We start from the raw sequence: 144,179 nt of genomic DNA, 5'->3' as shown, positions 1-144,179 counted from the left end.
ATAGCACGATTTGCAGTTGCAAAAACGTGGAACCAACCCAAATGCCCATCAATCAATGAGTAAAGAAACTGTGGCATATATATTTTTTTTTCTTGCTAATTTGAGTGCATATATGAATATGATAGAATAAAACTCAGCCATAAAAAGAAATGAATTAATGGCATTTGCAGCGACCCGGATGAGATTGGAGACTATTATTCTAAGTGAAGTAACTCAGGAATGGAAAACCTAACATCGTATGTTCTCACCCATATGTGGGAGCTAAGCTATGAGGATGCAAAGGCCTAAGAAAGACACAATGGACTTTGGGGATTCATGGGGAAAGGATAGGAAAGGGGTGAGGGATAAAAGACCATAAATTAAGTGCAATGTATACTGCTTGAGTAATGGGTGCACCAAAATCTCACAAATCACCACTAAAGAACTTCCTCATGTAACCAAACACCACCTGTTCCCCCAATAATGTACGGAAATAAAAAAATTTAATTAAAAAATAGAAATGTTGGGTTGGAGCCTCAACAGAGAGTCCCAAATGGGGCACTGCCTAGTGGAGCTGTGAGAAGGAGGCCACTGTCCTCCAGACACCAGAATGGTAGATCCATCGACAGCTTGCACCATGCACCTGGAAAAGCCAGACACTCAACACCAGCCCATGCAAGCAGCCAAGAGGGGGTTGTACCCTGCAAAGCCATAGGAGCAGACCTGCACAAGGTTGTGGGAGTCCACCTCCTGCATCAGCGTGACCTGAATATGAGACTTGAAGTCAAAGGAGATCATTTCAGAACTTTCGATTTGGTTTCCCCCCTGGATTTCAGACTTGTGTGGGGCCTGTAGCCCCTCAGTTTTGGCCAATTTATCCCATTTGGAATGGGTGTATTTACCCAATGCCTATATCCCCATTGTATCTAGGAAGTAACTAACTTGCTTTTGATTTTACAGGATCATAGGCTAAAGGAACTTGCCTTATCTCAGATGAGACTTTGGACTGTGGACTTTCGAGTTAACGCTGAAATGAGTTAAGACTTTGGGAGACTGTTGGGAAGGCATGATTGGTTTTGAAATGTGAGAACATGAAATTTGAGAAGGACTGCGGTGGAATCATATAGTTTGGCTTTGTGTCACCACCCAAATCTCACCTTGAATTGTAATAATCTCCACATGTCAAGGGCAGAGCAAGGTGGAGATAATTGAATCATGGGGGGTAGTTTGCCCCATACTGTTCTCATACTAGTGAATAAGTCTCACGAGATCTGATGGTTTTATAAATGGGAGTTCCCCTGCACAAGCTCTCTTCCCTGCTACCATGTAAGATGTGCCTTTGCTTCTCCTTTGCCTTCCACCATGATTGCAGATAATATATCCACATGGAGATAAAAACAGGGAAAGGTCAGAGATTGAGTGTCTGAGGCCTCCCCAGCCATACAGAACTGTGAGTCCATTAAACCTGTTTCCTTGATAAATTACTCAGTCTTGGGTATATCTTTATTAGCAGCATAAGTACAGACTAATACAGGGAGAGAGCAAAAAGTCATAGTTTTTTATAAGCTAATCCCAGAGTGATATTGCTTCACTTTTGCCATATGCTATTTGTTAAAAGAGAGTCACCAAGTCCAGCTCAGAGACAAGGGAGGGGATTACACAAGGGCATGAATTCCAGGAGGTGGAATCACCAGAGGCCACCTGCACACCACATCTGTTCTTGAACTTCATCTCCAACTCCTCTCACCTTTGTACTCCAGGTGCCAGACACCTTGGCTGCCTTCCTGTCTTTTTAATACACTAAGCTTGACTCTACCTTAGGGCCTTCTCCCTAACTATTCCTCTGCCTAAAACCCTTTCTCCCCAGCTCTTCATGTGGCTGATTCCCTTTCAGGAATTCATGCATCTGCTCAGACATCACTGCCTTCCGAACACACTAACCACAGTATGATCTTCACCCATTCCTCTCTAGTCCATACCTCAATTTTATTTTGGATTTGAAACCAAGTTACCAAAACAATCACTCTTTCTGATTCTTCCTGAAGGAACAAAAAACAAATCAAAACAAAACAAACAAGAACGCTTAAGAGCTGGCCAAGTTAATAGACAGTAGAATGAGTTCCCCAAACATGTGCTGCATTAAATAAATTAAGAGAAGCCAGTACCCTCCACTTCCACTTTTATCTGGGCATGAAACTTATCTTGACTTCTAACGCTGCCATGGGCCCTGATTGGATGCTGTGCAGCTCCACAGCAAGAAATAAGAAAGTTTCAAATACATTTCAGGATGTTTTTCTCAAGTTAAATGTTTGCATGAAATAAAGTTAATTTACATTAACCTTTAATTTTCCATTCATCCCCAAAGTACAATCAATGTTTATATATGTTTATATATAAAATAGAAAAACTGCTGATCCCTAGAATAGAGGTATTGGCCTAGAAGCTGCAAACAGGAGCAATTTCAATTAAAACTCTGATGTATAATGCATAATAATTTTAAATTACACCTCTTAGAAACAGGCACTCTTAAATCTTAAAGCAGTGAGGAATGAAGAAAGTTTGGTTAGCTGTGAGAGGAAGTACTTTATTTCATGGCAAGTCAGAGCATGCAGAGAAGTCAGAACTGTTTCATAAGATTTGCACGGTGGCTCCTCACAAACTGAAAGGGATATTTGGCCGTAATCTACGTCCTTCTCCAAACAATGATACTGTGATTATAGCACATGCCCAACATTGATAAGGATGTTTTTATTACCTAGGGAGTTGATTTCAGGAAGGTTCAGGTTTCATTTGCAGAATTTAAGACAAGATTTAAACAAGTTAATAAGTATTTATTTAGGTTGTCCTCTTTGAACGTTGGCATGAGAATGAGGCTGGTTAGGAAATGTAAACATGCTGTGTGCCTTGGTGGTGCTTGATCTGGGGACCTCACCATTGCTATTGAAGTCCTAAGCCACAATAAGGTATATTAATCCCTGGCAGACAGCTATAGGATACCCTAGAAGAACTTGCAAAACACTGAAAAAGCAGATTTGGCATTGCTGTGATTCAAGACCAACTACTCACAGAACTTTATAAAAGCAAACTTTTTTTTTCCATTATAATTTTGTCATAAAATCGGTGAATGAGTTCAGGGTGAACATTTTAGCCAAATCTAAAGACCAAAACAAACAAAAACAACAACAACAAAAAAGTATTTTTCTATTTCCTAAAGACAAATTTCCCGTGAGAAAGAGAATCAAACATTCTTTAGTTTAAAAACAAAAACTAGTAGAAAAAAGTGGAAAGTACATATACCGTTCCCTTTGATAGAAAGGCAAAATGTCAACTAGGATTTCCATGTTCGCTTATAAATTTAACTTAACTCTAATGACGATATGCATGGATTTTTTAAATTTGATAAACTGATGAAAAAGCAAATAAAAATTTAAAATTAAAACAGTAAAAATAACTATAAAATTTCTGAAATGATAATGGTGGTCAGGGGACATTAGCCTTCATAGGGATTAAATCAATTATCAAGCTAGTTATTATAAACAGTATTAAAATGCTCCACATCACTAATCAGAGAAATGCAAATCAAAACCACAATGAGATACCATCTCACACCAGTCCGAATGGCTATTAATAAATAAAAAGTCAAAAAATAACAAGTGCTGGTGAGGTTGTGGAGAAAAAGGAACACTTATACACTATTGGTGGGAGTATAAATTAGTTCAACCATTGTTGAAAGTAGTATGATGATTCCTCAAAGAGCTAAAAACAGAAAAGACTACTATTTGAGCCAGCAATCCTAGGTTGGTATACACCCAAAGCACTTGATATACACCCAAAGGAATATAAACCATTCTATTAAAAAGATACATGCACTTGTATGTTCATTGCAGCACTGTTTACAATAGCAAAGACACAGAACCAATCTAGGCGCCCATCAATGGTGGACTGCATAAAGAAAGTGTAGTACACATGCACCATGGAATACCCCATAGAATACTACACAGCCATGAAAAAGGATGAAATCATGTCCTTTGCAGTAACATGAATACAGCTGAAGGTCATTATCCTAAGTGAATTAATGCAGAAAGAGAGAACCAAATACCACGTGTCCTCACTTATAAGTGGGAGCTAAACACTGGGTAGTCATGGACATAAAGATGGCAACAATAGACACTGGGGACTACTGGAGGAGGGAGGGACAAAGGGGGAAAAGGGTTGAATAACTATTGGGTATTATGCTCAGTACCTGGGTTACAGAATCAACCATACCCCAAACCTCAGCATCATGCAATATACCCAGGTAACAAACTAGCACATATACTCCCTGAGTCTGAAATAAAAGTTGAAATTATTTTTTTTTTAATTTTAGTGCACATAGTTTTCACCCAGGTATTCCACCTCTAAAAATTTATCTTACAGAAATACTTGCAAAATTACATTTATATAAAGATATTCACTGTAGCAAAAGTTTAGAAAGTGCCATCAATAGCGCATTTTACTAAATAAGTAACAGATGATCTAAACCATGGCTGATACTGTTGTTTGTCTTCTGTTTCGCCAACAGACTAGTTTCACTAATCCTCTCCCCAGCCCCAGGAGATTCATCTTGAAGAGCCTATGCCAACAACAGTCATTCTGTTTTCCTTATTGGAATGCAATAAAATATCCCAAACCACTGCCTCTGGGTGAACTGAGTAGCTGGGGGATAGGGGAAAACAGGAGATTTACTTTTCACTAAATACCCCCTTTGAATTCTTCGAATGTTGTTACATGGGCATGTATGTGTGAAAAAATACATAAAAGTTGTAAAAAGCATTGTTGCCCATTTTTAACTAGAAAACTAGAGCATAAAAATGCAAATTTTATAGGTTTTGAAAGCAGTAGAAATAAAACCTAAGCCTACAATACATTATCTCTAGTATGAGTTCCAGCAAGTCCCGCCATCTGCAGATACATCATTTGCTGTTAATATCTCTTGCCTAGTGATTATACAGAATGGCTTACAGGCTGGTGACTATAAAATCACGCGGACAGGTGACAGAGCGAGACTCCGTCTCAAAACAAAAAAAAAATCAAGCAGACAAGTTCCAATTCATTTGTGCTGATATAACAAATACCAATTGTGCTGATATAACAGAATACCTAAGACTGGGTAATTTTTATAAAGAGCGGAATTTTTTTACTCACCGTTCTGAAGACTGGTAGTTCCAAGGTCTAGGTGCCAGCAGGTTCAATTGTTTGGTGAGGGCCAAGTCTCCACTCTCAAGATGGTATCTTGTGTGTGGTAGATGCACCTGACAGCAATAACTTAAGCATACCCTGAGAATGACCCTGTATGCTAGAGTCACCTAATAATGTGACTTACAAAATGAGGGTTACCACATGGAGGTTGCTGGGGAGGGGAGGGTGCTAAGTGAAGGTGCTGTATAAACTGCATGCTTTTTGCAAGTGGTTGTGGTTCTCCCGTCCAGACTGCCACCACTGGACCTTTCCTGTATGTAAGTCCTTCCCAGTAAGACTCTGTCTTGTTTGTTGGCTCTGGGTCTCTTCTTCAGCCTCCTGAACCTGGTGCCGTCCCTACTGAAGTTCGCAGTGGTCCCACACAACACCCTGATGCTGCATCCTCTGGAGGGGAGGAACACTTCGTGTTCACTCGCCAAAAAAAAAAAAAACAGGTGAACCCACTCCCACTCCTGCAAGCTCTTTTTATACGTTCCCTAATTTATTTATGAGGGAGGAGCTCTCAGGATCTATCACCTCCCAGAGGCCCCACCTTCCAATACCATCACCTTGGTGATCAGGTTTCAACGTGAATTTTAGAGGGGACACCACATTCAAACCATAGCAGTCTCTGCCACCCTTTACCAGTTATATGACTTTAGGCAGGAAATGTAATTATCTGAATCTCAGTTCACTTATCATGGAACAGGATGATAATTTAGATAAAGCCCTTAACGCTGTGCTGGGCTTTTATGGGCGCTCTTGTGGATACTGGCCATTGTAGTATGCTCATCTAATTAAGGCAGATTCAGATGCATTTTCAGCTCAATATTTAGAAACTTTTTCAGCACTTCTTAAGATAATCAGAAACATAGCATAAGGGGGTCATAAAACTAAGATTGGGATAACTCCTTTTGAATTAGCAAAAGAAGAGTATTCTGGGCCGTGTTTCTTACACTTTAACTTTGCCTCAAACATTAGAATCACCTGGGGAGTCTTTTAAATTACTGATGCCTGGGCTCCACCTTCGAAGATTCTGATTTAATTGGTTTGGGCTGCAGTCTGGATGGGAGAACCGTTTAAGTCCTCAGGTGATTCTAATGTGCAGCCAAGGTTGAGGACCACTGGCATAGCCTCTTCATTAAGCCATCTGTTCTCAATTAAGTCTTAGCTATTCTTATGCTGGTAGAGGTTTGGAGGGCTTATCCATTTCCCCCATAGGGGAAAAGTTTCATCAGGGCTTTATTTCTTTTTTTTTTTTTTCTTTTAGCCTGCCTAAGTGCCTTGTAGAATCTCATCGTCACTGTTGATTGACTGTTTAATGGCAAATTGTGACAGCAACTAGAAACCTCCCTCCACGAGGCTCTTCTTCCTCAGGTGGTCAGTCTGCTTAATGAGAATCCCAGTTAGGTGTGGCACACCTTTGCACTGCTATTCTGCAGGCAAATATTTCAGAAACTGGTTTGATTCCTGGCCATAGCAGTCATTTTCCCGTTGTCTATCTTTCCCTCCCATTTGTTTTTGACTTTTAATGGGTTAAATAATTTTGTACATAAAACCATGCCCAGAAGTAACAAACTTATTATTATTATTATTATTATTATTATTTTGCTTTCAGATGTTTAGGAAGGGAATGTGCTGTAGCTGAAGAGGGTGGGATTTGTGGTCAGGAAATGAGTTCAAGTCCCAATTTGCCACTTATTGCTGAGGAGTCACTTTGCATCATTGCTAGACCTCAATTTTCTAATTTATGGTAGGATAATAATAGTATAGGTTGTTAAAAGGATCATGTGTATAAAAAGCATTTTAGAAAATATAAAACATTTTTCAAATATATGATTGTGAAAGGAATAAATGAAACCTTATACAACTGATACAATTATGTATAACAATTACTTAGTATCACTCATTTAGAATAGACATAACTTTCCATTTGTCCTTTCTCATTTGCCTCATCTATCAGATCCCACATCCCTGTCTAAATTTTAACTCAGTTACCTTTATTTTCAACTCTACTGATATTTGTCATATAAACTCAAAACAGATGTGTCATTATGAACATATAGTATTCCTTTTCCCAAGGACCTCTTTACAAGGAAGCTAATAGGTACTGTTCAAACATTCATTAGGCAGATGTGTATTGAGAACCTGCCAGGTGGCAAGCACTGTGCAGGGATCTGTGGTTGAAGGAATGACCAGGACAGAACACTGGTAGAGCTTAAGTCTAGCAGAAATGTGATCAATGTTGCAACTGGAAAAGATTATTTGCAGGGACCTCACATAGTCAAGGGTTAGAAAAAATCACCTCGAGCCAAGTGAAGCTTAGCAAATTTGCCAGCCCAAACAGAGCTAGACGGGGATGGTGCCCAGGCATGGAGAACAGGAAGGTCTGAGTGACAGAGACCACAGTTCGTTAGGGTAACTGAAAGAATTTCAGTGTACCTGAAGAGTGAGAGAGGGAAAGTGTTGAGTGAAGAGGCTAGAAAGGTCAACATTAACCATAAGCCTCAGAACCCTATCAAGGGATTTGGATTTTATCCTAAGGGCATTGGGAAATCATTAAAAGATTTGAAACAGGAGAGTATGTAATCAGATTTCTAGGGGTTTTGTTTATTCTGTTTCCTTTGTCTGGTTGCAATGTGGAGTATGCATTTGGGAAAGGAATAAGGCAAGGAGACCAGATGTAATACTCCTGAGGTCAGATGGTTGTGATCAGGCTTCGTATTATGATAAACGGGGTTGGAGAGACATGGAAGGGAGCAATTTTTGTAAAACATAGATCTGATCGTGTCATTCCCAGAATCAAAACTCTTTAAGCCTTTCCCATTGTACTTAGGATAAAATTTCAGAATTCTTAACATGGCTTAAGGAGCTCTTTGTGTTCTGGCCCCATTCCTCTTGCATACTCACCCTTTCTGTTCTTTACAGGTACCAAGCTCTTGGGACAGGAGGAAGATCACTCATAACCTACCTAAAAACTCTGTATGAGATAAAATTGTTTGGTTCACTGCTTTATTCCAAAAGCAATGAGTGAATGAAGTCTGTGGTTTAAGACGTATTTACGAATTCAACAGAATTTGGAGGGGAGATGAACAAAGGTTTCTGGCTTGAACAACTGGGTGGTTTGGGGAATAGTTTAGAAAAGTGACAGAAAAGATGGCTCAATATAGCTTATGTTGAATTTGACATGCTGCAAGGTACCCAAGAGAAGATGTTAAATGGGCAATTGGATACAAGTACTTAACATGTACCATATTCTGTTGGTCCTTTCACATGTATTTTCTCACTTAATTAACTAAAGACAAATGTAGATAGAAACAATTAACTACATGACCTAATTTTTTAAAGTACTTTCTACACTATGTTAATGCAGATTATGAATATTCCCATACATATTTATCTGGGGAAATGAGCAATTTATCATGGAGGAATTTAAAAACTGTTTAAAAACTGATTTGAAACATTTCATTTCTAAAGTATCCCTATAGCACAGTTATGGGAAGACTTAAATAAACAAAAACAAGTACAAATGATTGGGTGAATATTTCATTCCCATGGAGCAATTTTAGCCTGTCCTATTCTTTTGCATGAGTAATTATGGGGCCCAGCTTATTTTAAATCAGTCCAGTTGAAGTAAAGAAGAAAATATCCTATCAGTCCTACATCCAACAAGACTCATTACTCCATATCACTTTCTAAATCAGTTTATTCAGGAGTTCCCTCTTCCTGCTTTTGGCAAAGTATTAAAAGCCAAGTATGTGGAGTATTTCTTCTTCTTAGTTTATATATTTTATACATTTTTGTTTCTAGATTCAACTTTATGCATTGAGGATGCAGTTCCACTGCATCCTTCAAACCTTCAGATTCCAAGCCCATCAGCAACAGAACTAAGCACTTGGCTCCATCATATTTTAGAACAGTGCTTCTCAAAGTGTGGTCTGTAGCCAAGCACATTGGAAGCAACAGGGCTGCTTCCTTAAAACACATACTTGGGTCCTTAACCCCAGATCCACAAAGTCATCATTTCTCAAAATGGGGAAAGCTCAAGAATCTGCATTTTTAAATAGCTGCCCAGGTGACGTTTATACACACTAAAGTTTGAAAATTGGGATAATTAAAAACCATGTAAGGCAGCTAATTCTCATTACACACCTTGCCACCAATAATGGCTATGAGCTACCTTCTCACAGAAGTAATATACCAGAACAATAAATACATTAAATGAAGGTTTGAATTCAAGTAAAAACAAGAAGCTGCTTGTACACTCTGAATCAGACTCCATGAGAGAAGTTTTAAAAAGCTTTTATTTACCAACTGGTACCACTACAGTAATTGCTGGAAAACTGAGTTACAGGTATTTTACATGGAACTACTAAATACCAGATTAGTATTCACTGATTACAAAAAAATAAGCTAATTGAACATAAACATAACCAAAGGGGAATGCTTCACATTTAAGATGTTTTATTGAGAATAGGGAAGATACACATTACAAAATGATTCCTAGGTGATGAGGTTTTAATTTTTAGATTTTGTTGTTGATTTTGCTTGTTTGCCTTTCAATGAAGTTTCCTAAAATGTATGGCAGAATTGATTGACTGAATTAAACTCAATTATTGCCCACAAACCTTTATTCAATGTCTTAATGTTACTTGTAGAAAAATTGTGTGTATAATATATATAATTTTTAATACTCAATTCCAAATAGGGATATTACAGTTTGGTTAAAACTTTTGTTTTCCAAGACAAATAAATACTGTTATTCGAAAGATGCTAGGCAAATGGAAGTATACGAGACTAGATTTCTGCTGAAGTGTCTAGTCTGTACTTTTTAAATTTGTAAAAGAGAAGGAAAAAATCATTTCTGTGAATATTTTTATTCACAAAGCTGCAGTCTTTTTTATTCAGATCCTAAAAGGTTAATTTTAAGTGCTTTTCTTTTGCAAAAGGAGTAGAAAATTCTATTATCCATCAATTAAACATAGGTAAGAAGTAACAGACAGCGAACAGAAGAGAGATACATATTATGCATGCAAGGAAAATTAAAACTCGGGATGTTGAGGGGCGGGGTGTGCTTTGATGTACAAAAGAACCATTGTTAATGTGGGACAAAACCTCCCCAGTATGGAACAGAGATAAAAAGGAGGGAGTTTCTAGCAGATCAAGGTCAACAGAGATATGTGAATAACATAAATGCTATTAATCTAGTACCAAATGAATCACAGGAGTTCAGCAGGGTCTGCTTATGTGGCAGAGTTCATGGCAGGAGTTTTTTATGTCACTTTGTATTAGATAATGAACAGATTCATCAAGATTCCTAAATACCATCCAAACTGGCATAGAAGAAGCTTTAAGGAGCTTGAGAGAACAAATCAAAGCACTAGATCTGAGGCTCGGAAAGGTAATAGGGATGTTCAAACAGTGCAGCGAGTTTAGATACTTGCAGGCATCCATACAATCTCACTCTGCAGGAAATGGCGTGAGAAAGGATTTCGTAGTTGGAAGACTAGCAGCTTATTATGTATAATGTCACCTCACTCATTATGTCCTAGTTTAATAGTTGGAAAAGATGCAGACAGTATTACCTTAAAAGAGTGTATGCTGGAAAACATGAAATTCTTTTCCTCTTATGACTCATTTAAAATACAAAATGAACTGCTTCTCCTTTCTCCAGATAAACTATAAAATTGCTAATTAAGTAGCATCCCCTTTTCTCAGATTCTGCCCAAATGTTTCAGACTCCTTTGATCTAAATCTTATTTAAGTATACAAGACTTAAGTCAGATTTCAGTCTTATTTAAGTCATTATATATATGTGTATATATATGATTAATACATATTAGTAATATGTACTAATATTTTATACATATAATTTATATATAATACTAGTATGTGTATACATACATACATACATACACACATGAACATCATTCTAGGCACATGCCTTTTAAAAGCACAATTATGAGGAATTGAAAAAAGAACTGTGAAGAAAACAGGACTAGTAGCTGGTAATCTAACAGAAAATAAAAAAGGAAGAAATCAAAGAAAGAGAAGAAGATAGAAAGTAAAAGTAAGAATTTAAGGATAAGTTTTTCAAAAATAGACTACAAAGTAATACTGTTTTCAATAGTAGGTTACATTTCCATCTATCCAATGAGGCGTAGAAGCTTATATAAATATATCGAAAACTCTAAGAACAGGCATCCCAGATTGGCCCATGAATGACATCTTAATTTGAATGTCAGCAACATGTAATGAGTTCCTCTCATTTCAACTTCAATCATTTTTTAAAATATTAAGTGCCTTGAATGTACTAGGTATTGAGGATCCTGTAGTGAATAAGGCAGACACGATTCCTGCCCTCATAAAGCTTATTGTTTTAAGACTGCTATTGGTGGTTACAGTAGGTTGAAAAGTGTAACTCGAAAGGTCATGTCCACTCAGAACCTCAGAATGTGACCTTATTTGGGAATACTGGTCTTTGTCAATATAACTAGCTAAGGATCTTGATTAAGTCACCCTGGATTTAGGACCCTAAATCCAATGACTTGTGTCCTTGAAAGAAGAGCAGACACAGAGAAACACAAAGAGAATAAGTCAACTGGAAGGTGGAGGCAGAAATTGGCGTGATGCCTCTATAATCCAAGGAAGGCCAAGGATTGCCAGCAGCTGCCACAGGCTAAGAGAAAGGCCTGGGATAGTTTTTCCTTAGAGGCCCCAGAAGGAAACAATATTTTCAACACCTTGATTTACTTTCTGGCCTCTAGAGCTGTGAGAGAATCCATTTCTGTTGTTTTAAGCCACCATGGTAATTTGTTATGGTAATGGTTCATGGTAATTTGTTATGGCAGCCCTAGGAAACTAATACAGTGGTGAACAGAGTTAATGCAAAAATGACTAATGACTACCCACACTGAAGTCTCCCTTATCACAGTGCCACTGAGCACGGGCATGGCCTGTCAAAAACAAAGATGCAGATGTGGCATGGTCTTTAACAAAATCCTCAAAAAAGAAATCAAAGAATGAGGAATGGGTTCACTAATAGTTGCAGAGGCTCTTAGTGTTGGAAGGGACTTTGAGACCAACTAGAGTCATCCTGTTCAGTTGACAGCAGAAGAAACTTAAATGAGTTGTTTCTTGGCTTCCTCTCCCCTTTGCCTCAGGAGAGATGCAGATGGTCTGTCTTATCTCCGGCAGGAAATCTCCATCTGGCTGGCACCCTAAGTGATTCAGCTGGATTCCCAGGGAGGGGGAATTTCTCATGAGTAAGATGGTAACCACAAAATTCATTTATTCCAGTTATTCTAGAGCATCTACTCTGTAAGTCACAATGGTAGATGCAAGAAATACAAACTCCTATTTGTTAGAAACACATACACAATCCCAAATATAACCCCTCTTACATTTAAATTATAAGTAAAGTCAGAACAAGTATATTTTTGGTTCCTTGGGTTAAAACTAAAGGTTGGAAACAAGGCAGACAAGAAAGGAAACTTGCCTTGGTCTTTTCTGGTTTCTATCATAGAATACCTTAGACTGGGTGGCTTACAAACAATGGAAATTCATTTCTCACAGTTCTGGATGGAGGGAAGTCTAAGAACAAGGTGGTAGCAGGTGTGGAGTCTGGAGAGGTCTCAATTCCTCACCAGACACCAAATCTGTCTGGTGATGGCAGATGGCAGTCTTCACATGTGTCTTCACATAGTGGAAAGGTAAGAGGGATCTCTCTGGATCTCTTTTATAAGGGAATTAATCCCACTAAGGGATTAGTTATGATCTCTAATTAGTTATGAGTGCTTCGATCTCATGACCTAATCACCTCCCAAAGGCCTCGCCTCCTAATGCCATCACTTTGGGAGTTAGGATTTCAACATAGGAATTTGGGCAGGGGGCAGGGGGAGGACATAATCATTCAGTCTATTGCAAAACTATAAAACATTTCCAACTGTGGTAATTAAAACAAGGGAAAGACTTTGCTTTCTGACTTATAGCAGAATAATGCTTCTACTAGTCTTAGAAAAACTGGAAAAGGACAACAAACACAAACACACAACCCTATTTAATGGCATTGAACTATAAAAGTAGTCAAACTTCAGGGGTAAAGATCCTTGATTTCCTTGTTTTTTCTTTCAGAAGAAAAAATTAAGCCTAAGCAGAGACTGAGAAGCTGAGCAAAGCTTTTAGCAACCCCATGGGGCTGGAGAAACAGAAATTGAAGTTCAAGACTATCAAGAGTCCCAGGTTGAGAGGAGGCAATATTCTAGAGAGAAAGAGAATAACTTTGATATTCAAGCTACTATTCCTCTGGAGACAGTCATCCATTTCTTTGTGGCTTAACCCAAGAGGGAGACAAGCTGATCCAAGAAGTGCTTGCTAGGTGGCTGAAAAACTGAGCAGAGCTATTGGCAATCTCAGTGTGCTAGGGGGATTTTTTTTTTTTTTTAATGGAGTCTCCCTCTGTCACCCAGGCTGTAGTGCAGTGGCACGATCTTGGCTCACTGCAACCTCCACCTCCTGGGTTCAAGGGAGTCTCCTGCCTCAGCCTCCTGAGTAGCTGGGATTACAGGCACGTACCACCATGCCTTGCTAATTTTTTTGTATTTTTAGTAGAGACAAAGTTTCACCATGTTAGCCAGTCTGGTCTTGAACTCTTGACCTCAGGTGATCCACCTGCCTTGGCCTCCCAAAGTGTTGGGATTACAGGCATGAGCCACTACGCCCAGCCAGGGGATTTTTTTAAAATGGCATTCAGGGACTTGTCAGGTGGAGGTGCTCAAGGGTATTATTAGTCCATTTACAGGCTGCTGATAAAGACATACACGAGACGGGGTAATTTATTTTAAAAAAAAGAGGTTTAATGGACTCACAGTTCCACATGGCTGGGGAGTTCTCACAATGATGGCAGAAGACGAAAGGTACATGTTATATGGTGGCAGGCAGAAATGAGAGCCAAGCAAAAGGGAAAACCCCTTAAAAGATCATCAGATCTCGTGAGACTTATTCACTACCAAGAGAACAGTATGGGGGAAACCGCTCCCACGATTCAATTATCTCCCACTGGGTACCTCTCACAACACATGGGAATTATGGGAGCTACAATTCAAGATGAGATTTGGGTGGGGACACAGCCAAACCATATTGTCAAGTAAACAAACCAAGGTTTCATTTGAGACTTTCTACACCCTAGACATAGGGTGAACCCAAGGTAGTCAGAGCCTTAAAGACAGGCACAGCCTCAAATGCCTTGCTCCCTAATTAGATGAATGTGATCTACTGATATACTAACCGTCTCCCAGAAGATAAATAACATTCTTTCGAAGAAACAGATCACCATCTAGACCCTCTACCATTTTCCACACATAATGTCCAGACTCCCATGAAAGATTATCAGACATACCCAGATAGACAATTAAGAAACAAACCAGACTCTGTAGTAAATCAGATATTGAAATAATCAGACACAAACTTTAAAACAAGGGCAAATTCCACCCCCGCCCCCAACCACAGATAGTTTATAAAGGATCATAGATGAATTTGTAACATATGAAACTGGAAGGGGACCTGGCTAGAAATCTTGGTAACTCAGGAATGAACTCCTTGTTAACTCCTCTGAAGGCTGTTGTTCTGAGTGAGTAGTCCTTGTTTAACAAGAGGGAACTTTGACTATTGCCCAGAGGTTCATTTCTTTACTACATAGTGATTGTTCATGAAGTCAGGACCTCTCAAAGTTCTCAGAGTCTGGAATTATTGAACAGTACACAGTACTTGAATTTTTTTTTTTTTTTTTTTTTTGAGATGGAGTCTTGCTCTGTCGCCCAGGCTGGAGTGCAGTGATGCAATCTTGGCTCACTACAACCTCCAGCTCCTGAGTTCAGGCAATTCTTCTGCCTCAGCCTCCCAAGTAGCTGGGACTACAGGCCCACACCACCATGCCTGGCTAATTTTTGTATTTTTAGTTTCACCATATTGTCCAGGCTGGTCTCAAACTCCTGACCTCGTGATCTGCCCACCTCGACCTCCCAAAGTGCTGGGATTACAGTTATGACCCACCGCACCCAGCCAGTACATGAATTTTTTAATGGTAAAGCTGAATTGTGTGAGAGGATGGGAAATTTAGGACAGACCTGGTAGGTGAATAATAAGGGCTCGGAATATCAACATTGTGCTTCCTATGAGTTACGGTGGGAGTCAGACACCAACACAGACTGTGGGAAGAAAGTAAATGGATTTCCCCCATAAAGATTTAATCAATAGTCCTTTATTTTTATTCATCAGAGGATAAGGGATAAAATGGGACAGGGGGCTCTGAAAATTGTAATTCCCTGTCCTATCTTCTGCCCCCACACTCATTAAGCCACAAACTGAAAATTAATAAAATTAAGACAAGCCTCCCCATTACCTGATTCAGTTTACTTTTTTTTATCTTTTCTTGCTTGCTTTTCCTTCCCTGGTTTTCGCCATAGACACTGCATCTTGTGCTCTTCCCTGAAGATGTCTGAAAAGCTATGCACACTCTTCTATCTTCCCCAAAGTCCTGGCATGGAACTCTCCCTGAGGTAAGAGTTTCTGGGATCAAGATCAGCACAGAGGAAACGGGGCAGGGTGGGGGGCACTCAGCCTCCTCCCCTGGCATCATTAAGAACTTTCAGAATAAGGGAAGAGCTCTAACCCTGACAAGTTCCTGCATGGGGAATGAACCACTCACTCTGCTGTAACAGGGCAGCTTTGCTCTGGGTACCACATTTGTGCAATGTGTGTATTTCTAGGCTGAAAACAAAAGAGTTTTTTACCTTCTCAATCCTTTCCCATAATTACCTTTAGTGGTGAAGCAGTTAATGCAGTATTCCTCCTCTTGGCTAAAAGTTTTCATTTTTTATTGGCACTATTTTACCCCTGGAGACAATAGCAGATTGTTTCTGGTGTGTGCAGAAGATCTTGTTCTGGCAGGCAGGCTTCCAGTCAACAAGCTTAACATCCTCTGCAAAGAACGTGTGAGTGTCTTGTTCAAACCTGACTTACAAGTAACTTTTATAAAGACAGTCATCCTAATCACAACCTGCCATGGTGTTAGAAGCTGGCACAAAACCGAAACCAAAAATACGCTCAAGAAAGTCTGAGGTAGAAGTAAACCCAAAAGAGTAGGAGAAGGAGGCTATTAATGAAATCCTTGGGTCAAAATGCTTCTGACCTCAGACTCTCTTCATAGCACCCAATTAGAAAAAGCCTTTCTTTTTCTCATACCTCTGACCTGGTTAACAGCCTTCAAACATGTATATTGGGTAATCTTAACCGCAGCAATCACCCCAGATTGGGAGTGTACCAGGCAGAAAGGGAAGGAATTTAAAGCAACGCAGGAATCCTTACTGTCTGGGCCTAACTGTCTGTCCCCAAGGCAGAAATCACCAGCCTCCACCCTACCCTAATTATGGAGGAGGCCATAATTCCTCTTCCACTAATAGCTGCTCAAGTACTCCTGATACCCAGTGGAAACGCATTGTTTAGGTGGCCTCCATGAAAGGATCTCTCTCTGGGGGGACAAGGAATCTGAATTAGGAGAAACAATTAGTAAGACCTTCATATAGTCATACTCTATAAAGCATAAAGCATTTTGCCTTACCATATCTCACAAAATTATGTGAAGAAGGCAGAGTTGAAAGATAGGGAAATAAACCCAAGGTAAATGGACTTGCCAGAGGTAGCATGGATGGCAAAGACAAAGCTGGTTATTAAAATCAGGTTTCCAAGGGAGAAAAGACCAATCTCCCATGAAGAAAAATACCGAATAAGTTATGGAGGTACTGTGTCCTCAAGGAAGTGGAACATAACTCTCCACTCCTTGAGTATGGGCTTTGCATAATGACTTCCTTCCAAATTACGGTTGGGAGGTGAAGTCATTTCACAGTGGAGAAACCCAACAAACACTATCTCAAACAGGCAATGAAAGTGAATATCAACAGTGATCCTTCATGTTAACAATATATACCCTTGAACTGTTGTGATAAGAATGGCGCTTGACCTCTGTGGTCTTCCTCCCAAAATCTCTTAACCTCAAAGTAATAATGAGAAAAACATCAGACAAATTTCAACTGAGGGACATACTACAAAACACCTGCCCAGTATTCATCAAAAGTGCCAAGGTCACAAGACAGGGATGCCCTCTCTCACCACTCCTATTCAACATAGTGTTGGAAGTTCTGGTCAAGGCAATCAGGCAAGAGAAAGAAATAAAGCGTATTCAATTAGGAAAAAAGGAAGTCAAATTGTCCCTGTTTAGAGATGACATGAATGTATATTTAGAAAACCCCATCGTCTCAGCCCAAAATCTCCTTAAGCTGGTAAGCAACTTCAGCAGTCTCAGGATACAAAATCAATGTGCAAAAATCACAAGCATTCTTGTACACCAATAACAGACAAACAGAGAGCCAAATCATGAGTGAACTCCCATTCAAAATTGCTACAATGAGAATAAAATACCTAGGAATTCAACTTACAAGGGATGTGAAGGACGTCTTGAAGGATAACTACAAACCACTGCCTAACGAAATAAAAGAGGACACAAACAAATGGAAGAACATTCCATGCTCATGGATGGGAAGAATCAATATCGTGAAAATGGCCATACTGCCCAAGGTAATTTATAGATTCAATGCCATCCCCATCAAGCTACCAATGACTTTCTTCACAGAACTGGAAAAAACTACTTTAAAGTTCATATGGAACCAAAAAAGAGCCCGCATCTCCAAGACAATCCTAAGTCAAAAGAACAAAGCTGGAGGAATCATGCTACCTGACTTCAAACTATACTACAAGGCTACAGTAACCAAAATAGCATTGTACTGGTACCAAAACAGAGATATAGACCAATGGAACAGAGTAGAGGCCTCAGAAATAGTACCACACATCTACAGCCATCTGATCTTTGACAAACCTGACAAAAACAAGAAATGGGGAAAGGATTGCCTATTTAGTAAACGGTGCTGGGAAAACTGGCTAGCTATATGGAGAAGCTGAAACTGGATCCTTTCCTTACACCTTATGCAAAAATTAATTCAAGATGGATTAAAGACTTAAATGTTAGAACTAAAACCATAAAAACCCTAGAAGAAAACCTAAGCAATACCATTCAGGACATAGGCACGAGCAAGGATTTCCTGACTAAAACACCAAAAGCAATGGCAACAAAAGCCAGAATAGACAAATGGGATCTAATTAAACTAAAGAGCTTCTGCACAGCAAAAGAAACTATCATCAGAGTGAACAGGCAACCTACAGAATGGGAGAAAATTTTTGCAATATACCCATCTGACAAAGGACTAATATCCAGAACCTACAAAGATCTTAAACAAATTTACAAGAAAAAATTAAACAACCCCATCAAAAAGTGAGCAAAGGATATGAACAGACAATTCTCAAAAGAAGACATTTATGCAGCCAACAGACACACGAAAAAAATGCTCATCATCACTGGCCGTCAGAGAAATGCAAATCAAAACCACAATGAGAAACCATCTCACACCAGTTAGAATGGCAATCATTAAAAAGTCAGGAAACAACAGGTACTGGAGAGAATGTGGAGAAACAGGAACTCTTTTACACTGTTGGTGGGAGTGTAAACTAGTTCAACCATTATGGAAGACAGTGTGGTGATTTCTCAAGGATTTAGAACTAGAAATACCATTTGACCCAGCGATCCCATTACTGGGTACATATCCAAAGGATTATAAATCATGCTACTATAAAGACACATGCACACGCATGTTTATTGTGGCACTATTCACATTAGCAAAGACTTGGAACTAACCCAAATGTCCATCAATGATAGACTGGATTAAGAAAATATGGCACATATACGCCATGGAATACTATGAAGCCATAAAAAAGGATGAGTTCATGTCCTTTGCAGGGACATGAATGAAGCTGGAAGCCATCATTCTGAGCAAACTGTAGCAAGGACAGAAAACCAAACACCACATGTTCTCACTCATAGGTGGAATTGAACAATGAGAACACCCGGACACAGGGCAGGGAACATCACACACCAGGGCCTGTCTTGGAGTAAGGGGAGGGGGGAGGGATAGCATTAGGAGAGATACCTAGTGTAAATGACGAGTTAATAGGTGCAGCAAACCAACATGGCACATGTATACATATGTAACAAACCTACACTTTGTGCACATGTACCCTAGAACTTAAAGTATAATAATAAAAAAAAACGTGCCAAGGTCGCCAAACCCAAGGAAAGTTTGATAAACTAACAGCCAAGAGGCGCTAAGAAGACATGATGACTGAATATAAATAATGTGGTATCTTAGATGGAATCCTGGAGCAGAAAAAGAACATTATGTGAAAAACAAAGAAAATATGAATGGAGTATGGACTTTAGTTAATTAGAATGTATCAATATAGTCACACTAATTGTAACAAATATACCAAACTAGTGAAAGATATTAATATGAGGGGAAACTGTGCTGCACTCCATATATGAGAATGCTATTACTGACTCTCAGTTTTTCTCGAAGTCTAAAACTGATGTAAAATTAAAAAGTTGTTAGACAAAAAAAATCAGGCTCTCTGTCCCAACCCTCAAATATTTCCATACGAGCAAACACACTGTTCTGCCTTGTATGAAGCAAACATTTTCCTGAGAAGACTGTAATTCAATTAGTGTCTCCCCCACCAGAATCTGTAGGCTCTGGGAAGGGAGACCATGCCAGTTTTTTCTGAGCATTAAATCTCTAGGACCTTGTACAGTGCTTATCATGTAGTAGATACTCAATAAATATGTGCTGAGTGAAGGTAATTAGGTCCAGTGTTTAGAACTGGTTTGTCTAAACTAATTAAATTAAACACATTCAATCCTAGGTCAAAAAGGATGCTAAAATATTTTAAATATCAAAATAGGAAAATAGAATTACAGAGCCTCTTTCAATAATGTTTTAATTCTAATAGTAGGGTTCAATGTGGACATTCAAGAACAAAGCAAAAACTAGAGCAAAGTTAAAAGTGCCAATTAAGGCCAGGTACAGTGGCTCACACGTATAAATCCCAACATCTGAGAGGCCAAAGCAGGAGGATTGCCTGAACCTAGGAGTTTGAGACCAGCATCTCTTCCAAATATTAAAAAAAATAGCCAGGCATGGTGACATGTATCATGTATTTGCAGCTACTCAGGAGGCTTAGGTGGGAGGACTGCTTGAGCCCAGGAGTTCAAGGCTTCTGTAAGCCATGATTGCACCATGGCACTCCATCCTGGGCAACAGAGCAAGACCCTATCTCTAGTAAATAGAAACACCAGTTGGAACCCACATAAGAAAGAGGAGGAATAGAAGAGTCAATGAGAAGTCCTGCCTTCAAATACATATAGACAATATGGTTTCACATTAAAAGCCATTGATAGCGTGCGTACCCCCAGAGAAAGGTCACAGCTGTAAGACAAAAAGTTAGGCTTTCACTTTCCTTGGCTTTTTAGATTTCCTCAAAATCGTGTGGACAGTTTGAATTTCCCTACAGAAAAATAAATATGAAATATTAAAATTAAAGAATAGATAATACGCCATGAAAAAAATCTCAAAAAGTTGAGAAAGTTTAGCTAGAAAAAGGAAAACTGAGTATGTGATTCAATAAATTCACTTAATATATAACAAGTTTTTGTAAGGAAGACACTGATCACTTCTATAGCTTCACACAAGAACAGGGAAGAGAGGGATGAGCTTAAATTGCAATAAGCCTTTAACAGTAGAAACTTCCTCTTTTATATCCTGGATAGCTTTAAAAACATAATGGTCAAACATCTGGTCTACATGACCTCCATGGAAGAAGGAAGGTGCTCATCAAAGTCCCTTTTAGCCTTGTCAATCCATGATTCTACTATTTCAACTCTGTCTTGACTCTGCAACCAAAAATGGTGTCTGTTATGCATTCTTCTGACACCAACCAGACCACAACCTTTATGTGGACAGAAACCATTTCTGTTTTGTTCACCTCTCTCCTCCACACCTAGCTTTAGTGCCTGGCAGTTGATGCCCAATAAATAGTTGTTGAACAAATGAACCATCTTGAACCATGAAAGAAGATGACCAATTACATTCCACTTTTTTAGACTCCTGAGAACATGATATAGAAGAACAGAAATAAAAGAATGTTGCTAACATCAATTTCTTCTTTTTTTTTTTTTTGAAATGGAGTCTTGCTCTGTCACCCAAGCTGGAGTGCAGTGGTACGATCGCAGCTCACTGCAGCCTCTGCCTCCCGGGTTCCGGCGATTCTCCTGCCTCAGCCTCCTGGGTAGCTGGGATTACAAGTGCATACCACCACGACTAGATAATTTTTGCATTTTTAGTACAGATGGGGTTTCACCATGTTGGACAGGCTAGTCTCGAACTCGTGACCTCAGGTGATACACCCGCCTATGCCTTCCAAAGTGCTGGGATTATAGGCGTGAGCCACTGCACCCAGCCCATTAATTTCTATTCAATCATCTAAAAAAAGTAAGTAAATATTCTAAAGAAAAGCACAGAAAAATGTATTAACAGGGCCTGACACATAATTGGCAAGTCATATTTTCTAAAGGTGGCCACACTTAATATCTATCCCATCCCATATACTCTTCTTACAAAGTGACATCAGCACACAGACCTTGTAATTGTTCCAACTGATAGTATGTTGCAAAAATGAAGCTGCATGACTTCTGAGGCTAGATTATATAAGGCAATGCCTTCTGCCTCTCTCTCTCTCTCTCTCTCACAAGCTCTCTCTTTCTCACACACACACACACGCATATAATCTTACTCACTGGATGATTAACTTGGAACCCAGCCACCATGTTGGGAAGAATCCCAAGCCACGTGGAGCTCATAATTTTTTGTTGATAGCTAGACATGATGAAGTAAATAGGTCTTTAATATGAGATTTTATGTTTGTCTGGCTAGGAGTTAGGTTGTATTAATTGTTTGCTGTAGACGTAGGTGTCAGAAGCTAAAATTTTTCCTAGTGTCCTCATTTTTTCCTCCTCTGTTGTCTTTGGGCTTCCCTAGAGACTCTTTCTTAAATAGAGTCTGAATTTTGCAGTCCGTTCAGGTGTAATTCCTTGTTATTATATATACAGGGGCCTGATTTATGTGGTGGTAATGTGTGGTAATGCATAGGAGAGGGGAAACATTCTCCCCTCATTATGTCCCTGTCTTTGTGAGCCTGTGTCCCTGGGCTGTGACCTTCACAGTGCTTGTCAATTTTTTTTCCTCTTTAGGTAAAATAGAAGGCTAGAGGGGGATGAAGTTGTATATTTCCCTTCCTCTAGGTCAGTTAGGCCCTAATGAAACCTGTGATAATTAGGCTCTGGTATAATAATTTCCCTTGAGAGAAACAGAATGTTCTGGGCATATTTCAAAATGGCCACTCCCTTTAATTCTACCAGAAACATAAGCAGATTTTTCTCCAGTATTCATGCTAAGAACCCATTGGGGCTCCTGGAAGTAAAATTCACACACACAAAAAAATGGTAAACCCTTAAAACTTGTCCCCCAGAGTGTTTAACTCTTAAGTTTATCCAGTAATTGGTCAATTATAGTTCAAATCTTCCTACCCAATACCGGCTTCTGCTCACAGTAAGCTATGATTCTCTGTATTTGCCTGTCTCTCCAATTTTGTGGGCAACATCTTGCCCCATTATCTCAATCTTCTGACAGATCTAAGAAGAACTGTTAGTTTTGTTAGCTTTCAGTTTGTTTAGCTTTGTCTTATTGTGAGGACAACCATGGTGACTTACAAGCTTTTTACATGTCAGACAAAAAACAAGCAGCTCACAGTTCATTCTGCAAACTTCTAAATTTTATAAATAAAATTTATAATTAAAATATTTAAGTCTTGTTCCCTTCTACCTAAATAGCACACTTACAGCATCCATAGAAAAGGAAAGAGAAAAAAATCAAAAGTAATAGGACTGTCTGGTATGAGGGGTTTCCTGATGGGCAAGGCATTGGCCACTGGTCTGGATGGGTCACTCCAGGGGACACAGCGGACAGAGCTGAGAACCAAAAAAAGAAAGAAAAAAAAGAAAAAAGAAAAAAAAGCAGCTGTGCAGGAGGATGTGCTGTCCCATAAGTGCTCTCAAAACCCCTTTATTATTTTTCTGTAATAGTAAAAATATATAATATACATAATTGGCAGGAATAAACCATAAAAGAGCACCTGGAATCTTAATTTCAATTTCAAGCCAACCTAATGTTTTCTAAACACATCTGCAGATACGAATGTTCTCTAAATCAGATTTGTCAAACTTTCAAGAATATTTTCAACTATAATCTGGGACAAGGACTAAGTTGTACAGGTCTGGCTCATCAACAATTGTGAGCTGATTTCAAAAAGAACACTTTGTATTATGTGTGTTCTGTATATGTTTGAAGAGGGATGGGAAAAGTCTTGTGTATTCAGGGAAATAGAGGCCACCACCCCAGTCAAAATCTGATTTCACCCAAGACATTGTAGTAGGGCCTTGTTGCCTAAGGTCAATTCTTTCTTTTCATTAAGTGAAGATATTATTGTAAGAAGAATGATTGAGGACTTTTTCAGTTTTAAGTACCAAAAACCAATGTAGCTAACTTAAGGAAAAACAATGGAAAGATTTTTAGACTGGCTCATGAAATTCAAAGATTTTTGAAAATCAAGGCTTCAAGACTCCAGTGGGAACCTCACTACATGAGTTCCTTCCTCCGCACATATGTCTCAGCTACTAAAACTCCTAGTCTGTGTATTTTACATTTTGAATTTCCAGAAGAGAAAATTATATTGACCTAGCTTGGATCAGTTGTCCACCTTTGAGTCAATTATCTATGGCCATGGGACTGTAGAAACACAACAGCTGAAATAGCATGTCCATGGTTTACGGGGAAGGCTCTTCTCATAGAAACAGAAACAGAGGCATCATTACAGGGACCCAGTATTTAGGATTTACATTTTCCCAGAAAGGGGAGGGCAAAAGCCTAGTTGTAGCCTATTGGTTCTTCTGAATCAAGGTCTTCATTTAAACTTAGTTTTATATCACAATATTATTTTCTCCACCAAGAAAACTACTGTAATAGCACTGACATTTATTTCACAAGAACACTGTTGAAATTAGAAGGGGAACCCTTTCCAAATGTATTAAATCTTGATGGAACTAAGCTATAAAGTGAAAACCTCCTCCCCAAAGGTTGATATTTAAACTTTTATATATAATTTAAGATATTTTATTTTATTTGAATGTGTAAGATTCTGATACAAATTTTTGACTAGATCTTTATACTAATAACTATGTAGAGACATTGAATCTCATAGGCTGCAATTCAGGCACGTAAAAAATATTTTTCCAGAAAGTGGAAAGATGGCTGACTAAAAGCAGTGGCAATCAGAAGCTCCCATCAAAAAGAACCACAATAGCATGCAAATCCTGCACTGGCAGCCAAGGTATCCAGATTCTCTTATCAGAACCGACTACGTCAGCATGATCCACAGGGAGGAAGGAAGAGCAGCATGGTGCCCACCTGAGAGCCACACAGGGCAAGGGAGACCCCACCGCCCCAGTGGAGGGAGACGGTGAGTGAGCATGCTATCCAGCCGGGAAAACTGCTTTTTCCACGGAACTGTGCAACTCAAGGATTGGAAGATCCCACTCACAAACCAATGCCACTGGGGCCTAGGATCCCAACCCCAGAGCTGCACAGATTCTCAACAGCTACAATCTGCTTAAGCCTGCCAAGTTCCTGGTGGGAGGGGCAACCAGCACCACAGCTGTGGCTGCCTGCTGTCTAAGCCGTTTGAGCTCCTTGGGACAGGGGCAGCAGCCAGCACTGGGACTCATAACTGCCTAACTTGCTAAGCTCCCTGGGCAGGGGAAGGAAGACATCCATCTCTATAGCTCCAGGCTGTGCTTTTACACCGCTGGAGCCAGGAAGTCTGGATGGCCTGGTCACAAGAGGTGTCCCCCACAGCCCAACACACTGGCTGTGGCTGACTGCGGCCAGAATGGCTCTTTAGGCCTGACCCTGACTCATCCATCCTCACTGGGTGGGGCCTCCCTGCAGGAGCTCCAACAATTCCAGCCAGAGATTCAGGGACAGAACCCTGACCCCCCTGGGCCTGAGCCCCTAGAAGGAGGGTGGTCACAGTCTCTGCAGACAAGCAGACTTAGCCTTTCCTCCTGGTAGTTCTGAGGAATCCCAGCAGCCCAGAATAGTGGGTTTCCCCCAGCAAAGCACACCCCCTCCACCAAGGGACAAAGTGCTTCACTAAATGAATCCTCTTCCCCATGCCACACAATGGGTGAGACCCTCCAACAGGAGTTCTCAGACACCCTTTACAGAAGCAATCCTACTGTTATCCGGTTGGTGGTCCTTGAGGTCAGAGGTCCAAGAAGAAGGAGCAGGCACCCATCTTTGCTGTTCTCCAGCATCCTTGAGTGACATTTTGTACCATTCAGGACATAGGCATGGGCAAAGACTTCATGACAAAAATGCCAAAAGCAATTGCAACAAAAGCCAAAATTGACAAATGGGATCTAATTAAACTAAAGAACTTCTGCACAGCAAAATGAACTATCATCAGAGTGAACAGGCAACCTACAGAATGGGAGAGTTTTTGCATTCTACCCAACTGATAAAGGTCCAACATCCAGAATTTACAAGGAACTTAAAAAAATTTACAAGAAAAAAACAATTCCATCGAAAAGTGGGCAAAGGACATCAACAGACGCTTCTCAAAAGAAGACATTTACGCAACCAACAAACATGAAAAAAAGCTCGACATCAGTAATCATTAGAGAAATGCAAATCAAAACCACAATGAGATACTATTTCACACCAGTCAGAATGGTAATTATTAAAAAGTCAAGAAACAATAGATGCTGGCAAGGCTGTGGAGAAATAGGAATGCTTTTACACTGTTGGTAGGAATGTAAATTAGTTCAACCATTGTGGAAAGCAGTATGGTGATTCCTCAAGAATCTAGAACCAGAAATACCATCTGGCCCAGCAATCCCATTACTGGGTATATACCCAAAGGAATACAAAGGAATATAAATCATTCTGCTATAAAGACACATGCACACATATGCGTTACTATTTACGATAGCAAAGTCATGGAACCAACCCAAATGCCCATTAATGATAGACCGGATAAGAAAATATACTACATATACTGCATGGAATACTTTGCAGCCATAAAAAGGAATGAGATCATGTCTTTTGCAGGGACATGGATGAAGCTGGAAGCCATCATCCTCAGCAAACTAACACAGGAACAGAAAACCAAACACTGCATGTTCTTACTCATAAGTGGGAGTTGAACAATGAGAACACATGGACACAGGGAGGGGAACATCACACACCAGGGCCTGTTGTGGGGTGGCGGCGAGGAGAGGGAACTTAGAGGATGGGTCAGTAGGTGCAGCAAACCACCATGGCACATGTACACCTATGTAACAAACCTGCACGTTCTGCACGTGTATCCCAAAACTCAAAATAAAATATATATATATTTTTCCATAACTAAATTTCTTTTTTGAGCTGTTATCCTATGAATGACACAAAATTATTGCTAATCAAGTAGAATTTCCTCTGCCAGTTCAGAACATTTTCCCCATTCTCTTTCCATTTCTCTGAGATTGATTCCAAGATGCAAAAGGATCTCTAATATCCAGGCATGGGGGCAGGTGGGTGATCAGATGCCTTCTGACCACCCATCTGCCCCCATCTGTCCATGCTGGTATATCTTGCTGGTCCTTGCTCTCACTGGGCCCTAGTGTGGAACATCTATCTAGCTAACACCCACCAATGACCTGAGTTCCATCTGGTCTTCAGTCTAAACTCCTAAAGTATTTCTCTGTGTCACCCTTGTGCTAACCTTGGGGCTCTGCAGGCCCAACAGCCTTCTCTACCTGTTTCTGTGACCATCTTAAAAACAGGGCAATGTTTTAGATGTTATCCATGTCATGTTGCCTAGATAATATGACCCGCACCATGATGTGGAAAAACACTGGAAACCTCACCTCTCTCTCCTAGATCCACCCAGGAACAAAGCAAAGTTGCAAAGAATTCCTGTATCCTTAAGTGTGTGCATGGAGTTCTTTATTCCCTCATACCATCGTCTAACTATGGCTCTTTTTTTCTATTCTTTCCCCGATCTGCAGTAACATTATCTAGTCTAGGAAGGTGGGCTACCTGGATCTGTCCAATATTCTTCTGTGTCTCTCTTCTTTGGAATAGACTTCAGCATTCTGACTTTGACATCAATTTTCTTACAACTCAAAGCCTTTATTTCTTACACTACTATCCTTGCCATGAATGTCAAGATTGTGTTTGAGAATTTGAAACTGAACATTGACTTTTTTTGTTAGTTAAGGCCTTTACTTGCTAGTCTTCGCACTACTATAATGAACACACCTTGAAAACTGTTGGTACTACCTTCCCTGCTGTCTGACTAAGGAGCACATGGCAGGAAGTCACAAGAAAGACCAAGGAATAAAGCACAGATTAACATTTCAGGCTATCATCTCATTGCACTAAAGAAAAGTATGTAATTATTCTTGATACTTTATTTTAAAATAAGTATGCCTTTAAAATTATAAGATATTTTCCTTTAACTTACCATAAATGAGTGAAATGGAACATTTATTAATGATATATCAGTGAACAGCAAACCTATGCATGAACCGTCTGATCCATCTCTATTTGGGGGTTTTGTTTTGACATTTTAAGAGTCTTTATTAAAGTTAATGACATTAATTAAAACATTTCTTAAACATATTTCCAGTGCAATGGAATATTTGAAAAGCATCTAAGGAACAATAACCAACCGTATCCAATGAAAACCCAACACCTCGATTTGACTTAGCCAATTTGCCCAACCTATATGAACATTGTTCGGAACTCAAAGACACCCTGGCATCAGTCATAATCTTGGCTCTTTCTGTTGAAGAAACAGTTGCAGTTTGTGCTCAGCACAGGCAGCTGAAAATTCTGAACTAAACTGAACCAGCCTCACTCAGGCTGCCAGCATCCAACATTTCAAAGTAGTTTAATCCAGTCTCTCTAAATTTTTCCTTTACCTATCTCCTCTTCTGGTTTCCACAGCCAGGTGACCTAAGTCAACACAGCACATTAGTCCTTCCTTATAGAAAAACCTGATGGGAAAGAATAATGTCTACAACTTGTCCACTCATTTCTGCTTATAGTACTGCCAAATATGGGGGCTTGTTTCACTTTTGTTTTGCTCTAAATGTTCACAAATGGTTGGGCCATTCCTGGGCCTCCTCTAGTTCTATAATTCAATCTGTTAAGTGAGGTTTTTTGTAAGAGACCTAACACAGGAGGCAGCACTGAAAGATGAATCAACCTCCTGTGAAATTCAGCTTAACGATCAGAGCCCTTGAGCTGACCAAGAGCCATGATTAGAATCTTCATTCTTCCGGCTACTGTTGAAAGCACTGACATCATATTCCATCCAGTGTCATACAGGCCATGATTTATCACTGCCAGCCAAGGAATATGCTCATCCTGCTATTTTCCTGAATAAGGCTACCATGACATCTTTATATATTTTTTCTTCTGTTGAATTTTTTCCATGTGTTAAATTCCCATAAAGGAGATTACAAAAATGATTACAAATGATAATTATGACAATTGTATAAAAATAGAATTTAAGATAAAACACTTAAGAAAAATAGAATGCAAATTTACCTGAATAAATAACAATAACTGTGCGTGTGGTCAAGGGCCTGGAAGGAACATGCCAAAATGAACATTGTACCAAGATAATGGGGTTATAAATAATTTCCTTTTTCTTTAGAAAATTTATAAAATGATGTTAAATTTTGTTGGAATTTTTTAAAAGACCACTGAAGTTTTCTAATTAGAGGAGCACTTCAGTTTCTCATTGAAATGATTGTTCTGATTCTGTAAAGAGCATATGGAAAAAGAATGACTTTTCTTTAGCGCATTATAGCTTTTTAATGACAAACTGTACTTGCATTGTTTGCTGGAGGTTTCAATATTTGAAAAGTATCAAAGGAACAATAACAGTAAAAAAAGAAACAGTACCCTTTTATATTGTACTACTCTTCCCATAATTATGCACATTTGGGGAGTTATAGTATCAGCTGATCTACTAATTAAACATAGATGAATAGTAATTTTTTATAGTTTAGTTCTTGTTTATTCAGATTTTAATTTAATTTACATTTTGTATATACATTTCAGAGGAAAGACAAAATAAACAATAAGAAAGAAATAAAATGGGGATGGGGTTTAGTGGCTATTCTTTGGGTGGACAAGAGAATAAGACATTTCCTGTATTTGTAAAATTATCTTAAAAGACAGCTAAGAGCCATTAATGCATGCTAGTTGCCTACTTTAAATCAAAATAGAACAGACCCCAATTCTTTCTTTGTTTCCAAGTATCATTGTATGTCACTTTATCTCTACACTTCAACAATTAGGTAGGTTCTAGCATTTAATCGAGAGCTTTTGTTTTACATCAAAAAACTTCCACATGGGCAAAAGCAGATACTGTTAAAAAACAAAAACAAACAAACTAAACAATGTGCCTAATTCATCTCCCTTAGAAATCGCAGCACAAAAATGCTGTGGACTGCTGCTTTGAGTATTGTATTTTTTTTATTTTTTATTTTTACTTTTTAAAAGTTTTTTTGGCTGATGAGTTGTGTGTGTGTGTGTGTGTGTGTGTGTGTGTATGTGTGTGTGCATGTGTGTTCCCTCTTGTAAGATTCAATAGGGGAAGGTATAAGGAAAGGAGGTTAGAAGAAAAAAGGCATTCAAGTTCTCTAACAACTTGTAGTTGCCAGTCTGGAAGGGAGTTTTACAAATAGGTCACTCATTAAAAGTTTATAGGGTGAATTCAGGAAGGCTGATCCTGAGGAGAACAACAGTGAAGGTTTTATAGAGCATTCTGGGTGGGCATAAGCATTGAGCAGAATCCAAAGCCTACAGAAACCTTTTTTTTTTCCAGATATTCATCTAGCCACTCACTAAGCATTCAGTTAGTGCTCACCCTTAAGTAAACACATCTAATCTCTGTTTCTTCTTCTCGGGAATCAAGAGAAGAAAAACTTGGTGACACAATTGATGAAGTCATTTCTCCCTCATACCCCTTCTGCAGATGTGTGAATGCTGATGAATGCCAGACCTAGGGGACGGGAGGATGTAAAATAAGGAGTTAGTAGTGCTTTTTTTTCTTAAGAATGTCATCTTTTTCTATTTTAAAAACTGTTCAAAATTTACCCAAAACTGTGTAAAAATCAGCAACAATGTACACTAGAGATACAAATGTTTAAGATTTTTAAAACATTTTAAAATTGTACTAACATGGGCAACTAACATATCTACTTAGAAAAATACAAAAATCTTTTCCAGTAAAAGCTACAAATACTTCTCTTGTTTTGTTTTCCAGATATTTCTAGAAAAAAATCCAAGTATACAGGTCTCATTCTGTCTGGACACATTTCATCTCATCATTCAAGGTCACTACTTCATGGTTCTCTGGATGATCTTGCTCCCTTTCCTTCATTCTCCTTCCAATCTCTCATCATGAGGGCTCTTTTATGTGTTCAACAAAGCATCAAGCTCAAAGCATAATAATCACAAGGCTGTACCTGCTTCTCTCTAGTAACATTCTTCAAAGACACTGAAACAAATAAATAACAAATGACTGATCAGCTGTATTTTTTCTCCAATCTAAATCACTTGTGGTCAGGTGCAGTGGCTCACGCCTATAATTCCAACACTTTGGGAGGCCAAGGCAGAAGGATTGCTTGAAGGTGGGTGTTCAAGACCCCATCTCTACAAAAATTAATTAGCCGGGCCTGTTGGTGAACATCTATAGTCCTAGCAGCTCAGGAGGCTGAGGCAGAAGGATTCCTTGAGCCCAGGAATTGGAGGCTGTAGTGAGCTATGATTGCACCGCTGCACTCCAGACTGGGTAATAAAACAAGAACCTGGCTCCTCTCCCCCACGACCCCCCCCTCCCGAAAACTTTAACAGTCACATGAGGATTTATGGATTTTTTTTTCCTGGTTTTAGATTTTTAGTAACTGCAAAACTGAAATCCTTGTTATGATGAGTAATTTTTGTAAAATCTGATCACTTCATATTTTAAGACTCTGAATGTTACTTAAACATTGCTTTTGCTGGTTTTCTCTAGCAAAGGAAGGGAGTTATTGCTTCAGTTACTACCTAATGGAGGTAGAAGTCCCTGTTCTCAACTCAGTCTGCTTTGATGCCTGAGAAGGGGCACTCCTCATTACTGCTGGGGAGGTAAGCGTGTTTCAGCTCGCTCCGTGGTCTCCACCAACACCAAGGAGGGGTTAACTTTGTTACTGCTGGGTACTGGAGAAGATCCCGATTCCCCACTAGGCAGCCTCTAATGCCTTATTTGGTCTCCTCACTCCAGCTGGGGGTGTAGGGTGCCTGTGACAACCTGGCAAGTGTAGAAGTCTAGACTTCCCATTTCATTGGTGGAGGTACGGGTAGAACCACAATTTTTCCTGTGTGATTGGTTGCAGTAGAGTGGCTATTGTCTAGAAGTTTTCCATCTGCTAGTCTGTCCCTTTCCTGGTCCTTTGCATAGAGAGGCCAGAGTTTCGCAGGTGGCCTTCTGTGTCTGTGCCCTTTGGTATTTCTAGGCTGCTGGCTTCCTCAGTCCCATGTCTAAGATAACTCAGAAAACTCAGGGAACTTCACCTGTGTTGTTTCTCATATCATAAGGCTCCAAGCCAATGTACTGCCTTCCCTCCACCTTTTGATGTCTTCTAGTGTTCATTTTTTACATAATGTCCTGGGTCTTTAGTTGTACTTAGTGGGAAACAGGAAAAGTGTATCTACTTCATCCTCCTAGAAGCAGAAGTTCTCCGTTACTATCTTTTAACCTGTAGTATACCTAAAACAAAAGGTAAAGAAACTATCATTACTAGAGGGCCATATTTTAAAACTCCATTTAACTTCACACCCAAACGTGTTGTTTTTCAATCAGTTCTCACCAAACATATGAAAGGTCATCCTAGGCAGGATGGATCCTTCAGTTTGATCATGTTTCTGGGACCAAAAAGTGTGCTAAAGATACCAATAATTTTCTGCCCACTTCTACACAAGAGTCTGTTCCTACCAAGGCTCCAAATAAAAGCAGGTATGACCCTGCCCTTTGCCCAGTGCCAGATGGCATTATGGGTGAATACAACTGACCCACAGAGTTGGAGGGTTCCTGGGAGAGAGGTGCAGCGGATTCTATCTCCTGTGAATTTGAGGTTGGGACTTGAGAGACTTCATAAGTTTGTTTCTGTCGAGTTCATGTGGTCAGGTCAATAAAGGGCTGAGCCAGGCATTTGGAGGTGACTGTGATGAGCCAGGCACAAGTGGGATAAACTGAAGAAACCAATCTACAGAAGGAAAAAGAATAAAGCAGACACCCAGAGAGCAGAAGAAATAAGAAACCATGGAGTTCCAGAGAGCGATTGTGTGAATGTGTTTCTGACTTGGCTCCTCATCACTATTCCATTGCTAGTTCCATGTTCTTGTGTATCCAGGCTACATGCCCTGCCCTTGGGTTTCATGAGTCAGATACCCCTATATCCTTCCAACAGCTTGCTTATGTTTCCAATCTGTGCAAAGGCTGAGTGCAAAGACTTCTCAGCCTTTGCATGGAGTATCTCTACGTAAGATTTTGAGTGAGCATGGGCCTTTGATCTTGCTGCTGCACCTCTCCATATGGAGAATGTTTCTCCCAATGGCTGTAGAGAATCACTCCCTCCTAGTTTTCTTCATCTCTTCCTTTGCCCCACTTTCTCTATTGTTCTTCAACATAATTACAGAATTTTGAGAAATATTACATCGTTTATGGGAAACAAAGACCAAAGAGACATATAACTTGACAAGACTTGCTGAAACGCCGTCAGAGAAGATAACCAAAACCAGAAATAATCATAAAACATGGTAGAAAATAAAGCATTTTACAAAAGAAGATCCAATAGACAGGTATGGAAGTTCAGAGGAGAAAGACACTCACTCAGATCTCCTCCTGCTTCACTAATCTGGAAGTCATGTTACTGCCAGCATCAAGGATCCATTAGTATATGTCTGGCATAAATAATATAGACTGTAAATAGACACTGTGGAATATACTGACTATTGGGCATCCTAAATCCAAATGAGTGTGCAGACATTATAAGATCAGTAAGTTGATTGTATTGGTTCAAGTGGTAAAACTATCGGAAGGGATAGTGGGTTATTTTTGAGAGGACAACTTCTTAATTTCTTCTGAGCCTTCTACTTGCAAGTCAGGTGGTGTCTGTTTGATGATCTTGGAAAAGAAAAAAAAATCCTTATCTAAAAGACTTCAAATATAAGAGAATACAGATAGTCTTGCATTTGATTTATTTATATTGAAGGTGGCTAATGGGGCCTCTAGCCAACAGCAGATCTAATGGGATGTATATGGTGAGTCACTGAGGATTCCAATACAGCACCCTTCTTTCCTACCTGAGATATGCGTAAATAATGAAACAAAGCAGTGGCACATAGACAAACAAAATATTAACTTTACTACTGATAAAAGTAGATTGGAAAAAATAGGTTAACTAGATGAATTCCAGAATTGGGCCCCCTTGTCCCCTACCCAGGAAGCAGTGGACTATGAGCCGCTTCCCTGGGTGGGGATACAGGAGAGCCGACCCTGGAGAACACAGCATGGCAACAACTGCTGCGAACTGAGCTCCCCAAAGGAAGAAGACAAGCTGAGCAGAGCATACTCAGGTATTTACATCTCAAATTTACCCATCAAATAAACGACTCCCCTGGGGAAGAGCTAATAAAGAGGTGGAGGAAGATCAGGAGTTACAGTAATTACATTCCCTCCACATGGAAGAAACATCAAAAGTAAGAGGGGAACTTTTTCCCTTCCCACTGTCCAACAGTATACTAAATCTAAAAAAATAAAAATAAACCTCTAGTTCACAGACATGTAAGATATTAGCATTATGAAAAATGAGAAACATTTTGCTAGAATTCAAAGACCCGGAGATTTAACAATGCATATGAATGGCTAAAGTTAATGTACTTATATTGCAAGTAATTTTTTTTTCATTTCTCTTCCAGATTTTTTTTTCCAGAGACAGTGTCTCCGTCACCCAGGCTGGAGTACAGTGGCATGGTCAGAGCTCACTACAGCCTTGAACTCTTGGTCTTCTGCCAAGAGTTCAAGGTGAACTCCCTCCTTGGCCTCTCAAAGCCCTGGCATCACAGGTGTGACCACTGCACCAGGCCTCTTCTGGATGTTTTAATATTTGGGCTTTACTCCTGACTTCAGGCAATGATACAAGAAAATGGTGAGAGGGAGGAGGGGAGAAGGAAGACAGGTCAAGAAGTAAGGCAGTAGGAACAAAAGAAGAAAAGAGTTAACACCTACTGTTAGCAAATAGGTGTGAATAGTCCTATACTTTTTCTATGCATCTCAACTGCATTCTACAGAGTTGAGAGAAGGTCAAATTCAAAATCTGGAACCTGAACAGGCAAGAGGTGTGTCTCTCTGTAGGACTTCTTTACATTTTTTAAGTTCAGGGGTACGTGTGCAGGATGTGCAACTTTGTTACATAGGTAAATGTGTCATGGGGGTTTGTTGTACAGATTATTTCATCACCCATGTATTAATTCTGGTATCCACTAGTTATTTTTCCTGGTCCTCTCTCCCTCCTGCTAACCTCCACCCTCTCTTTGGCCCCTGTGTGCATTGTTCCCTCTATATGTTCATGTGTTCTCATAATCTAGCTCCCACTTATAAATGAGAACATGTAGTATGTGGTTTTCTGTTCTTGTGTTAAGTTTGCTAAGAATAATGGCCTCCAGCTCCATCTATGTCCCTGCAAAGGACATGATCCTGTTCTTTCTTATGGCTGCCTAGTATTTCATGGTGTATATATGTACCACATTTTCATTATGCAGTTTAGCATTGATGTTCGGAATTTAGGTTGATTCCATGTTTGTGCTATTGTGAATAGTGCTGCAATGAACATACATGTGTATGTGTCTTTATAATAGAACTATTTGGGGTATATACTCAGTAATGTATTGCTGAGTCAAATGGTATTTCTGTTTCTAGATGATTCTTTGAGGAATAATCGCACTGTCTTCCGCAATAGTTGAACTAATTTACACTCCCACCAACAGTGTAAAAGCATTCCTTTTTCTCCACAACCTCACCAACATCTGTGTTTTTGTGTTTTTTGTTTGTTTGTTTGTTTTTGTTTGTTTGTTTTACTTTTATAGTCAAAATAATAGCCATTCTGACTGGAGTGAGATGGTATCTCATTGTGGTTTTGATTTGCATTTCTCTAATAATCAGTAATGTTGAGTTTTTCTTCATATGATTGTTGGCCACATGTATGATTGCTGGCTGCATGAGAAGTGCCTGTTCAGTCTTTGCCCACTTTTTAACTGGGTTGCTTTTGGCTTGTAAATTTGTTTAAGTTCCTTATAGATGCTGCATAGTTTGCAAAGTTGTCTCCCATTCTGTAGGTTGTCCATTTACTCTGTTGATAGTTTATTTTGCTGTGCAGAAGCTCTTTAGTTTAATTAGATCTCATTTGTCAGTCTTTGCTTCTATTGCAATTGCTTTTGGCATCTTCATCATGAAATCTTTCCATGTGCCTATGTCCTGAATGGTATTAACTAGGTTTTCTTCCAGGGTTTTTATAGTTTTTAGTTTTACAGTTAGGTCTTTAATCCATCTTGAGTTGATTTTTTTATGTGGTGTAAGGACGTTTCAATTTTCTGCATATGGTTAGACAGTTATCCCAGCACCATTTATTAAATATAGGGACTCCTTTCCCCACTTTTCGTTTTTGTCAGGTTTCTCAAAGATCAGATAGTTGTAGGTGTTTAGTCTTGTTTCTGAGTTCTCTCTTCTGCTCCATTGGTCTATGTGTCTGTTCTTGTACCAGTGTCATGCTGTTTTGGTTACTGTAGCCCCGAAGCATAGTTTGAAGTCGGGTAGCATGATGCCTCCAGCTTTGTTCTTTTTGCTTAGGATTGCTTTGGCTATTCAGGCTCTTTTTCGGTCCCATATAAATTTTAAAAAGTTTTTTCTAGTTCTGTGAAGAATGTCAATGGTAGTTTAATGGGAATAGCATTGAATCTATAAATTGCTTTGGGCAGTATGGCCATTTTCACAATATTGATTCTTCTTATCCATGGCATGGAATGTTTTTCCATTTGTGTCATCTCTGATTTCTTTGAGCAGTGGTTTGTAGTTCACCTTGTAGAGGTCCTTCACTTCCCTTGTTAACTGTATTCCTAGGTATTTTCTTTCTGTGGCAATGATGAATGGGAGTTCACTCATGATTTGGCTCTCAGCTTAACTGTTCTTGGTGTATAGAAATGCTAGTGATTTTTGGCCAGGCATGGTGGCTCATGCCTGTAATCCCAGCACTTTTGGGAGGCTAAGGCAGGCAGATCACGAGATCAGGAGATCAAGACCATCCTGGCTAAACGGTGAAACTCCGTCTCTACTGAAAAAACAAAAAATTAGCCAGGCGTGGTGGTGGGTGCCTGTAGTCCCAGCTACTAGTGAGGCTGAGGCAGGAGAATGGCGTGAACCTGGGAGGCGGAGCTGGAAGTGAGCCGAGATCACACCAGTGCACTCCAGCCTGGACGTCTGGACAACAGAGCAAGACTCCATCGAAAGAAAGAAAGAAAGGAAGAAAGAAAGAAAGAGAGAGAGAGAGAGAGAGAGAGGGAGGGAGGGAGGGAGGCAGGCTAGTGGTTTTTGCACATTGATTTTGAATCCTGAGACTTTGCTAAAGTTGTTTGTCAGCTTAAGAAGCTTTTGGGCTGACACCATGGGGTTTCTTAGATATAGGATCATGTCATCTGCAAGCAGGGATAGTTTTATTTCCTCTCTTCCTATCTGAATACATTTTATTTTTTTCTCTTGCCTGGTTGCCTTGGTCAATACTAAGTTGAACAGGAGTGGTGAGAGAGGTCATCCTTGTCTTCAAGGATGCCAGTTTTCAAGGGGAATGTTTCCAACTTTTGCCCATTCAGTATGATATTGGTTGTAAGTTTGTCATATAATGGCTTTTATTATTTTGAGGTATGTTCCTTCAATAACTATTTTACTGAGAATTTTTAACATGAAGTGATGTTGAATTTTATCAAAAGCCTTTTCTGCATCTATTGAGATAATCATGTGGTTTTTGTCTTTAGTTCCGTTTATGTGATAAATCACATTTATTGTTTTGTGTGTGCTGAACCCATCTTCCATCCCAGAAATGAGGCCCACTTCATTGTGGTGAATAAGCTTTTTGACATGATGCTGGATTCGGTTTACCAGTATTTTGTTGAGGATTTTTGCATCAACACTCATCAAGGATATTGGCCTAAAGTTTTCTTTTTTGTTATTGTAACTCTGCGCAGTTTTGATATCAGGATAATGCTGGCCTCATAGAATGAGTTAGGGAGGAGTCCTTCCTTTTCAATTTTTTAGAATAGTTTCCGTAGGAATGGTACTGGCTCTTTTTTGGACATCTGGTAGAATTTAGTGTGAATCCATCTGGTCCTGGCCCTTTTTTGATTGGTAGGCTATATATTATTGCCTCAATTTCAGAATTCATTATTGGTTTACTTAGGGATTACATTTCTTCCTGGTTCCGTCTTGGAAAAATCGATGTGCCCAGGAATTTATCCACTTCTTCTAGATTTTTCTAGTTTATATGCATAGAGGTGTTTCTAATATCCTCTGATGGTTGTTTGTATTTCTGTGGGGCCACTAGTAATACCCCCCTTATCATTTTTGACTGTGTTTATTTGAATCTTCTCTCTTTTCTTATTAGTCTAGCTAGCAGTCTATCTATTTTATTAATTTTTTCAAAAATCCAGTTCCTGGATTCATTGATCTTTTGATTTTTTTTTTTTTTTTTTTTTTTTTTTTTATCTCTCTCACCTTCAGTTCAGCTCTGATTTTGGTTATTTCTTATATTCTACTAGCTTTGGAATTTGCTCTTGGTTCTTTAGTTCTTTCAGTTGTGATGTTTAGTTGTTAACTTGAGATCTTTCTAGCTTTTTGATGTGGGTATTTATTATGATGTGCTATAAATTTCCCTCTTAATACTGCCTTGGCTGTGTCCCAGAGATTCTGGTAGGTTGTATCTTTGTTCTCGTTAGTTTCAAAGAACTTCTTGATTTCTGCCTTATTTTCATTATTTATCCAACAGTTATTCAGGAGCAGGTGGTTCAGTTTCCATTTAGTTGTGTGTTTTTTAGTGAGTTTCTTAATCTTGAGTTCTAACTTGATTGTGCTGTGGTCTGAGACTGTGTGGTATGATTCAGTTCTTATACATTTACTGAGGAGTGATTTTACTTCTGATGTGATCAGTTTTAGAGTACATGATGTGTGGTGATGAGAAGAATGTCTATTCTGTTGTTTTGGGATGAAGAGTTTTGTACATATCTATCAGGTCCACTTGATCCAGAGCTGAGTTCAAGTCCTGAATATCTTTGTGAATTTTCTATCTCTTCTAATATTGTCAGTGGGGTGTTAAAGTTTCTCACTATTATTGTGTGGGAGTCTAAATCTTTTTGTAGGTCTCTAAGAACTTACTTTATGAGTCTGGGTGCTCCTGTACTGGGTGCATATATATTTAGGATAGTTAGTTCTTGTTGAATTGATCCCTTTACCATTATATGTAATGCCCTTCCTTGTCTTTTTTGATCTTTGTTGGTTTAAAGTCTATTTTGTCAGAAGCTAGGATTGCAACCCCTGCTTTTTTCTGTTTTCCATTTGTTGGTAAAATTTCCTCCATCCTTTTATTTTGAGTCTATGTGTGTCTTTGCCCATGAGTCTTCTGAAGACAGCATACCTTGGGTCTTCGTTCTTTATCCAGCTTGCTACTCTGTGGCTTTTATTTGGGACATTTAGCCCATTTACATTTAAGGTTAGTGTGTGGATTTCATCTTGTCAACATGAGGCTAACTGGTTATTTTGTAAACTTGTTTATGTGGTTGCTTTATAGTGTCACTGGTCTGTGTACCTCATTGTATTTTTATAGTGGCTGGTAACAGTTTTTCCTTTCCATATTTAGTGCTTCTTTCAGGAGCCCTTGTAAAGTAGGTCTGGTGGTAACAAATCCTTTCAGCATATGCTTAGCTGAAAAGGATCTTATTTCTCCTTCATTTATGAAGCTTAGTTTGACTGGATATGAAATTCTGGGTTGGAGTTTCTTTTCTTTAAGAATGCTGAATATTGGCCTCCAATCTCTTCTGGTTTGTAGAATTTCCACTGAGAGGCTGGCTGTTAGTGTGATGGCCTTCCCTTTGTAGGTAACCTGGCCTTTCTTTCTGACTGTTCTTAATGTTTTCTCTCATTTTGACCTTGGAGAATCTAAAGATTATGTGTCCTGTGGATGATCTTCTCATTGAATATCTTACCAGGGTTCTCTGCATTTTCCGAATTTGAACGCTGATCAATTTAGCTAGGTTGGGAAGGTTCTCCTGGATGATACCCTGAAATGTTTTCCAAATTGGTTCCATTCTCTTCATCTCTTTCAGGTACCCTAATCAGTTGTAGATTCAGTCTCCTTACATAGTCCCATATTTCACTGAGGTTTTGTTTATCCCTTTGCATTTTCTTTTTTCTCTAATCTTGTCTGCCTGTCTTATTTCAGAAAGACAGTCTTCCAGCTCCGAAATTCTTTCCTCCACTTGGTGTCTTCTGGTACTAATACCTGGGATTGCATTGTGCAGTTTTCATAATGTGTTTTTCAGCTCTACCGGGTTGGTTATGTTCTTCTGTATACTATTTTGGCTGTCAGTTCCTGCACTGTTTTATCATTATTTTTAGCTTCCTTGCATTGGGTTACAACGTGCTCTGTTAGCTCAGTGAAGTTTGTTTTTATCCACATTCTGAAGTCTACATCTGTCATTTCAGCCATCTCAACCTCAGCCCAGTTCTGAACCATTGCTGGAGAAGTATTGCTGTTATTTAGAGGAAAGAGGGCATTCTGGCTTTTTGAGTTTTTAGCGTTTTTGCACTGATTCTTTCTCATATTTGTGGGCTTATCTACCTTCAATCTTTGAGGTTGCTGACCTTTGAATGGGGTTTTGTTTTATTTATTTATTTATTTATTTTTAACAGTCTGGACACTTTTCCATAGGGCTGCTGTGGTTTGCTGGGGGATCCACTCCAGACCCTACTTGCCTCGGACTTTCCAGTACCTGGAGGTACTACCAGTGAAGGCTGTGATTCAGCAAAGATGGCAGCCTGCTCCTTCCTCTAGGAGTTCCATCCCAGCGGGGCACAAACCTGTTGGCAGCCTGAACACACCTGTAGGAGGTAGCCTCCTACAGTCCACCTCTGAGGACTCGGCTGAGGTCCCACTCAATGCAGAATAATAGATCAGGGTCCCACTTAAAGATGCAGTTTGGCCACATTTGGCTAGAGCAGCTGTGCTGTGCTGGGGGATCCCTTCCACACCCAGTCTGTTTGGACTCTCCAAAGTCTGCAGGCTAAAATGGCTGAGTCATCCAAATAGCAAAGATGGTGGCCTGCTCCTCCCCCAAGGGGCTCTGTCCTGTCTCAGGTTAAGTGCCAGTGGCTGGCTGGAATTCCAAGCCAGTCAGTCTTATCTTGTGAGGTGCCATGGGAGTGGGATTCACAGACCAAAAATGCCCAGCCCCCTGGATTCAGCCCCCTTCCCAGGGGTATGTACAGACCTCCTACCCTGCTTAAGTTGCAGTCACCTTTGTCAGCAATCCCAGATCCCAAATACGTAAAGTTCTCAGATCTCTGTGCACGCCTGAGTAGCTGTTTTGCTGAGACTCAATGCAGCTCTGTACGTCAGACCCAAGGCCCTGGTTAAATGGGTTCATGAGGGGATCTCCTGATCTGAGGGTTGCAAAGATCCATAGGAAAAGCATGGGTTCCTGAGGTTGCATACTCACTGTTTGCCTGGGCCAGGGATTGGGGTTCTCTTGGTTCCATGTCACTCCTGGGTGGGCCGTCACTCTGTCTTGCTTTTCTCCATTCGCCATGGGTCGAGCCGTTTCCCTGATCAATCCCAGTGTGAGTACTTGGATGTTTCAGTTAATGGTGCTGTATTTACTCACCCCTTTTGCTCCTTTCTGTGAGTCACACATTGTAGCTGCTTCTAGTCAGTCATCTTGCTTCACTCCTGCCATATTTTAACTCTTCTCTGAAAAGCCAACATTACGTATTTGGGAGCTGGACTACCATAAAAGGGAGTGTTGATTTCACCCGGCCATTCTGATTTGTTGTTTTTCCAAGCAGATATCTGAAAATGGCACCTGCTTTCCCAGCCAGGAAGGTGGCCAAAAAAAGAAAAAAAGGGAAGGGAAGGGAGAAGGAAGGGGGAAGGGGGAAGTGGAGGGGAAGGGAAGGGGAGGGAAGAAAGAAAATGGCACCTGCTTCGCTTGGCAAAGTTTTGTTGGTGGTTAATGTGGACAGCATGGAATGACCTTTGAGATAGTTGTTGAAATCATGGCTGCTGACATTTTCACTAAGCCATTCTCCAGAAGCGACTGGGAAGTAGTGGGTTCCCAACTGGAACACAGTTGAAGAATAAAGAGAATAAAAGGGCGAGAATCAAGCAGATATAAACCCATTACTTAAACTACTTACACACTGCCACAGTAGTGAGTTGACTGAAAATCAAACCATGCGTGAGGAGTCTGGTCAGTAACCCCTGTGGGAAGGTAAGACTTCCAACTTTTTTTTTTTTTTCATGTTGGTGGTTTGTGAAGGCCTAAGCAGCTCTCCTGTAAATTCTATAGAACATAGGTTACTGTAAGCACCTTTAAAAAACAAGGTGCAAGATTTTGCACATCACTGTGAGCCACTGGCTTAGCCACTGAGGATATTACTTACTTTGGTCATGTTTAAGAGCAATCCAAACTGTTTATCACTACACAGTACAGAGAACCCAAACTGTGTATCTGGGTCCCGCTTCACCTCCAGATACCATACTGGCATTCAGGCAGGAAAAACTGGGGAAGAAGAAGGGTGTGATGGTTAATTTTATGTGTCAACTTGACTGAGGTAACGGATGCCCAGATAGCTGATTAAACATTATTCCAGGTGTGTCTGTGAAGGTGTTTCTGGAAAAGATTAACATTTCAATCAGTAGACTGAGTAAAGAAGATCTGCCTTCACCTATGTGGGTGTGCATTGTCCAATCCATTGAGAGCCAAAATAGCACAAAAATATGGAAGAGGAGTGAACTATCCCTCTTTTCTTGAGCTGGGACAATTCATGTTTGCCTGCCCTTATACACTGGAGCTCCTGGTTCTTGGGCCTTTGGACTCCAGACTCACACCATTTCTTCACCCCACTCCCAACTTCCAACTGGGACTGGGAGTTACACCATAGGCTCTCCTGGTTCTTAGGCCTTCTGACTCAGTGAATTACACCTCCAGCTTTCCTAGTTCTCCAGTTTGCAGACTGTAAATAGGACTTCTCAGCCACCATAATCACATAAGCCAATTCCAATAATAAATATCTAGACAGATGGATCTATTGACCATACATATATACATACATACATAGATCCTATTGGTTCTGTTTCTCTGGAGAACACTAATACAGAGGGGTTCTAAATGGCTGTAGGTTTAGTCAGAGAACAGTGACTGCCACATCCTGGGACATGCTGGTCCCAAAACAAAGGGAATTCATTTTAAGTCCAGCATTATTTATTTCTTTACTTTATTTTTTGAGAGGGAGTCTCACTCTGTCACCCAGGTTGCAGTGCAGTGGTGTGATTTTGGCTCACTGCAACCTCTGCCTCCGGGGTTCAAGTGATTCTCCTGCCTCAGCCTCCCAAGTGGCTAAGATTACAGGTGCCCACTACCACACCCAGCTAACTTTTGTATTTTCAGTAGAGGCAGGGTTTCACCCTGTTGGCCAGGCTGGTCTCAAAACTCCTGACCTCATGTGATCCACCTGCCTTGGCCTCCCAAAGTGCTGGGATTACAGGCATGAGCTACCACGCCCAGCCTAAACTCAGCATTATTTTAGTCTTCTCTCAGCCTACCCAGGCTGGACTTTCTTGCCAACTCTGACCTTTTCCCTCCAAATGACCTCGTTTCAGAGAACTTCTCACCAAATTGAGTTGTAAGGAGTTCATAAAATAGGACATTTACATGCTGCATATATCAGATCCAGGAATAGTTCAGCTCCCAAAGGCCTCGAAACCACAAGTCATTCATCATCTAGAGACTAAAGGACCAAGAAAATAAACCTTGGTTTCGCAGTAAATAAACTATGTTTGCAATAAAGAAACACTACTCTCCCCTGAGAGCAGTCTCCTATAAATACAAAGCAAGAGGTACACTTTTTCAGACATTTATACCTGGGATCCTCTCACCTTCATAACCAGAAGTTATGCTGACATCATAGAGCACAGGATCATCCTAGTAGAAAAATCTATGTGGAAAACATCTGTAAGAGTGTGTAATAAATTGTTAACAGTGGTTACTTCTAGAGAGGGAGATAAAGTTGGGAGATATGTGAAAAAGATGTTCACAATTACTCTACATACTTCTTGTACAGTGTTTTGGAGAAAAGGAAGGCTGTACCATTGTGGACATCTGCAGTGGTATCTGCAGTGGTAAAGTGAGTGGCTCACAATGATGTGGAAAATCTTGATCTTTTAAAGGTGTTTAGTATGTGCTAGGCTCACTGGAGGCTACGATTCTATACCTCACACAGATCCTGCCCTCTAGCAGAAGTGGTGAGGCATGAATGCACACTACTGAGACACACAGTAGAAAGTGGTTTAATAAAGAGCCTCAGAAGAAGTGTTATGAGAATTGGAAAGATAATTCCTTCCTTCTGAGGACAATCAAGGAAGGCAGAGAACATCATGCAAGAGATGGAAAAATATGAGAATGTATGAAATGCTTAAACACACTGCACGCTTCTACTTATTCTTTAAGATCTAGTTCCAGTGTCACCTCTGCAGTGAAGAGTGACCATTTTCTCCTGGAGTTCAATTGCTCTGACCCATAATTTTTGTTCATCCCTCAATATTAGGCAATTTTCCTCTTTATAAATCTTCCTCTATTAGACATTGAGATAAAGGCCAGAAGACATTTTATATACACCAGTACACAGTCTCACACTGGCATCCATCCTATCCAATCATTCACTAAATGTATTGAGCTTTGTGCTTAGGTGTTGTGGGGGAGGGGGGAGGGGGGGTGGTGACATGCAAAATTGAGTAAGCTATAATTGAGGATAGTAACCTAAAAATTAATACTCCCAGCACTGTCTCGTAAGTACCTCACACACATAGGGCTATAGAAACCAAGATGATGAAAATTAAAGAGGATGAGAGGAAAAGGTTTCCTGAAAGAGATAGCAATTAAGGTTTGTTTTTGTGTGTGTGTGTGTGTTTTTTTTTTTCAAAGAAGGTGGAAAGAAGAATAGGGTAAAAGACAGATTTTATGTGGCAATAACAGCATAATCCCTTCAAGAACTATTAAGAGGCACTCAAAAATATTTCAATGATCCAAAGTATGATCAGGGTAGAGTCTGGAGAACTTGATTCCCATCTAATTATTTCCCTTTTGACATAACAGCCATTTTTGAAAATAAACCCAAGGTTGACCTATGATTGTAAGAGAAAGCCGGTGAAGTAATTTGTCCTAGAATCAGAAACAATATGCCCACCAGCTTACTTCCTGATCACTTCTAACAAGGATTTCAGTGCAGTGGCTCTTTGAGCAAAATAAATGTGTCACTAGTTATAGGATAGTATCATCTAAGTCAATTCAGAATGAAAATCTAAGGGACTGGCCTCTGGGCTCCCCACCCTTCTGCCTGGAGAGGTATGTCAAACTTCCACTTTTCCTACCAGCTAGAATGCTTTACTGCTTGGTAAACAGGCAACTGCCTTCCCCCTTTCACCTAATTGCATCCCTTAAGATCAAATGTCATCTAGGTAACTTTTGCTTTAATTCCACTTGCAGGAGACAAGACATAAGGAGCAAATATGAATTTAATTAGGGAGTAGTAAAGTGGTTCTTTGCAAGATTGAAGAGAGAGAAAACATCTAAGATTCTGTGAACTGGAAGTATTGCTTTGGTGTGCTATAACCTCTGCTGTTAAAGGAGTAATACCCCATATATTCTCTATTTAGGTGCTGAATTTTTTTTTTTTTTTTTTAAATAACAGTTTCTAATAAAACAAGGAGAATTTTTTTTAAAGCACAACTCAATCTCTCACAACAAAAATAATGAAATATAAGCTCAAAACATTAAAAAAGTAAAAGCAGCACATACTCTGAGCTTAAAGTAAACTTTAAAAACATGTTTTTAAAAGTATGAAATGAGTTTTCTATTTTTCTTATTTACTTGCTGGAAATTTTTGCATGTTAGGTATTATGTCCCCAATAAGAATTCACACCCATAAGCAGGTCCGACCTACATGACCAATGATACTTTACAAAGTAGAAATGAACAAATTATTTTCAAAAAGCTGGTATTTTGTGTTTATTAAAATTAAACCACAATTTATCTCCTGACATACAAATAACTGAGAAGTTAAAAGATGTTTAAACTCCAACCTAATTTCACAAGTGTTGTTTCCATCTCCAATCTTGAAAGGTTTGTCACATAAACAGTTTAGTGAGGCCAAAGTGGTGATAAGAAGTGAATCTTAAACTGATTTTGAAAAGGATGCATCACAGGTTCACACTTCCACATCTATACAACTTTATTAACAAGTAAAATACATGCCAGCATGTTTTATATATGGGCAAGGACATTCCTATGATAATGAATGGCACATTATCATCTAACAATTGACCTTTATCAAATATATGTTAATATTTCATATGACTATTTGAAGAATTAAACAACTAATAAATGCTAAAATAACATTTAACAGCAGTTAAAAATATAAAAGCCATTCAGTTTAATATTTACCATAAGCTGGATTCAAATACAACTATTAAAAAAAATACTATTCCTCTTCTACAGGCCAAATGGTTCATTAGAAAACACTGTGGCAATAACAACTGGCTCCTACCCTTACCCCAGTTCCATCCCTCAAAGGGCAGTGGAGCTAAGGTAGTTGCTTCTTGGTGCGGTCTACAATTATACACAGGACGATCATATAACTTATCCTCCAAATTAGAACACTTTCGAGTACGACGAGGCACTATTAAGCTAAGAAAACAGGAATAACCAGGGCAGTTTTGAGCAAACTAAGGATATGTATTACCTTAGTTAAGTACGGTGTCACATTCACTATCATTACCTTATGCACTTCTGGAAATAGTGCATACTAGATGAAAAAAATTATATTAAATGAAGGAACTCTGAATTTTTCTCCAACTGGATATCTGGAACTCCACTTTTCCTGTTAGGAGAGATTTTACTGGAAATAATATTGTTTTAGCAGGTAAAAATATGTGAACAACTTCAAAGGCATGTCTAAAATGAAATATATCTTACAGACTTAAAATAATAGGCTAAAGTTTAGTATTTTTTTCTATTAAGCAGAGATTTTCATTTTAATCAAATGTAATGGGATTTCTATTTTAATCTAAGTTCCTAAAATCTATCCTGCATACACCATATGGAAAAGTGTATTTTTGCCTTAAAATTCAGTTTATTGCATAAATACATGAAAATGGATTATCCTAGCCATGACCAGCTTATTAATTTACAATAGAAGTAATTTGAAAAATTTTTGTATTAACTTCCAATCCCCAGTTCACACTCAAAAATGTTTAGATACCCTAACAAGAGTTCTGATTTTTCAATCTTTAAGGCAGAGTGTAAAGATGATCAAGTGTCCCCAAAACACAACAGCAGCTGTTCAAGGTCACAGGAAATGAAGTATGCAGGATTTGATATATCTGAAGGGAACATTAAGTTCTTGAAAATAACATTCTGATTCCCTTGCTTATGTGATGAGATTTAAGGCTACCATTGAATTATGCCAATTATAGAGGATTAAGTCATATGTATACTTGAACCTTATAGATTTGGGGGGAAAAAGTCAAAACAAAAAGTGAAGTTTTGATGCTGGATCAAAAGTAACATATCCATATTCAGAAAACAAGCACATATACCATAAAAGCTAAAATGAAATTCTAGTAAGTCGATGTTTGACAGCTAAGCTTCCTAGTAATTATTTAATTACCATGTAGCAAAGCTTTAATTTAATTTAAAAATTATTGAAAGAATAAAGTACAGGTCTATAAGAAATTAATACGAAAGAGATACAGCATGAGTTTGAATATGTTATTAGTACAGTTTAATTTTAATTAATTTCCAAATTAGGCAACTAAACCAAGTATTTTTTCTTTACCCCATGCTATTGTCTTACTTCAAGGGTTGTAACACAGGTACTTTAATACAACAATAAAAATTTTAATACAACAATAAAAATTCTATGCAGGAAAGTAAACTGAATGAGACAAAACAAAAAATAGGCTATATTAGCAAAACTAAACTATGTTTTATTTATCAAAGACAATGAAACAATCAGAAAATACAGAGAAATACAGAAGGGGTTATAAAGCATAATAAATTTTATTTTTTGGATATGGAAAAATGTCCCTGAATAGTTAGATGTACCTTTTAGTAGTAATGTCTAATAATAAATAAGAAATCAATTTTATACGTTCCATATAGCTGTATTAAATAATTTTTAAGTTTAAAAGATAAAATACCATCATTTTAAATGTTGGTATTCAAAACCAAAGATATAACCGAAAGGAAAAACAGATGAGACATAAAATGATTTGCAAGATGGGAAATATAGTAGTTTATGAATGTAAATTAACTTCCAGTTGTAATAACGGTTACATACTCTCACTACACACACAGACCCCACAGTCCTATATGCCACAAACACATTTCCATAACTTGAAAATGAGTGTTTTGCATATCTCAGTTCAGGATATGTTTTTTACAAGTTAATCCTAAAGTCATAAAGCAAGAAGCTATTAATAGTACAAGATTTTATTTGCTAAGCTTTACAAATTAAACTCTAAAAAAATTATTACAATGATACTGACAGATATTTTATTGGCTTTTTAAAAGACAAACACAAATGAGAATTATCTTATTTAGAAAATTAACTTTCAAAATTATCTTAAATGAAATAAATATAATATCTAATACAATCTCTTCCTGCAAGAATCTCCAAGACGGGCAATCCTAAAAACCCAGCTTCTCATCTGAAAATCCCTAAAACTAGTATGTCCCTTAAAAAAATTTTTTTTTATCTTATAAAGGACATTTGGTATTCCCACATTTTCTTAAAATTTGTCCTAAAACAAATTCTATCTTTAACACTCAGGTTTCTAAATATATATATGTGTGTGTGTATGTGTGTGTGTGTGTGTGTGTATATATATGTATACATATACATATATATATTTAGTTCACTTAATTTAAAATTAATGGAAGCTATCTGGACACAATTTCTAAGAAAACATTGCAGAAAGTAAGTTATGCATGGTTATTTACAGGAAGAGTTTTCCTAAATAATAATGTAAATGTCATGTTCAAAAATCTGACAAATCCTTTCTAATAATCAGCACTGCAGGTTTCAATAAACCTTATGTAACAAAAGATGTTTCATGTGTAGAATTACCAGATGAGTCTAAGAGCCAGAAACTAAATCATTAGACATGGTTAATAATTTCATTTTTATTATACTAAATGTCAGGTCAGAAGTCAATGGCATTTACAAGCTGGAAGACTGTTTATCCTATAACTCAACTCTTTCAATTATATCAAACACTGATTAACCAAATGTGACTGGACTTAACTGCTACAACTTTACGGTTTCTATCAAGTATACGCAAATCTCTCAAATGGGCACACATGCGTATGTGCAAAACAAATGAAATACAGATACTTAAAGAATGAACAGAAATGGCTTGTAAGCATAAACCACCCTGCCATTCAATTTTGAAGCTCCGTCTTTTCTTCACTAGTCTTCTGTTATTAGTAGTCTTCTATTAAAGTTGTAGGTTTACAGATGATCCAGAAATTTCACATTGGTATAAGAAAGGAATGTCAGGTTGATGCAGTCTGGAGACAAAGAAGGAATTAGTTTTAAAATGTATTAAGTTGTCTTTATCTAAATCACAGTATAATACAACACATTTTATAGAAGAATTATATCAAGTATATAATATTCTTTTGATAAAGTCTATAAATCAGAATATATTCTAAAGTGTAAGGCTTCTATAGCAGACTTTCATCTAGAAAATATTTGCATTGTATTTTACACTCTTTGAAATGCACAGAAGATAACCACACAAATTAGTAAAATAGCAAAATTACTTTGCCTTTTAATCTTATTATTAATACTGACAAATTCTTAATGCCACTGTTTGCGAAGATATTTTGCTTGTTAAAATAAAGCGACAGCGACTTCTTTGGGAGTGGTTGGGGGAGACTTTAATAGAACACTTAAAATGATACTTAAACATGATCTAAAAATGCAAGTGTATTCACAGTACTCTAGCAGAAATAAGTAAATTATATAAGCTTATGTATAACTTACATAAATGATAAATAAAATGTAAGCAACCAAATCACAAAGCATAAAATTTATTTGAAAAAAGAATACTTAGTAAACTTGAAACACTTTGTTCCTTATAGTCCTACATTCAGAAGTTAAGCACTAGTAGACATTTTGGTTATGGAGTTCAAATGCTTGATCAATTTACATTATTTATAGGCATAAAGTATATGGTACTTGCTTTAAAAAATAGAATAGGGAGTAGGAAGTCACTTTATGTGAAGATACTCCCGCTGCACAATAAATAAATACTATTACTATATCCACGGCCTCCAGAAATTCACTGGATAACTAGTAAGACAACGTCTACTCATTTCTTCATATTCCTACTTATTCAAGTTGTAGCCTTCATAGTTGATAAAAACCAGCACACATTAAGAAAACAATAACAGAACTATTTTCTTCACATGACTTTTATTCCTTGATCCAGACTGTTAAAAGGACTGCAAGACAAATTGTTTTTCAATCACAGATTTTTTTTTCCACCAGATATCTATGCGAATTTCACATTGTTTTATACAAAAATGCCCATTCCTTCAGTCTAAGTACTATGTCATAGTTTGTTGTTTTTCAAGCTTTCAAATTTCGTGCTGGTGGTTACTTCATATACATTCTATGGTTAATCTTTAAAGAGAAGTTTTAAAAGTCTGATTTAAAATTTCAGTTTACTCGTTATGTATTTTAAAAACTAAAATTTATGAAATTCAATTTTAAAAATCTAAGAGTTATTTAAAAAGGACTATGACTTATTAAATTTAAATAAGCTAACCATTAGCAGTATTAAAAAATATTAAATATGCTAACAGTAAAAATCATGAATACTCATTAGGCATTTAACATGTATCTGGTAAATTTGAATACATAAAGGAAATAGGCAGAGTTCACAGATTAATATTTCTTACCTCTATAATAAGAAGAAATACCTTGTTCTATGAGCAGCTGCCATACTTTCAGACATGTTTCTGACTTTTAGATAATTAACAAATCCTCTGAAGAAAAGGAGCAGACCTGAGAAAATTGAAATAATATGGATATATATGTTTTTATAAAGAAAGGGGCAAGATAAATTTAAAGTAGACGATTATGAACAAGATCCTCTTGGCTTAAGGAATTTTATTTGCAGACTTCCATTCATTTCTGTAATATATTTTACACTATAAGGATAAACTCTGTCACAAGGAAATACAATTTTTCAATTTGTTAAGCCTAGATGTACCAAAATTAAAGCAAATCTAGTTATAAAAATCCAGAATTACATAAAAACATACATTTAAGTAATTTCCTTAAATAGCAAAGTTACCTGATGCACTTAAACTGATTCAACTCATAAAACTCCCATTGAGCCCATGGGTTCAATCTTTTCAATTAATGTAACTACTGAGTGAACTAAGACATAGTTATTTATATAAAGTACATAAAAAGGAAAAACATACATGTGGTTGCTAACAACTGTGGGGAAAAAAACAATAAGCCTGTAGAGCAGTATCAAGTGCCTGTCATCTGTGAAATCTGTATTTGAAGATATGTGCATTATGTACATGTTTTCAATTATGAGTTCTTATTTTGAAGTAATAATAAGAAACTAACATAATAAAAAATTAAGAAGAGTTAGAAAAGACAACTTGGAAGACAATTACTCTAATGATTTAGATTATTTGGGATTCTTCTTATATCTATCTCAGTTTTCTCCTTTGTAAAGTAGTATTTTAAAATAACCACAGATATATGTAATAATTTAAAAAGCAATACCTGTGAAATTCTCTAAAGTTTCACATAACAAATATTAGATCAATATAAAACATTACCATTATTAGTATAAGCCTTTGAAATACTTAAGCACATGATTGTTAGGGAAACATTAACCCCAGTAAATTTTTAATCAGGAAATTGGGGTGGGGGATCCAAAAACAAAAACAGAAGGTATCTACTGTATGTGTATGACTTTCCTCACCAGGAGGAAAAGGAGTTTGTGAATTTAAAATACAAAGTCTCAAACTAAATTTGTACCCCAACTGCAAGGCAATAATCAAATCACTAAAAAAAAGAAGCATGTGTGTAGTAAATTGGAGAGGAAAGACAGAAGAGAGCTACAAATGATGACTTAAAGGGTATAAATTTCAGCTAAACCCAATTGCATCTGCTTCCCATGTCCTAACTCCCTCCGTTTGGGACTCCCTCTGCATTCCACCCTCATACCCTTCCGGATGCTGTTCAAAGATAGTAATACTGTTATCCAAATGTAAAACTATTACTGAAAAATGTAAACCAACTTATTTGTGGGATCCCTTCCTTTCTCTCTAAAGCTGCTGTTTTCTAACACACATTTTACTTTTCAGGCATTTTCTAAAAGAAGTCACCCAGTTCATATCTAAAAACCAATCACTCAGTGGCTACTGTTTCTGAGCATTCTACAAAGTGCTCAACATTCTTTTCAGCATATGTGAGAGCAACATTTTTATCATTTATTACATTTTCACATTCCCCTAAATAAATAAATACTAGATTACGGCTCTGAAGTGGAACTGGCATTGTCCTCTGTATTCTACTCTGCCCCACATTAACCTCCCTAAGATTCCTCCAATCTCTAAATAATATATATACACACACAAATGTACTCATTTAATATACTTAAATACTTAACAGACTTTATAAACCTTCTCACTTTTAGGTAAAAAACTCAATAAAGAACACGGCATTCAGGCAGTTAGAACACAACAATATAAAACTGGCTTCACCTCCAGATGCATCTCAACAAGGTCATAACACTAAAATAATTTCACTATAGCTATTAAAGAATTAAGTGACCTTATTTAACAATAATCTGTTTCCCAAAAGATCCTAAAGATCTAACAGTATGACTAAATAAAAACTCAGAGAGAAGACTGCCACCTACTGAAATGCTGTTATTTTCTGGTACAATTCTGAGTGAAACATGGGCTTTTAATCCTAACAAGAAACAAAATGTATTCCTTATGTCAGCAAATACATCTGAAAAGTGGATTAAAGGTATAATGTGATTTAATGATTAACTTAATTATCTCACATCGAAGGTAAAAAACAAAAGGGAACAAAAATTGAAAATCCATAAAATTCCATCAATATTAATAAAAAGACATGTCTTATAAGACAACTCAAGAGAAGTACTGTGATCATTAGGCATAAAGCCTTTCCTTATGCCTGGTTGACTAATAATTAATTCAAGGCACAATTCAAAAGCATAAAGAATGTTTCCACGATCGAAAAATAAGAGAATAGACAGAACAACCAAACTATCCAACTCTCAAATTTCCTAAGATCATTAAAAGAAGTTATTTGTGTATATTTTCTGAGATAAATGCTAAGACAGTTTTTTATCACATTGTTATTTTAAAATTTTGTGGCATTCAATGATCATCCCACCACTGACTCTTTACACTGATAGCCTCTGGATTTTAAATCTAAGAAATCTGTAGTGCTATGTAGAATAGTTTAAAAATGTGAGATGATGTGTTTGAATATGAGAATTTTACAGAAGAAAAATAATTTCCACATAAATTGTGCCATAGTTTATTTATATTTACAGTTTTTGGAAATATCAAAGTTAAACTAAATACATTAAGAATAAACTTACCAAGTACAAGAAATATCCACCAAAGCCAATACTGTCCATTGAAATATCCAGTAAAATAATCAGAAAACTATGGAGTGAACATAAATATATTAACCAAATTCGTACACCTGAATTTGAAAATCATAGATTATCTTCAGTTTCAGAATGATTTACCTCAAATAATCTTTAACACTTAAAAATAGCACAAAGGAAAAATAAAAACACCTAATGGCATACATATATATAAATTATTTGAGAAAAAAATCATCTTATGCAATAGCAAAAAAAAAAAAAAAAAATTAAATGAAGTATTTTGGAAACAAAAACCAGTTTCAAACTCCCTGCAAGAAATACAAGTAAATGTTGTATGTCTGAATCACACATTTTCTTATTAAAAATTTCACATCAGTCCTTCTTTCATAATCTCTCAAAACCACAACTACCATCCCAAACACACTATAGCAACCCGCTGCTTCAGATATTAACACCAAAAGCCACATTAGTTTAATCTTATCAGATGGGGGTATCCTGCTGACCTCCAAAAAGAAGAGCTTTTGACCTTCTGTACACTCCCTACTGCTAATCACTGCCAAAAATACTAGGTGCATAAAGACCCCCATTAGAGTCTTTCTATTTTCAAACTAGATGCTCTAGCATTCAGTTCCCAACAGTGAGCTGAGAACAGCTAAATGAACCTTAAAGTGGCATTTCAACAGTTCCTATTAGTGGCCATGGCAGACAGTTTTATATTCTCTGTGGTGTGGGAATATGAACAGGCAGATGGAAGGCAGAGTCTGATGATATTGGACACAGTTATCTTTTCCTTGATTAGACTCTAGACATTACACTTCATTCATTTTAAAAGGCTTTTTAAAAAATCAATCTGATTTTCTTCAGTTACTTCAGATAACTTTAGCACCTAAAACAATGCCTCAAATGATTTTTTAAAAAGTGTTTAATATAACCTACTCTAAAATTATTAAAAATTAGCTTGTATTTACCCACCCTGTTTCCACTGGCCTGCAAACTGAATCTGATGTAACTAAAAATGATTTTGTTAAATGCAGACTTGCTCCCAAATCTGATATTAATTAAAAGTATTTGTAACTTTATAGGTAAAGATTTCCAATTATTTGTTGGTAATTTCCATATAAGCTTAAAAATCCTAGGCTTTGGCAATAATAAAAAATGCTTACAAATTGTAAATAATGTTATTTAGTAAGCATATCAAATAAAGATTACCTAAGTCTACTTTTTATAGCCTTTTAAGTATTTTCTCAGGAAGTATTTCTAATTAATAAATCAACCATTTATAGTAATTTCAGTATTTACAGTAATTTCATGTTTTACATTTTATAGTACTTTTTAAAAATGTATAGTAATTTGAGCGATTTAAAATTTCAAAGTACTACTAAACACAGAGATCCCACATACACCTACATCTTTAAAATATGTGTACAATGAAGGAGGGACTTGAACTGGAAAAGATGCAGCTTACACAGGACTGTACTATACTATTTTTTAGTCAAGTGATTCACAGTTAGAAATAAAACACTTTCATATAGGTCTTAAAGGCTTTTCAAGAACAAAAAAGAATAAAGAACCAAGGCAATATGTTTTTATTTTAAATTTCTGCGTGTTACCCAGTAACAGGCAACCCGAACAGCCAGAACAGAGTCTGTCTTCACCAAAATACTTTGAAAGAGAAGGATTCGCTATGTAAAAAGGATAAAGTAATGTTGGACTCATTACTGTGTTAGCAAAAATGTTTTAAAATACTAAAATCATAAGCCTAAGCCAACTGTTGTTGTTGTTTTTTAATATAAGTAAACCAATCATGTTGATTGGCCAGTCACAGGCTAGAGAAATCAAATTTTGGAAAATAAATTAATGAACATTAAGAATTCATCTGATTTTATTATATTAATACAACATCACTATTTCATTGTTTACATCCTACTTTCGAAATGTAATTTCTTAGTTTTTAATAAAACACATATGTATTTTTAACCAAATAATAAAAACCTTAGACAGAAGTAGTATTGGAAGCCTAGGCTAAAGATATTTACACAAAATCCGAGGTTCATGGCAGCTTAGACACAAAATGGACAGCAGCAGTATGATTTATAAATTACTTATTGTCTAATGAAAGGAAACACCAGGTTTTTAGGGGAAAACTTTTCTCTCAGCACTAAACTCTGAAAGGAATGTTTTACTTGGAGCATTATAGTAAAAGTCAAAATACAGTGTAACAGAGGCAGTACAGAAGTAGGAACATAGGCGATGAATTGAGACCAAGGTAGATGCCAATTCACATTGAAAACTGTGGGACTGGCTGGGCACGGTGGCTCACGCCTGTAATCCTAGCACTTTGGGAGGCCGAGGCTGGCAGACTGCCTGAGCTCAGGAGTTTGAGATCAGCCTGGGCAATGACGTGAAACTCTGTCTCTACAAAAATACAAAAAATTAGCCAGGCGTGGCGGCATGTGCCCGTAGTCCCAGCTACTTGGAGGCTGAGGCAGGAGAATCGCTTGAACTCAGGAGGCAGAGGTTGCAGGGTGCCAAGATGGCGCCACTGCACTCCAGCCTGGGTGGCAGAGTGAGAATCCGTCTCCACAAGAAAAACAACTGTGGGACCTTGAGCAAATTATTAGACTCTTTATTCTTACTTTCATCACCAATAAAATGGCTAGATCATCACCAGCATCAGAGATACAGTTAAAAGTTTGAAAACTCGTTATTTGTAACAAATTATGCCTGGCACACACTAAGGGTTAAATGAATGACAGTTATTGTTATTTTATACAAAAGATTTTTAAAAATCCTTTTCTTATAACACTTCTTAATACACACTAAAGGCATAACATTAACTCTAACTCAGTAAAAGTACTTTAAGGGAAACTAAACAGTCCTGGAGATCAAACTTGATGACAGTATATACCTTACAAAACTGTAAGAAACTCCAGTCCTTGAATATAAGTTCCCCATCTTATCACATCAACTAGAGTTGATAACTAGATAATCTAATCCCTTCTCAACCTAAGGTTCTTATGAGAAAATTAAGCTGTAATACTCTAAGGGCATAAGTTGTATAGGATGCATTAACTTCTTTCTTATACATCTAGAATGATACTAGCAATTTACTAACTGGGAGAATTGAGAAAATAGTCCTCATATCATTTTCTGTGTTCTGTGATTTAGATGAGAAATCCCATTTGATTAATAGTGCTTAAGAGTATCATAATCAACGTTGGACTTATCTAGGCCCAACTTCGAGGTATTTTAATAATAATTTCTATAAGGGAAGGGATTGTGTCTTTATCTTTGTATGTTCTGTAACACCTAATAGATTTATACTTGTGTTAGGAACCCACTGTACATCTTTTGCAGTAAAACTAAAACAAGAAATTGTCAGGGGATAGTTCTCACGATGGCTCAAATTTTAATTTTCTTAGAAGAAACCAGTCCATAGGTCCCAACCAATAATTAATTGATTAATAACCAAAACCTATGGATTACTGAAACCCTGGGAGGCTATAAGTTTTAAAATAATGAAGAAATGCATCACATCTATAAACATTAATATTTTCATAATAGGGACTTTTAAATCAACTTAGTAATATAGATATATTATCAAAGTGAACATTTAAGAGAAGCTAATATATTTGATCTATGATTCTACTAAAAATTTTAGGAGGACTTAGCTCATTCAATAAGAAATGAATGTTTAAATGCAGAATGTATATATTTTAATTTATTAATTGTATAATAGCATTTTAAATGTGTAGGTAACTTTTCAAAAGACTTATTAAAACAGTAAGTAAAGCCATTCTTGATCATTCTCCTAGATCTTATCGTAAAGAGAAAAAAAAAAAAAAACTAGGAAGAAACATTTGTAAAAAGAAGTGAAAAGAGGCCTTCAAAAGGCAAAGGTAAAGAGCTGGGGGAAGATGATGCTAACAGCACTAATGCCTAAGCAATTTTTACAGAAAACTTTTTTGGGACTAGAAAAGTTGTCAAGGTGGGGAAAAGGACTTATCACTGTCTCGCTACACACTATCTTGTAAATGATAAGAAGAAGGCAGAGGGTGACTTCAGGGAACAACAGGAAAATAAGGAAGGCTCAGAAGAAGCATGAAGGAAAAAAAGGGTTCAGATAACCACTTCATAGGCCTTTTGAGCTCTCAATGTTTTCAAAAGAAAAGAGAAAATATTTAAGTTCATGATAATGTGACTAAATGAGAAATTTTTATGTTTTAACTGATTTTAGGCATACCTGCACTATATCACAATAATAGTAGCCATGATTTACTGAGCGCATATATTTGTGCAGTAACTGGATAAGGTACTTTAATTACATTATTTCCATACCTCATAAAAATGCCACAAGGCAGCTATCATCAGCCTATTATAAAGAAACTAATGCTCAGAACAATTAAATAAAGTTAAAAGACATATAAAAAAGTTGAGACTCAAACTTAAATTTTTATGATTTCAAAGTTCTTTCCACTATATTAACAATTTCTCATATGATAAAGTGTTCATACCGCAGAGCTCACTATAATGATTAAATATAGGATTTAAGAATAAGCCTTCAAATAACTGAATTCATGAAAATAAAGTGCCCATTTATGAATCACACAGAAAATTTCATACATCTCATTTTAGAGATAAAAGAGATACAGGCTATCAAGACACTCACCCTGACAATAAGGATCCATTTGATCAAGGAAAGGCCAAATCCGCAGATAGCACCATACCTTCCAGCTATGGTATTGGTGATACAGAAGGATAAACAAAATCCAAGCCAGTTGAAAATAAATGCCACTAAAAGTAACAGAAACAGTTATTTTATAAACCACAATTTGGAAACAAATTAACATAGACATATTAATAATATTTCATTGCTCAATGGAAACAGCAGTTCCCTTTCTTTTAACTCTGCCAATTAAGCCTTCTTTATAGACTATAGCCTACTTTTTGCAAACGGCTTATTTGCTATACTGTATATCAACAAATGGGTAAGCTTGGTTTCTCGTCAGTCTGGCCAACAGGAATCCATTCCTGAAAGCTTATCATTAATAGTTGAAACCGCAGTTTTAAACTAGCTTAAAACCAGATCACAATGTAGCTCACATGTGGTTCCACGCAAGAAGTCCAGCCTAAGCAAACAGCCAACAAAATTGGCTTTGTAAAAAAGGTAAATAAAAGCAGGCCGGGCGCAGTGGCTCACGCTTGTAATCCCAGCACTTTGGGAGGCCGAAGCAGGGGGATCAGCTGAGGTCAGAAGTTCGAGATCAGCCTGGCCAGCATGATGAAACCCTGTCTCTACTAAAAATAAAAAAAATAGCTGGGCGTGGTGGCAGGGACTTGTAATCCCAGCTACTCAGGAGGCTAAGGTAGAATTGCTTGAACCTGGGAGGTAAAGGTAGCAGTGGGCCAAGATCACACCACTGCACTGGAGCGTGGGCAACAGAGCAAGACTCTGGCTCAAAAAAAAAAAAAAAAAAAAAAAAAGAAAGAAAAAGAAAAGAAAAGAAAAAAAAAGGTAAACAAAACAATAAAATTCAATACTTCACAAATACTTCATGGGTTTCTTCAGCTGTAATTACAATTCTTAGATGTTCCTTTTCTGGATTTACTTATGCTATGTAATGTCATCTAAAAGCTATATAAAAAACAGCTTTTAATGGACAGAATAAGTCATCAATTTTTGTTTTCCAAGATGTGTAGTGTCCAGATAACCCCTTTAAAAACTGTAACTTTTTGACTTGTATATGGTAGGTGCTCAAAAGAATGAATTGAATAAAGATGCTTAACATGAATTGTTAGGGAAATAAAATTAAACCACAATGGGATACCATCATCAAATTATTAGAATGTCTAAAAAAAAAAAAATCATCAACACCAAATACTGGTGAGGACACAGAGCAACAGGAACTCTCATTCATTGCTGGTGGGAATGCAAAATACTACAGCTACTTCGGAAGACAGTTTGGCAATTTCTTACAAATCAGAATTCACATTTCAAAACACTCCTCTAATTCTTTTAAGGTTACAAGTATCTTCTCTTTCTGTTTCCCGCAAGTCTAAAATGAGAATAGTGCAGGTGACTACTTATTACCATGGCATGTTGACGTGAAAATTCACACACGGTACAAATGGCTAAACCTCAGAAGAAAAGTTTTCTAAACAGGATCAAATAAGAGCCCATTACATTTTAAAGTACTAAAATTTAAGGTCATTTCCATAGACTGTCAATCATCTGTAAACTTTTCATTTCTAGTGTTTGGCAAATAACCAAATTCTGTTCCATTCTCTTAGAAAGTTTCTTAAAAATAAGATCAGAGATACGCATATTATGCATGTATCTGAGGCATTTTATGGTAACACTTTAAAAGGATTTTGAGAGCAAAAGCATTATTACAAACATTTCTTCTTTTACATTTTCTGAACAAGAATACACAATTATCTCACCAAATTTAAGTGTAAACTTTTTTTAGGGTTATATGAGGTAAAACACTAAAAATAAAGAAGGAAAGAATTAAACCACCAAAAGGTTTTAATTGAAATAGTCTTATTGATATTCACTGTAATTTTACTTGTGCAAGTTATGTAACGTGACATGCTTAAGTTATAAATAAACCACACTAAAAATAAAATCTTTTTCTGGACCGTTTTACCCAGAGTAGCTATTAGATGTTTAAGAAACTTGGAAAATATAGCAAGTTGCAATCTGAAAAACAGCCACTAGATGGTAGTGATGACAAACAAATCTATGCTTATCAAGCAAATAAACTCTAGGCCTATAGCCTACCAGAAAAAAAAAAAAAACAGGAAATAGAGGTAAAAACAAATTTACTGTCACAATATTGGCACAATATTTGTAAAACAGGAAGCGTTACATATATGAGTTGTGGAAAAAATTTAGTAAAAATTTAGTAAAATATTTATATTAAATCTTAAATATAAATATATACATTTACATTATATTAGCTAATAATACTATCACTGGCTAAGAATAAAGTCATCCAGTGTGTCTAAGTTACCACGCATTTATAACACATCAGTGAAAGGCCTTCAAATCTAAGAAATAAAAATTAAAAAGAAGATACTGGTGGTAAATGAAATAAAGAAACGGAGAAACAAGATTTCTGAGTTACATAATTAGAAGGTGTCAAATAACATGTTTTTATTCCCAAGAAACAGGTATTTATACTAAAATTAGTACAATATATTTAGATCCTTTCTTTTCTAATTAAGGTTTCTTAAAAGGTATAATAACAATGAATGCAATGAATGTTTAAGCTACTCTTTTTTGTAAACAAACTATGTGAGAAGTTTGTTATTAAAATGTTACTAATATATAGGATTACCAGTTAAACCAAAATTAAGATAAAAACCAAGGTTCACAGGACTAATATTACAAAACAGCACTCATTTGTAACCAGAGTTTATTTCCTTTTTATTATAACTAACATATCTAACTAGAAATTGTAACTAAAACCAATTTAAGATTTAAATCTTGCATATACATTTGCTGGTTGACAACCTGAATATTACAATTAGTAAATTCGAGGAGCTGCCGGCCCTCCTTCCTCATTCCTCTCCCCCTCTTTTCTTCAGCAGATGAAAATAGAAGGGAAGCAAGAAACCATTTCAAACTTGGAGGACAAGGTTTACATGAACTTTCAGACTCAAAAGTGTCAACTCATGAAGTTTGTATTTTCTACTTTTTAAAGTTGAATGTGACACTTTAAATAAGTTTATTTCTCGGTTTTACGATCATAATAAAGCTTATAACTAAACTGAATTAAATCAGCATTCTATCCAAGAATGAAAGCTTGATCATTTAACCAGGTGGTGGGCAGAAATTAACTATATCATAGATTAATAAACTTACTTAAATGAATATTAGGTTTCTACCACTGGCTTTAGTAATTTATTGGGCATCTTATTATTTAATGAGTTTACTATGTCAATCCCTGTATTAAGAATTGAAATAATGAAGACTTTGACACAGTCTTCTCTCAAGAACATTAAATTTACTTTATAAGTCAAATACTAAGAATTCTGCAAGATGTTAAAATGTTACTAAGTTTCTGATCTTCTAATTCTTACCATTCCCCCAAATAAGACTTATACTTTCATAACTGTCTGTCTCAAGTGACACTGTTCCAGTTGCCCAGAATGTCGTTTTTTCCAACCCTTCTTCTAGCTTAAGGACACTCAAATGGAAATCCTCTGCCCCCAAAGCGGAATTTATAGTTTCATTCGATATGCTCCTAGAGAGCTGAATGGGCACCAATATAGCAGTATTTCTCTTTAAAAATATGAAATAGCTTAAATACGCTTAGGTACTTTTACATGTCAGCGTCTTCATAATGGCTGCAATGCATATTTAGGCAAACAAGAGTTTAATAAATTCTAGGATTTGTATTTAAACATATGATCACAGTATTCATTAGTTCAATATCAGAAACAATTTACATTTTAAGAAAGGTAGACACATGCTAACAATATTTGCTTCTCTTCACTATGTTACTTTAATACACATAAAATCAATACATGCAAAAAAATCAAAATAGTTGGGAAAGATTGCTTACTGAAAAATGCCAGCATGAAAATGCCATCATTACCCACTCTGAGCTGGTCTGCATCACTGAAGTCATCTCTTGGTGGACACTCTTCCTCCTGAATCTGTAAATATGTAACATTGGAATAGTTCACTAAAAATTACAACTTTACCATCTTAAATGTAAGCATAAGAACTTCAACAAAATCGAATGTTCTCAATTTGTTGTACAGACAAATAAAATAATGAGTACAATGTCTGGCACAGAGTAATCAATAAGCATTAGCAAGTACTATTTTTTCACAGTCACATTTGAAAAGAGTAACTTTAAAGACAAACACAAAAAAGACAAAAGATGAGTAACATCAAACTCATAAAAATGGTATCAAGAAGACACATGTGACAGTGCTGCATTAGTAATGATTGGGAAATAAGAACTTTCATAACCAGTGGTGGAGTATAAATTGGTACAACTTCTATGGTTGGCAATTTTGCAATAATTATCAAAAATAAAAATGTGCATACCCTATGATCCAGCCATTCCAGTTCTTAAAATATACTGCACAGATATATACATACATACACATATTCCCTCTTATAAAAATGATGTATTAAAGATAATTCATTCCAGCAATGCTAATAAGAGCAAAAGATTAGATACAATCTAAATGCCCATCAACAGCAGACTATGTTAGGAGATATTCTCCACACTTCTATCATGTTTCTACATGTCTTCCAGGTAAAGGCATTGGCGGCCTTTTTTCTGGAAAAGCTGCCGGCATTCAATGCCAGCCCCGGAAAGCAGCCACAGGAGCTGTACACTGCAAAGCCTCAGGGGCAGAGCTGCTCAAGGCCTGGGAAGCCCATCCCTTGTACCAGAAAGCCCTGGATGTGAGACATGGAGTCAAAGATTATTCTGGCCAGGTGTGGTGGCTCACGCCTATAATCCCACACTTTAGAAGGCCGAGGCAGGCGATCACTTGAGGCCAGGAGTTCAAGACCAGTCTGGCCACCGTGGTGAAACCCTGGCTCTACTAAAAATACAAAAATTAGCCAGGTATGATGGCACATGCCTGTAATCCCAACTAGTCAGGAGGCTGAGGAGTGAGAATCGTTTGAACTCGGGAGGTGGCAGTTGCAGTAAGCCGAGATCACACCACTGCACTCCAGCCTAGGTGACAGAGTGAGACTGTCTCAAAAAAAATATCATTTTGGAATTTTAGGATTTAATGACTGTCATGCTTGGTTTTGGTCTTCTATGGGGCTTGTATCCCGTTCTGTTGACCAATTTCTCCCTTTTGGAACCAGAATATTTACCCAATGCCTATAGTGCCATTTTATCTTAGAAGGAAGTAACTTGTTTTTTATTTTACAGGCCCATAGGTGGAAGGGACTTGCCTTGTCTCAGATGAGACTTTGGATTGTTGATTTTTTGAGTTAATGCTGGAATAAGATTCTGGGGGACTGTTGGGAAGGAATGGTTGTTTTTTGAAATGTGAGGAGGACGTGAGATCTGGGAGGGGCCAGGGACAGAATCACATGGTTTGATTTGTGTCCCCATCCAAATCGCATGTCCAACTGTAATCCTCAACTGTTGGAGGTTGGGCCTGGTAGGAGGTGATCGGATCATGGGGATGGTTTCTAACGGTTTAACATCACTTCCCTGCTGTTCTCATGATAGTGAGTGAGTGCATTATTGTTTTTTTCTGAGATCTGGTTGTTTAAAAGTGTGTGGCATCACCCCTCCACTCTCTTTCTCCTACTCCAGGTATGTAAAACAGGCCTGCTTCCCCATCACCTTCTGCCACAATCGTAAGTTTCCTGAGGCGTCCCCAGAAGCTGCTATGCTTCCTGTACAGCCTGCAGAACTATAAGTCAATTAAACCTCTTTTCTTTATAAAGTACTCAGTCTTGGGTATTTCTTTATAGCAGTGTGAAAATGAACTAATATGCTACACATCATCTCAGTTGAGTGTGAATAACTCAATTTTGTGAGGCCAAGTCTGAGAAGCTAGGGTTCTGCTCAAGATCACATAATTAGGAGGGTCAAAGTGGAACCTGAATCCAGGGCACTGATGTTCTTTCCACACAATCATGGTAGCCTCACTAAGCATACTGCTATCCTCAAATTTAAAAACTTTCAAAATCATTTTATATTGCTTATTATTTAGGTACAAAAATCCCTTAAATTGTGCAATCATGTATCACAGGTAAACTCAATATACTAAATTTAATCACTGGCCATGACTAAGTATATATTTATAAAATTTTATATAATTTCAAATTAATTCAAGGAATAAACATTAAAGCATAGTAAGAACAAAAAACTGTCAGTGTGATGGCAAAAATATATTTCATACTGTGTATTTTAAAACATCAGTCCAGGCCAGGCACAGGGGCTCATGCCTGTAATCCCGGCACTTTGTGAGGCCGAGGTGAGGTCAAGAGCTCAAGACTAGCCTGACCAATATGGCAAAACCCCATCTCTACTAAAAACCCCATCTCTACTAAAAATACAAAAAAATTAGCCAGGCATGGTGGCAGGCTCCTGTAGTCCCAGCTACTCAAGAGGCTAAGGCAGGAGAATCATTTGAACTGGGGAGGCAGAGGTTGCACTGAACCGAGATCGCACTACTGCATTCCGGCCTGGGGGACGCAGTGGGACTCCGCCTCAAAAACAACACAAAACAAAACGACAACAAGAAAATCAACACAGAAATTTTATCAAAAGTCGTTAAAAAAAAATTTTTTTAAGGTCGATCTCACTCTGTCACCCAGGCTGGAGTGCAGTGGCACAATCATGGCTCACTGCAGTCTTCATCTGGGCTCACTATAGCCTTAATCTCCTGGGCTCAAGTGATCTTCCCACTTCAGCCTTCCAAGTAGCTGGAAGTACAGATGCATGCCACCACACCTGGCTGAACTTTTTTTTTTTAGTGGAAATAAGGTCTCGCTATGTTGCCCAGGCTGGTCTGAAACTCCTGAGCTCAAGCAATCTGCTTGCCTCAGCCTCCCAAAGTGCTGAGATTACAGGAGTGAGTCACTGCAATATGCCCAAAGATGTCTTTTATAATATTAATAGAAAAAAACCAAAACACAAACATTTGAAAATACTCTAATTGTTCACTCTAGAGGAATGGCCACTAAATTTCAATAGCATATTGATTCCAGGGAATTTAACTCAACTATTAAGTAACAGGGAAATGTTTATATAAGATGTTTAAAAAATAAAATGGTATCTAGGCAATAATTTCAACTACATTAAACATTAATTTCTGAATCCTGAAATTGGTAAAGACATCGAAATATTTTAAAATAGAGAGCTGTAATAGAACACCTGTGGTATTTTCCTCTTCCTATTTTCCCACATTGGCTAATACAGGGAAAGCATTCATTAACATAATCGACTGTCATTTACTAAACAACAAAAATGTGCCTGGTAATAACTAGGTACTGGGAATGTAAATGCAAGATCTCTGTCCTGGAATCGCTCATGATTTATCCAGTGGTAGTTCTAATGTCAAAAGACAAGTTACTGCAACAATTTAAAACAAGTTACAAAAAAAGAGCCCTACCCATTATAAGATGATGAAATGAGACTACCTGAAGAACAAGCCATGTTCTAAACATTTTATAAAATTAATGGTTTGGAATTAGCATTTTTCATAGAAATATTAAAAATGAGTTGTCATTTTCAGAAAACTACTTAACCATTTCGTGACATACATGCAATTCTACGCATCAGAAATAGGAAATAGTAAAAAACAGTAGTTTTAAAGTCTCTTGACTATCTATATTCTCCCAATGAGAGTTGATTTAGGACATCCGCTTTCACACCCAGCTGAGACTCATTTACAACTGAATGTACTCAAATGCTAATTCGATGAGACTTTTTTTTCAATTTTTCAATTTTGTTTGTAATTGACAAAAACTATATATGTATGATGTATAACATGATGTTCTAAAATGTGTATACATTGTGGAGTGGCTAAATTGAGCTAATTACCATGTACAGTACTTCAAATATTTTTTTTTTGTGGTAAGAACACTTAAAATCTACTCTCCTAGCAATTTTCAAGCACAGACCAATATTTTAATCTCAATCAGGTAATGGAGACTCATATGCAAACATTCATACTCTGCACAAAGAGGGTACTGAAGCACTGGGTTAAGGAAGCACAGGTAAATTGAAAAGATTTTTTACAAGACCTAAGTTAGTCTCTTGTACACAATTCTATTAATACTTGGCTGTCTATGAAATTTTCCACAATGCTCACAAGCTGGAGTTACAATGATATCAGAAGCAGGTGAAAACAGAGAATTTTTCTTTATGGACATGTTCCAATTCCCGCTGAGGATTACATTTACTTTCTAAAACAGGGTGCTGGAAATGATGACAATGAGGAAACGGAACAGTAACACTTCAGACTTTTCTCTCCAAAAGGGGTAAAACCAACTTTCCTCAAAGCACACTTAGCAAGACTTAATACTTCCTACGTTGTCTTTAGAATTCTATCCTATTCTATGGAAGTTAGGGCAGTAAATGATCTAAGGTCCATAATACTCTTTAAGGACCTTTGCCACTGCCAAGGTCTCTAGGGAAACACCCCTTGAGAAAAGGAGTTATTGGGACTTTCATAGCTAGAGAGGACTCAATCTACTTCACTGAGAGATGGGCATGTGCATTTACAAATATATGTGTTCTAAGTAACCTAGAACTGATTTAGACAGAAACACCCTATTTAGATCTATCCTCCTCTATGATGTTCCCCTCACAGCAACAAAAATTCTTATTGACTTAGCTATATTATGCCACTGTGTTAAGAGACTTACTTTCCTCCTCTGTGAAGGAAAAGGCATAACAAATAAATCTGGAGTTTACTGTCTTTATCTACCTCCATAACTGTGTCCAAAGCTATTTATTTATGTTGACATTTAACCCTGTGTGTGCTGGAAGAGGGTAGTGGGAGCAGGCAAAAAAAGGGTTGTTGCTGATAAAAGAAACACATCCAGGGCACATGCTCATCTCTCAAGAGGATCTGCTCGCTGGGCTCTGACCTCATAGCAGCTAGAGGAGAATGCCATACATGGAAGTACATCTCTCTCCCTTGATTCCTCACCTAATTCTACCTTTCCTGGGTGAATTGATATTTTTTCTTTTCCCGAACAAAATGGGGTGAATCCAGGGATGTGAAATGGCATCTCTCAAGTCTGAAGCAAGAAAAAAAAGGCAAAAAATTCTAGCACTCCTTGCAGCCACACTAAAATGTAAATAATTTCTGCCTCTTACCTGGCTGCAGAATAGCAGCTGTATATGCGTCACTGACTCTCCATGACTGAGACAGCCACTCCTTTTACCAGAGCAAAGAATAATATACATGTATCTCATTAACTCTATTACTAAAACAGGTAGATGAGGAAGACAGAATGCTTGATCATCATTCCAAAATTCTAGAGTAGAATATGTTATTTAAAAAAATAGCTGACAAAAATAATTTGAAGGCTTTGTAACATTTCTGTGTGTTTTTCGGCTACCTTGAGTTCTTTCACAGTCACTAAACCGGCTATGCTAATATAGAAAACATAAACAGAAAAAAAAGATGATTCACAATTAAAATGATAGGCCATAGAATTCAAACTACGTAAGCAGAGAAATAAGTACAGGGACATCAAAGGGTCCATGGACTTGAGGTCCAGGCAAAGAGAAGAACTTTCCAAGTGGTGGTAACCAGAGTGAGTGAGTTAGGATGCGAGGTGAAGGCTAACACATGAGGTGCTTGAAATCAAAATTTAGGAAATGGTAAGTGGGGAAGAGCAATAGAAAAGAGGAAGTCAAGGGATGGAGAAGGTGAATTTAACTAGGGGAATGTCAATTTCAACAAAAATGACCACACACATAAGCAAAAGTAGAACAAATACAGTAACCCTTCAACAACACAAGGATTAGGGACACCGACCCCCCTGCATGTGGTAGAAAATCTGAGTGATTTGACTTCCCCAAAACTTAACGACTCACAGCCTACTGTTAACTAGAAGCCTTACTGATAATATAAACAGTCAATAATACATAAACTAGTATCTACATACATTTTATACATTCATTACCTGCCTTAATTTTTTCAATATTTCTGGGCTACGCAATTCATCCCAAGTTTTTTCAAATTACTGCAGATCTCCAAAATGTTTTTCCAATATACTTATTTAAAACAATCTGCATACAAGTAGACCTGTGCAATTCAAACCCATGATGCTCGAAAAAAATCTACATACACACTTAAACACAAAGAACTATTTTTAGTATTACTAAATGTACATATCAATTAACAAAAATAATTTTATCAAAAGAAATGATAAAATTTTCTTACTCTTTGAGATGTTTCTGCTGCTGCAGCCGCCATTGCAGCAGCTTTAGCCTTCTCAGCTTCATCGTATGTAGGAAGAGAGGTAGCAACGCTATAGGGAGGTGGCACAGGATAAAACTCACCATAAACTTCTGTATCTGAAGAAAGAATTCAAAAAGAACAACCAATAAAATCTATTTAATTTTGTAGCCATACTTAACAATTTACAATAGGCCACTGATACAGGACTACTATTATAGTCCCATGTTATAAGCTATAAATTACTATTACAATCATATATCTTATTTTAGTCCAAATTTATTATAAAGAGAAAGAATGGATAAATACCATTTAAAGGCTAATACACTAAACAAGAACCTCTAGATTGAAATTCTGAAAAAGAGTGCCAGACAAGAGAAGTTAAGAATCTCACAATACTTATTACTCATGTGTTCACTGTAGTAGCACTTTTAATTTGCTTCAGGAACTTTTCTTTTGCATTCATAACTTGGCAGTTTGGAGCAAGAGGTCTGGCTTTTGGTGTATAGGCTTTTGGTGCACATGAGCATCCTCTATGTGCTTATTAGTATGCACAAATAACTTAAGTTTACTTGCCTACTATCTCACAGCCAAAGAAGCAAAAAGAAAAAGTCAGGAATAATAATAATAACAAAACATTTACATAGCACTAACCATTTCATATACCACTTCTATATACATTGATCTTAGCATCTCTGACGTTCAGAAAAGTTGCTTGTACAATATTAAACATTAAGTGGCAGACAAGGAAGCTCCTGACCCCAAATCCTTTGCTCCAATAACATACAAGGGGTAATTTTTTTTACATATGTTGATTTCAGCAACTGCCCTAATCTCTTAAGCAAAATCAGTATTTCCCTTTGCTAAAAGATTGAAGTTTTACTTTTTCACTCTTGTGCCTTTCTCTTCCCATTTTTCCTTTATCCATCTGTTTCTTTAGATTTTCTTTTATAAAGTATTTCTCTCTCCAATTTTTGAAATATAATATCCAGAAATACAATAGAAAGTACAGACTGCTTATTTTAAAAATAAAGCCCATCACTTATTACAACATAAGTAGTAAAGTAAAATGCTACACGTCAATCAACTCATTAGACTGATGCTAGTCACTGACACACACACAAAAAAGTAGGTTCTAAAAGTAGCATACACCACATTGTCTGACATCACTTTTGTATTTTCCTCCATTATAACTATAGTAGTTTTCTATAAGCATATCTGGTTTTATACACTTTGCTTTAGTGTATTTTGCAAATACTGTATTTCTTACAAACTGAAGGTGTGTGGCAATTCCGCATCGAATAGACAACATATCGAATTTCGATAACACCATCGAAAAATGGTGTTATCAGCACCACTTTTCCAAGAGCATGTGCTCACTTTGTGTGTCTGTCCTATTTTAGTACTTCTAGCAACATTTCAAACGTTTCCAGTGCTATTATTATATCTTTTATGGTGATCTGTGATCAGTGATCTTTGATGTCACTATTGTCATTGTTTTGGGGCACCACAAACTGTGCCCATAGAACACATGAAACCTAATTAATAAACACTGTATGTGTTTTGTCGCATGTCTCTCACTCTAATTCAAAAGCTAGAAATAATTAAGCCTAGCAAGGACGGCATGTCAAAAGCCAAGACACACTGAAAGCCAGACCTCTTGCTCCAAACAGCCAAGTTATGAATGCAAAGGAAAAGTTCCTGAAGGCAATTAAAAGTGCTACTACAGTGAACACATGAGTAATAAGGGAAACTACTTTATTGCTGATATGGAGAAAATTCTAGTTCCAGTTAGAAGATCAAACCAGTTACAACATTCCTATATGCCAAAGCCTGGTTCAGAGCAACGTGCTAACTCTCTTCAATTCTATGAAGACTGAGAGAAGTGAGGAAGGTAAAGAAGAAAAGTTGGCCGCTGGCAGAGGTTGGTTTATGAGGCTACATCAAAGAAGCCATCTTCATAAAAGTGCAACATGAAGCAGCAAGTGCTGACGTAGAAGCTGCAGCAAATTATGCAGAAGATCTAGCTAAGATCACTGATGAAGGTGGCTATGCTAAACAGATTTCCAATGTAGATGACACAGCTTTCTACTGGAAGATGTCTTCTAGGACTTTGATAGCTAGAGAGGAGTCAATTCCTAGTTTCAAAGCTTCAAAGGACAGGCTGACTCTCTTGTAAGGAGTTAATTCAGCTGGGAACTTTAAGTTGAAGCCAATGCTCATTTACCATTCTGAAGATCACAGAGCCCTTAAGAATTATGCTCAGTCTACTCTGTGCTCCATAAATGCAACAACAAAGCCTGATGACAGCACACCTGTTTACAGCATGGTTTACTGAATGTTTTAAGTCCATTGTGGAAAGTTCAGGAAAAAAAGATGTCTTTCAAAATATTACTGCTCACTGACAATGCACCTGGTCACTCAAGACCTCTGAAGGAGATGTACAAGAAGATTAATGTTGTTTTCATACCTACTAACACAACATCCATTCTGCAGCCCATGGATCAAAGGGTCATTCTTTCAAGTCTTACGATTTTACAGCTATATTTCCTAAGACAATTGCTGCCATACTGATTTCTCTGATGGATCTGGACAAAGTAAACTGAAAACCTTCTGGAAAGGATTCACTGTTCTAGATGCCATTAAAAACATTCAGGATCGTGGGGGAAGGTCAAAATATGAATATTAACAGGAGCTGGAAGAAGTTGATTCCAACCCTCACAGATGACTGAGGGGTTCAAGACTTCAGTGGAGAAAGTAACTGCAGACGTGGGAGAAACAGCAAGAGAAGTAGAATCAGAAGTGAGGCCTGAAAATGTGACTGAATTGCTGCAATCTCATGGTAAAACTTGAATGGATGAAAAGTTGCTTCTTACGGATAAGCAAAGAAAGTGATTTCTTGAGATGGGAGATACTCTTAGTGAAGATGCTGTGAACATCGTTGAAATGACAAAAAAGGACTTAGATTACATAAGTTTAACTGACAAAGCAGTGGCAGGGTTTGAGAGAACTGACTCTAGTTTTGGAAGAAGTCCTAGTGTGGGTAAAAGGCCATAAACAGCACTGCACGCTATAGATAATTCTTTCGTAAAACAAAGAGTCAATTGGTGTAGCAAACTTCATTGCTGTCTTATTTTAACAAATTGCCACAGTTGGAGCTGGGCACAGTAGCTGGCACCTGTAATCCCAGCTACTCATGAAGCTGAGGCAAAAGGATCACTTGAGGCCAGGAGTTTGAGACCTGCCTGGGCAACATGGGGAGACTCCATCTTTAAAAATATTAATTTTTTAAAAAAATGGTTGTCCCTGTAGTACTCAGGAGGCCCAGGCAGGAGTATTGCTTGAGCCCAGGAGTCCAAGACTACAGTGAGCTATGATAGCGCCACTGAATCCTGTCTCTAAAAAAAGAAAAGAAACTGCCATAGCCACCCCAACATTCAGCAACCACCACCCTGATCAGTCAGTAGCCATCAACATTGAGGCAAGATCTTCCACCAGGAAAAAGATTATGGCTCACAGAAGCTCTGATGATCATTAGCATCTTTTAGCAGTAAAGTTTTAAATTAAGATATGTACATTTTTTAAACACAACGCTACTGCACTCTTAAGAGTATAGTGTAAACGTAACTTTTGTATGCACTGGGAAACCAAAAAATTCATATGACTCTCTTTACTGAGATATTCGCTTTACTTCAGTAGTCTGAAAATGAACCAGCAATATTTCTGAAGTATGCTTTTATTTTTTTACATTTGTTTACAATTTTCTCTAACAGAATTTCTTGCATTTCCAACCTAAAAACACATTTTACTCTAGCAATACTTCTACTGTATTTTCATGCATATAGGTCTTAAAACAATTTTTAGTGCTGTCAATAAGAGCTAAGAACCTGAAGTTAGGTCATTTTTAATCTAATCACATGGAATTGGTACTAGCAGTATAATACTGAATGTTATCAAACACAAGAGACAAGAGTCAAATTCTTAGAAAAGATTTATTATCAGAATGTAAAAACATAAGTGGTCAAGTAAACAGATTTCTTTAGTTCTGAAAGAGTAGAAGCAAAACCTAAGTAAAAACAATGTTTACAAATTTTAAGGTAGTAACATTAAAACTGTAAATTTTAAAAACTGGAACAATGGCACACATTATCCGAGGAGATGTGATCTTTCATAATAACAAGGATGTAAATTTTTGAAAGGTTTTAATACTCGAGACAGGAAAAAAAATCCCTACGACTAATAGATGAAAGTTGGGTAGGAAAACTCAACTGCTACAGCTTTAATTTTCACTTTTAAATTTTACTTATTTTTCTCTACCCTTTTAAGAGAGTAGTTCTCAACAAAAGGATTTAAAGTCTGGCAAGCTCCAGCTCCAAATCCTCCTCTTAGAAGTTGTGTGACCTCAAGCTAATCACTTAAGCACTATAAAGCTCCACTTTCTCATCCATAAAACTGACACAGCAGGGCTATTACTTGCTATTACGGGATAAAATAGAAGAGTATTCAAGAGGACTCTGTAAACTGTGAAGCATTACACAAATGTCACGTATTATTATTTACGTTGCTCAGATCTATTAAAAACTAGCCAAAAAGTGACCTAATGGAGAATATAATCTCTGCAAAATCTAGCACAGTTCATGTTTAAAATACAGTCATGCATCACTTACTAACACGGATATATTCTGAGACATGTGTTAAGCAATTTAGTCTTTGTGGAACATCATAGAGTGTACTTACATAAACCTAGAGTGTAGAGCCTACTACACAACTAGGCTATATGGCATATAGCCTATTGCTCAGACTACAAACCTGTACAGCATGTTACTGTACTGAATACTCTAGGCAACTGCAACACAATGTTAAGTATCTGTGTTATATAAATACATCTAAACATAGAAAAAGTACAGTAAAAATATGTTCTAAAATATTAAAAAGTGGCCTACCTGGATAGGCCCCTACAATGAATGGAGCTTAGAAGACTGGAAGTTGCTCTGGGTGAGTCAGCGAATGAGTGACGAGTGAACGTGAAGGCCTAGGACACTACCATACACTACCATAGACTTTAGAAACACTGTACACCTAGGCTACCCTAGATTTATTTTAAAATATTTTTCTTCCTTCAATAATAAATCTCAGCTTTCTGTATTTTTACTTTATAAACTTTTAAATTTAACTTTGTGACTCTTTTATAAGAACACAGCTTAAAACACAAACACACTGTACGGTGTACAAAAATATTTTCTTCTTTATATCCTTACTCCACAATCTTTTTTCTATTTTTTAAATTTTTTAAACTTTTTAAACTTTTTTTTTTTTGAGACAAGGTCCCACTCAGTCACCCAGGCTGGAGTGCAGTGGCACACGGCTCACTTCAGCCTCAACTTCCCAGGCTCAATCAATTCCCTCACCTCAGTCTCCGAAGTAGCTGGGACTACAGGTGTGCATTGCCACACCTAAATAATTTTTGTATTTTTTGTTGAGACGGGGTTTCCCCAAGTTGCCCAGGCTGGTCTCAAACTCCTAGGCTGTGATCCTCCCACCTCAGCCTCCCAAAGCACTGGGATTATAGGCATGTGCCACCATGCATGGCTAGTTTTTTTGTTAAAAACTGCAACACAAACACACACATTAGCTTAGGCCTACACAGAGTCAGGATCATCAATATCATTGTCTTCCACCTCCACATTTGTCCCACTGGAAGGTTATCAGGGGCAATAACACACATGGAGCTGTCATCTCCTATGACAACAAACGCCTTCTGGAATACCTCCTGAAAAGATCTGCCTGAGGCTGTTTTACAGTTAATGTGTTTTTTATAAGTAGAAGGAATGCACTCTAAAATAATAATTAAGATTAATAAATATAAAAATCAGTAATATAGTCATTACCATTATCAAGTATTATATAATGTACATAATTGTATGTGTTAGACTTGTACACAACTGACAGCATAGTGGATTTGTTTACACTAACACTGCCACAAACACTGAGTAGTGCAACCTTATGACAGCTACCACGTCACTAGGTGATGGAAATTTTTCGGCACCATTGTACATGCAGTCTGTCACTGGCCAAGATGTTGTTATGCAGCATATGACCAAATCTCTTTAAAGAAAGTGAAAACAACCCAATTACTATACCATCGAGACTAAGTGATTATTTTTAACATATCTTGGAATTTCCTTTACATGGAAATGTTCATCTATTTCTTAAATAATGGGGATCACATCATATATGTCATTTTATATTCTACTTTTTAAATTTGCTGTTTCAAAGTATGTGGTATCAGTAAACGGTCTTCAAAAAACTTAATTTTAATGGTTATGCAATAAACATAATATTATTCGAAAATGTATTTAATGATTCCCCTATTTTGGGCATGTGTGATGCTTCCATTTGTTAGTTATTAAAGTCGCTTGCTGTCTTCGCTTTCTCCCTACCTGTGCGCTTTTTAACCCATTATATGCTAGGTTTCTATTTGAAACACTCCAAAGAAACCATTATGGCAAAAGTCACTAATGACCTTCAAATAGCCAAAATCATAGGACACTGCAATTATAAAACATGACTGTGGACTTTAGAATTAGATACATCTGAGTTCGAATTCTGTCTTTACCACTGAGAAGCTATGTGAACACGGGCAAGTTATTTAATTCTCCATCATTGGTTTCTCCTCTGTAAAATGAACCTCATTTTTACAGATGTGATTTACTCAGGATGGCTGGAAAATCAGATGAGCTATATACCTAAGAACTTGGAGAAAGGGCAGGTATGCAGTAAGCACACAGTAAGTGCTAGGTATAATCTTTTTAAATTCTTGAGCAGCCACTTCTTTTTAAAATTCTCTCCTCTCTTGGCTTCTAGAATATTCTTTTCAGAGTCCTCGCCTACCTGCCTAATAGTTCTTCTTTACTTGTGTTGCTAGTCTTCAAGGTTCTCCTGTTACCCTTTATCTAACTTCATTCTCCTGAAGGTCCTTAGATGACTCTATCTTGGTGTTTCTCATACCTCTCCAGCTTCTCTTTCGCTGATCTGCTAATCTTCCCCTACTCACTGTTAAATGTTGTAGTTCCTCAACATAGACAACTTCTTCCTCCTCTCTACTCTCTCCTTTGCTATTTCATTCATGGATTAAGAATTCAACTACCAACTACACACAGTTGATTTATAACATTTATTTCTAGCCCAAACCTCTCCTCTGAATTTCAGGCTTATTTGATGTGGGTCTATTTGTTATCACTTGACTGCCTATTTGCTATCTCCTCTTTAGTTCTCAAAGGCACCTAAAATTCAACATGGCCAAAAAATAACATTTTGATCTTCATCCCAAACCTGTTCCTTTTCAGTGATACTTGGGCATCATTCTTAACCCCTTCTCCCTCATCCTTATCCAATCTGTCACCAAGGCATTGATTTTTACTTCCCACATATTGCTTGAATCCACATACTCTTCACCACCAGCACTCTAGTCCAAACTACCAGCATCTCCTGTCTGAAGTTTTAGCAGCTCCACCTCTTCTCTCCATCTGCTAAGAGCATAAAATTATAGATCTCACTAATATTGCAAAAACTTTAAAATATTCACAAATCTAAATCCAGAAGAGATTAGAACATGGCATGAAAACTGTGTATTTCAGAACATGGAGCTGGACTAGCTTAAAGACATATAATAATATATTTCATTTCATCAAAAATTAAAAGAGAAAAACCATATACAATAGTTCTGCCTTAGGCATGGTTTTGCTTTCCACAGTTTCAGTGACCCCAAGGTCAACTGCAATCCAGAAATATTCAATAGAAAACTGTAGAAATAAACAACTCATAAGTTTTAAATTGTGTGTTGTTCTGAATATCACGATAAAATCTCAAACCAACTCACTGTGTCCTGGCCAGGATGTGAATCATCCCTTTGTCCAGTGTATACATGATGTCAATACTACCCACCCATCAGTCATTTAGCAACTCTATGTTATCAAATCTACGATTGAAGTATTGCAGTACTTGTGTCCATGTAACTCTATTTTACATAATAATGGCTCCAAAACACAAGAGTAGAGATGCTGGCAATTCAGATATGCCAAAGAGAGCCATAAAGTGCTACCTTTAGGTGAAAAAGTGAAAGTTCTTGCCTTAATAAAGAAAAAAAAATAGTAGGCTGAGGTTGCTAAGATCTACAGTAAAAAAGAATCTTCTATCTGTGAAATTGTGAAGGAAAAAGAAATTTGTGCTAGTTTTGCTGTCACATCCCCAACTGCAAAAGTTTTGGCCACAGTGTGTGATAAGTGCTTAGTTAAGATGGAAGAGGAATTAATTTGTATGTGAAGGACACAAGCAGAAACATGTTCCGATTGACGGCAATGTGTTGCACCAGAAGGCACTGAGCCTATACGAAGATTTCAGCAAGGAATCTCCTGAAACCAGAGACACTGAGCAATTTACTGCAAATAAGGAATGGTCACACAGATTGAGGATTAGGTTTGGACTAAAAAATAAAAAATTACTGGAGAGTCTGTGTCTACTAATGAAGAAGCTGCTGTCGCATTTCTGGCAGAGTTGAAGAAGCTGATTAAGGAGAAAGGATACCATCCAAACAAGCTTTCAATTGCGATGAAACTGGGCTCTTCTGGGAGAAGATGCCTGACAGAACTGACATTTATCAAAGTACAAAGGAGGCATTAAGGCATAAAACGTGGAAGGACAGATTAACTCAGGTACCGTGTGATGACACTGCAGGGCATATGACAGAGCCAGGCATACTGTACAAAGTGAAAAATCCATGTGCCCTCAAAGAAAAAATGAAAAATTATCTGCCCAAATTCTGGCAACATAATTAGAAAGTATGGGTGACAGCTATCTCGTTCATGGAATGGTTCCACCAATGCTTCATCCCCGAAGTGAAAAACTATTTGAAAGAAGACAAGTTGAAACTTAAAGTCCTATTAATAACAGACAATGCAGCTGACCATCCTGAACCTGTTTACTATGAAAATGAAAATGTCGAGGTTTTATTTTGACCTCCAAATATAACCTCATTGCTTCAGTCCCTTGACCAGTGCATCATCTGGTCTGTCAAGGCCACATATACTTGCCTAGTATTTAATCACATTTGATCAGCAACTGATGCAGACCCTAATATGGACATAATACAGTGCTGGAAATCACTATTGCTGATGCAGTAACATTCATCAAAGCTGCAACTGATGAATTAAAACCAGAAACTGTAGATGTCTCCTTGAAGAATGTTTGGAGCAAAGTTATGAATGATTTTAAAGGCTTCTTGGGGATCAATGGAGAAGTCAGGAAAATCACACAGCATGACAAGTTGGTAGAGAAGGATTTGCCAATATCCTTGATGAAGAAGTAGAAGGTCATAACTGAAGGCCATCAAGAAGTGTTAATAAATGAGGCCATGGAAGAGTTAGAGTCATCTACAGAGGAAGAGGAAGACGAAGAATAAAATGAAGCAGAATCAGTAATGAGGCCATTACCAAAATTTGCTGAAGTGTTTCAAATTGCACAGACATTAAATGACAAAATTATTGAATATGATCCTTAATGGGACATAGTATCAAAGTCACCCAAATAATCACTGAAGCACTACAACCTCTGCAGCAACACTTCAACGAGTTAATAAAAAAGAGACAACAACTTCCAGTTACAATGTTCTTCCAAAAGGTTTCAGCAAAATAACCTTCAATTATCAAGGATCCCCACTCATCGACATCATGATGGTTTTGCAGTCCAGGATCACCTGAAGTAGACAATCCCCCTTCTGACATATCATCAGAAGATCAATAGTAGCCTAACACTACATCACAATGCCTATGTCATTCACCTCACTTCATCTCATCATATAAGCATTTTATCATCTCGTATCATCACATGAAGAAGAATGGGTATTCCAAGAGAGAGAAAGAGGGACTACATTCATATAACTTTTATTACAGTATATTGCCATAAATATTCTAGTTTATTATTAGTTGTTGTTAATCTCTTACTGTGGCTAATTTATACATTAAACTTTATCATAAGTATGTATGTATTAAAAAAACACAGTATGGGCTGGCGCGGTGGCTCATGCCTGTAATCCCAGCACTTTGGGAGGCCGAGGCAGGCGGATCACCTGAGGTCAGGAGTTCGAGACCAGCCTGACCAGCACGGTGAAATGCCATCTCTACTAAAATTACAAAATTAGTCAGGTGTGGTGGCACATGCCTGTAATCCCAGCTACTTGGGAGGCTGAGGGAGGAGAATTGCTTGAACCCGGGAGGTGAAGGTTGCAGTGAGCCAAGATCACGCCATTGCACTCCAGTCTGGGCAACAAGAGCGAAACTCCATCTCAAAAAAAACAAAAACAAAAACAAAGAAAAAACAGTATGTATAGAAAAAACACAGTATTTATAGGGCTCAGTGCTAGCTGTAGTTCTAGGCATCCACTGGGGTTCTGAGAACACATCTCCCTTGGATAAGGGGGCTTGCTGTAATTTTAAAATCAGGTACCAAAAGAAGACTCCAAGGTTTCTGGCATACTGAAGCCATTTGTTAACATAGGAGAGACTGTAGAAGGAGAAGGTTTGGTGCTACAGAGAAGAGTAAGTATGCAGTTGTGACAGTTTTAAAAGTTAGTCTTCAAGTTCTTTAAAACTCCTCTCATCAAGAAGTAGAGATGAATTCCTCTCCTCTTGAATAAGGACTAAACTTAGTGACTCATTTCTAACAACCAAATATGGCAGAAGTAATACCATGTGACATTTGAGACAGTATCATAACAGGTGATACAGCTTCCATCTGACTTTCTCTCAGAATGCTTGTTCTTGGAACCCAGCCACCATCTACCGAGGAAGTGTAAGCCACAATAAGAAGCCACATTTAACTGTCTTGGCCAGTAGCCCCAGCTGTGGTCCTAGCTGAAGCCAGTATAAACCACCAAACATGTGAAAAAGGAAGCTTTTGAGATCATTCCAACCCAAGCCGCCATCAGACAACAGTCACATAAGACTCTAGGAGAGAATAGCATAGTTCAACCCAGTCCATGCCCAGAACAGTAAGAATTAACAGTAATAAATGATTGATATTTTACTCTATTACATTTCGGGTAGTTTGTTACACAGCAATAGCAATGGTAGTCACAACAAAGGGATCACAATTTCACTCTTAAAATTATTCACAGCATCTTTCATTACTCAGACAAACATCACTGGGAAAACAACTCATTTTCTTTCTTCAAAATTATAGTCAAATTAATTTTTTAAATCTAAGGTAGCAAAGTCTTATTATTATATTGTGAAAATTTGTAAAATATTGAAGAAGTATTTAGCATATAATAAATTTTAACAGGCATCAAACCAGCTGTTAAATCTTAAAGACAAAATTGTTATCAACATAAAAACTGTGCATAAAACTGGGCAATGAGCAAGCATATTCATCAAATAAACATTTTATACAAATAAAAGGAGTAAGCATGTATTAATTTCATTAGTGAGGACACCATGAAAAAATGATTTTCAGTAACTACAAAAAAAAAGTAAATGAATTTGGTAGAAGAAATATTGAATTTACATATTCCAAATGTAAAAATGGTAACCAGAGAAAGCTGGCATTAATTTGAGAGCAGTAGATGATGTTAACTACAGAATAAGATGAAAAGTTCCAGTGAAAAATTTTTACTGTTAAAATGTTTTTCAGTAACTGATTTTTAAAATGAAATTTTTTCATAATGAGTATACAAAATGTTTAGAGAAGTTATTTAGAATTTATTTAGAAATTATTAGACTAGAGAAGTTATAATCACATACAAAATTAAACAATCATCAGATAGTATACAAAATCACACTGGTATACAAAAGTGATCAAACTGAATAATTTATCATTGCTTAGGAAATAAAAATTGTAGTCAGAAAAACAGATTAGTTCTTTAGAGTGACCTGAATAAGATGAACAGCAGCAAACAGGAATTAATGACTTGTATTCAAGAATTATCATATGTATAGGATAATACTATATACACCCTTCACCTGTAGTCACACATACCACATTCTCACACTCATCATCGTCTTGTTTTATGGCTACATAATTATGTACACATATATACATACACACATATATATGGGTATATACATTTGTATATTTATATGTGCACATAGTATGTATACACATATATAAACATCCATGTGCATATATGTTTAAAAGTCCATTAACAGACTTGATAAGTACACAAAACCAAAATGTCAAAAAAAAAAAAAAAAGAACTAATAAAAACATTACTAGCTGTTTCATACCTGAAGTTGTAGGTACTTCCACAGTAATACTACTATATGGTGGAGGGGAAGAATCAGTTTCAAGTGCTGGTGCTGAGGAGGCAGCCTGCACAATCTGCGGTGCTGGGTTTGAAGTAGATGGCTGCTCTATGGCCGATAATTCCGAGTTATCCTCTTCATTAAGAAGCTAAGAGAACAAAAGAAAAAGAAAACATTCATGTAATGCTAATTATTTTTTAAATTTAGGCTAATTTTAGGCTAATTTTATCATTTCAGACACAGGATCACTTTTTGGCCAAACACAAAGTAAAATGGCATTTTTAGATAGTATACAAAATCACACTAGTATTTCAAAGTTTTTGAAAAACAATTTGTAAAGACTTAGTTATTAAGAAGTTCAGAATTTTCAGTTTCTTTACAATAAAGTTCAAATTAAGAATTTATAAAGAAAATATCATGATTCAAAATAGATACAAATTCATATGATCCTACAGTAGATATCAAAGGTCCACCACATTGCTTGGATAAGGGGGCCTACTGTAATTTTAAAATCAGGTACCAAAAGAAGACTCCAAGGTTTCTGGCCTATTGAAGCCATTTATTGAAATCAGAGAGACTGTAGAAGGAGAAGGTTTGGTGTTACAGGAAAGAAGAAGTATGCAATTGTGACAACAGTTATTGCATACTACAAAGAAAAGCAAAAATCCTAATAACATAGCCACAATACCATCTCTACTACCATCTCTTCCTACTTATGAGCCTCCTGAAAAAATGTGTGAATCTAGAATAATTAGAAATGAAAGCTGAATTAATGAAATGGAATAAAACAGATAAACATTCTAAAAATGTGGAGTACTCTAAGTAGGTTTTCCCAAGTACAAAAAAAATTACTAAAGCAAGGCTGGGCGCAGTGGTTCACGCCTGTAATCCCAGCACACTGGGAGGCCAAGATGGGTGGATCACTTGAGGCCAGGAATTTGAGAACAGCCTGGCCAACATGGTGAAACCTTGTCTCTACTAAAAATACAAAAATTAGCTGAGTGTGGTGGCGCACACCTGTAATTCCAGCTACTTGGGTGGTTGAGGCAGGAGAATTGCTTGAACCCGGGAGGCGGAGGTTGCAATGAGCCAAGATTGCGCCACTGCACTCCAGCCTGGGCGACAAAGCGAGACTCCATCTCAAAAAAAAAAACAAACCAACAAAAAAATTACTAAAGCAAAACGAGTTGATGTGTATATAAAACTCTAGCAAATGTTCTTCATCTCAACAAATTCACTGAGAGTTCAATAAATGTTAATAACATGTTGAGATCTTTAATCACTTAACTCAATCTTCACAACAACCTAGGAGATCCTAGGAGACAGAGACTGTTATTATCACCAACAAAAGGAAAACAATAAACAAACAGGGAGTACAGAAACTAATTTGCCAAACGTCACAACAGTAAGAATGGGTAAAGTAAGGAAGTAAAGCCAAGCAGTGTGACTGAAGACCTTTTGCTTACTTACGGTAATCTTTGAAATGGTCATTCTTCAGGAACTGGTAATAACTACATGCAGACAAACTAAGATGAGTCAAAGGCATCAATACTAACTATAAAAAGTGATTCATCAAGAAGTACTTTGATCCTTAAATATATTTGGCAAAAAGTCTTACTAAAAATTTTAAGATACTTTTAAAACTGGAATCTCGATTTCAAAAGAAACTACTAGTTTTCCATATTATTTAATTTTCATATTTTGATTTATTCCTGTTACTCTAAGAAATTCAATGTTAAAAATAATCCCCCAAATAAATTTTGTCAGAGCTAGTATACATACCAATTTGAATGTGAAGTAGCAAAATGAAAATGAATTTTGGAATTTAGAAAGAGCAGCATGTTGGACTGGGCGCAGAGGCTTGCACCTGTAATCCCAGCATTTTGGGAGACTGAGGCAGGCGGGCTGCTTGAGCTCAGGGGTTCAAGATCAGCCTGGGCAATACGGTGAAACCCAATCTCTACCAAAAAATACAAAAATTGGCCAGGCCTGGCATGTGACTGCAGTCCCAGTTACTAAAGAGGCTGAGGTGGGAGAATCACTTGAGCCTAGGAGGATGAGACTGCAGTGAGCCGTGATCATACTACTGCACTCCAGCCTGGATGACAGGGTAAGACATTGTCTTAAATAGAAAAAAGAAAAGAAAAAAAGAAAAAACTAAAAAAGAAAGATCAGCATGTAAATTTTTGCTCTACCATTTAGGACCTCTGATAAAATTTTCTCCATGCCTTAGTGTTCACTTATTAGCTCTGAATGCAGTCAAAATCCTCATAGGGTTGTAAAATAATATTTGGAAAGCATCTAATATAACAACCAACACACTGAAGGATTTAACAAATACTATTCTCCCACTTCTTCCCTTTTATTTAGTTTAGTTCATCACCTCAAGGAGAAATTATGCGGTACTCTCTAACAATCCAGTCAGTAGTCACTCATCTTTAAAATAAATAAGTAAATGCAAAGTAAAACAAGAGGTCAATTTACTACACATTGCTTTTCCATGTCTTGGTAAATGATCACACTAGCAAAACATTTTTGTGAGATAGTAAATGTAGTATAACTTAACAAAACTGTCACAATCATGTCTAAAATCATTTTTGAAATTACTAAGACCACTCTTTCCACAAACATAACATTAAGAGTTACATAATTAAATCAATTCACATAAATTGAATTCTAAAACCAAATAAACATAAGTGAATTTTATGATTATGAGCCTTATGAAATTTATATTTCTTGAAGCACTTTTCAAGTAGGCACTTAATGACCACCCTCTTGACTAGCGACATGTTACACCTGGTATTACAATCTGTCTCCCCATGTCTTCCTACTACATGGTATCCAGGAGAATTCCTCACTTAATTATCTTTAAGTGATAATATTTTAAGACCAAAAATGTTAGATGAGCAAAGAAAGTCAAATAAAAGTACAATACAGATATCTACTTGTTAATATCACCTAAACAATTAATTGTGAAGGTGTCGAAAAGGGAAAACCACTTTTCCACATCTCTTATTAAAGTTGCAAATGTAGATACAGTGAGCTTTATATGCAAAACAGCATTCTTCCAGTTTCTCACAAAAAAACACTCTTTACCACATTAAATACAAAAATGTGCTCCCCAGAATGACCAACTTACTTTCAAAAACTGTCAGAATTTACTCAAATAACTAAAATGAAAGGAATAACTACAAACACTTTTATATATAAGCTCCAAAATAAAGCTTTGGAGCCTATAAAACATGCCCTAATTTATTTCAACTGCCCTACCTAACACCTACGGTTTTGACAAAATTATAATATGTGAATATTACCATGCATCAACAGTAAAACTCACTAACTCAGTCAACGACCTCTACCTACTGTAGCATATATAACTTTCAATTTACTTTAAATAATATTATGCAATTTTGACATCTTTGTGCCAGCAATAAAATTGACTCTATGAATTAACCAACTTTGATTGCCTTTTAAACAAATTCATTACAAGGGTTAAAAGAAAATCATATTTATCAAATTAGACAATTCCACTTGAGAATAATTTCTCTTAAACATGTTCTCCAATGGTTCTATTTGACATTCATTAACAATTACCTAATAGCAAAAAGGGAGGAGGGGGAGGCAGGAGAAGAGGGGACCTACCTGTATACCGTAATGCGCTAAGCTCTGTGCCCGATTTATACATCACCTCAAAAGCTTCCAGCTTTTCCTACTTATAAGTCTCCTGAAAAAATGTGGGCAATATAGCACATGAGAACTAAACTGTCTTTAATATATCAACCAGGGTGGTGAAAAGTTGCACAGTGAATGAACCAAAATTTTTTTCTTTTTGTTTAAAGAAAAAAAAAATGACAACAGAGCTGTCTTAAAAGCATTTGTAGCTAGTCTTTACAGATGTATACTGAGTGTTTTTAATAACAAGAAAACTGTAAGCATTATGATTAACTCTAGCTGGAAGCACAGCCTTCTAGTGTATAAAGATTGTTTCTTTTACTTTTATTGGCATTTATCCTGTATAATAACCTTTCATTCTATCTTAACGTGATAAAATATTAATGTAATAACTGGATGCTTTGCTTTTGAGAAGCTAGAGACCTCACTGAATGTTCTCTAAAAGTAACAAGATAAGACTGTGCAGATGCGCTATCAAGTGTTGCTTGGCAAGCAGTGCACTACATTAGAGCCTGGTGGGTCAGCCAGCAATGTGACCTCTTCTCATTTCTTTTCTGTTTTAATTTGGATGTAGGTTAGACCTACAGGAAGAGAACTGTAATTTTTTACAAATCATTTTTAAAGTAGGAAAAAAAAGTGATCTAAACAGCCTATGAATATGTATACTATCATATTATTACTATGTTTAGTATCAGAGGGCAGATCCAGGAATAAGAGTCATTGCAATGAGATAAATTTTAGCTCAATAAAAAACTTGGCTGACTGTGGTGGCTCACACCTTGTAATCCCATTGGGAGGCCAAGATGGGAGGATCACTGGAGCCCAGGAATTCAAGACCAGCCTGGGCAACACAGGGAGACCCTGTTAAAGTAACAGCTCTCCATAAGTGGAGGTTATGTCTGTCTTGTCAAACACTCTGAAAATATTAAATAGAAGTAAGTCCCCCAAAGTACTCTGATTCAGCCTTGGTTAAAATTAAAAGAAAATATAATATAAGTCACCAGTCATAATGACATAAGATGGAAAGCTCTGAGAGAGAAAAACCTTGCTAACACAAGTATTTTGACGTCTCTAACAGTTAGTACTACTTTCCTTAATATGTTGCCATTACTTTTAATGGCAAAATCACAATTACTTTTGCACCAACCTAATAAATTAAAGAGAGAGGGCTGAAGAACATTAACTTCTCAAAGACCTCCAAGGAACAAAGAAGTCAAATGGGTGGAATAAAGATCTTATATAAATTTCTATTTAAAAAAGAATCACAACTCTGGTCAACTTCCTTTTCATGTGTTAAGACTGCAACGTAAATATACTAAATACCAAGATTCCCTCCTGGAACACAACATGCTCTCTATGGCACATTCATTTGTTGTGTTTACACTCCTTTGATTAGGAGAGATACGCTTCTTGAAATCTTACAAAATATCAAGAGAAACATACTCTCTTCAAAATTCTATTTACCTTACTCAGATCTTATCTAAGGAAACAAGTATTTACGAATCTGTCCTACAATTATGACTCTTTGTCAATAGGTCAATATGATCTGAACATATGGCTTGCTGATCTCCTAATCCTTAATGGAAAAAAAAAAAAAGAGAGAAGAGAAAAAACCAACATAAAGGAGAGAAAACATCTGAGTGTGCTGGGTTGACACCTTCTCACACTTTCTTTCCCTCTAAGGTTGTCTATCTTCAAGGACGCTGCTCCCTGCTGGACTCTACTCACTCTCTCAAAGTCTTCTGAAAATCCAACAATCTAGAGCCCATCAATTTATCATGAAAAGCCCACAATGTATGTCATTAATGTCTATATGTTTCATCATGGGATGATGTTCAGCTCAATTTTTGTAGTTTTATATCACAATATGTGTTAGATATATTTTAAGTTTACTTTTAAAAGATGGCATTTTTTGAAGTCTGGCAACGAACTTGAGTTTGTGTCTCTCCACAGTACAATATCTTGATTTCATTAAGGCCTGGAACTTTTTGAATATTTGTTGGCGACTATGCTGGGTGTTAAACAGAGTAGACATGTGATTGTCTCCCTAAAATCCTTTCCATAACTCTTTCATTGTAAGTCCACAGTAATTTCTGTGGGAATTCAACCCACCCTACTCCAAGCCTAACCCCAACTACATTAATCAGGATACTCCTTTGGCATGACAACTGGTTCCCAACCAGCATGGCTTTCCTCCTGTGTAGGATACCTGGGTCAAAGCTAGGTGATAAGGTAACCTAAAATGATCCAATTAAAGATGATGGCATATTTTAATATTCACATAAATTAATTGAGCTAATTTCCAAGACAAATATGGTTTTCATCAAATTGTTTTAATAAAATGACAACACAGAGTGATTCTAGTTTTTAAGATTTCCCTCCTTAAGTGGCTTGGAGACCATAATTTAGAAACCAAAATGGAGAAGCTACAACCACAGGACCAGCCCAAACTGAGCCTACTCTGTCAATAACAAAATGTCAAGTATCTTTTAGGTGTAATAGATTCAGAGACTGCAAGACATGTAGCCTGGGCATATGCAACAGAAAAAGCTTGACTTCTAACAATCCCCACAACCAAAGAATCCTCCCCTCAGAACCAAGAAGACTGGGATGTGACCAAAAACAGGGGTCCATTGGCCTGGAAGATCTGAGACTACAATCCACATCAATATACCTTTCCACAAATGGTCAAATTCGCAGCTCTCCAATCAGACCCTGCCAAGCCAACATTCCTAAATCCTTTTCCTGGCCCTCTGATCCCTTAAAAGTTGCCTTAGAGCCTAAACTGGGGACACGGTTTTGAATCTGTTCCTATCTTTTTGCTTACCAGTTTTGTAGTAAAGCCTTTCTTTTCTCAAAAGCCAGTTCCACATACTACTGGGTCTCTGTGTATCCATCGGGCAGCAACAGCAAGCCCATGTGCTTGATAACAAGGCTGTTTCAACGCATTTTTTAAAAGCAGAAGACATTTTAAATGATAGTGTTTGAATTTATAAAACTATTTAAATTTTCAAGTTTTCAAAATATTTCAGTGCTTTGGTTTTCACAAGCTAACATACTAGTATTCTATCCAACAAAGCCATCGACAATATAATGATAATGGTAACTAGTAATCAAAGGTTTTGTTTCCTTAATCAAATTAAGTAAGGACATTTTGACAGATTCTCCAGAAAGTTTCTGATTTGCATGTACCAAAAATTAGTCAAAAATGGGGTGGCTAATAAAGTTTGAAAGTCAAATTGTGCAAAGAATATATACATAATAATAAAAGACTGAGGTCTCACACATTAAAGCATAGAAAAATATCAAAATATTCAGCAATCAGAATCTGAACATTAAGAGGTTTTAAAAGCAAAACTATTTAGGGAGAAGAACAGAAAACAAGAACTAGTAAATTCTAATTGCAACCATTTCCTTCCAGGAAACATTCACTCACAAGTCTGTGCTGCTTTCTGAGTCCCTGGGGGCTTAGGGACACCTGGCCATCTCTAATTAGATTTGGGAATTATGTCTGCCTTCCCAATCAGATCATAAGCTTTTGATATTTAGGAAATATGCGTTGTTCATCTTGGTATCCCCTAAATCAGGTAACAGAGTTTAGGGCATAGAATTGGCTTCACATTAAATATACTGTCCTCTAAACCTCGTAGAGTTTTTCCCTCATGGAAATGGGAGCTTGTCAAATAATGGATGCAATATGCACTGAATACATCAAGATTCAGTATTACACACCTCACAGATTTCTACAATTCCCACAGCGCTTTACATATATAAACTTGAAATATTTCATATTCAACTGTTACGAAGCAGTCACCATAATTTAGTAAGTAAATATGTGCCCCTAAAAGTTTACAAAATTAAACAATGGTTTCTGAAAACTACAGGTCACTCAATATGTATCCTAAACAAGAATGTAAATTCCAACCCCACATCACCCAAGCCTTTATAATAACTACTACTTTAGTGACGGCCATGCTTACCATAGCTAGACGAGAGAGCTAAGGAAATCAAACTATTTTACCCCAAATTATACGGCTTTGACATAATTTGAGATTGCTATTCAGAGGGCCTGCAAACAGAAGTAGCCCTGAAAAGCCATCTTTTGTGAGAGATTTCCATCTACAGAGAAAATCTACGTTGACGCAGCCAGGCTTTCTCTGAGGGCCTTCCCTTGTCCAATCCAGGAAAGTTTAACTGAGACCAATTTTTTTTTTTTTTTTTTTTTTGAGACAGAGTCTTGCTCTGTTGCCCAGGCTTGAGTGAAGTGGCAAGATCTCAGCTCACTGCAACCTCTGCCTCCCAGGTTAAAGCGATTCTCCTGCCTCAGCCTCCCAAGTAGCTGGGATTACAGGTGTGTGCCACCACACCCTGGGTAATTTTTGTATTTTTAGTAGAGACAGGGTTTCACTCTGTTGGCCAGACTGGTCTCGAACTCCTGACCTCCATCACCATCTAGCCAGCACAGCTAGAATATAAAGCAGGCAGAAAAATATGAAAAGACGAGACTGGCCTACGTGCCCTGCCTACATCTCTTTCCTGTGCTGGATGTACATTTATTTGGTCTGGAAAGCTGAGTAGCCAGGAGAGCCATTCTGAGTCCCAAAACTGAAAACTGAAGCTTGCAGATGCAAGGCCTACTGTGGGACCTTGTGATTGTGTGAGTTAATAAACCTCTCTCTCTCTCTCTCTCTCCCCCTCTGTCTCTCTCTCTCTCTCTCTCTCTCTCTCTCTCTCTCTCTCTATGACTAATACAACTCCTCCCCTTGGCCAAGGGCATTCCAAAGTTAACCTGTAAAACTAATTCAGGCCATGATGAGAAGAGGGAGTGGACATGCCTCATTACCATTAAAATCAACACAGACCTTAAGGCTGATAGAACAGACTCTTTAGGTCTGATAAGAAGCATTTATAATCGATTCTCTCTGAAGCCTGTTACTTGGTGGCTTCATCTGAATGATAAAACCTTGGTCTCCACAACCTCTTATCATAACTTCTTTCTATTGATTCCAAGTCTTTAGATAATAACTCAACCAACTGCCAATCAGAAAATCTATTAATCCACTTATGACCTGAAGTCCCCACTCTCCACTGCCCCCCTACCCATTGTCCCACCTTTCCAGACCAAATAAATGTACATCTTACACATACTGATAGATATCTTATGTATCCCTAAAATATATACAACCAAGTTGTAGGCCAACCACCTTGGGCACATGTTGTCAGGACCTCCTGAGGCTGTGTCGCCAGTATATCTTTAAGCTTGGCAAAATAAATTCCTAAATTAATTGAGACCTGTTTCAGATACTTTTTGGGTGACACAGTAAAAACGCCAACTCTAGAATAATTTTATTACACAAAACACATGAAACAACAGCACACAGAAGAAATGTAAATCAATAAAAATAAAATATTTCTAGTAATGAAGGAAGTAAAACTGCACGTTGGAAAGAAGAGAGTTGGAGTTGAATTAGCTAGTAACAGTATAAATAAATTCAATCACCTTGAAGAGCAATCTGGTAATTCCTACTGTCAAGAGATGTTTGAACCAGAGCAACTCCATCTTGAACAGGAACTGGGTAAAATAAGGCTGAGACCTACTGGGCTGCATTCCCAGAAGGTTAAGGCATTCTTAGTCACAGGATGAGATAAGAGGCTGGCACAAGTTACAGGTCATAAAGACCTTGCTAATAAAACAGTCTGCAGTAAAGAAGCTGGCTAAACCCCACCAAAACCAAGATGGCCAAGAGATGACCTCTGGTTGTCCTCACTACTACACTCCCACCAGCAAGCATCCTGACAGTTTACAAATGCCATGGCAACATCAGGAAGTTACCCTATGTGGTCTAAAAAGGGGAGGCATGAATGATCCACCCATTGTTTAGCATATAATCAAGAAATAACAATAAATATGAGCAACCAGCAGCCCTCAGGGCTGCTCTGTCTATGGAGTAGTCAGTCATTCTTTTGTTTCTTTACTTCTTTAATAAACTTGCTTTCACTTTATGGATTTGCCCTGAATTCTTTTCTTGCATGAGATCTAAGAACCCTCTCTGATCCAGACCCCTTTTCAGTAACACTAGTAAAGGTAAAAGTGTGCAGGACCCAAGAGTTCTACTTCCAAACGTTAACACTAGGAAATTCTCACATGGAAATAAAGTGGTATGCACAAGAATGTTCAAGGCAGCAATATTTGTAATGGTGAGAAACTTAAAACAACTTTCTAGCCAGTAGGCAATAAATAACTATTATCCCATGATTTATAAGACTAATTAGATCTATATTAACCATCACAGATAAATCTTTAAAACATGCTGAATGAGTAAAGTTCAAAAAGTATAAAACAGAATACTATAACAAATACATTTTCACATAATCTAAAACTAAAATACATATTATAATAAAGCATACATGTAAGTATTAAAAGAAAAGCAGAAAAACATTCACAGAAATGATAAATATCAGCTTCAGGATAACGTTAAGAGGATAAACAGATGAGGAAAAGCATAGAATGTAATGCTTTATTTCATTTCTTTTAAAAAAAAAAAAGTTCAAGATCTCAAACAAATAATACAGCAAGATGTTAACACCTATTATGTCCATGGTGGATATAGAACTATCTTTTACTTTATGTTTGAAATGTTTCATAGTTTTAATGTTTAAATTTTTAAAAAAGTTCATCCTGCCAAGTTGTCTTCCACGAATAGACATTTTTAAACATGAAAGAAGACAGAATACACAGCACCCATGTGTCCTTGAAAAAGCAACTCCCCGTGATGAAAACAAGACAACTAAAAACTCAATCAGAACAAAAACCACAGAAACAGAAAATCCATGGAAAAGATACAATGGTAAGCACTAAATCCATTTAAATATAGACCTAAGGCTAAACATAGAACTAAAGACTAACTTCTGGTAAACAGAAAGCAAATATTATATGCCCTAAAAAAGCAAAAATACAACATAAAATTCAGAACTGAAGAAAGAGATGACAGAACGTATGAACAGCACTCAACTTCATCTTTCATGGCAGGGACTTCATATCTCATATCTAAACGTTAAACATGCAGTTTTTAAAAATACTCCGATTTCTTACTGTTTTTTATAAACCATTTTCCTAATTTTAGTGAACTCTTATAGAACCTAAGATTTCTGTGGCAAAGAAACCTTTACCTAGAGTTCAGCATTTACCTAGAGCTTAAGGTATTTTTCCCTTGTTATTAAATTCAAACAAAATAATAATTTAAATTTTTTGTTTTTTAAAATAGCATAATCCCATAATTATGAAATTATTCCTGTCTGTCTATACATAAGCATGAATAAGACGATGTTCACCAAATGTTAACATAGGTAAGATCTGGGTGCCTAGACTGCTTGTCTCTTTATACTTATATGTACTGCTATATTTTTAAAAAATAAAGTATATATCGCTTATTTTTCGAACACAAAACGCTCACACATGTCAGTCTAACACTTCCCGTTTTAAAACTATACCCTAGGGAACTAACCAGAAACTTAAACAAGATTTCTTTCTAATGTTGTTCATCATGATACTACAATAATAGGAAACTGAAAACAAAAACAAAAACAAAAAAAAAACTACTTGTCCAAAATAGAAGAGTTAAACAAACACGCTGTATCAAGGTAATAAAATATTATACAGCCATTTTAAATGGTGTTTTGAAAGACTCTTTAACAGTGTAAGGAAATGTTCATGAAAAGATGTTAAAGAAGTAACAGTCGTGTCTGTGTCTGTGAGAATCATATATTATTCCAATTTTAAATAAGACAAAAATGTTAACAGTTTTTAAATGACTGTTAATAGACAAAATAGGTATCATGGTTGCTTACAAGTTGCATTTTCTTTTTTATTTTTCACTTTTCTGTATTTTTTCCAAGTTCCCTAGAATAGGGATAAAGAAAGGAACATATCTTTCTGTTTTTAATGTAGGACAGAAGGTAACATGTTAAAGAGATTTCCATCTGTGCTTAAAGGAATAAGTTTCTACAAGTCAGAAAACTCATATTTGTTAAATTTCTCCATGATGATAAACAAGATCATCACAGATTCTACAACCACTCAAAAACCTCTGATAATTATTTTCATCTTCACAAGAAAGTACATAAACACAGATATGATGTTGGTTGCCATCAATAATTTAACAATAATAATACATAGAGTAAAAACCAGCATGTATCCACTTTAAGGTGATGATTTTCTAATGAAACCCAGTTTAGAAGTTACAATGATTCGTAAGGGCTTTTTTTTTTCTTTTTCTCTTTCCCACTTGTTACAAGATTTTTCCTCATAGTGCCCTTTTGCTGTAACTAGTTATTACCTACACTGTATATTCATTTATATAATCTAAAATGGCATTCTAGTTTCACAGCAATACTACCTATTCTTTGGGAGCTTTTTGGATTTTGGGGTTTTTTTTAAAGGCAAGGTCTTTCTCTGTTGCCCAGGCTGGAGTGCAGTTGCACAATCATAGCTCACTGCAGCCTCTAACTTCTGGGTTCAAGCAATCCTCCTGCCTCAGCCTCCCAAGCAGCTAGGACAAGCAGACACCATCACGTCTGGTCAATTTATTACGTTTTTTTTTTTTTTTTTTTTTTTTTGTAGAGTTGAAGTTTTGCTATGTTACCCAGGCTGGCCTTGAACTCCTGGGCTCAAGCAATACCCTTGTCTTGGCCTCCCAAGGCACTGGGATTACAGCCATGAGCTGCTGCACTGGCAACTACCTATTCTTTAGAACTCCAATAGTAAGGATGACACACCCACATTGTGAGCAACATGCCACCAAAGTTCCAACTGCTTTATTCAACAATCCAGCTAATAAAGGACTCTAGCAACCTTTCCACAAGCAACTCTGTGAGAAAATGTTCATTATCCACCTAGCACAGTAGCAGTAAGCTATTGTGGCAGTAACTATTGTGTTGGTCAGTTTTCTCCCATTGATGCCCCATGCATAAGTGTAAACAGTGCTTCTTCAACCCAAATTAAACTCCAGAAGTCAGACATATTCACATTATCTGAATGCTCTATGGTAAGAAAGTACAAAAATGCCAAGAACATGTTACAAGGATGCAAGAGCAGATGGAACAGGCTCCTGCTGGCCAAATCGGCGATAATATGAGCCTCAAAATAAATTATGACAGTATCAGATTATAACTCATAAAATAAAACATGAATCCATGAATACATACCGATATAAATTAATAGATTGGGAGCAAGAGAAAACTGTTACAGAATTCTAATTAATAAACATAGAAAAAAAGGAATTAGGAAATCACCATTTGACAACCACTAAAGTTATAACTATTTAAGGCAAGAACCACCAATGAATTTTAAAACCAGTGAGTGAAAGTATAATAAAACAGAGCTACAAAATAACTGACCTGAACCTTTCTAAAACATTAATGTAATGAAAGACAAAAAAGAAAAAATTAGAGAACTGTTGCAGGTAAAGAGACTTGATAACTGAGTGCAATGTTTAATCAGAGATCAGATCCCAATTTTTTATAAAAATGTATTTTCTTTTGCTGTGTAACATTAGTAGGAAAACCAGTGAAGTATGTTTAATACTGCACCAATGCTACAGATTTTGATAACTGCACTCTATATAAGAGAATGTCTTTGTTTTTGGGAAATACACACTGAAACATTTAGATACAAAGAAACATCATTTCTCCCATTTACTTTAAAATGTTTCAAGGAAAAAATGTACTTGTATATAAATATACATAAAGAACTCATCACAAAACAAATGTGGTAAAATATTATTTGGGGACAATGGGTAAAATATACACAGGAATTCTTTGTATTATTTTTGCTACTTTTCTGTAAGTCTAAAATTATTTTTAAATAAAGTTTAAAAAGCAAAATGCTATATAGTAAGAAAGCAGAATATATTGTATAAAAACAAATACATTAATTTAAAACACTACAATTCAGTATCTAAAAATTTTCACTCTATCTCTAGAACCCCTATATGATGATTAACTCCTCTATACCTTCAGCCATTTTATAAAATGATCTCTCCACATTTAACTGAACTCCAACTTTCCATGAATGGGACTACATCCCTCAAAGCCCTCTCAAATAAGAGTGCTAATCCTCACCTCTCTCCCTCTTATCTGGGAACAAGACAAGGAAAATTTTCTTGGATATTTTCAATTCTAGATCAAGAGGCTCTTTTGAAGTTCACACTGTCCATATAGCCTACCAGACTCTCTATCGCCCTATTCTTATCAGTGGCATTGACAGAAGTCCATTTATTCACAGGGAGTAAGATTTATAAGCCAGCTCTCCACCCACAATATCATCCCCTCAACCTTAAATCCTACTGTAATACAAGACAACTAAACCATCCTAACACCTCAGCTACAAAACAAGAAGTAATGATATCTAGAGTTGGGTGGTTCAGTACACCTCAGTTCTCTATCCTCTGACAGAATGCCTGATCTGGTTGGTCACCTAGAACTGCTTCTTCTCGAAAACATTACATTCACACAACTTGGTTCTTGATCCCAACCTCCTGGCCTCAACATTTTTCATTCCTTACTTCCATGGAGCCTATTCTCTGGGCCCTCTATTCCCCGCTACCTGGTTTTATCTTCTACCCTATGTAGTCTGGACTATAAAATGCAAAACTTGCATGACATTCAACTGCACCCTCAATTCTCTAGTCCTCTTATCCTTGGCCACATCTATCCCATTAAGACTCAATTTGGGATAAGTCTGTCTACTGCCTTCTGGTGGAGGAGGAAAACAAACCACGTGACTATGTAGATGGCTGCCACAGCAAATTTAGTTTCCAATTCCAACAAGGCCATCAGAGTTCACTGACATCGTGGCAGGTGTTCCAATTCCACCATTCTCCACTTCCAACCATGAGACTCTCAGTCAAAATCTTTGCTTCCTATTTCATGTAGGAAAATAAGCTTTCAAGCAAAAATTCCTTTAACTTCTCTCCTCTGCAGCTCTAAACTTAGCATTATGGCATCCATCCTAACTTATGTTCTTCACTCCCAAATGCCAGACAACTGTACAGAGAAGATCTTGCCTCCCAAAGGATTGTTTTTTCTTTAAATTCTCTCTCCTTCCTTTTCAACACTGACTTCTTTCTCCCTACCCACGTGTATATTCTATTCACACCATACTTTAAAGAGAGAGAGAAAAAAAAAACCTCCCCCCAGCTAAAAATAAACACTTTTTCTTCTGCTTTCTGAACTATTTCCATAGCTCCCTCTTTCCTTTAGTGACAAACATCCTGAAAAGAAATATATATACGTATGTATATACTCCCATTTTCTGCACTTTTTTTATTTCCTCACCAATTCATGACCATGTGGCTTTCACCCAAACATCTCTTGCTTAGAACAATGACCTTCTAATTATTAAATCCAAAAGCCTATTTTCAGTCCTCATACTATTTAAATATTTAATATACTCAACACACTTAACTGTACTTCTAATTAGTTTTTCTTTAACTATTCCCTTCTGATTTTCCCTCTATCTTCAACCATTCATTCTGTTTCTTTTGTAAGGGGCTTTATTCTCCTCAGCCAACTTTAAAGAGTCTTATCTAAAACTAAATCCAGAGCTACGGATACTGTCTCTGACCCAGGGACTGGACTGAAGCTGGATAGTGTGTAATTGGTTTGGTTTAAGTTTCATTTGCAAGGGCATTAAAGCAATTAACCCCACGTAATATTGTTAGAGTTACTATTAGAAAAATTATTTTGTCCTTTTTAAAAATTAGCATGATGTACTGTCTTACTTAATTTCACATCTTTTTAGAAAAAAAGTTAGTTGCTAAATGAATAAACTAAAAAAAGAACACGATTTGATGCCAGGAAATCTAAATTTAAGATATAGATCCACCACCTACCAGCTGGATAACCTTGATGTTATTAATCTCTTTGAGCCTCTTTTTCTTTCTATGATTCGTGCATTTTCATTCAGTCAATTAATCATCCATCATTCAGCTAACATTTACTAAAAGCCTAATATGTTCCAGGTACAATACTCGGTGTAGGAAACACGTGCAAATCCCATCTCATTAATCCCTACAACTTCTAGCTTCTAACAACTAGAAGCTCTGAGGCAAGGTCATAATAAGTATGACTTCAGCAAGAGGAATAAAGGAAAAGTCAACATATTCTACCATAGGCAAACCAAGGAGCTAAAACCAGTAAGGACCAGGCCTGAAACACCAACTTCCTTCACAGAAAGTTTCATTCTTCCCTCAACAAACTCAGAGAAGCTAACAACAGAATACTCAAGCAAAATTAAATACAGTAACATCAATTACTTAGACATACTGTTGTTAGTGATTCATCCAGGAAGCATAGCAAATGCCAAGACACCACTACAGATGATAGTTAAGGGGTTGATCCATCAAAGTGTTATATGCCAAAGCAAAAACTCCAAAGTTGGCCGCTAAATCTAAACACATAATTTGAATAACTTCAGAATATCGAAGACGAACACACATACACACACTATCACTCACTCTTTCTGTTTCCCTCTCTCAAAGTCAGCAATCATGTAACCCCCATAGTAATTCACCAAATCACATTTTTTAACAGACTTCATTTTTTAGAGATTTAGATCCACAGTTAAAGTCCACATAAGGTACAGAGCTTTCCCATATACCCCCTTTTCCCAACACAGGCAAAGCCTTCCCCATTAACAACATTCCTCATCAGTGAAACATTTGTTATAACTGATGAACCTACAATAACATATCATTTTTACCCAAAGTCTACAGTTTACATTAGAGTTCACTCTTGGTGCTATTTCTATGGGTTTCGACAAACATATAAGGCATCCACCATTACAGTACCATACAGAGCACTTTCACTGTCGTAAAAAATCCTCTGTGCTCCACCTATTCATCCCTCCCTCCACACTAACACCTGGCAACCACTGATTGTTTTACTGTCTCCATAGTTTTGTTTTTCCAGAATGTCATACAGTTTAAATCACATAGCATACAGCCTTTTCAGACTGGCTTCTTTCACTTAGGAATATGCATTTACATTTCCTCCCTGTCTTTTTGTATTTGGACAGCTCATTTCATTCTGGTTCTGAATAATCATCTGTTCTCTCTATGTCTCACAGTCTATCCATTCATCTATTGACAGCCATCTTAGTTGCTTCAAAGATTTGGCAAATATGAATAAAGCTGCTATAAACATACATGTGCATGTTTTTGAATGGACTGTAAGCTTGCAACTCCTTCAGGTAAATATCAAGAAGCATGACTACTGGATAGTATGGTAAGAGTATGTTTAGCTTTATAAGAAATCGTCAAACTATCTTCCCAAGTGGCTGTACCAGTTTGACTCCCATCAACAAATGAGAGTTCTTGTTTCACATTCTCACAAGAATCTGTTGTCCGCGTTCTGGATTTGGGCCATCGTTAACAGGCATGCAGTGGTACCTAGTTGTTTTAACCATCATTTCAAAATGATGCAGAGTATCTTTTCATTTGCTTACTTGTCATCTGTATATCTTCTGTGGTGAGGTGTCTCTTAAGGTTTTTGTCCTGATTAATAGGGTTGTATTTTAAGAGTTCTTTGTATATTTTGGATAGCAGTCTTTTATCAGATGTCTTTTGCAAAGATTTTCTCCCAGACTGTGACTTTTTATTTTCTTGGCAGTATCTTCGCAGAGCAGAAATTGTTAATTTTAATGAAATCTAGCTTTTTACCTTTTTTTTCTAAAAAGTCATCACCACATCCAAGGTCATCTAGCTTTTCTCTTATGTTATCTTTTAGGAGTTTCATAGTTTTGCCTTTTACATTTAGATCTGTGATCCGTTTTGAGTTTGTGTAGAGGGTGTAAAAGTCTGTACTTAAGTTCTTTGTGTTTTTTTTTTTTTTTTTTTTTGCATGTGGATGTCTAGCTGTTCAGCACCATTTGTTGAAAAGACTATCTTTGCTTCACTGTTTTGCCTTTATTCCTTTGTTAAAATGAGTTTACTCTAATTTTATGGGTCTATTTCTGGGTTCTCCACTCTCTTCCACTGATCTATTTGCCTGTTTTTTCACCAACACCACATTGTCTTGATTACCATGCATCTACAGTTAACTCTTGAAGTTGGGTAGTGTCAGTCCTCCAACTCTGTTCTTCTCCTTTAATATTGAGTTGGCTACTCTGAATCTGTTGCCTCTCCATGTAAACTATAGAATTTGTGTGTCAATATTCACAAAATAGTTTGCTTGGATTTTAATTTGGATTTCACTGAAAATACAAGTCAGGTTGTGAAGAACTGGCATCTTGACAATATTGAGTCTATCTATCTGTGAACATGGAATATATTTCCATTCATTTAGTTCTTTGATTTTTTTCAAAGTTTTGTAGTTTTCCTCATATAGATCTTGTCCATATTTTGTTAGATTTATACTTAAGTATTTCTTTTGGGGGGATGCTAACAGTATTATGTTTTTAATTTCACATTCCACTTGTTCATTGCTAGCATTCAGGAGAACAGTCTTTTGTGTATTAACTATTTATCCTGCAATCTTGCTATAATCACTTCCAGGAGGGTTCTGTTTTATTTTGGTTTGTCAATTCTTTCAGATTTTCTACACAGATAATCAACTCCTCTGTAAACAAAGATAATTCTATTTCTTCCTTCCCAATCTATAACTTTTATTTCCTTTCTTGTCATATTGCATTAGCTAGAACTTCTAGTAGGATGTTGAAAAGCAGTGAAGAGGATATCCTTGCCTTGTTCTTGTTCTAATCAGGAAAACTTTCCGTTTCTCATTACTAAGTACAAAGTATGACGTTTGATATAGGTTTTTAGTAGATGTTCCTCTCTATCACTAGATTGCTTAGAATTTTATCATGAATGGGTGTTGGAATTTAATGCTTTTTCTGAAGCTGTTATATGATCATGTGATTTTTCTTCTTTAGCCACTGATGTAATAGATTACATTAATTAATTTTTGAATGTTGAACCACCCTTGCATACTTGGAAAAGATCCCATTTGGTCATGGCACATAATTAATTTTACACATCGTTGAATTTTACTTGTTATTTTGTTGAGGACTATTACATCTGCATTTATAAGAACTATTGGTCTGTAGATTTCTTAAAATATCTTGTCTGGCTTTGATATTAGGGAAATGCTGGCCTCAGAGAATGAGTCAGCCTTCAATTTTCTAGAAAAGACTGTAGAGAACTGAAATAATTTCTTCCTTAAATTATTGTTAGACGCTATCCTTTGAGCATGTCCTCCAAAACTCCTGTGATACAAACTTAATCTCCAGTGCAACAATGTTGAGAGATGGAATCTCCAAGAGGTGATTTGGTCATGACAGCTCTGTCCTCATAAACGGATTAATGTAATCAGTGCAGGAGTAGGTTCTTGATAAAAAGATAAGTTCAGTTCCCTTCTTTTTCTCTCATACTCTCTTGCCTTTCTACTTTCTGACGTGGAATGACATAGCATGAAAGCCCTCAACGGATGGCAGCACCTTTAATAATGAACTTCCCAGCATCCAAAACTGTGGGAAATAAATTTCTTTTCTTATAAACTACACAGTCTGTGGTATTGATATGGCAGCACAAAATCAGACTAGGACAGAAGAATTCTCCAGTGAACCCATTCGGACCCGGTGCTTTCTGTTTTGAAAGGTTCATATTTCTTTATTTTTGTATTAATAATGCCCATTTTCAAGTTATACTGATCATTATAATGCCATATCTCTTAAGGCACTAGACAATTTAAAAACACTGCCATACTGAGGTTTTTAAAGAAACCAACATGACTAGCATTTTCTAGTAAAAATGTAAAAACCTGAATTTCATTACTTCATTTGTCTGCAATAGGAACTAAGATGAACAAAACAAAAAGATTCACACCCGGGTTTAACGGTCTCTAAATTCAAGCTCTTTCTATTTTAAGATGCCTCCAATAAAAATTCACAGGTAGTAATCTCCTCTCAGCACAAATTGACCTTTATGAGTATTTGTAAAGCTGATTTGAAGGTACACACTCAAACACACACATCTTTGAATCCATCCACCCACTTCTCTTTAGTGACACTACCCTAATCCAAGCCACTATTATCCTTTACCTAAACTACTGCCATAGCTTCCTAAATAAATTGCAGACACTGACATCTGGGAGGGTCCCACAGAAAAGGCTGGTTCACCAAGACATGATAAAACATCGAAACCAAGATCAACAAGTACACACACACACACACACACACACACGCACACACACACCCCACAGATATAGGATATAAATGGGCATGGAAGGAACACCTAAATTTAAAGAAAACTTCCAACATGAAAGAAAAAACAAAAATACTAGGGGGAAAGTTAATGCAGTGAGTAAGGAAAAAAAAAAAAAAAACCTCAAATATCTACAGTTGGTTCTACTTCCAGCATGGCAGTAGCCCCCTACAGTCCAGCCTTCCCAACTGAGAGCAATTATGAACTTAGGACAAAATACAAAAAGAATTTTAAAAAATTAAAAAAACACAACTACCTGGGCATTCTCAATATTAAAAAAGACAGGCAAAGACGTAGAGGGAAGTTAAACTTGAAAAAGTAACCTGTACCAGGTAAGTTTCCCTTTCTTTTTGCAGCTTTGTTCTAAGGTAAAGCCACAGTTATGGAGAGGAACAGAGACACAGGATGCTAAAATTCCACTAGAAACCCTATTCTAGCCCGAGGAAGCATGGAATGGAGCCCATGCAAACTAGAAAGTAAGGGGAAACCATTAACCCTTAAGCCATGCATATGTAGGACTGATCCAAAACTGATACTAGTAAAAGCCAAAGGATCTGAGCTAAGATTTGAATCACTGCACACAGCATAAGAGATCCAGCTTACAATCTGAATCTATGAGAGCTGATTGCCTGCTAAAACAAAACTGTCTTAATTTAATTTAATGTAACTTAATTTAATACTTAATTTAGGAGAGCTAAGTAATTAAACATGAGGCCAAAGTACATATGAAAGCGGCAGCCCTTTATTGCAAATATGCACACACTCTCCAGCGAGGTTCTCTGGTCCTCAGGTGTTGGGGGGCCAGGGAAGTCGCACTGGCGCTCTGGCTCTCCGGTGAGGTTCTCCAGTACACAAATGCGGGGGCCAAAGAAGTCAGGCCAGCTCCTGCCCGCAGCGGACTTTTATGCATTGGTACTGGAAAGGGGCGGGCAGTGGGCGGGATTAGGGCATGATAGGGGCGTCTCCATAGGCGTGGCCGGGTAAGTTTCGATCTCTTCGGATTGAGGTCCGGTGGCGCCTGCTCAGTTGATCTGCATTTTCCCAGGCGCGGTAAGTTGGTGATGAAGAACCCGGAAGCAACAGGGGCGGTGCCTTCTTGTTTACCTTCCTCCATCTTGTCCCTTCTCCCTCACCCAAACAGTAAATCAATCATATCAACAATCACATTAAATACAAACACTCCGATGAGAAGGCAGAAGCTGTTAAAAGTAGGACCTAACTATAAGGTACCAACAAAAGACACATTTAAAGGACCTAGATAGGTTGAAAGTAAACAGAAAAAGATACACCACACAAAAATATTTAGGTTGTTGCAAAAGTATTTGTGGTTTTTGCCATTTGAAAATATTTCAAAGAAATGGCAAAAACTGCAATTATTTTTGCACCAACCTAAATATAAAATAAGAAGCCTATGTTAGTATCATGTAAAATAGACTTGAAGACAAAGATCACTATCAGAGATAAAGTGGGGCATTTCATAAGAGAGCAAAACTTAAAAAACAAGAAACAGATCATTAAAGGATCATTATATCATTTCAGATTTTAATAACTCTTCTTCAGCAATTAGTAGAACATAAAAACAAAATCAGTAGAGACAAAGAAGATCAGAACAATACTATGAACCTGATCTGACATTTTTAGAACACTACATCCAACAACTGAAGAATATACATTTTCAAGTGCACACAGTATATCAAGTTGGATATATTAGCCCATAAAAATGTCTCGAGAAATTTAAAGTGAATAAAATCAAATTAGAAAATAAGATTTCTAGAAAAATATCAAATAAGTAGAAATTAGACACACACAAAAAGTAAACCATAACACAAAGAGAAAAACAGTAACTAAGGTAAAAACAGAAATCGGTAACATAGAACAACAGAAATTTAACAAAGTCAAAAGATGATTCTTTAAAAAGATCGATAAAATTGACAGAAAATCACAGCTAGACCATTTAAGGAAAAAAGAATACAGAAGATCTCCAATACCAGGAATGAAAAAGAGGTTATTATCACTACAGGTATTACAGACATTAAAATGACATTAAAATGAGCTTTACGTCAGCAAACTCAATGTCTTAAAAAATGTTTAACCTCCCAAGTATCCCTTCTTAAGAACCTATGGGAAAACATCTTCCAGCAAAATAAACGAGTAAACAAAAACAACAAAAGACTTACACTTACAGTGCAACAAACAGGAAATATAACACATCTACAGGGAAAAGTCTCAGTATGACAGCTGTGCATCAGGCCTAGAGAGCAAATAGTATAGTTGAAATAGGAGAATAGAGGGCTCTAGGAAGAATGTCTTCAAAGAAAAAAGGAACTAATCCAATGACTCTGACCATGCAAAAATTAACATGAAAAGTAAGTTTGGGAAAGTCACCAGAGGATATGCAAAAAATTAACAATATATAGATAACTAAAGAAATAAAAATTAAGTAGCCCCACGAAACATTTTTTAAATTATACAAAATATACTGCTTAACTCAGTGATGAGTTATTTTTTCAGTCATAAAATGTAAATATCAGTCACTGATTTAAGCAAAAATTAGATGGTTTTCATACATTTAATCTTCACAATAATTCTGAGATAGAATTCTGTACTGTCCGTACGTTACAGATGAGGAAACAACAACATAGAATAGTTGGCCCAAGGTCACAATGTTTTTGAGAAGTCAACACTTGAACCCAAGAGGCAGGACTACAAAGATCATGATTTGGGTAGGGAAACCAAGGACATGTAAGAAAGCAAAGTAAAATTAATAAAAATAAATTAGTGGCTGAAACTGCATATGTTAAAAATACAGAGTAAAATAAAGCAGCTGAAATAGTTCAAAGGTTTTTTGGGTTCTTCCCCTACAAGGAGAAAAATTTACAAGATAAAGGGTGAAAAGGAGATTGCTGTTTTTAATTATTTGTCTTTTGGTGCTCGGAATTTTAAAACTGTACATGTACTACTTGACTTTTTTTTAATATGACAGTTAAAGAAAACTTACCTACAAGCTAAACCCAGCCCAATGAAAGGTTACTGAGTTGTGGGTGCTACACAATCGGCTGGGTTCACTGTAGCACTTTTATGCTATACCATCCATGCTCCCTATGTCTGGCATTGTCATAAATAAAAGAAAGTTAGCTATCATAAAGGTTTTATTTCCCAGGATCCTTGATGTATTTTAACTCTGTTGCTATGTTTATGGTAATAAAATTTGTCCTCGAAGCTTTCCTGCATAACCTTGAACAGAACCTCCCTCGGATAGTCTTCTGTAAAATGAGCACATTGAAGAAAATGATCACTAAAGACTCCTCTACTTCCACAATATCTGGAAACAATTTCCTTTTCTGTTTTCCATGGGTAGACAAAATAACCTAACCATAGTTACTGTCTTGCAAATGCAAGCCAGGGGTCACAAGAGGAATTCTTCAAAAATACCAGAACTCATCTAAACTGATTAATCAGCACTATTATAAAAGCAAAGGATATATCCTAATTATGAACATCAAGAATATCAACAGTATATAGGCTGTGCAAAACATTATTACTTTTATAGCACAGAATTCTCTAAAACTACATATCGCTTTATAAACATAAGAAAATATACCAGTATTGCCATGCATACACTTGGAGTCATTCAGAAAAGACATCCATTTATTTCTTTAATAAGTATTTATTTTTCACCTATAACAGGACCAGTACAATGACAAACTATTATAAACAAGACAGATCTAAGCCCTGCTTCCCACTGAGTTTACAATCTAGTGAGGAAATACACACCATGAAATAAGGGCTATAACAAGGATAAGTGCACACTGTTAAAAGAACACACAGAACTTGAAAGTAAAGAGCAGGAAATGGAGATGGAGAGGTAAAAGGGAAGGAAAGGTTTTTCGAAGAAAATAAGATCTAAATATAGATCTGAATACAGAATTGAAATTAGTCCTGGAGGAAGGAGGGAGAAAAGAAAAAATGGGAAAGATACGTTTAAAAGCTACAAAGCAAGAGATAGCATGATTTGGGATGGTGATAGAAGAAACAAAAGCATTATAGTTTAAAACATGGCCAAAGTACGCAATGCAACAACAAAGTAGGCAGGGATGAGGTATGCGGGTGCTCCTGTTGCTCTCTAAAGGTTAAAAACAAAAACTTAAAAGGGTCTTAAGTGTGTCCAGGAACAGTGGCTCATGTATGTAATCCCAGCACTTTGGGAGGCCAAGGCAGGAAATGATTTGAGAACAGACTGGGCAACATAGTAAGATTCTATCTCTAAAAAAGAAAAAAATCAGCCAAGTGTGGTGATGCATGCCTGTAGTCTTAGCTACTTGGGAGGCTGAGGGGGAAGACTGCTTGAACCCAGAAGGTTGGGGCTGCAGTGCTGTGATCCACCAGACTGCACTCCAGCCTGGGTAACACAGCGAGACTCTGCCTCAAAAAACATAAAACTCTCAAGTGTTATTTCAAGACTCTTCCCTTTGGAGAGAAATCACACAAAAAGTCATCTGATATAGATGAAAGCTCTCCCGAGGTGAGAACAAATGTTCTATAAAAGCTGTCACTTTGAACACTTGTAAAGAAAGGGAAAAAAAAAAAGTGTCACTACTGGATTTCCTCAGTCCAATATCCAACAGGCTACATGTCCTAAGACCCCTAAAATTAGTAAAGGGGTTAATACCATCACACTGAAAGGTTCTTTTACACAATGAACTCCAGTTCACTCCCTTATTCTCAAAACCTCTGTCCAAACAGCACAATTTCTTTACATAATGTTATGAGTAATTCTGGAGAAACATCATAGACGAACTAAACCACAGCACATTACTGAACTTTTAAAATATTAAACTGTACATGTTCAAACAAATCTTAAAAGCAAGTCAAAACCCTGAAATAATCTGATAGTAAATCTTAGACTACTGCATTTCCCAACTTGCATTTAGCATGTCTTTAACAAGAATTTTACCCACACCCTAATTCCAGCTAAGTGATCAAACATCTGAAAGTTCAAAACCATAACAACAAGGCCCAAAAACAGAGACATACAATGATTTACAATTACATAGCCTTAATTACAGTGATCTTGTCAGTAAATTTACATTGACTAAACGTCAGCGGAAGATTCCATACCATTCCACAGTTAATTAAACTCAAGTTAGGCCGACATATATAGAATACATACAAAATCCTAAAATAACATACTGTGGATACACATACAATTGAGCAATGTTTTAGAATGAAAGTCAGATATTAAGAAAATAGAAGAAAATAGTTGCTGAGTAATCAATATTAAAAAGATAAGGAAAATCAAACCAGTATTCACAACTCCAGAGTTTATGAAAGTGATAAGCAGGGCCACTGCATATGGCTTCATAGGCTACTTACTGAACAACTCTAAAGGACACCATTCAGAGAGAGAGGAGAGGCGGAGGAAGATTCAGAGAGAGAGGAGAGGCGGAGGAAGACTAAGCAATATATTTTAAGCTGGAAGAAAATGCAAAAAAACAACCACCACCATCACCCCCACCTTAAAGAGCCCAGGTCTCAGTAGCAGAGACAGAACAAATATAAAAAGGAATAAAATAACATAGGCAAGGTTTTATGTCTATAAGACTGGCCTTGAACTAGCACCATTCATTCACCTTTATCAAATACTGAAAGTCTACCACATGCCAGGTATGGAAAGATATACACAGTAGTGAGCAAAACAGACAAAAATCTCTCTATCATCATGAGACTTAAATTCAGGGAGGAAGAAGGGAGGTAGGAAATAAATAAGCAAAATATTTGGAATACCAGATGGTGGTAAGTACTCTGGATAAAACACAGTGATTTAAAATAAGGTAGTCAAGAATAACCTCGGTGAGGAGATCACACTAACAGAATGAAGATTCCACCATATTTGAATAAGCTGTCTTTGCCACTCTCACAGGCAGTATTATATTCTCTTCTACTATCCACTCATATCCATCCCAATTCTAGGGACAGACTAGGTGCTTGACTGATTATCAGGTGCAAATAAGGGATGCAAAACAACCTCACCACATCGTTAGGAATTTATTTAGAGACTGGGTGAAATAAAAAATTAATTTTTCTGCGCCAGGCACAGTAGCTCACGCCTGTAATCCCAGTACTTTGGGAAGCCGAGGTGGGAGGATCACGAGGTCAGGAGATCGAGACCATCCTGGCTAACACGGTGAAACCCCATCTCTACTAAAAATACAAAAAGTGAGCCGGGTGTGGTGGCGGGCGCCTGTAGTCCCAGCTACTCAGGAGGCTGAAGCAGGAGAATGGCATGAAACCGGGAGGCGGAGCTTGCAATGAGCCGAGATCGCACCACTGCACTTCAGCCTGGGCAACAGAGTGAGACTCTGTCTCAAAAAAAAAGAAAAAAAAATTAATTTTTCTGAAGTGCCCTTCAACATGCCAAGCTTCAGGACTATATGAGGTACATTCCTATAACATCTACATTGGAGTGGGCAAACTAGAGCAAGTAGGCCAAATCCAGCGCACTGTTTTTGCAAATAGTTTTCTGGAACACAGCCCATTTGTTCATTTTCATATTTGGTATGGATACTGTTACATTACAATGGCAGATCTGAGTAGCTGTGACAGAGACCACATGGCCTGTAAAGCCGAAAATACTATCTGGCCCTTTACAGAAAGGGTTTACTAACCCCCGGTCTACATCACCACCACCACCATCCCAAGTAACACAGCCTTCAGGGCCATCTTCATGAGCATGTGATCACTGTAGTCACATGGGACCACCAGTCAGGAGGAACCCATGATTGGAGTTTAATACCCTGTGATCACTGTCTTAAAATTCTTAATAATTTGATCTCTAAATATCAGTTTTGTAAGTAAACTCTAATAGGACTCCAATGGAGCATGTGCCAGGGGCCTGACACCTCAGCTTACCAGCAGTCTGCCTCTCCAGGAAGTGTTCTCACTCAATTGAACCCTTTGGCTCAGTCTGACCTCCCAGTCCTCACGCCACAACTCGGGGAAAGGCAAGGTGACAGCCATCTCCATCCTAGGCTAGAAGCACCCTGGCACATTTCAGAGGGTGGCCTCTTGCCTATCACTGATGTAGGTAATGAGCATGTCCTGACGTGGAGACTCCATATTTGCTTAGGGGTCCATAGACCTGTACAAAGACGAGCTCTGCAGAAAGGGGAGATTGACATCCTCATCACAGGCCAGGGCCCCACATTTTCATTCAGCATTAGACTTTGCAAATCATGTAGGTGGCCCTAACTGCTTTCACGAAACAATTATAAACTAGAGTTATAAATGAGAGTTGCATTCGTCTATCGAATCCAGCATAAAATTTGTTTCTGTTTTGTCCCATTCCACTCTAGGCCATCCCCTTAACTTTGCTGCAGCCATACAGCTTTCCTCCTATATCTTCAATCAACAAACTGATTTTCACTACAGGTTACTATTACATTTACAATCCTCATCAACTAGAAATAGATCTTCACATTTCAATCAAGTCTGCCTGACTGTCACAACTTCAGAGTGGATGGAGTTCCCTGACTAAGCTGATCCCTATTTACTAAGGGGTCAAATTGACTGGTGTGGTACATCATCTCCAAAGATGGCCACTATCGCTTTCTTCCCTCCATGTATGTGCATGTTTCTCCCCCACTGACAGATGGAATTTATTCCTTCTTCCTTTGAATTTAGGGGGTCTTTCAGCTGCTCTGACCAATAGGACACTGCAAAAATGACACTACGAATTTCCAAGCCCAGGCCCTGAGAACGGCAGCTTCCTCTTCCTTGTATGCTGTGGGAAGCCAAGGTCACATCAAGAGGGCACACAGAGGAGAACTGAGATGCTTAAGTCAACAGTCCCAGCTGAGCTCCCAGAAAATAGACAACATCAACTGCAGCCAAGTGAGTGAGACATCCTGGAAATTCCAACCCAATCAAGCCCCAAAATGGCTCCAGCCCCAGCTAACCCCATGTAGACTAGACTCAACAATTCCCTGATCACACTCAACCCATGGATCTTAAAAGAAAATAAAATGCTTGTATTTAGAGATGATTGTTACACAGCAATATAAAACTAAAACACCCAAGTCTGAATACCAACTCCATCACAGCTGGGCCTTTATTTAACTTGTGTCTCATGTTTCTCATCTGCAAAATGAGGATAATGACATTATCTACTTCATAGAAGTGGAAGGATTAAGTGTGCTAATATGTATAAAGCATTTAGCAGCATTTTATTAATATAATGTAATTACTGTTCTATTATTGCTATTTCACAATTGATAGAATGTATTATTTATTCCATCAACTTGCTTTATTTTCTTCAAAGAATTCATTACTATCTGAAATTAGGCTTACTTATCTATCTGCACTCCCTCCACCAAAGCATGAGCCATGAGACAAAAACTTAACTGTCTTATTCACCAACACCTAAAACAGAAGCAGACAGAAGTACTTAATAAGCTATTATATGTCAGATGAATGAGTTATAGGATCTTTGTTTCATAATTAATAATGATATCTAAAAACTGCTACCATATCTTTAGCATAAATCTGACAAAGGGCACTCAAAAACATAAGCTATAAATTATAATATGGTATTTTCATGATACAATTCCAATGCAATTATTTGCCACTCACATATAGCCCTCCAGTACTAGATCATGTACTGCTCAAATGTGCCTAAGCAAAGGCTACCATTTGATTCAGCACTGTTCAGGTGTGTACTCATTTGTATAATTTTTTTTAATGAGCTAAACTCAAACAAATAAATAACATATTTACAGTTAATATCATGACATGCACAAAAATAGCAAGAGAAACTTTAATCTGGGGTATGTTTAAAAGCAATTTACCCTCGCAACCCAAATTAACATAAAACTGGTCTTCAAGTTAGAAGCAACAACTTGGTATACAACACATTTGAGTATTGGTGTACAACCTGGTGTACTACTTAGTATACAACATATTTGAGTGTAAATTTCCTCAATTAGTTTTTTCAACATGTAAAGATCTATTTTAAAGATGAAATAAAAATCAGACATTGACATAACCCTGATACACCTTTGAGAAAAAGCAAGAGTCTACAAGGTTAGAAAGACACACGAACACATAATTCAGTATAACAAGTTATCCTAACTTTCTTCTGCCTTGATGCTGATGAGAGAGGTAAGAAGCTCTCTTTACCTCCCTCTTTCAATTATAGATTCGAAGGAGTTTTTACATTTAAGAACAGGATTTTATGAGGCAAACAAACCAGAGATAGTACAGAACTTCAGATGAGAAATGAGTGCATAAAAATTAAGAAGACAGATTGCTGAGATATGTCACTGTGCAGGTAGGGAGGGCCCATTCAAAAAAATTTGTATGCTAAGAACAGAAATTTTAAACTTCAAAAATGTAATAAACCCACCAGAATGGTTAAAATTAAAAAGACTGACAGCAGCAGAATGTTTGCAAGTGTGTGGAGCAACCAAAACTTTCATACATTGATGGTGGAAGTATAAAATGGCATAACTACTTTGGAAAAAAGTCTGGTGGTTTCTTATAAAATTTAAACATACACCTACCCTATTACTCAGTAATTCCACCCATGGCAAATAAAAACATATGTCCACAACAAGATTTGTACAAGAATATTCATATCAGCTTTACAAAAAGATTTGTACAAGAATGTAACAGTTTTACTCATAACAGCAAAAGAAAACTAAAAACAAGCCAAATATCCATCAATAGCAACGGATAAACTGCAGTGTATTCATATGATTTATATGATGAAAAATATACAATAAAAAGGGATGAGCTACTGATACACACAAAAACATGGATCAATCTAAAAAACCTCATGCTGAATGAAAGAAGCTTTGTAGACTACATGCCGTATGATTCTAGAATAGGCAAAACTAGGTAATTTGAAGTGAAAAAATCAGAACAGTCACCTGGGGGGTAGGAATTGATCTAGTAAGAATAATAAGGAAACTTTCTAGGGTGATGGTAATGTTCTGTATCAGGTCAGTAAAATTTATCTGTAAAAGGTAGTGGTACAAACTGAATGTCTGTGTCTCTCCAAAATGTGTATGTTGAAACCCTAATCACCAGAGTGATGTTATTTGAAGTTAGAGCCTTTGGGGGGTAATTAGGTTTAGATGAGGTCATGAGGGTGGGGTCCCTATGATGGATGAGTGTCTGTGCTAACATCAGAGAGTGTACTTTTGCTAATCTAGGTTGTATATATAGCCTACTACATACTAGGCCGTATGGTCTAGCCTATTGCTCCTAGACTACAAACCTGTACAGCAAGTTATTGCATTGAATACTGTAGGCAATTGTAACACAACAGTATTTATCTAAATATATCTTACAGGACTCTAGTATATGAGGTCCCTCATTGAATGAAAAGTCATTATGCAGTACATGAATGTCCTCAACTCTACCACTGTAAATGAATGGGCACGGCTGTGTGCCAATAACATTTATTTACAAAACCAGGAGTTGGACCATAGTTTGCTGATCTCTGCTCTACATGTCAAAGGTGGTTTGGGTTACATGAGTATATAAATTTGCCAAAGTTCATCCACTAGGCCATGTAAGATTTGTGCATTTCAATATACACTGATTTTACCCCAAAGAAAAAGAACCATAAACAAATATTAAAATGTAGGCTAATGAAAAATTCGTGGCTTGCAGGCAAGTACACTGATCCCTGCAACTTACTTCAAAAGGATCAAAAAAAAAAGATGGATTGATAAATACACAACACAAATAAAATAAACTGTTAACAACTGTAGAGCCTACAATTTGTATGGAGGTTAACTGTACAATTCTTTCAACTTTTTTATAAATTTGGAAGTTTAAATATTAAATGTTATTAAATGTTGGGGGTAGGTTCAGTAAGGGGCCACTGAAGGTTTTTGAGCAAAAGAACAAAAATAAGATTGATACAGGTTGAGTATCCCTTATTTAAAACGCTTGGGACCAGAATGTTTGGGATTTCAGATTTTTTTTGGATTTTGGAATACTGCATACACATAACGAAACACCTTGGGAATGGATCCCAAAGATGAACGTGACTGTGCATGAAACTAAATTGTGTTGAATATGTACGTGTGGTATTTTCCACTTGTGATATCATGTGGTGTTCAGAAAGTTTCAGATTTGGGGGCATTTCAGATTTCAGGTTTTTGGAGTAGGAATACTCAACCTGTATTCTACAAATATGATTCACATAGTACAAACAATTCCTCAGGGATGGTCAAATGAGGAAGAAAGTTAATAGACAATATTCCATACGAGGTAATGCATCAATATTTAAGGAGAAGGAATTAAGTACAAAAAGAGTTCACTAAGACAAGAAAAGTCAGAAGAAGTCAAGAGAAGCAGGAAGTTTCTTATTATCAGGAATAAGGATGGACTTTCAAAGAATGTTCATACTGTCAATATAACAGAGAAATCAAGCAACGTGAGAACTGAAAAGTAGCTGTTAGACTATGCAGTTGGGTAACCTTGATAATGTAAAAAAGGTATAGTAAGAATATAAACCAGATAAAATACACTGATAAATTCCAAAGAAACAAACAAGAGACGATCAAAGGAATAAGGTTGGCAAGAAAAGGTGACAACTAGACAGTAAGGAAAGGTAAGAGGCTGCAACACTTCCTTCCAATGGAAAATGAAATGACTATACCGAAAACTCATTATATATTATCTCATCCAGAACATGCACTATTGGGTGAGGCAGTCAGCCATGGGCCTGAATGTCCCTGCACATTCTTGCTGAGTGTGTCAGTCTGTAAAGCTTTCCATTTCCTGATACTGAGCTGTTTCTTCTAATAAGTTACATCGGGAACAAAGATCAGGCAACCACAGTGTGTAACTACCATCCCAGGAAAAGGTAAACTAGTTTGTTTTTTGTTTGCTAAGATATTTGCTGCTTGAAGAAAAAAAAAAAAGGCTGCACCCTTGGTTTTGAGTTCCTCAGCTGTGATGCAAACCCACTGCATGCATCCATATGGACACCCAGCCCCTTTGTGGAATTTGGTAGCTAGGAAAACCTACACAAATATGCTGATGTTCGTGCTGCTTGCTATGCCATAAGTAATGATCGGTCTCTAACCTGGAGGTCACCTCTTTTTTGCCAGCAACCGTGAAACATTAGCACACTAACTTATTAGCTTGTAAAAAGGGTACTTATTTATCATGTACCAGTCTTTATATGTTTTACACACGTATTATATTATTTCTCACAATAATCCTAGTCAGGTAGGTACTAATATGAGGAAAATGAGGCTTCAAGATGTAAAGTAACTAAGCCAAGGTCTCACAAATTGCAAACAGCATCATCTAATATATAAGCCCAGATGGCTTTAAAACCTGCAGGTTTTTTACCCGTTAATAGTCAGGCCTCCTTCAAGCCTCCTTCCCAGCTGATTTATTGAGGGCAACTCTAATTCCCCAGATACAAGAGCAAAGTACTCAAATTTTGTAGAATGAATACTTCAAATTATGTTCCATAGAAAATTGATATTTTGGAAATGTTAACATAATCTTAAATTTTTAAAAACAAAGAACAAAACAAAACAAAGATTAAGAAGAGCTAGGTTAAAGAAATCCAAATCACTGTCTTTACTGCAGAATTTTTCATGGTTTTAATATGCTAATGTATTGTAAATCTTCCAGTTACACTTACTCTCATTCTGAAATACAGTTTGGGAAATTACTGCTACAATCAACACTGCCAATTTAACTTGTACACAGAATAAGAAGTCAGCTTGGTACAGGTACAATCTTAGAAGTCAGCTTGGTAGAAGTACATAATCCTTCAAAATAGAGAACTTTGGACGGGCTCTGTGGCTCACACCTGCAACCCCAGCACTTTGAGAGGCCAAGGTGGGCAGATTATTTGAGGTCAGGAGTTTGAGACAAGCCTGGCCAACATGGTGAAACCCTATCTCTACTAAAATACAAAAATTAGCCAGGCATGGTGGAGCACACTTGTAGTCCCAGCGACTCAGGAGGCTGAGGTAGGAGAATCACTTGAACCTGGGAGGCAGACGTTGCAGCAAGCCGAGATCACGCCACTGCACTCCAGCCTGAGTGACAGAGACTCCATCTCAAAAAATAAATAAATAATAAAATAAGAACATCAAAGTTAGAATGTGGTCTAGCAGCTGCAAGCCAAGTCAACTTTATCATAGTTAGCAACACTGCTCATTTACTAACGAACAAAACTGAATTTCCCAGAAAATTATGTACCATACCTGGCTTTTTCTGAAATTAGAAGGGTAACAATCAAGAATTTTTGTAGCTCTAAACTGTTAACTGCTTTACTTAATAAATTTTGGGTGCTTTTAACAATGAAAGGAAAGATCACAGAAAAAGCAGTTTCTAGATAAAGCTTGTGCACTGGCTAATGGTAGTAGGTCGTTCTGATGACCCTGAGCATCACTGCTAGCTTTCCAGTATGAAAAGTTGTATTTAAATTCTTTAAATAAGTGAAAAATTAACATTGTATACCATCTCACCCCTAAGTATACTTGCCTATCTCCTGACTTAGTCATCCCTTAACATTCGACAACTCAAGCTGTTTATTGCTCCAGTTTATTACACATTCCAGTTTTCCCAAAAACTGAGCTAAAGGCAACCACAAAATAGTTATGTTCATCATATAAGCCAGAGCTGAATACTGATCCCTAGTTTAAAAAGTCTACTGAAAATGTCAATTCAGCTTTTTCTCTGACATACACTTAGATGTTATTAATCAGGCCATTATAAACAAAACCAAGAGTTATACTGGATAGGTTAAATGACTATGTAAGTTGTGTAACCCTAACACTGTTGCCTTACAAGGAAAACAAATCGATGTCCTACCTACTTAAAGTATTATCTTTAGAGGGACTGGTAGGCATTATCTTTAGAAGAACTGATTTTTGCCCTCTGCTCTCAAGGAACATTCAAAGTCTATGTGGGACACATCATCAGTTTGAAAAAAATGAGGGGAGGGGGCAGCAATAAAATATGTCCATTTATTTTGAAAGGAGCTGTAGGGAAAACAAATATCTTAAAACTGAGAGCTACATAAATTAACAGTGTTTTAAGTAGTGACGTGTGTAGGAGAACATGGTTGATGTTTCTAATCTAACAGGAAGATTAGAAAAATGAAACAAGTTCCACTGCTGATATTATTCAATATTTGTATCATTTTATTTTTGCTAACATTTACAAACCTAGAAATGCCCTTCAAACCATCAAAAGGGTGTACACTTGAAAAATGCTTTCCATACTAGGAGAAACAGTATTTCCCAAGTTGTTGAGAAAAGCTGCTACATTTTCAAAGAATTCGGAACACGGACCTTTTGTAGGTTTTAAAGAATGCAAACCAGTTGAAAATAGAAGCCTCATGAGCTTTTATCTTAGAAAAATGCAAAATTACATACATTGGGATCTCATCTTACAGTGTCCTTCATATTGCCAAAATGTACTTATTAATAGAAAGTCTTGGCTTATAACTAAGTCTTACATGTGCAGATAGATTTGAAAGTTGAAACCTGGGGCTAACATACCTAAATTTGTAAAATTTTATAAACCATAAATTGCACCACCACTGCTATGTATTATTTATCTCGTCTCCCTCAGTAAATGGGCTGAAAGTTTGTAGAATGACATGCTACCTAGCTGCAACAGCACAACAGCACAGTCAACTATTGCTCAGTCCATTTTTAACTAAGGTTTACAACAGGAATCTTCAACGTCACCACCAGAATACACAAAGAAAAATATATTTAAAAATTGACACTGAAAATATAGAGGAACATATTTCACTTTTTTCAACATACAGTTACCAAAGTTTACACAGTTAAGCTGGAAAACCTTGTATTTAACGAAAAATAATTTTTCGAACAAGATTAGAATTTGTTCTACTAAAACTACCTCTGTTTCCCCTCTAGCCAAACAAAAAAAAAACAAAAACAAAAAACTGGGGATTACAAAAAATACAGTCATTTTTAATACTAACATAATGGAAAAGGACAAAAGTCACAAGGTTAACGAGCAGACAAGATCAGCACTATGGCTAGTCTTTCTCTTCGGTTCCACAATTCCTAACCCACATTTTTGCCAAATCCCACTCTACACAGTACTTACACCTTCACCCACCTACCCACCCACCCACCCCATTTATGACGGCGATCACCTTCCGGGCAGGTATGTGAAGTCAGCCCCACTTCCAGTAGACAATCGACTAGAATGTCTCAGAAGTGACTGAGTCAGAGAATAAGAAAATGATAAAGTGAGAAATTAAAACAGATACAAGTTGTAAGGTGTGCGGAGGGAGGTGTCTCAAAGGGGGCTAAGGGTACGGGTGAGGAGCTAGGAGGAGACTTGGGGCGACAGGGAAGGGTTTCGAAGCAGTCCTAGGCAGGAGTGCGCAGGAGAGGCGAGTGAAGCAGCTCCAGTCAGAAGATCCAAAAGAAAACAAAACAAAAGCCACAGCGTTTCCTCTGGGAATAACCTGAGGAAAGGGACTCTCGGGACGCCCCGGCGGGAGGCAGTCCCGGGAAGCACAGGAGGCCGGGAACTCACCACCTGGTAGCGCCCCGTCCCCGGCTGGTGGTGATCCATCCTGCCCGGCTCGGGATCCGGCTTCCGAGCGGGGGAGTTCTCTCCGTGCTCAGCTCCCTCGGCCACCCCCGTCGACGACGTCGTCGCCGCAGGGCCCCTTCCGCCTCCGTTCCTGCCGCCGCGGTCTCCCGGCGGAAGCTCTTCACTTCCTGTGCCTCCCGCAGCGGCCGCCGAGACCTCCGCGTTGGTCGCGGTTCCGCGGAGGAGCACCGGGGCGCCGCGCGCACTATTGAGCATGCTCGGGCCGCTCGCGCAGACTCGCTGGCTCCGCCGGCGTCCCATCCGCGCCGCCAGTGGGAGGGTGTAGCTAGGTGGGAGGAGATGGAAAAGTAAGGCAAGTCCGGGGGAGCTGTCTAGGTTGTCAACCTGTCGAGTGGGCGGTCGCAGAAGGCGCGCGGGGGGCGGGAATGACCCGTCCTTGATTGGTCTTTTCTATGTGCGCGAGTCTCGCGCAGGCACGAGCCAGTGCGCCTTCTCACCACACAGAGACAGAGGCTGACAAAGGCATGGGGCCGCGTTCCTAGAACACCTGAGGACAGGTCTCCCGGGTACCCGACACTTCCTCGTATTACTCACCCAGCGTAGGACGTGGGGAGGAGATTCATCTCTAGAACATTGCTAAAACGCTTATTCAAAAATCATTCGTAAGATAAGGGATTTTTAAAAGACTAATATAGAGTAGTTGTAGTTTACAGCAAAATTGAGAAGTTACAGAGATATCCCGTATACACTTTGCTCCTACGCATGCATAACCCCACCCCCAACCCCGCCATTATCAACATCCCCCACTAGAGTGGTACATGTGTTACAATTGATGAACCCGAATTGACACATCATCATCACTGAAAGTCTATAGTTACCTTGGGGTTCGCTCAGGTTGTTGTATACTCCTCGAGTTACGACAAATGTGTAATGGCAGGTATTCATCATTGTAGTATCCTACAGAGTTATCCACTGCCCTGAAATTCTTCTGTGGGATGATTAGAGACGGGGTCTCACTATATTGCCCAGACGAGTGCAGTGGCTGTTCTCAGGCACAATCATGGCTCACTGCAGCCTCGAACTCCTCAGCCCAAGCTATCCACCTGCCTCAGCCTCTGGAGTAGCTGAGACTACAGGCACCAGCTCTTTGGTTACTTTTTAAATTTTTTTCCACTTTTTGGTAATAAGAGATTTAAAAATCCAACAGACTCTCCAGACAGCTCTCAAAGGAAGAGGTCTCTAGAGTTCTAGGTTACTGGAAGGACGTTAGAAGAAAGTAATGAAATCAGATAGGATTATTTTGTGGTAATAATAATTCCAATGGATTTAACAGCAAGGAATCACTTGGGAGCATTGTTAATAGCATCTCAGTGTCTGGTTAACCACACATGACACGGCATAAAACATATTTCTCTAGCAAGTAGAAGAGTATGACAGAGCAGTGAAAAGTGCCTTTTAACCTGAAGACCAACGTTCTATACCCTCAAAACTATGGTGCTGCTTGATGTGGCCCAGCTATGTTTTTAAGATAACACCACATTTTCCCAAAATGATCTTACAGTGGAGCCCCCTGAAGGGAAGGAAAGGGATCTGGAGCCCCATTTACTTTATTTCCTTCATGAATGTCCAGAGGACATCCTTGAAATGAAGACTGCCACTGGGTGAGCCTAATCAACTGGTTAAAATAGCAAGATACAAAAAAACCCAAAAACTCTTTGCGAGATTGACAACTGAAAAGGTAAGCCTTCCTCGTGGTTCTTTTTAAAGCATTCATCAACTCTTCCTATTTGTGCCATTTTGACATGTCTAATAGTAGAAAGCGTTACTGTGCTAACAATAAGAGGCAATGATATCTCATACTTAAATATTGTTAAACTTGCCTTGTTTTGATCTTAATGTATTTTAGTTTCTAAGCCAATAAACATATGCCATTTTATTGGTATAACTGGTATAAACGCTCACTCTCACAATTTCACTCCAAATGGTATTGCTTCTCGATGACCAAAACAACAGCCAGTGTCAGCAGACTGAAATTAGATCCTTATATCACTTACGATCTATAAGATTTATTTAGAACTTAATTTTATATGTATATGTGTTTTCGTTAATCATTCATGTGTTCATTTGTTTCTCAAATAGACGGCCATTTCTTACACCCAACGCAGCACTGAGAACATAACCGTAAAAATCAAAGACCTGATGAAAAGCAGACGTCTTGAATCCTGATAGAGTAACAGATTCTTTCTATTTTACCCTCCTCTCAGATTCCCTGAACATTTTGCTAATCTAGTGAAGTAACAAATTCAGCAGGAAACCGTATTTTTAAAGAGGAAGAGAAACAGGAAGGAGAAGTAGAACAACAGCTTACTAGTATAGAGCCCTTTCTAAGCCAGTACTATGCATCTATTATTTTAGCCTCACCACAACGTCATGATATAGGCACAATTGCACTCCTGGGTTAACAGATGAAGAGGGAAAATAAGGCACAAAGAGTTCCATGAACTTGGCTAATGCCAAATCACTAGTAGATGATGACAGACATCAGAGCCTCCACCATATTAAGCACTACGTTAAGCTGATATTAAGTGTAATGTACCTAATAAAAAGAGTCCTTGTCTCTTTCTTCTTCCTAACCACCACTACTGTGAAACGTGCAGAAGACATAAAAAGATAGCAATGTATCACAAAGAGCCAGTCTGACTTCTTTAAATCCCACCTTCTTGATCTATGTAAAATAATGATTCTTATTCATCATCCCCAAAAGAGCCATTCTGAGCTGCTTTTGCCCACTTTACAACTAAGCCCGTGTGACCTATAATGGACCATTACAAGCAGAGGCACTGAGTTGTCCCACTAAGAGAAACTTACTTGAGATGTGATGGGAATAACAATATTCTTTACCATTTTACAGACCTTAAGCAACATCCAGTAATATTTTCAGTCTCTGGTGTTATGGTGACAACTCTAGTTATCTAAGGAATTTGCGGTGGTGCAGCACTAGAAGCTACCTCAAGTAGAATTGTAGAATTTTAGTGCACTTCACTAACACCTCTCATTCTGGCCTGATCAATTTTCATCTCCAAACACACAGCCACCCAACATTTTACTAGTGCCGCTCTGCAGTACTGGAGAAGACATGGAGATAAGCTGCCCAGATTCCCTTTCAAGAAAGCACACTCTGCCCAGCTGGAAGGAATGTGGCTGTCAGACAACTTCCAGTTGGTTGCTTTGTCAGGGTCTCCCTCAGCTTTCAACCTGAGGAGGTGCTATTTTCAGGGTGGCACCCAGCCACTAACTGAGCAAGGCAGTGGTACAAGGCTCTGGCTATTTTTGCTAGACACTGAAGCCCTTTAAGGGACAAACTTTGCTTCAGAGTTCCCTGTGAAGCTGGCAGAGACTTTTCCAGCCCTGCAGCATGTTGTGACAGCTCGCCCTGCCCAGTCCTTTTTCTTTTCACAGATGTTGCTCCCCAGTGAATCTGTTGCACTTAAAACTTTATATCAGCATCTGCATCCTGGAGAACCCAACTAAGACAAGTACCAAGATGTATAGTGATAGAGGAGCATTATCAAAATTGTGTTAGATAATTTCAACTATCATTCTACATGGTTGGTGTTTCATCTTCAGAAAAACCCTCAGGACTCTACATTGTTAGCATTTTCTCATGTGGATTTAATGTATCCGTAAGCCTTCCTACTAAGAATGACTTTGATGTTGTTCTGTAGTGTGATGCTGTATAGAGGTCATGGGGATCTCTTTGCCTGGGGCGTACTTCCCATTGGGAACCCCTCCCACCTTCCCAGAAGCAGGGTCATTCCCTCTAGAGGTAAACTAGCAACTTAACATTCATCATCCTCTTTCTTATACCGTCAGATATATTGAGCTGCACACCCAAATGCCAGGATTCTTTGTTGGGATTCCCACCAGTTAAAGAGCAATAAGACATGCCATTGCCTACAGAAAGCCATCTACACAGGCCTAAATCACGGGGAGGCGATGTTCCAAATTTTCCTTACTACTTCACTGATTTTTAGTTTCTTATCATTTCCTTTACCACATAGAACTACTCAAAGTAGCTATTGATGGTTAGTGTGATCACAGATCTTAGTAATGAATCACATTTGGAATATGTATGGTTTTTGTATAATTACCTGTAGAATGACTAGAAAGAGGTAAAATTGTATTATCTGAAAATTTCTATCTCTACCTAATGAAAATTCACTAGCAATAATTTTCTGGACATTAAATTCTAAAGTGTATTTTAGAAAATATAAGAAACTATTGCTTTTCATATATAAATGAAAATTAACACAATAATGACTCCAGTTTTATCTCTGAAACTTTTATAATGTGTGTGTGTGTATATATATATTTTAATCAGTTTGTAGGCTTGAACCTCAGTTCAGCTTCACATAGTGTTTCTTATTTAACTGGTTCTGAGATTCCTGTCATCTGTTCAGCTCTATAATTTTAGAGAGGATATCTAAGTGAGCAATTTTAAAATCAAGTATCTACTTGTTTTTCCTCTCTTTATTCTCCTCCAGTATGTTGGAAGAATCTGAAATAAAACTTTTTATCAGTCAGGATTCAACTAGAGAAACGGAGTCAGTAGAAGACATACCTTAAAAGATTTATTGCAGGGAATTGGCTTACAGTTCTGTGGGCTGGTCCAGCAAGTCCAGAATCCACAGGGCAGACCCCTGTAACTCTAGGGTTGGAGTTGAAGCTGCTGTCTACAGGCAGAATTTCTTCTTCCTCAGGGAATCCTCAGTTCTGCTCTTAAGTACATTTAACTGACTCAATCAGACCCACCCAGATTATTGAGGATAATCTTCTTTACTTAAAGTCAACTGATTCAAGACTTTAATTACATCTATTAAATCACCACAATGCCTATGTCAGTGTTTGAATAATTAGGGCTACAATCTAGCCAAGTTGATACAGAGAACTGACATTCCCTGTTTATGTAAATACAACAAACTAATATAGTATCTATATAATAAAGATAAAAGTAGAGGAAGGAACAGGAGAAAGGAAGGAAGTACCACAGAGTTAGCTTAGAAATTTAAATGAATTTCCTAAATTTAAGTTTTCCTATCAGCTTTATATAATACATATAGTTATATATGATGGCATCACCAGTAAACACTTGGAAAAGATCTGAATTCTGATAAGCTACATCTCAGTCCTAACAATATTTTTATTTAGCATTTTCATTTTTCCTTTATTTGTTAACAGGCAACAAATGTGAGCAAATCAGTAGCCATGTTGCTTTGGGCAATTCATATTTGAATTTGGAATAACTCATAAGTTGTTAAAATAATCTTTGCTTTACCTTGGGTATGGAAGGCTGTTCTTTGACCATACTAAAGCAGGACTTTCTATGATGTTATCTCCTTTTTACTCTGTAAGCCATAGAAGAGCAGCACAGTCACTGAGCATAGGGCTGTTATGACAGGTGTCCCTTAACTGGCTAATGTGATTATTGTATAAGAAGACAAATACTGTGTGTGTGTGTGTCTGTGTCTGTGGTATGTGTGTGTGTCTATATGTGTAAAATATTAGGAAAGAGAAATGTGTGCTATGCACCCAGATCTTCTTAACATGTTAATGTGCATTTGCTCTTTTTATTTCATAACAGAAACCAGGCCTCATTTGTTTAACACAGTCTAATGTCAGTACACTGCCTCACCATTAGCAACATATTATGACACAACAATAAGATCAACATATAAGAAGGTTGCCTGATTTCAGTCCTGATGATAAAGGTCACTAAATATCTGAAGAATAAAATGACAATGATAATCAGATGGAATAACTTACCAGATGCTGCCTTTCTAGAACTACGAAGAAAATTATACCCATTTTCTGGCTTTAACATTCAAATAGGGGAAAAAACTACTGGCCTGACAAAGCCAAAGTAAGCCAAGATAATGTTTGGGGAAAAAAAGGAAGTTCCTTTTGTATCTGGCAGGTATATCCTAGAAAAAATAAAATATTTATATTGCATTTCACTTCACCTATCAATTATATGTGAAATTTTCATGAAATACCTATAAATTCTGTTTATGAAGATGATTATTGAGAAATCTGTCATGATTTCCCCAGTGAAGGTGAAGACACCAAGTGCAATTCCAGATACTGACTTTAAAAAAAAAAAAAAAGCATACATTTAAGTCTTTAATTCATCTTGAGTTAATTTTTGTATACAGTATAAGGAAGGGATCCAGTTTCAGCTTTCTACGTATGGCTAGCCAGTTTTCCCAGCACCATTTATTAAACAGGCAATCCTTTCCCCTTGCTTGTTTTTGTCAGGTTTGTCAAAGATCAGATGATTGTAGATGTGTGGTGTTATTTCTGAGGCTTCTGTTCTGTTCCATTGGTCTATATATCTATGTTGGTACCAGTACCATGCTGTTTTGGTTACTGGAGCCTTGTAGAATAGTTTGAAGTCAGGTAGCGTGATGCCTCCAGCTTTGTTCTTTTTGCTTAGGATTTTCTTGGCTGTGCGGGCTGTTTTTTGGTTCATATGGAACCAAAAAAGTAGTTTTTTCCAATTCTATGAAGAAAGTCATTGGTAGCTTAATGGGGATGGCATTGAATCTGTAATTACCTTTCTTCCTATCCATGAGGATGGAATGTTATTCCATTTGTTTGTGTCCTCTTTTATTTTGTTGAGCAGTGGTTTGTAGTTCTCCTTGAAGAGGTCCTTAAATGTAAGACCTAACACCCTAAAAACCCTAGAAGAAAAGCTAGGCAATTCCATTCAGGACATAGGCATGGGCAAAGACTTCATAACTAAAACACCAAAGGCAATGACAACAAAAACCAAAATAGACAAATCAGATCTAATTAAACTAAAGAGTTTCTGCACAGCAAAAGAAACTATCATCAGAGTAAACAGGCAACCTACAGAATGGGAGAAAATTTTTGCAATCTACCCATCTGACAAAGGGCTAATATCCAGAATCTACAAAAACTTAAACAAATTTACAAGAAAAAAACAAACAATACCATCAAAAAGTGGGCAAAGGATATGAACAGACACTTCTCAAAAGATGACATTTATGCAGCCGACAGACATATGAAAAACTGCTCATCATCACTGGTCATTAGAGAAGTGCAAATCAAAACCACGATGAGATATGATCTCACACCAGTTAGAATGGTGATCATTAAAAAGTCAGGAAACAACAGATGCTGGAGAGGCTGTGGAGACATAGGAACGTTTTTACACTGTTGGTGAGAGTGTAAATTAGTTCAACCATTGTGGAAGACACAGTGGCGATTCCTCAAAGATCTAGAACTAGAAATACCATTTGACCCAGAGATCCCATTACTGGGTATATACCCAAAGGAGTATAAATCATGCTACTATAAAGACACATGCACACTTAAGTTTATTGCAGCACTATTTACAATAGCAAAGACTTGGAACCAACCCACATGTCCATCAATGATAGACTGGATTAAGAAAATGTGGCACATACACACCATGGAATACTATGCAGCCATAAAAAAGATGAGTTCATGTCCTTTGCAGAGACATGGATGAAGCTGGAAACCATCAGTCTAAGCAAACTATCACAAGGACAGAAAACCAAACACTCATGTTCTCACTCATAGGTGGGAGTTGAATAATGAGGACACATAGACACAGGGCGGGGAACATCACACACTGAGGCCTGTCAGGGGATGGGGGACAGGAGGAGGGATAGCATTAGGAGAAATACCTAATGTGGATGACAAGTTGATGGGCGCAGCAAACCACCATGGCACATGTATACCTATGTAACAAACCAGCACATTGCGCATGTGTACCCTAGAACTTAAAGTATAATTAAAAAAACATAAATGTTACAAAACCACACATACACACACACACACACACACACACACACACACAAATACAGCACATGTACTAGAAAATCAAAATTTTTTTGTCTAAATGAGACAGATGATGTGGCTCCCTGTAGTCCCTGTACATTCTTTAGAACTCAATTGTCTAGAAAAGAGAGAAAATGCATGTTTTCATAGAACAATAAAACTTTAGCCTTTATTTACCCTATAACTTTGAGATCACCCACCCCAAAGCTTAATTTTGAAGATATGGAACCTGAGCCTTAGAGAGATAAATGCAGCCTCAGAGTGATATCTAGGAAGCAACTACCACGCCATTTCCAGCTTGATTCAAATGTGGTAACTAATAGAACAAGCCAAAATAGTCCGTTGACCGTTCCTACCTCATCCAACTAGAAATAGCCCTCCAAAACAGCACTAATAAAAATCAAAATTAAAAGAACTCAAACACATTATAAACTCAACGTGTCAAAAATGCTTTTGGAAGAAACATTGCAGGCATTGTATTGTCACCAAAAAGGATAAATTCTAAGATAGTTGTGAATCCTCTCAGGGGTTGACGCTTTAAAACAAGTAAAACATCAACTTTTAAAAGTACAATAAAAAGTGTCCTCCACAAATAATCATTGAAAATACGATGAGTACCTAACATTAGTTGTATGTATTCAAGCTTAAAAACCAAAGAATCCCAACTCCACACATACATTTCCATTTATGTGAGGTTGGGATAAAAGAGAACCTAAACACGTAAAGTATGTGGGAGCCTACGTCACTTGGTCCAGCCTCCAAATTTTGACCATGGAACTTTACCATGATTCCTGAAACAATACAGCTACGCTGTCCAATATAGTAGCCACTAGCCACGTATGATCACTTAAATATAAATGTTAAAATATTAAACATTCAGTTCTTCAGTCATACTGGCCACATTTCAAGTGCTCAGTCACCACATGTGTCTAGTGGTTACCATATGGGACAGAGCAAATATAGAACATTTGCATCATCACAGAAAGTTTATTGGACATCATTGCTCAAGCAGATATTCTCTTACTATTCACCTTGCATTATTCTCCTCCCAGCTGGGCTCACACTTGTAATCCCAGCACTTTTAGGAGGCTGAGGCAAAAGGATCACTTGAGCTTAGGAGTTAGAGGTTGAGGTGAGCTATGATCACATCACTGCACTCCAGCCTGGGTAACAGAGCAAGACCCAGAGACCAGCCTCAGCAACAAAGTGAAGCCTCTGTCACTACAAAAAATAGATGAATTAAAAAATTAGGTGCAGTGGTATGTACCTGTGGTGCCATCTGCTTGGGAACTTGAGGCAGGAGGATCCCTTGAGCCCAGGAGTTAGAGGTTGCAGTGAGCTATGATCACGTCACTGCACCCCAACCAAGGTAACAGAGCAAGACCTTGTCTCAAAAACAACAAAAACAAAGCATCTCCTTCCTTCACTTCCTGAATTATCCAAATAATTTTGTAATAGCCTTGGTCCCAACTCTGCTGTATATTAGCAAGGTGACCCCAGATAAGTTACTTAACCTGTTGAGCTGGTTTGCTCATCTTTAATATCAGAATATTAATTCCATCCCTGTCTGGTTGTTGTGAGGCTCAAGTGAAAATATAACCATACAAATATAAAGGCTTATAATTCCTAGAGGTGCTTTTCTTTTCTTTCATTTTCCAGTGGCTCCCAAAGAAGAAAAAAAGAAAAATTTTAAAATATTTTGCACTTAAAATGTGGAGTAAAAATTGTAATTCAGGGAGGATAGAGGCTATCTAATAGAACAGACAAGTCGGTTACGTCTCCCAACTTAGCTCCATATTTTTTCTAGGCTATGTGTCTGAGCTTTTACCTTACATAATGACTCGTCACAAAATTCATAGATTCCAGTGTGTGCAACCATGGAAAATATGTCACTAGTTGTTTATCCAGAAGTGAAACTATTATATGTTTGTCGATCATAATAATTATGGCAATAATAGCTTACATTTATTGAATGCTGCTAGCATTTTGCTAAGTGCTTCATATGTATTAAGTCACAACTTCATTGTATCAACTCACAACAAACATACAGAATAAGTACTATTGTTATTACCATTTCACATAGCAGGAAACTGAGTCTTAGAATCTTAAGAAATTTTAACAAAGGTCACAACTAGAGAAGGAAGATTTGCTGGCTTATTATTATTATTTTTTTTACTTTAACAACGTTTTATCACAATATACATCAATACAGGAAAGTATACACCTTATGTATACTTTAATATACTTGTACACCTTGATGATTTTTCCATCAACTGAACAAACCCATGAAACCAGCACCCACATTAAGAGACAAAATATTTCCAGAACCTCAAAAGACCCCAGTACACTTCTTGCCTCTACCTTTGTGCAAAGGGTAACCATCATCCTGACTTGTAACACCATAAATTAGTTTCTACTGTTTTTTAACTTTATGTACATAGCATCATACTATATGTATCCTTTTGAGTCTGATTCATTTTCTTCATGTTTGTAAGATTTATTCATATTGTTGGGTGTAGTTATAGTTGATTCATATTTGTTGCTGTACAGTACTTCATTGTGTAAATACACTATTTATTTACCTGTTTTACTAAATAAATATGACTGGTGAGCATTTGAGTTGTTTCTGTTTGGGGTCTTGCATTAGTTTCCTAGGGCTGCTGTTACAAAGCACCACAAACCAAGTGGCTTAAGCAACAGAAATGTATTGTCTCATAGTTCTGGAGGCTAGAAGTTCAAGATCAAGGTGTCAGAAGGGTTGATTCCTTTGAAGGGATGTAAGGAAAAATATGTTCCATGCCTCTCCCATAGTTTCTGGTGGTTTGCTGGCAATCTTTGGTATTCCTTGGCTTGTAAAAGTATCACCCTGACCTCTGTCTTCATCTTGATATGGCATTTTCTCTATGTACATTTCTATATCCAAATTTTCTCAATTTATAAGGTCACCAGTATAGTGGATTAGGGACCTACACTTCTCCTGTATGGCTTCATCTTAACTAATAAAACCTGCAACAACACCATTTCCAAACAAGATCACATTCTCAGGCCAGGACTTTAACCTATGAATTTGGAGGGTGGAGGGGACACAGTTCAATCCATAAGAGAGCTATTACAAACAATACTGCTAAGAATACTCTTGTACATGTTGTGGTGAATATATGCGCAATTTCTGATGAGTATATTCCTGCAAATGAATATAGTGTGTATATATATACACACACACAGACACATGTGTGTATATTCAGCTCTAGTAGATGCTGCTAAATGGTTTTGTAAAATGGTTATTCCAGTTTTTCCTCCCATCATCAATGTGTGGGAATTCCAGGTGAGCCACAGCTTCACAAACATTTTGTATTGTCTCTGTTTCTTATTTTAGCTATTCTGATGAGACTATAGTTGTATCTGGTTATTTTAATTTGGATTTTCCAGTGACTGTTAAACTCTTCTTTATATGCTTCTTGACCATCTGGAGGTCATCTTTGCCGACCTATTTATTTGTCTATTTTTGTATTGAGTCTCCTACTTTTTTTCTTGGATTTGCAGCAACACATTATTTTTCTGGAAATGGGTCCCTTGTTAGATATAGAAATGGAGGTAGAGATATTGACGTCCCTTTTCATTCTTCTTGGCTTTAGGAACCAGGCTTCTGGCGGATGGTCAGATGTGGTCGATTTGCCTCACTTTCTGCCTCTTTCTCTATGCCTGTGTTGAAAATGCCCAAGGTAGAAGAGGAAAAATCATACTACAAAATAGGGAGAGGAGGAATAAATTGGTACAGAACTGTCCATCAGCAGATGGTCTCTTTGAAGTTTTGTTTTATTTTGTCAGTTCTGTATTTGACCTTTAGTTTCAGGGAGTGTGTTTGTCCATGTGAACATCCCAGTGACTATCTGTCTCTTTCTTTTGATGTTCCCTTCAGAACACTTTATCAGTTTTGCCTGCTCACCTCGTTTCTTTATAATTTTTTATCTGGGCTTGCTTCCCCTGCCGTCCAGCTCTGGCTGCAGAGGATTGGATGTTTCCACTTTCAATATCTAACATAAGACCTGCATAGAATAAACCCTGTTGTGGGAAGTCAGGGACCCCAAATGAAGGGACTGGCTGAAGCCATGGCAGAAGAACGTAAATTTGTGAAGATTTCATGGACATTTATTAGCTCCCCAAATTAATACTTTTGTAATTTCTTATGCCTGTCTTTACTGCAATCTCTGAACATAAATTGTGAAGATTTCATGGACACTTATCACCTCCCAAGTCAATACCCTTGTGATTTCCTATGCCTGTCTTTAATCTCTTAATCCTGTCATCTTCATAAGCTGAGGAAGATGTATGTTGCCTCAGGACCCTGTGATGATTGCATTAACTGCACAAATTGTTTGTAGAGCATGTGTGTTTGAACAATATGAAATCTGGGCACCTTGACAAAAGAACAGGATGACAACAATGTTCAGGGAACAAGGGAGATAACCTTAAACTCTGACTGCCGGTAAGCCAGGTGGAACAGAGCCATATTTCTCTTCTTTCAAAGGCAAATAGGAGAAATATCGCGGAATTGTTTTTCTCAGCAAGGAACATCCCTGAGAAAGAGAATGGCCCTTGAGGGTAGGCCTCTGAAATGGCTGCTTTGGGGACGGCTGTCTTTTACGGTCAAAGACAAAGGGATGAAATAAGCCCTGGTCTCCTGTAGTGCTACCAGGCTTATTAGGATGAGGAAATTCCCCCCTAATAAATTTTGGTCAGACTGGTTGTCTGCTCTCAAACCCTGTCTCCTGATAAGATGTTATCAATGACAATACGTGCCCAAACCTTCATTAGCAATGTTAATTTCACCCCATCCTGTGGTCCTGTGATCTCGCCATGCCTCCATTTGCTTTGTGATATTTTATTACCTTGTGAAGCATGAGATCTCTGTGACCCACACCCTATTCGTACACTCCCTCCCCTTTTGAAAATTGCTAATAAAAACTTGCTGGTTTTACGGCTCAGGGAGCATCACGGAACCTGCCAATATGTGATGTCTCCCCTGGACACCCAGCTTTAAAATTTCTCTCTTTTGTACTCTTTCCCTTTATTTCTCAGACCAGCCAACGCTTAGGGAAATAGAAAAGAACCCACGCTGAATATCGGGGGTGGGGTTCCCCTGATAAAGGCCTCATTATTGATTTGTTGACTAAACTTGGTTGAAGTTTCCCTTCCATTGCTAGGTAGAAATAACCATAAGATGCTGTGTCATTTCTTAAGAATTTTTAATTTCAAGAAAGGAGTATTTCAGGAGGTTTAAAAAAAGTATCATACTTTGCAAACGAGGTTTAGAAAACTTCTGACAGTTCTCCACAAATTTTTCTCTGATTTTCTCTAAGTGTAAGTACAGTTCTCTAAATTTTTCCCTGATTTTTCTCTAAATGTCAATAGGTCTGACCACTTAAATGGTACCTCATTAATGACCTCCTTTTATTTATTATTACAAATAGTCTCTTGTGATCCTCAACCATATGTTGGTTCTATAATGAGCTAGAACTCTACTGAAGAGACTTTATGGGTGACTGTTTTACTCTGAAAAAATATAAATAACATAACATTTATGATTTTAACTATGTTTAAATGTACATTTTAGTGACATTAAGTACATTCACATTGTTATGCCACCACGGCCACCACCACCACATCTCCAGAACTTTTTTATCATCCCAAAATGAAACTGTGTACCCATTAAACATTAGCTCCCCATTCCCATCTCCTTCCAACCTCTGGCAACCACCTTTCTACTTTCAGTCTTTATGACTGTCACACTTCTAGTTACCTTACATAACTGGAAGCAAGCAATATCTGTCCTTTTGTGTCTGGCTTATTTCATTTAGCATAATGTCTTTGGGGTTCTTCCATGTTATAGTATATGTCAAAATCCTATTGCTTTTTGTTTGTAGTATGTGTCAGAATTTCATTCCATGTTGTATTAAGTGTAAGAATTATTTGGTTAAATAATATACACTTGCATTATAAACCACATTCCCTTTATCCATTCATCCACGAATGAACATTGGGTTGTTTCTACCTGAGTTATTTTATTTAATCTTCATAACTACTGCCCTTGGCAGAGCTGAATTTTAAAGTTGGTTCTGTTACTTACACAGCAGCTGGCCCTGGCCAAGTTGAATTTTCGCTTTGTATCTTAATTTCCTCATTGTAAAATGGAAGTGAAAATATCTACCTCACTGGACTGGAGTGAGGATTTAATAAAATAATGAGATACCTAGAATAAACCCTGCAAATAGTAGGTATCCAACAATTAGCAGCTAGAAACATGACTCCTGGCAAGAGAAGACAATTCAAGTCAGTTCCAGACATCTCAGGAGTCCAGACTAAGGTATGCAATGTGTCTCTTGCTTTATTAAAAGTCATCTTAGATTGTGTATATGTGGCATGTCCTGAAGATGTTTTTAGCTTGTAAAATACTGAAATCAGTGAAGGAAGACAGGAATCATTTGTAAAACATGAGCTTTCTTTTCTACCCACAATCTATTTGGTAACCTCAGAAAAGTCAAGTCAAAAAATTCAATTTAAGGAGTACCAATGATTTGTCTTTGGGGATAACTGTTTTACTTTGTTTATCTGAAAAATAAAATCATACCTTTAAGAATATAGACTTAATAATTCATTATAAATAAAAGCATCTTTAGACTCAACTAAAACTACTCTAATTATCAGGGTAAACATCTGGGAAAATAAATGGCCAAATCTTTTCAGCTGGATTTTTAATGAACTTTTACAACAAACTAGATTTAGATTGCCTCTAACTTTGGTTATTAATACAACCATAAATAACTTCTAAATATTCTTCATAATTTTAATAACTAAAGTTTTATAATAAACACTTTTCTGATAAAAGAAATTTTGAACATACAAAAGGTAGACAACAGATTTATTTCAGGTCTTTTTTTCTAAGCATAGTTTTTTGAGGGTAGGGGGAGATTAAACATAATGAACAATTCTCTATATTCAATTTTGTATCCTTTTTCCACTTAACTTTATAATATAATTACCTACATGGGATTTTTCCAAAGTGATGAGAAAATTTGTGAACACATTTTTAACAAGTACTTAACCATTCTCTCTTAATCCTTCTCTAAGCAAATTATTTCAAGAGCAATAGTATAGCAAAGAAATTAAAGAAAGGATTGAAACAAATTTCTGGTTCAAATTCTGACTTTCACCAGTTGCTAGCATAAACTTGAGGAAGTTACTACTTCTCTATGTCTCAGATTCTTCGTTGAAAAATGAGAATGTTAATGGTATACCTAGCTTTTAGGGTTGGTATGGGGTTAATGTGTTAAAACATATAAAATACTTAGAATAGTGCCTCACATATGGTAAGCATTCTATAAATGTTAACTTATCATTAGCTATTTAAAATCCTTGGTTTGACATGTAAATAATGAAATCTTTTTTTTTTTTTTTTTTTGAGACGGAGTCTCGCTCTGTCGCCCAGGCTGGGGTGCAGTGGCCAGATCTCAGCTCACTGCAAGCTCCGCCTCCCGGGTTCCCGCCATTCTCCTGCCTCAGCCTCCTGAGTAGCTGGGACTACAGGCGCCCGCCACCTCGCCCGGCTAGTTTTTTGTACTTTTTAGTAGAGACGGGGTTTCACCGTGTTAGCCAGGATGGTCTTGATCTCCTGACCTCGTGATCCGCCCGTCTCGGCCTCCCAAAGTGCTGGGATTACAGGCTTGAGCCACCGCGCCCGGCCTGAAATCTTAAAAGAAGGTAGATTAATAATGAACTAACTGCACTTAAAATCTATATCGTTATTGTTGTGGACTGAATTGTATCCCCTTAAAATTCATGTGTTGAAACCTTAACCCCTGAGTGACTGTATTCGAGGATAGGGCCTTTAAGCAAGGCAATTAAGTTTAAGTGAGGTCACAAGGATGGGGCGCTAATCTGATAAGATTGTTGTCTTTACGGGATAAGGAAGAGACACCAGAGATCTCTCTTTCTGCATGCATGCACAGAAGAAAGGCCATATTAGGACACAGTGAAAAGATGGTCATCTACAAGCCAGGAAGAGAGGCCTTATCAGATCACCAATGCTAATCGCAACTGGATCTTGTACTTCTAGCCTCCAGAACTGTAAGAAATAGATTTATGTTGCTTAAACCACCCAGTCTGTGGTGTTTTCTTATGGAAGCTCTTCAAACTAATACAGTTGTTTACAGATAACTTATTTGTAATGCTTTTTCAGTTTAAGTTTTAACATCAAGAAAGTATTTGATGTCAAGTAGTATAACTACTAATCCCTGATTTTTTTCATTTATGGACTAACCTTTTTATTTTATTTTCCACTTGTGAAAGGATGTATATCTTAACTGAAAAACATAATTTGTCAAGGCCGGGTGTGGTGGCTCACACCTATAAATCCCAGCACTTTGGGAGGTTGAGGTGGGTGAATCACCTGAGGTTGGGAGTTCGAGACCAGCCTAACCAACATGGAGAAACCCTGTCTACTAAAAATACAAAATTAGCTGGATGTGGTGGCACATGCCTGTAATCCCAGCTACTCAGGAAACTGAGGCAGGAGAATCGCTTGAACCCAGGAGGTGAAGGTTGCAGTGAGCCGAGATTGCGCCATTGCACTCCAGCCTGGGCAAGAAGAGTGAACTTCTGTCTCAAAACAAACAAACAAACAAACAAAAAACATAATTTGTCAAATCTTCTAAAGGAAAGTGCTTAAACATATAAATGATAATCAGTAGATTTAAATGTTAATTTCCCAGTTGCATTAACCACTCAACAGTTGTGTTAGCCACTTGGTTGCACTAGTCAGTTTAATAGCCATATGTGATTAGTGGCTACCATATTAGACAGAGCAGATATAGTAAATTTCCATCATTGCAGGAAGTTACGTTGTACAGAACTGCACTATGTCTGTAGCCAGAGAGTGGCATGCTTGGATTATGCGTCAATTCAAGAGCAGTGTGTTTTTGTCACAATTTTGTGCAACTCATTATGCAATATTTAGACATTAAAAATTGTTTCTAGCTAGGCATGATGGTGCACACCAGCAGTCCCAGCTACTTGGGAGGCAGAGGCAGGAGGATTGTTTAAGCCCAGAGTTCAAGTCTATCCTGGGGATGGAAGGAAGGAAGAGAGGGAGAGACAGAGGGAGAGAAGAGAAAAACATTGTTTCTAGTATGAGCCAAGCTTAATATCATTTGAGAATAATCAATCATCTATGGTAAGAATAAAATATGAGAAAAGCTATATGTGAGTATAATATACAGATCTTATTTTACATTTTTCTTTTCTGCATTAAGGGAAAAACAACTCTCAATATACTTACCAATGTAATCTTTTCAAATACTTAAAAATTAAGTGGATTTAATACAGCTTTTTTTTTAAAAAAAGAAGTCTTTAAAATTAAAAATCATAATTTGCCCCAGCTACTCAAGAGGCTGAGGCAGGAAAATCACTTGAACCCAGGAGGTGGAGCTTGCAGTGAGCTGATATTGTGCCACTGCACTCAAGCCTGGTCAACAGAGTGAGACTCCGTCTCAAAAAAATAAAAAAATAAAATAAAGTTTTAAAAAAAGATTATAATTTGCTCAGAAGTAGAGAGACCAGTATAATAAACCTCCATGAATCTATCACTCAGTTTCAATGATTATCAGCTGATTACCAATCTTGTTTCATCTATAACCTCCCTCTTCTCACCACCTATCCTCTACTGTATTGTTTTGAAGCAAATCTAAGACATGATATAATTTTGTCTGTAAACATTTTAGTATGTGTTGTGGTCTGAATAGTTGTTCCTCCCCAAAATTCATATGTTGATATCCTAACACCCAGTGCGATGATATTAGGAAATGAGACCTTTGGGAGGTGATTAGGTCCTGGCGGAACTCTCATGAATGGATTAGTGCCCTTATAAAAGGGACCCTAGACAGCTCTCTTGCTTTCTTTCTGCCATGTAATAATATAATGAAAAGTCTGGAACCAGGAAGAGTGTCCTCACCAGAACCCAAACATTTTGGCAGTCTGATTTTTGTATTTCCAGCCTCTGGAACTGTGAGAAATAAATATCTGTTGTTTAAACCAGGAGTCCTCAAACCCTAGGCCACAGACTGGTACTGGTCCATGGCCTGTTAGGAACTGAGTCACACAGCCTGAGGTGAGCGGTGGGCAAGCGAGCATTACCGCCTGAGCTCCATTGGATTTTCATAGGAGCACGAACCCTATTGTGAACTGCGCATGCAAGAAATCTAGGTTCCACACTCCTTATGAGCATCTAATACTGGGATGATCTGAGGTGGAACAGTTTCATCCCCAACTATCTCCTCACCCGCCACTCTCTGTGAAAACATTGTCTTCTACAAAACTGGTCCCTGGTGCCAAAAAGGTTGGAGACTGCTGATTTAAACCACACAGTCTATGGTACTTTGTTACACAGCCCAAACTAAGACAGCACATACCACTAAAATATAAGAACATTTTTAAACATAATCACAATATCCATGAACATAGCTTGAAAAAAAGCCTAAACAGTAATTCTTAATATTATCAAATATATAGTCATTAAATGTGACCTTTTTTAAAAACAAAAACACTTAGTTTTTTTGACTTTACCACAAAATTTCAAGGTTGGGAAGTACCTGTGATTATGTCATCAATTTAAGGTCACTGATCATCTGATGTTAGAAACACTATAGATCCGGAACTTACAAGTTGAAGGGGAAAAAAAAGAAACGCTATAGATCAGTATTCAGGAAATGAAAGCAGTATGTTTTATCTATCATTTGCTAATAACAACAAAATGCTTCAGAAGCAAACTAAAATATTATCAGTAGAAACAAAAGTACTTTAAGCTATCCAATTAATCAATTTAGGTTAAATAATCCTAGTAATAAAAACAAGTCACCCCCTCACACCCATTAGGATAACAACTGAAAAAAAAAAATAACAAGTATTAATGGGGATTTGGAGAAATTGGAACGCTTGTACATTGTTGGTGGGAATGTAAAATGGTATAGCCATTGTGGAAAATAGTATGGCCATTTCTAAAAAACTAATATGGTAATAGAATTACCATATAATCTAGCAATTTATTAATAATTTCTGGGTATATAGCCCCCAAAAATGAACACAGGGTCTAGAAGAGATATTTGTACACCCATGTTCATAGTAGCATTATTCAAAATAGCTAAAACATGAAAGAAAACCAAGTGTCTTTCATGGATGAATGAATAAGCAAAACGTGGTATATACTTAGAACATTATTACTCAGAAGGAAATTCTGTCACATGCTACAAGATGGATGAACACTGAAGACATGATGATAAGTGAAATAATTCAATCGCAGACAAATGATTCCACCTATATGAGGTACTTAGAGTAGTAAAAATCATAGAGACAGAAAGTAGAAGGGTGGATGCCAGGGACTGTAGGATGGGGAAAATGGGGGTTATTATTTAATGGGTAGAGTTTCTGTTTTGCAAGATGGAAAGAGTTCTGGAGATGGATGGTGATGACAGTTGTACAATAATATGAATGTACCTAATACTACTGAATTCTACACTTAAAAACAGTTAAAATGGTAAATTTTGTGTTATGTGTATTACCACAGTAAAAAACAATTGGAGGGAAAAATAATATTATCCTATTTGCAACAGAAGACAAATCTTGTGCATAAAGAATGATACAAGATAGATTAATACATATTTTGCACATGGGCTTGCAAATCCAACATACATACACCATACACAAGTGATCCCTGTATACCTTGAAGAAAGATAATATTATTTACATCATTTTTGCTTCAAGATTTTATAATCTACAAGCCAGGATACTGGTACCAAAACAGAGATATAGACCAATGGAACAGAACAGAGACCTCAGAAATAACACTACACATATACAACCATCTGATCTTTGACAAACCTTACAAAAACAAGCAATGGGGAAAGGATTCCCTATTTAATAAATGGTGCTGGGAAAACTGGCTAGTCATAAGCAGAAAACTGACTGGACCCCTTTCTTACACCTTATACAAAAATTAACTCAAGATATATTAGAGGCTTCCATGTAAAACCCAAAACCATAAAAACCCTAGAAGAAAACCTAGACAGTACCATTCAGGACATAGGCATGGGCAACTACTTCATGACTAAAACACCAAAAGCAATTGCAACAAAAGCCAAAATTGACAAATGGGATCTAATTAAAGAGTTTCTGCACAGCAAAAGAAACTATCATCAAAGTGAACAGGCAACCTACAGAATGGGAGAAAATTTTTGCAATCTACCCATTTGACAAAGGTCTGATATCCAGAATCTGTAAGGAACTTAAACAAATTTACAGGAAAAAAACCCATCAAAAAGTGGATGAAGGATATGAACAGACACTTCTCAAAATATGACATTTATGTGGCCAACAAACATGAAAAAAGTTCATCATCACTGGTCATTAAAGAAAGGCAAATCAAAACCACAATGAGATACCATCTCACACCAATCAGAATGGTGATTATTAAAGTCAAGAAACAACAGATGCTGGAGAGGCTGTGGAGAAATAGGAACACTTTTATACTGTTGGTGGGAGTGTAAATTAGTTCAACCATTGTGGAAGACAGAGTGGCAATTTCTCAAGGATCTAGAACCAGGAATACCATTTGACCCAGTCATCCCATTACTGGGTATATACCCAAAGGATGATAAATCATGCTATTATAAAGATACATGCACAGGTATGTTTACTGCGGCACTATTCACAATAGCAAAGACTTGGGACCAACCCAAATGTCCATCAATGATAGACTGGATAAAGAAAATGTGGCACATATACACCATGGAATACTATGCAGCCATAAAAAGGAATGAGTTCATGTCCTTTGCAGGGACATGGATGAAGCTGGATTTCAGCAAACTAACAAAGGAACAGAAAAACAAACATCACATGTTCTCACTCGTAAGTGGGAGTTGAACAATGAGATCACATGGACACAGGGAGGGGAACATCACACACCAGGTTCTGTCGCAGGGTAGGGGGCAAGTATAGGGAGAGAATTAGGACAAATACCTAATGCATGTGGGACTTAAAACCTAGATGATCGGTTGATAGGTGCAGCAAACCACCATGCCACATGTATACCTATGTAACAAACCTGCACGTTCTGCACATGTATCACAGAACTTAAAGTAAAATTTAAGGCCAGGCACGGTGGCTCACACCTGTAATCCCAGCACTTTGGGAGGCCAAGTTGGGTGGATCACAAGGTCAGGAGTTCAAGTCCAGCCTGGCCAAGATTGTGAAACCCCATCTCTACTAAAAATACAAAAATTAGCTGGGTGTGGTGGCAGGCACCTGTAATTTTAGCTACTCAGGAGGCTGAGCCAAAGAATTGCTTGAACCCGGGAGGCCAAGGTTGCAGTGAGCCAAGATCGTGCCACTGCACTCCAGCCTGGGCAACAGAGTGAGACTCCATCTCAAAAAGAAAAAAAAAAAGGAAAATTTGGTAGCCATTGTAGGACTTTACAGGGAAGAGGAAGATAAACAAAGGAAACGTGAGAGAGCCAAGGGTACAAAACAAAACAGGAAACAGTTAAATACACTTCCAGTTGGTTTTAATGAGATGTATGTGTAAACCTGAGTTACGTGTTTTTGTTTTTTGTGTTTTGTTTTGTTTTGTTTTGTTTTAGTTTTGAGACAGGGCCTCACTCTGTCGCCCAGGCTGGAGTGCAGTGGTGCAGTCTTGGCTCACTGCAGCCTCTGCCTCTCGGGTTCAAGCGATTCTCCTGCCTCACCCTCCCGAATAGCTGGGATTACAGGTGTCCCCCGCTGTGCCTGGATAATTTTTGGTTTTTCAGTAGAAACAGGGTTTCACCATGTTGACCAAAATAATTTCGAACTCCTGACCTCAGACAATCCGCCTGCCTCAGCTTCCCAAAGTGCTGGGATTACAGGTGTGAGCCACCGCGCCCAGCCCTGAATTACATTTTATATTTTAATTTTTTTTAAAGTGCTGGCATTTGTAAAATTGATTATATGAACTTTGAAATTCTATCCACTTCTAAATCTATGCCCTAAGTTTCAGTTGCCTTTAGAAATTTTAATTTACATTCCAACACTTCTTCCCTCAGATATAACTTGTTGACTTTTAAATATATGTGTGTGTGTGTATATATGTATATGTATATGTATATGTATATGTGTGTGTGTGTGTGTGTGTGTGTATATATATATATATATATATATAATTTTTTTTTTTTTGACAGAGTCTGGCTCTGGTACCAGGCTGGAGTGCAGCCGTGCCATCTCAGCTCACTGCAACCTCCGCCTCCTGAGATCAAGCGATCCTCCTACCTCAGCCTCCCAAGTAGCTGGGACTACAGACATGCACCACCAGCCCAGCTGATATTTGTATCTTTAGTAGAGACAGGGTTTCACCATGTTGGCCAGGATGGTCTCAATCTCTTGACCTCGTGATCTGCCGCCTCAGCCTCCCAAAGTACCGGGATTACAGGTGTAAGCCACTACCCCCTGCCTTAAATATTTTTTAATTTAATCATTAAATGGTTCATCTGGGCATCCTTTCTTTTAACGAGCAGCTACAACTGTCTATTAAATATTATGACCTTGTGGTATACAGTGAGGGCCACGAAAATGAATCGGATACCTTGTCTGTTCTCAAGGAGCTCACTATTGGTAGTAAGGGCAGACAGGCATATGAGTAATTCCTGTGTCTTAAAGGATAAGGAAGAGCGGGGTTAAGAGGTGGACTAAAGGTTTTCCAAGTAGAAGCAGCTTTGACGTTGCACAAGTAAAACCTGAGGAGCGAGAAGGTGCAGTGCCTGGAGAAATTGCAGGTGATTAAGTATTCTTGGGGAGTGGGGAATGATGAATGATTGGGGTGCACAGTTAGGAGTGGCATAAATAGGAGCTCTGCTTGGCATGCCAAGGAATTTGGATTGTATCCTGAAGGCAAAGAGAAATCCTTTAAGGACTCAAATTAGGAATGTGACAAGATGTATGAATTTATGACGTTCAAATTGAGGATCAGTTGGAAGTGTGTTGCAGGAGAGTAGAGGCATGTAAGGCATGGTAGGGCAACTGAAAGAGAGCTACAGTATCCCCAGCAGGAGTCATGCTTGCCTGAGCCAAAGCAGAGCCAGTGGGCACTCAAAGGCAGAGACAGAGCCCAAAGGGATTGAGGAGGTAGAACTGGCTAGGCATAGGAGGGTCCTTCCCTAGGATTTAGTAGGTCTGGAGAAGGACCTTGAACAAATAGTTTAAATAAATTTCCCAGGTAATGCTGATGATTAGTCAGGTTTGGGACCCACCAGTGCAGACTGCTTCTCAAAGAGCTTGAGTGTCCAAGAAAAGGGGAAAGAGTGACAGAAAGCCAAGAGGACCTTTGGTTAAACATCAAAGAGCCTGGATTGTTCATGTGCCAAAGAAAAAGAAGCAGAAGGGAGTGAGAAGTTGGAGATGAAGCTATATCCCTGAGTTGCTAAGTTTCTGGAATCCATGCAGTGGAAAGATTTTCTCTCTCTCTCTCTCTCTCTCACTCTCGCTGTCGCGCGCGCTCGCTCTCTCTTTCGATGGAGTTTGGCTCTTGTCACCCAGGCTGGAGTACAATGGCACAGTCTCCTTTCACTGCAACCTCCGCCTCCTGAGTTCAAGCGATTCTCCTGCCTCAGCCTCCCGAGTAGCTGGGATTACAGGTGCCCACCACCACGACCGTCTACTTTTTTGTATTTTTAGTAGAGATGGGGTTTCACCATGTTGGTTAGGCTGGTCTTGAACTCCTGACCTCAGGTGATCCACCTGCCTCAGCCTCCCAAAGTGCTGGGATTAGAGGCGTGAGCCACTGCGCCTGGCCCAGGGGAAAGATTTTCAACAGGAAGAGGACCTCAGATCTGAGACAAGAAGGAATGACTCAAGGATAGGAAAACAGACACGGACATTTGAGGAGGGAGGGATAGGGAACAGTCTGAGGGAATTCTATCTAAGCTGTCCCTGCTTCCCTTTTTCCCTTTTCTGAGAAAGCTAAGATGTTTGAGAAAACTATAAAGGTCATGGAGAAGATGAGAGGGGGCTCATAAAAGACAGAGAAAAGTTATATTACTAAGCCAGCAGAGTGGCACACGTATATAGTCCCAGCTACTCCAGAGTCTGAGGCAGGAAGGATCTCTTGCGGCCAAGAGCTTGAGTCCAGCTGGAGCAACATAGCAAGATCTCTGTGTCTTATAAAAAAAACAAAAAGGTGAGGTAATGTCCTGCTGAGTTAAGGAACTTTATATTAGTCATGGTACCAGTAGGCACAATTGTGTGATTTTCTTCATGTAAGTTCACCCAATTCAGCAAATAAAAATTCAGTTCACCAGCTAAATTTGAATTTCAGATAAACAATGAATAATTTTTTTAGTATAAGTATGTCCTATGCAATATTGCAGACATAAACTAAAAAAAATTCCTTAGTTATTTGAAATTCAAATGTAACTGGGCATGCTGTATTTTATCTGGCAACTTTATACGAGAACTTGAAAAATCAGATGTGAGGATTATGACTTAATACTTAAAGTTGGAATTTACTATGCAAATCATCTTCGTTTATTAATGTTTATTTATTTGCAAGCATGATTCACTGCTAGCAGACAGGGCCATGAGCACACACTCATAACATGGCAACAAACCCAAGCAGTACTGATTAGATCACAAAAGCTGAGCTGCATCTCTCCTCCTACTTCTGTCTCATTTCCCAAGACATCCACCTTCACCTCTGACCCCAGAAATCAGCATTTTCTATCCCAGTCTGCCTTGACCATGCTGGGGTCCTTCAAGCCCATATCTCTGTGTTTATCATTAAGCTTTAATTCTCACAAGAATTATAATATTTCTCTCCAAAAACACCTCATCTTCATGACTTCTTTTATGTAAAATGTAAGATGTTGCAAAGGAAAAGGTACATTTTTCATATTTCATTCTATATCACATTCTAGTCCTTAGAACATTCTCATGAGAAAAGTGTGTTAATTATCAGATCATATTTTTTTCTAGGCTAATTATTAGTGATGTAATTTTTAAATGATTAGATCAAGGAAAGAGTTGATCCTCACATATAGGCTGGCTTCATCCCTTATATATATTGTATCAATTTGGAGATATCCTATGATCCTTCAACTTACAGAATGACAAAATACATATATATATGTACATATTTGTGTACTAAATGCAAAACATAAATGACTGGCCACCTGTTTTACTTTCATAACTCAAAAATCTTAGTTTTGTACCTTGAGGTTAATTACCCTCATACAAACAAACTTTAAGAAAATCTGCATTCTACTGGCTTCGGCATATCTTTCACAGGGGAAAAACTGAAGATAACTTAATTTTGGAGCCATGCTTTGATCAATTAAACCATTATTGCGATGACAATGTTAGAGTCCTAATTTACAGTTATGAAAGAGACAAGCTGTCAAACCAATATTGATTCTCTTCTTCTATATGATCAGCTGAACTACTCCTTTTCACAGCCTCCATGGCAGCTGAACACGAAACTTCCAGAAAGGCTTCTTAAGAGAAGCATAGCCAGATTGCACAAACTCTTTTATACTTTTGTCCTTTTCCCTTGCTTCTTGCCTGGAACTCAACCATGGTGGCTGGAGCTCCAGCAACCACTTTGGACCATGAGAAAACCTTAAAGATAGAAGCACGCTACAAATTACACAGTAGGAATATAAGAAGAGACTGGGTCTCTGATAAGTATGGTACTACCCTATGGGGTACAGATCCATTAACCCTCAAATTTCTTTTACTTGAGACAAAAACAGTTAAAGATCACGTTATTTTTGTTGTTTGTTACTAGCTACCAATGTAAGTTCCAACTGACACAGCTGTTAATGGTAAATTTAAAAAGATGAGTATTGGCCGGGCGCGGTGGCTCAAGCCTGTAATCCCAGCACTTTGGGAGGCCGAGACGGGCGGATCACTAGGTCAGGAGATCGAGACCATCCTGGCAAACACGGTGAAACCCTGTCTCTACTAAAAAATACAAAAAAAAAACTAGCCGGGCGAGGCGGCAGGCGCCTGTAGTCCCAGCTACTCGGGAGGCTGAGGCAGGAGAATGGCGTAAACCCGGGGGACAGAGCTTGCAGTGAGCTGAGATCCGGCCACTGCACTCCAGCCCGGGCGACAGAGCCAGACTCCGTCTCAAAAAAAAAAAAAAAAAAAAAAAAGATGAGTATTGCTTGGCTTAGTAATAACAGTAAAGCTTATTGAGTGTTTACCGTGTGCCAACCTCTGACATACTTTCTAAAGGTTGTCTTATTTAATGATCACAATAACTCCATAAAGTAGATACTGTATTTAGTTCATCTTTCATATGAGAAAACTGATCTTAGGAGTAACGTGCTCAAGGCTATAGCACTAGGAGGTGGTGGTTTTGAACTCAAACCCAGACAAGGTTCCAGAAGAGCCCTGGCTCTTAACTTCTCAGAGATGGAAAGAATAACATTTTCAATGACAGAAAGCAAAGCACATTTTACAATGTTTAATAGATCAGCCATTCATTTGTGAAAATGTTGTTGAGTATTTTTAATGAGCCTTACTTGTTAGTAGAAACTGATTATGTAGAAATGAATAAGACATGTGTCCCATCTTTGTAGCTCCTGGTTTAGGGGAGAGAATGGTTAGGAAATATTTCTTATGTCACTAACATCTACCTCAGCACCATAGGAAAAGTAAAAAAAAAAAAAAAAAAAAAATCTATTGAATATCCCTAAAATTCTACTTTAATAATCTTAAGTACATTATGAGATAGGGAAAGTTTTCTTCAGGGCCCTCACAACCCTCATCAATCCTATCCCCAGCTTTAGTTATAGGCTGGACTATTGCATAAAGTTTTGCAAGATTACGCAATGCTGGATTCTGGGGAGAGCTGTTCATACCCATTGTCTTCATTGAATTTTGGTATTTATCACCGTGATGTTCTGGCTGATGGCAGTAAAATGTCTTGAGAAAGGGTGTTTTTTGTTGTTTGTTTTTCTTTTTTTTTTTTTTTTTTTTTCCGAATTTGCACAAGGACACTCTTTGGACTAGTGGTAAGTCTGGTTATATGCTTCTGCTTCCCACTTCAGGCACTCTGGCTTGTGATTTTCCACTGAAAGCGCCCCAACATCCCTAACCCAGTCCTATTCCAACCTGAACGCAACAAGCTCTGTTTCAGAGAGCTTACGATGTATTGGAATTAACTCTCTCATCTGACAAGTCAATGAAGTCCATAAACTCAATTAAATAAAAGTAGAAATTAGTCTGTATTCTTGGTTTTCTCTCTTGTCAAGACACACTTGCATAGTCAAAGTCTTAATTCAGAGGGATGTGTGTCTGAGAGAAAGAGAACTCTTAGTGAAGTACTGTAATAACAATTTTAAAATTATGGTAGTCCTGTAATCCCTTGCCCAATTCCGTCTCATTCCCCAGAGGAAAGTATTTTCAACGGTGATCTGAGAGACCAAAATAGATGCCCCTTTATCAACTAAGATGAACTCTAAGGTTAAGGAAATGAAAGATACCTATGGGTGGAAGATTCAGGGCCCCGCTGGCATGGCAGATTTCTAAATTCCTAGGGCTACAAGAAGAACCACATTCTTGTTAAATTCCATATAGCGGCCAGGCGCAGTTGCTCATGCCTATAATCCCAGCACTTTGGGAGGCCGAGGTGGTCAGATCACTTGAGGTCAGGAGTTCAAGACCAGTCTGACCAATATGGTGAAACCCCACCTCTAGTAAAAATACAAAAATTAGCTGGGCCTGGTGGCAGGCACCTGTAATCCTAGCTACTCAGGAGGCTGAGGCAGGAGAATCGCTTAAAAGTAGGAGGCAGAGGTTTCAGGTAGCCAAGATCACGCCACTGCAACAGAGCGAGACTCCATCTCAAAAAAAATAAAAAATAAAAATAAAAATAAAAATGTCATATAGCTCCTATCAGACCCCTCCTAACTCTGATTTACAACACAGACCACTACAGCACTGATTGGACAGAGGACTGGCCTTACAAACATTCTTTTCTAATAAGAAACTACAAACCTTGAACCTGTTTTAGCCAGCTTAGAGGCTGAGCACAAATTGTCTTTGTGTCTAATAGTTCACCTTTTG

General features: G+C 37.5%; 1 protein-coding gene across 1 annotated transcript; it reads right to left on the bottom strand.

Annotated features, from left to right (window-relative positions):
* Nucleotides 1–47,478: 47,478 nt before the first annotated feature.
* Nucleotides 47,479–116,556, bottom strand: NDFIP2 (Nedd4 family interacting protein 2). Its single transcript, XM_015121297.3, has 8 exons — nucleotides 116,127–116,556; nucleotides 80,614–80,779; nucleotides 68,321–68,454; nucleotides 61,987–62,080; nucleotides 58,083–58,207; nucleotides 53,402–53,468; nucleotides 50,694–50,799; nucleotides 47,479–49,295 (listed from the first exon to the last, which is right to left on the bottom strand). The coding sequence occupies exons 1-7, from the start codon at nucleotides 116,445–116,447 to the stop codon at nucleotides 50,696–50,698; spliced, it is 1,011 nt and encodes a 336-aa protein (XP_014976783.3). The 5' UTR covers nucleotides 116,448–116,556; the 3' UTR covers nucleotides 47,479–49,295; nucleotides 50,694–50,695.
* Between the last annotated feature and the right edge of the window lie 27,623 nt (nucleotides 116,557–144,179).

Source organism: Macaca mulatta, chromosome 17 (assembly GCF_049350105.2).
Source record: "Macaca mulatta isolate MMU2019108-1 chromosome 17, T2T-MMU8v2.0, whole genome shotgun sequence".
NCBI classification, from domain to species: domain Eukaryota; kingdom Metazoa; phylum Chordata; class Mammalia; order Primates; family Cercopithecidae; genus Macaca; species Macaca mulatta.
This window is presented reverse-complemented; position numbering and strand designations above follow the sequence as displayed.

Coding starts and splice junctions, on each gene's coding strand:
- NDFIP2 (XM_015121297.3), bottom strand. CDS start 116,447: ATGGGACGCCGGCGGAGCCAGCGAGTCTGCGCGAGCGGCCCGAGCATG. Junction 68,455..80,613: donor GGAAGTACCTACAACTTCAG/GTATGAAACAGC, acceptor TTCTTTCTTCAG/ATACAGAAGTTTATGGTGAG. Junction 62,081..68,320: donor CAGCAGAAACATCTCAAAGA/GTAAGAAAATTT, acceptor ACATATTTACAG/ATTCAGGAGGAAGAGTGTCC.